The following is a 144,179-nucleotide window of genomic DNA, read 5'->3' on the forward strand; positions in this document are numbered from 1 at the left end:
AGGGTTTTCAGCGTGCTGGGAGCGGAGCTCTGTTGAAAATCTGCCCAGGGACTTCCCAGTGGGAGCTGCTGGCTTCTGCACCTTCCTGAATAACTGGTCCCTGTACTAAGGAAGGGGTTTTGCACAAGCTGGAAAGATGGGATTCTTTTTTAAATGGAAGCTTAAAGCAATGGAAATACCCCAAATCTACAGAAAGTCCCTCAGTCCGTGCGCGACAGTGCAGAACAGCTCAGGCGCACATTTCACCCTGGGTAGCCAGAACGCTGTTCCCTCTAAGTAAATATTGCCTGATCTACGTATTCCGTGCTGGGGGTAAGGATTGTACTGCAGTCATGCTGGGTGGTGGCCACTCGCATGAGACATACTCAGACCTTTAAGGGTAAGTGACCAGAAGGAAGGCTCACAGTTTCTTGGTTCCCCTTCCCGCTCCACATCTCTGGGGTCAGAGGGGTATCAGGAAGCAGCCTCTGATGCAGCATTTTCACTTTTACTTGCAGACAAAAACAGAAACCACAGGAGGATTGGGAGCTATTTCTCTTTACAGGGCTAAAGGTTTCTCGCCCAGAACTTCAACAAAAGTTTAACCCTTTTCTTTCCAGACTTAAAATGTCAGGGGCTGAACGACACATCCCCCTTGGCCCTGGCGGCTGCTGCTGGCGCGTGTGTGTGTGTGTTTGTGTGTGTGTGTGTTTGTGTGTGTGTGGTGCCATTAAAGGAGCCCAGCTTCTCAAGCTGTGCTGGAGTGTGCCCAGGCTGGAGATGCAATGGCGATGCAGCTCCTGGCCATGGCTGTTTGCTCCATAGAGGGGGATCAGACAGCAAGTGTGAAAAATGGAGACGGGGGGACAATAAGGGGGTAATAGGTAGCCTACATAAGATAAAGCCCCCAACATCGGGATGGTCCTGAGAATATTGGGACATCTGGTCACCCTAGTTCCAGCTGCTGTGGTGCTGATGCAGCTTCTAGGTGGTAAGGGGGGAGCTGTGCCAAAATGAGCACGCCATGCAATGCCAAAGGCCAGCCCCATAACCTAAGAACAACACAGACGAATCAATGCTTCTCGCGGGGCTGTTGGTGATGTGTGTGCTGCGGCAGGAGAGTTAATAGCTGGGAGGAGAGTTTAAAGGAGTGGTAGCCAGGCCCTGGAGTGGTGAGTGCCAGGAGCAATCGGTTCAGTCAGGATTAGGCAACCAGGGCTTTGCGGTTTTTACAGCTTGCCTAATGAAAGTCACAGGAGTTTATTTCACTTCCATTGATGGCCACTCCCACTTCCCGGGTCCCAAAAGCAGGGCCACAAACGCTGCAGGAGAATGAACTGGCTCCAAAAGGATGGAAACCTCACGCTTGGTCTTGGGTGCAAACGGGGAATCATAGAATTGGAAGGGACCTCAGGAGGTGTCTAGTCCAACCCCCTGCTCAGAGCAGGACTAACCTCAGCTAAATAATCCCAGCCAGGGTTTTGTCAAGCCGACTGCCGAATGTTTTGGCTGACTGTCCCACTGACAGCTTGCAGTTTGCGCATTGAACTGGGACTCAGGAGTTGTGGGGTTGAGTCCTACTTCTGCAACGGGCGAATGAGAGTCTCTCAGGGTATATCTACATTGCATCGTATATCTGGGCTCAGACACGTTTAAACCCCACCCTGTCCACACACAGAGCCCTCAGGACACAGCCTCTCTGTGCCTCAGTTTCCCATCTGAACAAAGGTGATAACTTCCCTACATCGCAGGGGATTGTGGGACTACATTCATTAGTGTATATGACATGTTCAGTTACTGCAGTGGTGGGGACTATAGACACAATTAGATGCGTGTGGAGGGGAGTTATTGCTTTGCTTAAATTACCCATTTTGGACCTGCTTTCACATTCTGCAGTGCACAATTTAGACTCGTGTTGTTTTAGCTTAAATGTCACAAATGGTTTAAACTGCACCATAAAACACACCCGACAAGACTGTGCCGTCTGCCGAAGGCAGTTTGCAGCGGAGGGGGTGGAGCGGTGCATGCATGCTCTCTGCAGAGCAATGGTTTTGGGAGTAAGGTCTTTGCTGGAACTAAGAAGCAAACCCAAATGGAATCTCCTGGTTTCCAGGAAACAGTGAGAGATGATTTATGATTATGATTGTGATCGTGAGGATCTATAATTACCACTTGCCAGCTTCACTGTGTGGATTTTAGGCTAGGAAGTCCAAGTTCTCTAGAACTCCCAAACAGGAAAGAGATGAGTTCATTTTCTGAGAAACCGGATTATGAGCAGAGAGGAAGCAAAAGGGATGAAAAAAGCATATCACAAAAATGCTAGTATTGAAGTTCTGCTGTTTATTGGCGAGTTCACATGGATGAGCCTGAACCAAAATTCCAGCTTCAAACAGGGGGGGACATTCGGAGCCTGATCAGGGCTTCGCGGTGTGGGCCATCTGCTGTGTAACTGACACATTAATGATGCATCACTGGATTTTTCTAAAACTGCTATCACCCAGACTGAAGTGTTGCCTTTTCCTTACCGGCCTAATGAAACCAGATGGGCCTCTCTCCATTGCACTGGGGACATGAAGCATGCGCATTTCAAACCCTTCCAACCAGAAATCTCTTTATCTGAAGATTTTGCATGTCCTGGGGACTTGTGGCTAAGCAGGGTTGTACTCAAAATACAGTCTGACTCACAAGAGAGGAAAGCTGGTCAGTGGTTAGGGAGCTAGGTGTGGAGAGACTGGGTTAAATTCCCTGCTCTGCCACAGGTTTTGAGTGTCCTTGGGCACGTCACTTAGGCTGGGATTTTCAAAGCAGCCTAGAAGAGTGAGGTGCCACCCAGCTCCCTTTTTGCATTCTTCTACCCCTTTCCGTACTGCATCAAACTTAAGCTGCTTGTCTTCACTTTCAAGGCCCTTGGAAATTATTATTTATTATTTGTATTACTGCGGCTTCTGGGAGCCCCAATCATGGACCAGGACCCCGTTGTGTTAGGCGCTGTACAAACACAGAACAAAAAGTCAAAGACCTTACAACCGAAGTATAAGACAAAAGACGGATATGGACAGATGGGCAAGTGCAAGGAAACAATTATTAGAATGATAAGAAAGTGTTTAGTGTTTGGACTGTTGATTTTTTGTGAATTGCTGCCTGCATTGATCTTACTTGTAATATCAGTATTCCATATTGTAATGTAATATTTGAGCCTCTGACTGTATCAATCACTATGCAGAAGAGGGACAATAACTAATGAGTAATTTCTTCTACAGAAATTGTTTCGCTTTTCCCGAAAGAGGAGACCTGTTGATACCAGACAGGTTATGGCTGGATTTCACAACAGGAAACTCCCCACATCTGGACTGAGGAATTGTCAGCAAAAGGACTGAAGACTCTTATTTTTGTTTGTCTTTCCTCCCTGTGAAGATGAATCATGGAAGTGCAAGCCTCCCATCTGTTACCTTAGCAGCTGAGAGCACATAGCAGGAGGGAGATAAAAACCCTAAACCAAAGGGAACTAAGGATTTCTATGTTGTTGGGACTTGGGGTAGAGGAGGGCAATGAGTTTCCTAGGCATAAACAAGAGATCCCCAGCTGCTTAGACTGAGTTAGCCCTAACAGACAAATAGAGCTTATTATGGAAGTCTATATTCCCTTTTAACACCTAGGACTATCTCATCCATATGTCTATATTCACCTGCTTTAACCTTGGAAATAACACTCTAGTTTCCTTTTTCTAGTTAATAAATCTGCATATAGTTTATTATAGGATTGACTACAGGCATTGTCCTTGGTGTGAGATATAAGGCCCAGTTGACCTGGGGTAAATGGCTGGTTCCTTGGGCCTCAGAGTAACCTGAATATTGCTTCTTGGAGTAAGGGGGCCATCTGTCAGAAAGGTCTGCTCATCTGGGTGGCGAGACGGACCAAAGTACCCAAAGGACATGTCCTCGACTCTGTGTTAAGGCTGCTAATGTGCCGGAGGAGTTTGCCTTTGGTGCAATGGGCTGGCGAAATCGAAGTTTAGAACTCACGACCAATCTGGGAACAGTTTTGCCCTGAGGTTGGTACTTACGCTCTTGGGCAGATGTTGGAAGCATCCCAGGAGACAATATTGGTCAATGTGCTAGACTGTGGGCTCCACATACCAGCAGTCTAACCATTATAAAATTGTTTGTAGGCCTCCCGGCAGAGGAGAGTTTTAAGGTGGGTTTGGAAGTTAGTTTTGTGGATGTTTACGGGGAGCTGCTGTGAAGCACGAGGGACAGGATGAGAGAAAGCAGGAAGGTGCTTGTTTGAAAATGTAACGAGAGGGCAATGGAGACTGGAGTCATGGAGTCAGCCAGGGCTGAATTTGTGCTGGGACTGGCCAGAGCTAAACCCTGGCATCTCTAGGGTTGGTGGCTCATAGCCCCAGTGCCTCTGGGCTTTCTGCATCAGTTATGAAAGGAAAAAAATTGCTTGAGGCCGGTACCTCTTTCCTTACAAATCAAGTATGGGAGTCAACCTTTCATTACTGAATGAGAGATGATTGGCAGGGTGAGGTTAAGCTGTGAAGGGCCTTGACAGTAAAAAAGAGTAGCTTATATTTGATACAGTAGAGAAGAGGGAGCCAGGGGAGGGCTGCAAAGTGCTTTAATAGTCTGGTAGGGTTATTATATTAGAAACAGAGTTGAGCCCAGAAGTTTGGTTGTGCATCTGACTCCAGAGTGTGAGGGTGTCTGGATACATCCCATTTCTGCTGTGTAATTAGGTCACCCAGATGGGATTTTAACTTCAGCACAAGAAGCAGAAGAAGGGAAAGCGGGGCTGAGAAAAGGAGAGACTTTATTCAATACACTGTGACAGCAAAAGGATTTCAACAAAGAGACCAGCCAAGGAAATTGCCTGCCATAAGAGTGTGCTGTTCTCTGAAGCTGACTCTGAATTGTATGTCCCCACTTTCAAGGTTTTAAATATGTGCACAACTTGGAACCATCTAAGGGTCCAGACTCCTTAGCAAAAGTTATTTGAAGTAGAAAAGCTAGGGGATAGGGATTGAAATGTTATGAGAGTCTTTATCAGTAGCGTTGGAAAGCACATTCTGTCCTTCAGTGCCCTGAATGCAACAGATTAGGATGAAAGAAGGAATGCTAACTGTGATACAATCATCTTTTAGCTGATGCTGCGGATAAAGGATCCCGTTCCTTCACCAGAGTAATTGCAGGACCTTCAAAAACAAGCTCCTCACCCAAACTCATTAGAAGTGAGATGCATTTCATATTTCATGAGTGATCATTACTTATCCTGTCTCTAAACACAAAATGGAGAGCCTGATTTATGCCACTCTGCTTGTCTCAGTCCTTCGAGAAGGCATGGTGTGGGGAAAAAAGAGTGACATAGATTAATAGGCGCATGTGTATAATTCATCAGTAGACAAAGATATATTCTCAGAAATGAGGGATTTGTGTGCACACGGTCTCGCGTTCTTGAGCTAAAACAGTAAGTGAATTTCGTTAAATGTTCGTTTCATTTAAAGGGATGTGGTGAACATAAAACTCTTGTATTTTATAATAAAGACCCAGTGGCTCGGGCAAATTCCAACCTGGGAAGTACAGTACATTCTGCCTACCTAATTTCCCCTTCATATTTCAGTCGGCTATGATATTTTTCACTTCCTGTCATAAACTGTTGGTGTTAAACAACTGCTATGTTTCACTCCAGAGGTGGCTGCATTTCATCACTGGGTGGAAAGCATTCTTATAGGCACATTATATAGGGTCCTTTTCAAATGTGTTTTGAGATTAATTTGGATGAAAACCAATGTGTAAATGTAAGATTATCAGCTCTGTTTGGGATCATAGCACTGGTGGGGAACATTAACCCAGGTACCTTCTCAGAAACGCAAGCACCTCTTTAAAAGGGCAGTCAAACACCACAAAGTACTTCAGCGTAGTAATTAAAGAATATTACTGGAGGTCACTGGCTGGTGATATTACATATAGTCTTCCAAGTTCTGTTTAACTGAATGAATAGGCAGGTAGATCTAAGAAAAAGGTTTGTTGTTACTTGTGATGCATGTCTTCTTAGAAGCTGAACATATCAGCAGTAAGTTGCTTGTCTCTGTCATGGTCTATCAGAGCAGATTCACTTCTTAGGGGCAAAGTTACTTTCTGCAGGTTATACAAGCAAACAAAAACATCACCTGGCACCTGAAACATGACATGGCAGTACCTGCAGAGTAATCTGGAATGGAATCCCAGGAACTGATATTTGTCCAGAATGCTGGGACTAACCCCAAGTCCCTTGTAAAAAGTGTGAGGCGATTTTTAGTGATGACAAATTATTTAGGGCTTTGTTTTAATCAGAAACACCATTTTCTGTGGCAGGTGGGCACCTTGTGGTAGTCTCCAAATATTGTTCCTGGCCCTGCTTAGCTTGTAAGCTGCCACAAGATCACCGACTACGGCACAATGGCTGCAGGCCATTTGTACGAAGGTTTGAAGTCTGATGTTGTTTCAGAGGGCTTTGCTCCTGAAAGAGTTAATGCTTCAGGGAAAGCGCATAGAACCCTTGAGCAGCTGTAGCTTTTTGATTGCCTGGTGTAATGCACCCAGCATGTGTCACCACAGCCCTCAGTGGAATAAAACTTTTCCACACGGGAAACCACTCAGGACCATCTTCCCATCTAGCACTATGGGAAGGTCGGGTGGTGGTAACCCCCGGAGGCTTGTTGCGACAGATATGACAGACAGAGGAATATCTTGAGACTCTTGTAGTTAACTTTATGGCTGTTACGTGGATCGTTGCGGGCTAGGGGAGGGTTAACCCAGCTCCCCAAGGAACTGAAAACAGTGTGTGGGGGGTGTAATTTTTGCCATCCCTGAGACCGTAAACAGCTCCAGAGAAGGACCTGGTTTGCATATACTGGTTCAAGCTGGGTTTTCAAGAGACAAAGAAAGAACTTGGGTTATAAAAGGGCCAGCTTGAACCGACAGAGAGGGCCTTCTTTTTGATTCAACAAACAGACGTGAGCTTTTGGTCAAAGAAGGGACCCAACCCTGCCGAAAGGTTGGAAGGACTTGAACTTGCCTGGTCCCTGTAGGTCTGATGGGTGATTTCTGGGGCGTTTAGTCCAGGTTTAGACCTTTTTATTGTTTTATATGTTTTCTGTGCCATCTTCTTTGTGATCCTCCTGACAGTCGCAACCCTGTCCCCAGGCTAAGAACCCCGGGGACAGCGTGTCTGATCTGCTCACAGGTCCAGGATGAGATCACCCTCTAATGGCTGGGGAAGCATGACACTGCTTTATTGCTGGAGAGTCTCCTTTAGCTCGGGTCAAGTATTTTCAAATGGTGGTTTTAAAACTGGCTCGTGCTGCTCGCTAAAACAGGCCCGGCTGCAACAGCCAAGTGGCTGATTGCTGTGTTGGAAGCCACTTCCAATAGATGACAGGTGCACATTTTTACTACATTTTCCATGCAGGAACCTAGTTTCATCTCATCTAGCCAGCTGCTAGATGAGCCTTCAGCTGGGAGAAGAATCCACGACAAATGCTTTATTTGGAACACAGGAATAGCCAGGCCAAACCAGACCCAGAGTCCATAGATTCATAAATTCCAAGGCCAGAAGGCACCATTGTGATCATCTGGTCTGACCTTCTGTATAACACAGGCCAGAGACATACCCCAAAATAATTCCTAGGGCAGATCTTTTAGCAAAACATCCAAGTTTGATTTAAAAAGCGTCAGTGATGATGAATCCAATGGTTAATTAGTTTCACTGTTAAAAATGCACTCCTCATTTACAGGCTGGATTTGTCTAGCTTCAACTTCCCTGTAGCCCAGTATCCTGCTTCTGGCTGATGTCACTAACAGGTGTTTCACAGGAAGGTGTAGCAAACCGTGCACTGGCCAATTATGGACCAACGTGTCTTTAAAGGAAGTCTCCTTCTAACCACTCTCAGTTGGAGGCTGCCTTCTGCCCTAACACAGGAGGGTTTATGTCCCTTTACATTTTTAATTCTCTCTAATGGAACTCGGGATGGTCTTAGTATCCACAGAAATGTCCAGACTTTTTTTGAATCTAACTAAGCTATTGGCCTCAGTGATAACCTGCGGAACTCATTGCCACAAGGTAACTATTGTGTGGTAAAGGATTTCCATTGTCCAGTTTTTAATGTGTTGTCTTTAATTTCATCTGCCGTTCTTTTTCTTCCAAAAAGTTATCTCATTGATTCTATGGAATGGTGCCGGGGCAGTTCCACTCTGCCACCGCTGTGACCTACTCCGCACTTTCTGAATAGCTTATAGCCAGCTATTACAGTATCCCATTTATTTTTGATAGCCTACCATGTTTCAGCAATGCTTGTTTTATTAAGGTCCTTTTCCACTGCTCTGCATTTGATGAATTTAGCTCTTTTCCTGTTCATGAATTGTCTCTGAACAGATTGTGATTTTTCTATATCTCTTCGCTATTCATAACCATTTGACGAATGGTTTGTGAAAACAAACTTCTGCTGGTGGGTTGGTCATGAGCTGCTTGCAGGGATTATCCACTCAAATATGGAGTTTTTGTAGTATGAGCTTTGTTTGCACTGTGTGATCGTGGTTTTATTGACGGTCTCTGAGTTGGATGGCTTAACAAAAAAATCTTTGGGATTTTGATTCTGATAGGCAGGTGGTTGCGAGGAAGAGCGAAGTAGCAGGAGATAAACAGACTCAGGGAATATTAAGATGTTTGAAAGTTTTACCTTTCCTCTCTTCCACAAGAAAAAGCCTTGTGATTAGCTACAGAAGTGAATCCCAGCTTAAAAAATACCTGGATTCCTTCCTGTCCCAGTGAGAGAGACACAAACCAAATTCAGTGGCTGTTTAGCAAGCATTACCATGAGTTTTTGCATGACATCCACACTAAATGATTCGTTTGCATGTATATGCACAGTCTTGTTTGTGAAGAGTTGCTCTGCCTCTTGCTTGATTGAGCGGGTGTCAGGACTCCAGCTAGGGATAGCTGGGGAACTGCTGGGATAAGTTACCTTATCTGCAGTGATATTTAATACACCACCTCTTGCATTTAGTGAATTTGCTGCACTCAGCATTCAGTATTTAGCAATACCCTCCAACGGGAACACTTTCCCAGCACGCCTTTCTGGAAGTGGCCCTTTATATTTGGCAGAGACATGCAGCTGTGTCCCTAAAGCAAACATTTTGCAACTGGCTTAATTGCCTTCCCTTTTAACCAGGAAGCAGTTTTCCTTCCTGTTATGTTTCCTCTTGCTCAGCTCTGCAGAGCTGGTGCGTTTTCACAGGCCCGCCATCACAGTCTGTCTTCGCAAGCTGCATGCCCCACCATGGCAAAGTGCTACACAGAAAACGGTCTCTTCAGGAAGTACATGGCCAGAGATGATTTTGCTGTGTTATCCCTGCTCTCCTTTAACCAGCCTAGAATACAAAGAGGCCAGGCTTATGGAAGTCAGTGGCGTTACCCCAGAGATGGGTTTGGCTCATATCACCCCTCCCTTTGCAATGCACAATTGTTCCCTACACTGTCTTCTCAAATCATTTCTAAGAACTATTTTTAAATATCTCGGGCTGGAGCTTTGGCAGCCAAATAACCTTTAGCACTAGGAAGTGTTCCTTGATGTTATATTTTCCTTTGCTTCATTTCCTCCCATTCCTCCCACATGCGGCCCCTTGTGTCACGTTAAACAAACCCTCTGTTTCCTTGGTGTCTACACGCTTCACATATCTGCAGCTTGTTATCTGTCTGCTCCCTGCTAGCTAGCTGGTGGTGCTGCCCCTCACTTACTTCATTTTCTTAATCTCTCCTCACAACTCAAACCTGCTGTAGATTTCTTTTGGCGTTGGGGGGGGGGGGGGGGAGGACGTTTATTTATGTTTATAGCAACTGAGGTTCCAGATCGTGGATATTACAACAGCAAACACCTAATAACGGCTGTTGACTTTGACCACAGAGCTGTTAGCAATTGTCGCTGATTCGTTACCAGCAGGATACCTTCTTCTCATGGAGAGGTAACGAGGGAGGGAAAAGCTCCTGCTGCACCAGTTTGTGCCGTGGCTGGAGAAAACAATCTCTGCATGATCTGCTATGAACGTCCAAAGTGGGCAAATAGGTGCACAGCCTTTAAGCCAGCAGCGGGAAGAAGCCAATGCTTGAATGCACTGAGAGAGCCAGGCCATTACTGTGATTTGCATTCAGCTCATTCACAAGCCCAGTAAGATTTGCCTTTGTTCCAGCTGAATGGCTGGGGGATTGTTCCGTCCATCCGTTGTCAGAAATAGACCGGCAGATTCTAGGGAGCGCAAATGGGCTCACCCTTTATTAGTGCACGTGCAGTTTGTATTGAACATCACAAGATAAATTGCTGCCTGCGTTGTGGGGTTTTTTTTTAGCAAACAGCACAACTGGCTCATTTTCAGCAACTGTTTGGTAATCGGGAGGATTAAAGAACAGCTGGCTCAATTAGGGGAAGTTTCAGAAAGAAATACTTTGCACTTCCGTAGCCAAGGATCTCACAGTGATTTATAACAGAGGGGACGCTTGGAAGGGCCCTACTGCCTCCGCGTTGTAGCCCTGCTGTCATTGTGAAAGGTTGCTTGTGTAATGATGCAGCTGTATGTGGCTGTGGAGTTTCTTTATTTTCAAAAGGGAGCAACTGAAGCACAGAGATGTGAAGAGATTTGTTAAAGGTCCCAGAGGACGTCAATGTCCGAATTGGGAGAAGGCTCCAGATTGCCTGACTCCTGCTTTAATCACTAGGCACACGATCTCACTGTCACCCATCCCACATGGAACTGTCGTGTATGTTTCTGCAGGACCTTTCACTGTCTATGCTGTTTGTCCAGTTATTTCTTTTTAAAAAAACAACGTTTCTTATTTGTACTTGGTTTCCCTTTCCTTCTCAGCCGGTAGAATTACTTCAATGATGGCAAGATGCACAGTACAAAATATAAGGTAGACAAGGTCTCTGCCCAGCAATCCAGTATAACATCCAAATTCAACATCATCATACAAGTGACTGTGAGAATGTATTTTTATGCAACATTTTGGTAACCTTTTAAGTGGAGGAGAGGCAGGATTAGACTAGATGACCTCCTGAGGTCCCTTTCATCCCTAATCTTCTATGGTTTTATGGAGACAGTGTGGTCCAGTGGTTAGAAGAACAGCCAGGGCATCAGGACAGTTGAGGTCAATTCTTGGCTCTGATACTGACTCGTTTGTGGTGCTTGGACCTGTCTGTTAATCCCTCTTGCTCCATGCTTAAAATAAGGCAGGGATACTTCACTTCCTGGGAGAGGTGTTGCAAGCCAGATTTAATTAATTTCCCAAAAGTGCTTTGAGATCCTCTTGTGAAGGGTCTTATAGGAGTGGAAATATTAGCATTAATAAATTCTACTAATAGATAGTGCAAACCTTGACTCACAGGAGCAGCCCTGGCTCATTCCCTCCTGCATTTGAAGCCCTTCGTACTGCTAAGGAAGGGGAGAGTTTGCTGGAGCACGCCTTACACCTTTAACCTCTGGGCCAGTAGCTCACTAATCTCATCCAGGATTCCAAGCATGTGGATATTCCCGGTAGTTCATCCCTCTCTATGGTCACTGATTACCAAGTGTGTCCTGCCAGTAAGAACCAATGGAGTTCTTATTCATTTGTTAAGGTTTGGATCATGCCTCTGAATGTTTTCAGGTCAAACTGTGCTGATTGGAAGGCAAGGAATTGCTCGTAGAGCTGAGAATCATTCATAGAAGGCATCAAGGACTGTGCCTTCTCAAAAGCATGCGGTGCGGATGCAACCTAACATCATTCAGGCCTGATCTACACTTACCCGGTGATTCGGCGGCAGTCGATGGGAATTACGCAAGCTACACAGAGCACCTGCGCGGTGTCTTCACTGCACTGCGCCACTTGCGGAGGTGGTTTTAGTACGTCGAATTCCTGATGGATTGAGTGAGTCTACACTGACTGCTTAGTCGATCCAGAGAAGTCAATCTGACGGCAGCGACTTTGCCGCTGTCAGTGTAGACATACCCAGGTCTTAGCTTTTAAGACCGGAAGGGACCACTAGGTTTATCTAGTCTGACCTCCTGCTTAACACAAGTCAGAGAATCTTAATCAATAATTTCTGCATCAAGCCCATCCATTTTGTGTGAGCTATAGCGCCTCTTTTAGAAAGACACCCACTTTTGACATGAAGACTAAATAATGGAGAATCCTCTACCACACTTGATACGTTGTTCCAATGATGAACTATCCTCACTGTTTAAAAAAAACCCAGCAACCATGCCTTAATTCTAGAATGAATTTGTCTAGCTTTCACTTCCCGTCTCTTGTTATGGCTCTTCCTGCTAGATTAAAGACTTGTCTACTATTAGAAATCTCTTCTCCATGTAGGTACTTGCAGACCACGATCAACCATTTGCCAATGGTGGGTAGAAGGTCTCCCAGGTGGAAAGAATGCAGAGACTGCTGTGGCGTTGGTGAACTAACTCCGGTTAAAATAAAACAGAGGTGACTTTTACCCCTAAATTACAGCTGAATCTGACCCTTCAATCTCAGCACCCCACTGAAGTGGCCTAAGAGGTAGATCTTGGCACAGTGGCCTAGTGGCTTAGCCTCAGGTTACATCTCTCACTTGGGTGAGATGGGTTCTAATCCTGTTTAGGGCACTGGCTGGCTTTCTGATCTTGGGCATGTCCCTTGACTCCACTCTGCCTCAGTCTCCCTGGTTGTAAAATGGGGCCAGTAATACTCATGGGCCGCTGCAAAGTGCGTTGACAACCACACGTGTAAAGCTGCAGATCATTATTGCAAAGGCACGCAACATTCCCAGCATGCTGCCCCCTTTCTACTCAGAGCCTGTTCTCCAGGGACAGTGCCACAGTTCCTTTCAGGGTCCATGTAGCAGATCTGCCATTTGTCTCAGTGTCCCAAATGCAAGATAGACCATAGTAACCCCATCATTCATACTCATCTCCAACACTCCTGTCCTCCACGGAAACCTTATTCTACTCAGAGGAAGCTCAGGCTTCCTTCCTCTGTCTATGCGCACCCTGTTCTGAGAGAGAAGGCGGCATATACACGTCTCCTTCTGAAAGTGTCTCCCGGTTGGCCAGGGAATCTGCTCCACCTTACACTACAGGGCTTCTGATCCTGGGCCCTTAAAATGAGTGTGTCCTGGGATATTCCCACCCCATCGCTGACTCCCTGGAACCATCTCCTCTCTTCTGGATGCAGCTGGTTTCTGAGCTCACACCAACATCCCTGGAACAGGGTCTTCTGGCTCCTTAAGGCTTAAAGGGCCGGTACACCCTGTTACAGACCAACCTTCCCATGTCCCACTTCTTCTCCCTCCCAACCAGCGGGTCACCCCATGCATATGTAGCAGCAAAAAGAAGACGGTGCTGTAGTGCTGTGAGAATTGGTGTTTATGGGCAAGAACAGAATACTGTACATGGATACAGACAGACATTTGTGTACTGTACAAAACCAGTTATAAAACCAATGTAGCTGTATGTATTAGTGCTTCGGTGCTGGCATCATTCAGCCCGCCAGCCGAATGACTGCTTAGGAAGAAATAGCTCTATACGGCTGCAGTGTCCACAGGGACTAACCCAATCACACAAGCAATCAGGCACCAGTCAGACCTGGGTAGATGTAAACTAGCAGATAAAAACAGATGAAGGAAGAAAAGCTGCAGATCCCAAAGATAAAGACAAAGATAAAGATAAGCTTATCTCCTGTCAAGTCTCTTTCCAAGCACCCCCTCTACCCCCCCCCCTTCACAGTGACAAATCCTTGTGCCTCTCTGGGCAGCAGATATGGAATGTGATTCACGTTCTCTGACTCAGACTTTGGAGTCTAGGTTTTTTCTTGACTTTTCTGCCAGCTTCTCCTTCTCTGGGATTGTTTTTGGCTCTGTGGCATTCCTGGTCTCTCTCTCTTGTCGTCTGAGAATGACAAACACAGCCACGAAGCACAGAAAAGCTCCCACTTCAAAGAAAAACTGGAGCCCCAGGAATCTAAGGTACGGAAACACAAAAGGTCAAGGTAATATGGTAAGTTTCAGGGTACAGCATCTATCAATCAACAAGCCTTCCGACATGCATCAAAGGAGCACTGAGTTTAGGTCAAGAGCTTTTTCAGTCAATTAATAGGGAAAGCCGGTTTCATCCATAAATGGATAGGAAATCTGCAAGCGTCAGTGTCGGCTGAATACTGACCTCAGTGATAGCTTTACTGATACAAAGGATTGGAAAATAAAATGAACCGTGTCTCCGCACCCAGGCTGAGTAGCACTTGCTCGCACCAGTAGCAAATCCTACTCGATGTAAGCAACCAGCCTTCCAACCGCCTAATGATTCTGCAGCCCTTCCTCAGATAAGCATTGCCAGTGCAGACACTGACAGGATTATGCCACAGTACGTCAGCGATTACGTCGTAGGTTAGAGGTTTATTACAGGAGTGGGTGGGCGAGGGTCTATGGCCTGCGTTGTGCAGGAGATCAGACTAGATGACCATATTGGTCCCTTCCGACCGTCGCGTCCATGAGATCTGCTGGAGGGAGCTCTCAGAGGTTCAAGGGTGCCCCGTGTTAATTCTGGCATCAAACTGTGGAGGGGTTTGGTAGGATTTCCCTGTATCTGCTGGAGGTCATTCCATCTCTGGATACTGTTTTATTATCCCTGACAGAGAGGAGGGATCTTCACGGGCTCATTCTGGTGAAGAAATTGTTTTTTGCCAGAGGCTTGCACCATGTGTGAGGTAATTTCAATAAACCGTCCTGTGGAGAACACCCCTCAACCCCACGACAACACTTTGCCCCCCTTCAACCTGAGCCCGGAGCTCGACCCTTAGAGCCTGTTTCAGGTGGTGAGGACAAACCTTGGCAGCAAGGGCAGCTCATTAGCAGTCTGTCTGCCAGGCAGTGCTGCCTCCTGGCCTTGGGGACCATTGGGCGATAGCGTCTTTATTGAAATGGGGACAAACGACCAGACGTCCTAGCCCTTTATCCCATTTCCCTGCCGGCCCATGCACCTCACTGCACACGGGGTTCTCGCTGGGAAAGTGGGGACCTTTTTGTGAAAGCTCTTTAATAAGCTATTAATGCCGCATCACTGTAGCAGAGTAGGAAGTCTGCCTAGAAATCTTATGATGTCAATTTCCAGTCCATCCATCCCATGTTCATCACCTTGTTATCTGAGTAGATTCCTCAATTTTCTTTTAAGGACGCCACCAATGTATGATAATAAGCGTGGTTTGGGCTACATGTAAAACTTAGGTTGGCACAGCAACGATGCTCTAGGGTGTGTAACAAATGCACATCCCTCAGCACCACACTTACGCTGACTTAAACGTGGGTGGGTCAATGGAGGAATGCTTCTGTTGACCTAGCTACCACCGCTTGTGGATGTGGCGTTATGGCAGAGATGGAAAGAACCCTTCGATTGCTGTAGTGTGTGTCTACACTACAGGGTTAGAGTGGTACAGTGCTAGCGCTGTAGCTATGCCACTGTAGCCCCCGTAATGTAGACAAATCCTGAGAAGAGGCAGTATCTGATGGAGCCTCACAGAGGCCATACCTTTGTCTGAAGAGATCATTGTCATAGTATCTGCAAGCTGCGTTCTTCTTGCATTTCTTTTCCCACAGGATGCAGGTTGTGTCGATAGCACTGCCATAGAGCACCGGTCCTGGCATCCAGGCTGGAGAACAAGCAGAGAGCACTTTGTTTGTTAAATGAGAAGCATTTCTTTCTGTTAGGCCAGACCCCAGCCTACTGTCTCTCAAAACCACATTAAACTGATTTCAGATATTATTCAGGCATTATTGAACTGCAGGTCGCTTCTTCCTCTCCATTCTCTATTGTGTGAAAATGTTTATTATTAGGACATCTGGGACCCATACCAGTGTTCTCCAGGTGAACATTAATTTCCATCATAAGAAAAACAATTATTTTAATTGAATGCTATTTTCAGCCATTCTGACACATCCCTCAAACAAAGATGCAAATCAGAATAATCATTTCTTGAGAAAGATCCCAAAGTGAGTTAGAGAAGCTATGTATAAAGGGCTCTTCCCTACCGCTGGGTGAAATGGGGCAGCCAATCTGCACCAGGAAAACATGACAGCAGTGTTAGTAGGAAGGGATGAGGAACGGAAATTACAAGGGAAATATTCGATGCAATTCACAGATTGAAATGTGGCCAGGAGACCAGGACCTAGCATGCCCTTTCTTGAGGAAAGTGCTGTTGGATCCTTAATGACTATAGGTGATCAGGACTTTGGTTTTTACCTCTTATCTGAAAGTCACTTCAAACAACAACAAAGAACCCCATAGTTAGGAATAATGGTTCAGCAACAACTGAGAAAAGTGTGATATCTACTGAATCAACAATACCCTTCTTTTATAGCATCTGAGTTTCTCTATTGAGGTCCCATCTGATCCATGTGAATTCAAAATCTCTTATGACTTTTCAATTCTACATCACAACAAATTTTAATTTACCGAAAACTCTCAGCAGCAGGAACTGTATCCCAATAGCAAATGATTTATCTTCAGGCTGAACGCTCCTGGAAGGCAAAAACAAATGAAGAATTAATACATCCCCATACACATAAATAGGAACAAATATGGCCCTTTGTTACATCCATGCAAACCCTTGCATGTGTGTAACTGAGGGCTGACTTTGCTCCTTCAGATGTATCACAGCCATAATGCTTTGGTTAGCTCTCATAATCTGTCCATTCCTTTGTGGTATTACAATATGTTCTTCACAAAAGTTCACTGCTCTTTATTGTAACATGTTTTTAAAGATTAATGTGTATTCATTTGTTGAACATATTCTGTAGTGGCAGAGGACAAGGCTAGGAGTTTGTTCTACCTTGTGCCATATAATTTCAAGCCCTAGCATTGAATTTGGGTGCTCAGATATAACAACACATAACAATAAAAAAACATTCCCAGAGAGTAGTTATCAGTGGTTTACAGTCCAGCTGGAGGGGCATATCGAGTGGAGTCCTGCAGGAATCAGTCCTGAGTGCAGTTCTGTTCAATAGCTTCGTCAATGATTTAGATAATGGCACAGAAAGTACACTTATAAAGCTTGCAGATGATACAAGGCTGGGAGGGGTTGCAAATGCTTTGGAGGATAAGATTAAAATTGAAAATGATCTGGACAAACTGGAGAAATTGTCTGAAGTAAATAGGATGAAATTCAATAAGGACAAATGCAAAGTACTCCACTTAGGAAGGAAAAATCAGTTGCACACATACAAAATGGGAAATGACTGCCTAGAAAGTAGTACTGTGGAAAGGGATCTGGGGATTATGGTGGATCACAAGCTAACTATGAGTCAACAGGTGTAACATTGTTGCAAAAAAAGCAACCATCATTCTGGGATGTATTAGCAGCAGTGTTGAAAGCAAGACGTGAGAAGTAATTCTTCCACTCTACTCAGCACTGATAAGGCCTCAGCCGCAGCGCTGTGTCCAGTTCTGAGCACCACATTTCAGGAAAGATGTGGACAAATTGTTTAAAGTTCAGAGGAGAGCAATAAAAACGATTAAAGGTCTAGAAAACATGACCTGTGAGGAATGATTGAAAAAATTGGGTTTGTTTAGTCTGGAGAAGAGAAGACTGAGGGGGGGACATGATAATAATTTTCAAGTACATAAAAGGTTGTTACAAGGAGGAAAGTGAAAAACTGTTCTCTTTAACCTCCGAGGATAGACAAGAGGCAATGGCCTTATATTGCAGTAAGGACGGTTTAGGTAGGACATTAGGAAAAACTTCCTAACGGTCGGAATAGTTAAGCACTGGAACAAATCATCCCCGGAGGTTGAGGAATCTCTATCATTGGAGGATTTTAACAGCAGGTTAGAGAAACACCCGTCAGGAATGGCCTAGTTATTACGTAGTCCTGCCTTGCATGCAGGGGACTGGACTAGATGACCTATTGACCCCCTTGCAGTGCTCCACGTCTATTATTCTAATTACTTTCTTCCGCTGTGCGAACTGAATTAAGGCTGAGTCACAGCAAGGTCATGGGGGAGATTTCATTGAAAAAAAATTCAACAAGGACCCAGTGCAGCTCCCACTAAGCCAACAAAAACACTCCCAGTGAATTCCAACGAGCAATTCCTGTGGCGAATAATCCCCTCGTCTGCAGGGATCAATGGGTGAAACTCTGTGGCCAGTGTTATGCAGGGAATCAGACCTGCTTTATGGTCCCTTCTGGGCCTAAAATCCTATGCACCTTTGAGGAATGAGATTGTTATAAGCTGAAATGATGGCGGCGTCTATGTGGTTTTTATTATAAATGTACAGGGCAGTGAGGTACAGGTCTCTGACTCACAGCAAGTTGCCAGAGCAGCCTCTCCTGTCACAAAATCTGAGCAGCCCAACTTCCAACAAAATGGAACCAGCCAAGAATGTCACAACTTGGGAGGTTAAGTTATTGTGCTGAAATGCTGACAGCTGTTCAGCACTGACAGTTGACCCCACAATCCACATCACTGTTGCCTAATGGTGCTGACTTGTTCCTGAACTCCGCAAGGGATTTCGCTGCTCTGCTTAAAGAGAGGGGGGAAGAGCCTGTTTAGTCAAGGCGCTGTGAGAGGGGCTCTGCCAGATCTCCTAACACGAGGCGCAGCCTGTTGTAAGGGTCTGTGTGAGGAAAACATCAGGCCCAAGGATTTCTCCTGCTTTGACGCTTCAGTGTCAAGCAGCTCTTCGTTTCCAGCACTGTTTGAGGCTCCGACAGGTGACAGGGCTTCACAGACCTGCTAGCAAACTGTCAGCTGGTAGGTCAAGCGCTGAAGGTGAAACTACCTCCCCTTTCTGATTTGCTATAGTGTAAAGATGGAGACACTAAGAAAGACAGAGAGAAACAAGGAGACAGACAGATGTGTATTCAGATACGGATAGCTGCAGGTGATGGCTGATTAGCTGTAGGCTGGGATGGCATCAGCGATAACTCTGAAATCAGTGAGCCTGATTCTCCACCGCCCACACTGACAGCTGGGCACAGTGCCCATGCCTGCTCTCATGCTGATCTGGTAGCACCCGCTTTTACGCTCACTTTGCACTGGGGGTAAATCCGGTGCAGGGCAGTGGGGCGTGAGCCCCAGTGTGGTAACACTGCTGTAAATTCAATTGGGGATCAGAATCAGGCCCATATGCAAATGCTCCCATCTTCGCTGTTACCTTATCACCCACCCTGTCCTCTTTGTCTGCTTATCCACCTGCAGTGTCTTGTCATAACCCTAGACTGTGAGCCCTCTAGGGCAGGAAACGTCCTCCATTTCCTCACTTGTACAGGGACCTAGCAGGCTGGGGCCATAACCCCTGACTGGGACCTCCAGGCATGGCCACACTACTAATAACAACATAAATATACTAGAGATGGGCCGAGACAGGAGCTTTGGATTTAACCCCCTTGCCTGCCACTTCCTAAACGTTCGTGGTTTGGATAAAATAACTCCCAGAACTGAGCCACCTGTGGTTTTGGGTTTTCAAAACTCAGCCTCCTCATCCCAGCACCAGAGCATTCTCCGGAGAAGAGGAAGATGCTGGCTAGCGCCTGTAGTGAGAGAGCGGTGCCACTCCCCGCCTACATTACCTGAGGATGAGCATGAAGGATGGCGTGTGTGAAGTGCTTGCAAGGATTCCAGCCAGGCAGGAAAGTATAACGAAGGGCAAGAGGAGGTGGAAGCAGTTTGTGCCGCAGGTCCCAGGGGAGGCATAGCCGTCAGTCCCATTCGCAGAGATGCACCTGCAGTTTGTGTAATTCTGCAAAGAGAAAAGAAAGCAAAGGAGAGGCTGAGATGGTGGAAGCTGGGCAGCCAGTTGTAAGTGGAAGCACAAACGTTGATAAGGACCTAGGATTTGCCATGCTAGATCACACCAGGGGATCTATTGTTAGATATCCAATTTCCAGCAGTAACTAGCAGCTGAGGCTTCTCATGAAGGCAAAGAATTCATTACTATTATAGCTGAACAGTGGCAGACCCCTGTAAAGAAGGGAACATGCTCTTCCTGACCCCTGAGTCTGCCCTGAAGCATGAAATTTGCTTCCGTTTATTTTGGTAGGCCCCAATCCGACAAAGGAGTCTGGTTTGTTCAGATCCTTTCATACACATGGGGGCCCTCTGAAGACATCTGGACTCCACGAGTCTGATGGGGGGCATTCTTGGGCAGTTGTCATCCCCATCAAACTTTAGAGCAATAGTGGCCAAGACTTTGCTGTTGCTCCTGGTCTGGCACTCACCACCCACGGACATCTACCTCAGTACAGCCCTTCTTCACGTTTAAAAACCATCTGGAAATATTCCTTTTCCAGAGGCATTTCCTATTATCATTCATGCTAGGCCCCGTGTAGGGCTCCTTCCCACCCAATCTTATAGTGATTCTGCAGGGCTTGTGCTTTCAGTCCTTTGTTTCACATCTATTGTGCATTTGAGATGTTTAGTGCACTGATTTATTGTAATGCCATCATTTGTCCCTGCAGCTGAATGCCTTGGCATCCGAAACAAACCCTGATTCTTGGGATAGTTTCACCTCTTATGAGAGCTCCCACCATCAGTTTGTAAAAAAATCAAATCAAATGTGTCCATTTGCCTGAATTTAACTTTCCTGCAGAATCAGCAGAGGAAGCAGATCTGGAGCAGAGCATTCAGGGAGGAATGCATGGAAGAATTTCCCTTAGATTGCTCCAGTGAGGAAGGGATACATTTTGCTTTCCCCTTCTCAATGGGATGACCAATGGTTAAGCTGTCAGAACCAGCTGAATCCCTGGTATCCACAGGAGACCAGTCCCTCCTCAGTGATAAATGCTGAGTTCCCACTTCCCCTCTCACTCGCTGACATCACAACTCCATAGGAAATGTTCCATTCTTTACAATCTGGGTCAAATCTTGCAGGCTTTACTGATGCAAAACTCTGAGATCACGGACCAACTAAAGAACAGAGGTGTGCCATCCTGCAGAGTCTTTTTAATTACATAGTTAGTAAAATATTTTAAAATAGGCAGTACAATTACCTATCCAAACTGCCACATGAAGCATATGAAACAGAGAGTGGCTCAGAAGAAAAGGGGGTGGGTAAATATTTAATCATTGTACGTGTGGTAATTGCATCCTATCTTGCACTTTCAAAAGCACGTACAAGTTCCCGTCTCATTGCTAATGTCAGTTACTGTCTCCAGCACGCAGTGCTATGGACGGCATTTCAAGTTCAACGCTTTTCCGTCACACCACAGATGAAACTCCAGGCAGTGAAGCGTTTAGTTATAAAAACCTATATAGAACAGAAGAATTAACTACGTCCTATAAAAGTTGGGACTTTACTGGTGAAGAGGTGGAAATCAATCTATGCTACATACTGGAGGCTACCTTCAACAGCCCAATGCTTTCTTGAATGAGAATATTTCTCTGTCCGAATAGGAGGCTTTCTCTCCTTCTGAGTGGGATAGAAATTGAAGTGCAATGAGAGTTTTGCTGTTGATTTCAGTGATAACAGGATTGGCTCATAGGTTCTCTATATCCTGAAGAATTTGCTTTCACAGCGTGAGGAAAGAACCAGTGTCTTTAGCAGCATCTTGTAACTGAGTCATAAAGCACTAAGATTATATGGCTTGGTGTTAATGATACCTTTAATCTGTGTTGCCAGTGTAATCTTTAGCTTCTCTCTATCAGATCTGGTTAACCTCTTTATCTAATCTATCTCATGGCCTCACCTTAGTATTTGTGCCTTTCAAAACTATATCAATCTGTCTGAAAGGTCTATACAAAGAGCTGTCCAGGGGCCAACTCTAATGGTAACGCCTTGAAGCTAACAGCCTGGAAATTCCCTGTGACTGGGACTCGATCTCCCGTGGACCTATGGCACGCAGGACAAGCCTGATGTAGAGGGGAGTATGTGATGCCATGTGTGATGGGGCATTCAGGCCCCACACTGGCCAGGGGAGGCTAATGAGGGCCTGTGGACCCTGCTGGGCGTGCCTGCTACACCTGTAGTAGATCTCAGGAGTGGAGAGTTAAAAAGAGGAGACCCAGCTCAGTTTGGGGCTGACCAGAAAGGGGAGCAGTGCTCTGCTTCTGCCTTGGTGAGGGAAGCCAGCATTCAGCTAAGTGTCTGTTTTCAGCTTACTGCCCAGACAAGCCTCTGAATGGATGGGAGGACTGGGCCCATGAAGACTGACTAACTGGACTGGCTACATGAAGACAAGCCATGAGTAGAAGGGTGAGGTCCTGCCGAAGACCCCTCAGACAACCCTGGTTTTGCGTTCATGGCATTCCTTTAATTTTGGACTTCAGTCCCTGGAAGGGGTGGGACTCAAGTGAGCCTTACCTAGAAGGCTAAAGCATCACTGCACTGGACCCTTGAGAGGTGACAACTGACCACTGGAGACCCCACAATGGGGTGAATAGTGCCCCACTAGGCCACAAGGGGCACCACAGAGGTAGGCTCTGTAACAGTGATGTCCCGTCTCCAGTCAAGACTCCTTGTAGAGCCGTGGTTCCCAACCCGGGGGCCAAAAGTGGCCCAGGAGGTCTTTCAAAGTGACGCGCCGCTCCCCTCCCACTGGCTGCAGAAGGGAGCCGCTGCCTATGGACCCAGACGGAGCGCGTTGCCGCGGGGCTACAAGACCGGTGCAGGCTCCTTGCTGCAGCTAAGGGGACGGGAGATCAGCGCTGCCCTCCCCCTGGCTGTAGCAGAGAGCAAAGCGCTCTGCCTGGGTCCCTGGGTGCTGGGTCTCTGCTGGAGCAGAGGGAGGGGAGCACTGATCTCCCAGCCCCCTGGCTGCAGAAGGGAGCCACTGCCTAGGGATCCAGGTGGGGCGCACGGGGCTACAGGACGTGTGCAGTTTCCCTGCTGCAGCCAGGGGAACGGGAGATCAACGAGGACTCCTTCCATCTGGCTGCAATGCGGGGGGGCAGGGGAGGTCTGGGGGGAGACTCGCGGCCCTTCAGGGTTGTAAAAATAATATCTGTGGCCCATGAGCCGAAAAAGTTGGGAACCACTGCTCTAGAAACCATCCCTAGTCACGATCACAGCTTGCTACGTGCTAACAGCTGATGGACATGCTCCGTTAGCTCAGGTGATAGATACAGGGACGGTGCTGTGAGGGGAGTCTGCACGGCTGCTGTCTGTGCTGTACCTGTCTTGTGAATAAACATGCCAGTCACCGGGCTGTAAATCCAGTCCCTCTCAGAAGCTCGACTCTCGGTTTGTTTAAAGGTCTATTTTAAAGAATGAGGCTCCTTGTAAAAACAAGTCAGTAGTGACTAAAAATGGAGAAACTGGAAAAATCTATATCCCAGGCCCACAATCTGTTCTCCTCACTAATAACACGTTGGTTATTTTTGTCCCTCTCTCAAAGGTGAGGCTTTGCATCCAAACAGAGTTTTCTAATGTAATATGTTCTTGAAATGTGTTTGGCAGGAAAGGCTTAAGTGACCCTGCCCTGGACGAAGGAATGTGGTCTCAGCTGCTTGACTGTGTCTCCAGTGTAAACTGAGCAAAGAGACAACGGAAGTCCCTTTTCATAAAAGCTAAACAAAGCCCACAGACTAGCGAGGTGGGGAGATGGTTAAGTGGCTATCATGGCGGGGAGAGGAGAATGCAAAAATCAATACGGCATCAGCTCCTTGGTGGACACAGCAAGCTGAGTCCTTGAAAACAAAGATAAACTCTGAGGACATGAGCGGAGAGAGAAAACCATTTGGCACCCTTCGCCTGACCAGACAAAGAAACCAAGGGCTTTGAGTGCTGTGTTAGATCCTGGCTAAGACTGGCCAGCCGTGCTGGAAGAACAAGTGTGGTGAGAAAACTACTTTGAACAAAAGGCTCTCAGTTGTTCAGTTAGGTTTTAGTCTTAGTACCCTAATTTTCCTTTTGTTTGTTTGTAACCCTTTCTATCTCAATTCCTTCCAGTTGGCATCGCTTAAATGTCTGGTCTTTGTTAATAAAGTTAATCCTGTTTCATTACACACCCATCTCAGTGCTGTGTTTCAAACTGAAGAGTAAAATTCCCAGCCAAACTAACAGGCTGGAGCTGTGAATGCTCTCTTTAAAGGAGAGGCAAACTTCATCAAGTTTTCTGACTGCTACAGTGAGAGGAGCTGAGCACTGCAGAGGAGATGGTTTGGGGGATACTTGGGACTGGAGGGGCAGTTCATGAACTCATAGAATATTAAGGTTGGAAGGGACCTCAGGAGGTGTCTAGTCCAACCCCCTGCTCCAAGCAGGGCCAACTCCACCTAAACCATCCCAGCCAGGGCTTTGTGAAGACGCAACTTAAAAACCTCTAAAGATGGAGATCACCCCCCTAGGTAACCCATTCCAGTGCTTCACCACCCTCCTAGTGAAAAAAACTTTTCCCTAATATACAACCTAGACCTCCCCCACTGCAACTTGAGACCACTGCTCCTTGTTCTGTCATCTGCCACCACTGAGCCTGTTGGTGTCACCTTGCAAGGAGTAACCCGGCTGATGGAAGCCAGGGTGTGGTCGTTGTGTTGTGAGCTGGCTCCTAGTGCCAGGGCTCTGAGCAAAGCTGCACAACACAGAAGCATCCAGGGTTACAAGGTAGGTGGTGACACAACCCTACTGATCTGGGTGAATCCCCAAAGTGTCAGACCTATATCGGCAAAAGACAACAAACAATGTGTCAGACTGGAACAGGTGCAGAGAAGGGCTACTAGGATGATCCGCGGAATGGAAAACCTGCCTTATGAGAGGAGACTCAAAGAGCTTGGCTTCTTTAGCCTAACCAAAAAAGGTTAAGGGGAGATATGATTGCTCTCTGTAAATACATCAGAAGGATAAATACCAGGGAGAGAGAGGAATTATTTAAGTTTAGTGCCAATATGGATACAAGAACTAATGGATATAAACTGGCCATCAGGAAGTTTAGACTTGAAATTAGATGCAGGTTTCTGACCATCAGAGGAGTGAAATTCTGGAATAGCCCTCCAAGAGGAACAGTGGGGGCAAAAAAACCTAGCTGGCTTCAAAACTGAGCTTGATAAATGTATGGAGGGGATGGTATGATGGGACAGCCTAGTTTGTCAAATGACTGATCTTTGACTACTAGTGGAAGATATGCCAATGGCCTGTGAAGGGATGCTAGATGCGGTGGGTTCTGAGTTATTACAGAGAATTCTTTCTGGGTGTCTGGCTGGTGAATCTTGCCCACATGCTCAGGGTTTAATTGATCACCATATTTGGGGTTGGGAAGGAATTTTCCCCCAGGGCAGATTGGCAAAGGCTCTGGGGTTTTTCACCTTCCTCTGTAGCATGGGGCACAGCTCACTTACTCATGGATTCTCTGTACCTTGCAGTCTTTAAACCATGATTTGAGGACTTTAATAACTCAGTCATAGGTTAGAGGTTTATTACAGGAGTGGGTGAGTGAGGTTCTGTGGCCTGCGTTGTACAGGAGGTCGGACTAGATGCTCATATTGGTCTCTTCTGACCTTAGAGTCTGTCTATGAGTGTATCTGTCACCCTATGCAGTTTGCTGATTGACCACCTGCACAAGAGGCGTTTCCATCTGGGCCAACTGCTTTTGTTTAGAAAAAAAAGCAGATGTTCTGAGGCAGGGTGGAGATCAACGTTAAAATGCTTTACATTATATGTATCGATTGCAGATGTTACTAACAAGAAAGATGTGCACCTCTATCATTTTGATGTTGTGCTGTTTGTCTTGTCTAATTAGATTGTACATTTCTTTGGAGCACTGACTGTCTTTCCACCTATGTTAACCTAGCACAATGGGGATCTTACTACCTCTATGGCCAGCTAATGAAGGGCTCCTTTAACTCAAGTGGAAGCCTCCCAAGTGTGTGTGTGAGTTATCATGTAAAATGTATTTGTGGTCTGTAGTGCATGAATGTGTTATGTCAGCAGCAGGTTTGAAATGTCTTGGCTCCTTGGGGCCATATGTATTAACCTCAGCCCTGCAGTATTTTCAGGGGGAGTTCAACAGCCAGTCAAGTGTAACACTCTGCACTTCCACAAACAGTAATTACTTACGGTTAATTGAAGCCAATCTGAGTGAGGTAAGCATTACTGCCACTGTTTTATAAGGAAGCCGGGTCATGAAGAGTTTAGATGACTTGCTCAAAGCCATGGCGGAGTCAGGAATCCAACCCCAAGATTCCTTTCTCCCATGCACATTGCTCCAAACAGGACCATGGTCCTTTCATTTGGCTGTGATTTTGCAGCAGTGGGAGATCACAGATTCATTACAAAGCCTCCAACTACTAAAGGGCAACACAGCCATGGATATTTGAGCAGGTCTTAATTCATCCAAGAGAGAGTAGTTGTGAAATATGTATGTTACCTGATCTGTACAATCTGTAAACACAGGTGTTTTAACGCCATACAGGGCTGCTTTTGGTAGCCGTTCCAGATTACATAAACCCTAGTTTAGACAATCCTGCCGCCGTCACTTGTTTTTCACAGTCATGACTCAAAAAAGAATTTCACTGAACCACTGAAACCAGCTCTGCGGGTTGTGGGAGTGAGTAGCAGCCCAGCTCCTATTCTGGCAGGCAGGCAGCCACAAAATCTTTCATCGCTGGCTGTCAAATAATATTAATCCCTGGTGATATCTGGCAAGTGTGTTCTCAAATGAGAAAGTAGGTCACATCAAACTGTGCATGTTGCGGGTTCTTTTTTTTTTTTGCTAGCTGGGACTTGCTGGTATTTAAGGTTTTGTTGCTTTTTCTCTCGGAGGAGGAAATGCGTCTTCCTTGCCCCAGTCAGGTTCGGATCATTTATACATTGTGTGAGTGAGGTAGCACATTGGGAGTGGACACACTAATCTCTCAACTCTGGGGATGGTGCATTAAGTTACATGTGGAAATGGCTCTTGCAGACAGGTCCTCACTGGACACTAGCACACACAACAAAAGCACGCCTCAAGGGGTTAGAGCCTCATCTTCTCTCCTGTCCCCATACATCACATAGCCTAAAAATGCCATACTGAGCTGGTGGATGATTCCTTCAGTGCAGGGACTGACTGCAGAAGACAGCCATAAAGCTACCTTTGAGGGACTGCCTCACAAGCTGCGGTGTAAGGGGCATGCTGGAGGCAGGGCTGGGGGCAGGAGAGGGATGTTTGAACACAGCTATTCCAGGCGGTGCTGCAGCCCATAGGGCAGCTCCAGGAGGCTACTCTGACACAGCGTGGACTCCAGGGCTCTCTATGTACTGTTGCGGGCCCTCAGAGACCCTGGAGCAGCCCTGGATCGGGAGAGTGCAAAGATGGCTTAGAGCCATTCTAGTGTCCCCAGCCTCCTGGGCCGTGAATTCTGTGCTGTGCCTTTTACAGTCCTGTATGGAGGTGTTTCCATTCACACCACACCATTTAGACACCAAGCAGTGACAATGATACCATTATTCTCACCCATTCCCAAGCACGCACCCCACTGGTTTCATCAGACAGCCTCTGGTCTCTGTAACTCCGTTAATAGTTCACCCTACCGTTATTGGGCATGGGGATAGCCACCAATACACTGTCCATAGGTGCTCATAGGAGGGTCACTCTCATCTTTCCATAGAGAGGTGCAGCCTGTGGAAACCATAGGATCCAGCATACAGTGCTCCAGTATGGCCTGGTGGAAAGTCACTCATTTCGAGACGGACATTGCATGATGGGGCCTGTATTCCCTTCAGCCTGCACCCCTGTGTGAAAAATGAGACTGTAATCTGCTCCATCTCAGGAACATGGGCTGTGGTCCTCAGGCTCTTGGCAATATATCAGTGCAACCTTCAATTTGGGCAAAGTTTGAGTAGCCCTGATGCAAACTAGGTTCATGTTTCCATACACATATAGCAAACCGTATGCTTTCAGCCTGCAAGGGCTTTTATCTTACAGCAGGAAAAAAAAGAAGAATGAAGGAAATAAAGTTCCCAGAGGAGAGTACGGTGTATGCGGCGCCTCCGAACCAGGCAGCAGCAACTCTGGGAACAAAATGCCTGCCAGTCATGCATACAAGAAAAATGCTTAGAAATGTAATGGTGCAGGAGACAGGAAATAAAAGCACCACAGTGCCATGGTTGGAATGGAAATAATAACAAAAACATAATTGCAACCACAAAAGCTTGTACATGGGGAATACCATAAAATGTAATAATCTTGTGTTTGCTTACTGCAGCAATTCAGCCATTCCTCCAAGCAGTAAATGTGGAACCAATAACTAAACTTTACTGCTGGGATATGGGAAGAGTAAAGTTCGGTTTTATCTGAGCTGTTATCGAGGTGATTTGTGTCTTGGATGGCTGGAGTGCAACAAACTCTGCAATCTATATTAATGAGCAGCAGGGATATGATTTCTTCTTGCTGTATGACAGACAGGACTTGGTTTTAATTTTCAGAAAACAGGAGCCACTGGCAGGGACCATGGTGAATCCAAAGCAAAAAGAGACACTAAGTTGTTCTGTGGAAAGTTGGGCGAGTGACTCTTTAGTTGGCTTGTAAGGGGTATAGTTCAGTTTTGGTAGCCATGGCATTGTCTGCACTTCTCTTGTTATCATGATTACAAACACGGTAAGAGATAGTCCGTGCCCTGAAGTGCTTCAGATCTTCCAAGCTAAACCAGGTCAAGATATGTCCATGGTTGGATGAAGGCTTAAAAAAACCCACCACCACCACCTAAATGCTGCAGGAAGTGCTAGTGCTGGTTTTACTCGATGGTGTCTACTCATGCGTTTGTACAGCACCATGCACAATGGGGCCCAGCTTGTTATTACGGTGTCTGTATACTACTGTAATACAAATAATACATGTGTGGGGCTTATGAGCACCAACCCAGAACGTAAAAGGATTTGAAGCAGAGGAAACTAGGGGCAGGACACAGTGTCCCTGCTAGAAGTAAAGCTAAAAACAACCATATTCAGGAGTAGGCTCTGGCATGAAGTTTATTTGTTAAGCAAAACAGCCTCAAAAAGGGTATAAATTCAGCCCCTGCATGTGCGGGGTGGGTGTGCTGTGGCAGAAACGGAGGAGGATGCTACTTCTTGACAATGAACTCATAATGTCTTGCATTATTTTTTGATTTGATTTTTAAAGGTGGTAATTATTATGATAATTTATTTGTATGAAGTAGCATCTGGAAGACCCAGCTTAGATCAATGCCTCATTGTGCTAGGCACTGTATGCAGCCATAGTAAAAGACAATCTGTGACCTTGAGAGATTACAATGTAATTAGCCAGGCAGACAGGAGGAGAAACAAAAGTACAGCAAAGTAACCTGACTTGTCCAAAGTCAGAGCGGATTAGTGGTAGAGTGAAGAATAGCACCTGTTTCTCCTAGTTCCCAGTCCAGTGCCCTAGCTACTGAACTACACTGCCTCTCGGAATGACAGATCAACTCAGGGGCCGTGCCCATTGAATCTCTGGCCTCTGTGCTGAGACAGCCTAGAGAAGCGTCAACCATGATGGTGGCTCCTGTGACCGGGACACTTGGCTGAATTGTCCACTTAGGAACTGGATTGTCACCATCAACACAATGGGGTCCTGATCCCTGACTGGAGCTCATCGGTACTCCCATTATACAAATAAATAGTAATAATAACAATTCGTTTCTCATGAACCCCTGTGCAGCCATCAGATGGTAACAACTTTCTGTCGCTATTGACACCATTGCCCAGTCTGTCAAGCTTCTACGCATTAACCCCATTATGTGATCAGTGCATCGCTACCTCGTACATTCTGGGGGCCACGGTATTACCTGAGCTCTATTGAGCTATTTATGGCCATCCCATAATATAGGTACATTACAAGAAAATCCAATAATAAAAAGAGTCCTTTTAAGTGACGACGTGTGAGGAGAATGTAGCAAACCCTGGCTCTGACACTGCCGAAAACCAATGGGTGCCTTTGAAAAGCATCGACTATATTAAAGATTAAATAGCGAAACCTGATCTGATTAAAAGCAATAGAAGTGAGAAATGTTTTGCTGGCCTCCCCTTTCTGAAAACTCACTGTTCACTGCCAGTTTTAATGCTCCGCTTGCTTCCTCTGTAAGCGCAATTTTCAGCAATGATGTAAAGAGCAGGCATCCAAGAGGCATGGGAGAACCCAGTCCCCAAAGAAGACAAAGGCTGTGTCTACACTTAAACACTATAACAACACAACTGCATCACTGCTGCTGCACCACTGTAGCATTTCAGTGTAGACATTCCCCGAGAGGCGGTAGCTGGGTCAGTACAAGAATTTTTCCATCGACGTAACACTGTCTACACCAGGGGTTAGATCAGCTTAACTATGTTGCTCAGGGAGACCTCACTTTTTAGTGTAGATCTGACCAAAGACTGTCTTGCTACGTATCTTATCCTAACAGTATCACTGAACTATCGGGACTGATCTTTGCATTAGACTCTTACTCATTAGCATGCAAAGTCAGGGCTTTAGTGCTGAGTGAAGAAAAAAACTTTACTCACCAGAACTTTATTTTCATTCACATCAGAGTTTACAACTTCACAGCCAGCAAAACATGGAGAGATGTATTCAACTCCATCAGAACCACAAATAGGGTTATAGGCTTTATCGAGGCAGTTGCATTTGCTGTTACATTCAAAAGCGTGTTGTCCAGCGTCAGAGCTGCAGTAGAAGGAAAGATAAGACTATATTCATCTATACATTGTGGGTCTATGTAATATGCCATCTATATATAGATATCAGTAAACAAGAGCTTGCTCATTTAACACTGAAAGGGTGTATTTGCGAACTCTGCCAAACTCACAGAAAAGATAATTTCCACAGGTTAATTCTTATACCTCTGAAAACAAAACTCAAAAGTTTGGAAGTCTGGCCACGAACATTCAAAGGGTGCAGCCATTTCATTCATACCATATAATTCTCCTTCAGTCACTACCACCCCATGCAAGTGGTAATTAGTAGCTCATGAGAGTTAACGGTACTACATCATAGAATCATAGAAGATTAGGGTTGGAAGGAACCTCAGGAGGTCATCTAGTCCAATCCCCTGCTCAAAACAGGACCAACCCCAACTAAATCAAAACACATCGGGAATATGGAAACATAAAAAATTCCAATTCAGAATTAATATTTGTTTCTTTAGTATCACTATGTGTGAGCAGATTCCTTCTGCTCTAAACTATGGTCCACACGCTGAGTAGTCAAAACTTGCCCCTTTCCAGGGATTTGTTTTGCTTAATAGAAGATAAGCTTCTGCCTGCCTTTCAATATATAGAGTGGTGGCCATTATTTAAAAACTGTTCTCTCCATGTTAACATCTTGGTGAATTATCAACCAGTGTGTTAAGCATTTCCCAGTATGAATTTTTTATTCTGTATTTTTTGTGATAAAGTTAATTAAACTTGTGGGGCTTTTCATGGATAAACCTCCAAGCATGTGTATACTCACAAACAATGTGACTGTAGCAGATTGACTGTCTTAATTCACAAACACTTTCACTTTCACTTCCAGAATTATTTAGTGACCACTATTTCATTTCAGGGATTCACTTTTCCCCTCTCCCGGCTCCCAGACATCACCATGCCAATTCTGTTTGTTTGTTTGTTTAATTTCAGTCTAAACTTTGTGGCACGCACCTGGAAAGGGTCACTTTATAAATCAGCCAATGAAAACGTGCCAGAGGGCCAACCTTGTGGTCTAAACTTACTAGTGCAAGTGGTACTTTCCTCTGTAGTTAAGACCAGCAACTTTCTGCGTCGGGCAGCCGAGGAAGAGGAGGGGAAGGGCAAAGATCACACAGAGGAGCATTCCAATGACGCACATGCCGCCACATTGTTTCAGAGTCATTTGGAACTTCTTCATGATGGCTCCACCCACCACGATTCCAACCATTGCCCCAGGGATGTTCACAGAACCTTAGGACAGAAACAAGAGCACAGCGTTGAGAGCCAAATATCAGTGATAACATTGCAACATCTTCCAATCAGTACAGTGTACAGTAAATGGACTAACTGATCGATCTCAAAATGTAATTGTATATAACAATTCCCTGTTCTTATTATCTCATCTTTAGATCTCAAAGCACTTTACAAAGGAAGTAAGCATTGCTGCTCCATTTTACAGATGGAGAAACTGAGGAACAGAGAAGTGAAATCACTTGCCCAAAGCCAGTGGCAGAGCCAAGAATAGAACCCAGATTTCCTGAGGCCCTGCCCAATGCCCTGTCCAAAAGGACCACTGTCTTCTGTGGGAAGAAATGGGAAATCATCACCCGGTGGGAGAATTTCTATTAGCGGTATCTGTTCTTGGTCCTGTGCTATCTGATATGTTTATCAATGATCTGGAAGAGAACATAAACTAGCTGGGAAAGTTTGCAGGTGACACACCACTTGGTGGAATGATAAATGATGAAAAGGACATGTCAGTTTTACAAAGCCATTTGGATCACATGATAATTTGGGCTCACCTGAACAACATCCACTGAGTACAACTAAATTAAGATCATACATCGAGGAACCAATATGGGGGGTGTACTTCGGAAAGCAGTGGCTGAGAAAAGGACTTAGCAGTCATGGTGGATAACCATTGGTACACCTTATTAGGGACATGGTGAATTCCATCACCTGCAGTCTTTAAGACTGGAAGTCTTTCTAAAAGATGCACTCTATCTCAGCCAGAACTTATGAGTCTGATGCATGACAATTTGGGGTGTAAATCTATGGTGCTCTAGTGTGCAATTCACTCACTGGCTATATGGACTCTGCTACATCAGGCTAAAAGTTCTGTGTGAAACCACAGTAGATCAATGTCTACATCTGAAAGTATACCTAAGAGAGGGAGTTTGCATTGGCCTGAGTCCACAGACCGTTAAAGGTGCAGTACACAGAAACAGAGTTATAGCTTAAATAGCTAGGTGCACCATATATCTATTTAACAAAGGGGACACTGAGGCACAAACAGTTTAAATGGCTTGCCTAGAGCCACATAACTAGCTCAATGGAAGAGAAAGGAGCAGAATTCAAGAGTCCAAGTCCTGTGAGATAACCACTAAAAAGACTCCATCTGCAAAACTGTACGCTCTTCAGTCAGTTTCAGTGAACACTGAATATGCTTGTGTATACCTGTCCTCTGACCTACTTTTTAAATGAGCCCTACTCAGCTGCAGCCCTACCCACCTCACTTCTTTGGAGATCAGCCTCCATGTATTTAGTTGCTGTCATTTGAACTAGGTTTTGTTTGAGTTTTGCTGTTTCCCCATGTAAAATTCCACTGAGTTTGGGATTAGCAAAAAACGAAAACAAGAGCTTTAGTACTCCCTAGCACGTACAGTAAGAGCTGGAACTTAGAATCATAGAGTTGGAAGGGACCTCAGGAGGTGTCTAGTCCAACCCCCTGGACTAACCTCAACTAAATAATCCCAGCGAGGGTTTTGTCAAGCCACAGTTTAAAAACCTCTAAAGATGGAGATTCCACCACCTCCCTAGGTAACCCATTCCAGTGCTTCACCACCCTCCTAGTGAAAAACTTTTTCCTAATGTCCAACCTAGACCTCCCCAACTGCAACTTGAGAATGTTGCTCCTTGTTTTGTCATCTGCCACCACTGAGAACAACCTAGCTCCATACTCCCTGGAACCCCCTTTCATGTAGTTAACGGCTGCTATCAAATCCTCCCTCATTCTTCTCTTTTGTAGACTGAACAAGCCTAGTTCCTTCAGCCTCTCCTCATAAGTCTTGTGGTCCAGCCCCCTAATTATTTTTGTTGCCCTCCGCTGGACTCTCTCTAATTTCTCCACATCCTTGTTGTAGTGGGGGGCCCAAAACTGGACACAATACTCCAAATGCGGCCTCCTCAATGCCGAATAGAGGGGAATGATCACTTCCCGTGATCTGCTGGCAATGCTCTTACTAATGCTCTTACTTACTACTTCTCCAGTAGTAACAGGCAGTACTTACCTATGATCATGTTGGCAAATGATGCAGTGAGGGAGAACTGCCTCTCCAGGAATTTGCCCATGAATGTTGCTAAACCGGCAACCATGGCGGACAGATTGACTTGAGCCAAAACCACCAGCAGATAGACTGGATGGCGGAGATTTCTCAACAAAATCAGAGGAAAGACTGAAAAGAAAAGGCAAATTAGTAACAAAAACATATTAATACACAGAGCTGGCTGAAAAAGGGAATTTCCATCTCAATGCAAGTTAGCTTGCATCCCACTGGCATCATGGTATTTATAATGATATAATACCATGATAAGAGTAGTAGTAATATAAGACAGACAACTAGTGAGGAGGTGTATGAAACAGATACAGGAAATAAGTTCTAAATTTCTGTAATTCCTCTTCTGATTTTCTGGGGACATCTTAAAAAGATTCTTCTAATTATATGAGACTCAAAATAAGTGACACTGCCTTGGTTCCAGGTCAGCCAGCTACACCTACACAAAAATATTGAGCTGACTACCATGCCAATAAATCTTTAACAGCTATGGCAGAAATTGGAAGAGGGGTAAACAAGGGGCATCTCCATATCTAGTTAATAGACTTCATTAACTGATGATAAGACCTTTTCATATTTATCAACTACTGAAACATTAATTTTGAATTAATTAAGACCTTTACTACAGTTCTAAACATGCATACGCACATTAATTATAAAGGCCTGAGTTAATGCAACATCAGATTTTTTTAAATGCATGAGTCAGGATATTCAAAGGTAAAGTTCTTAAAGCCCCCCCTACTGTGTCCTCTTATACACGTGGATCGCAACAGGTTCTTTCATTATGTGAACGCACCGGGCGTAACGCAAAATAATAATACTCTGCCTTTTGAAGCAGTTTTCACCTAAGGATCTCCACGTGCTTTACAAAAGGTGTTTAAGTATCATTATCCTCGCTGCAGCTGGGGAAGCTAGCACAGGGAGGCTAAGAGCAAGGCTGTGTCATTTCCATACAACAGCCCCCTCCCTGAGCTTTCTGCTATACTCGTGTCTTATGAATATTTGATCGTGGAACTACCTTCTAGGATGATGTCGCCTCTACCCTGTGACGATGGGCACGGCCTGCTCCATGGAGTGGGGAGGCATAAGCCTGATCTTCCCCCTTTTTGAGTGGTCTGTGCCCCTGGGAAGGTAGATGGGGGGAGTAGTATGGAGCTCGGGGACTGTGACTACATCAGGCTCTTGTGCTGAGTACAGGGGAGGAAAGGCTTCTTTTATGCATTCATCACCCTGCGAACCCATGCAGGTGCCAGTCACAGTCTTGTCCATGGTTTGCCATGGTCACGCGGTGAGACAGTGAGAGAGTCAGGAAAATAACCTAGGAGTCTGGACTTCCAGGGCCCTGGTCTCACCACCAGCTCACACTACAATATGTATGGGTTGGTATTTATTACTAATGTAGCATGTTAGGTTTACCTGGTGCCTAATGAATCAAAGGAATGACCAAGGCCAGCTCATGATCTCAGCTGAATCAGTGCAAGTGCAGAACTCCACAGCCTTACTGTGAACTTACACTGTGTGAGTGAGATCAGAATGGGAGCTGGAGTCTCTTTCCCTTACAATGTAACGGCCAAAGTCTGAGGTTCTTCCTTCATTTTTACTGAATTCTTCCTCAGGTGAGCTCACGGGGCAGTGAATGGGAGTTTGCGTAGGTAAGGCCCGAGTAGAAAGAGAGAAAGTGCCTCAGGATGTGGTCCCTTGTATCATATGTATGTCACTCTGCCCCACGTTCAGTTGTGCTGTCACACAGGCTACTGGAGCCATACACAGCACATGCAAAATTTGCCTCTGCATTTCCTTTCCTTGGGCATCCCACAGGGATGCTGTTGTAATGAACACAGGAAATAGCTGTGATGTTGTAAAAGGTTTATTTCCTTGTTTACTGCTGCTGGAATTCCAGCATCCTTTTCTTTTTGATAATAAAAAATGCATTGTTGAATATAGACAAGAAACACGCGGGTGAATTCCCCAGGAACCCGTTGCTTCTCTTCAGTGCAGAGGAGAAAACAGTTTCACTTGCACAGCAAAGGCACCAGAACAAACAATCCTCGCCACCAGGGAATCAGAAAAAATGGCTAACACCCACGATGTGGAACAGTGCAATTTTCCATTCTGTTCCTGTTCTGTTCTGTTCAGTGGCATGAAAGTTGTCTTTCATGCTGAGTCGTCTTTCATAGTGAGTAGAAACCCCATGTCCCAGTCATGCTTCTACCGCCCATAAATAACAAAGCTCCTTGCTGCTCTTTGTATATCTTTGTGTCAAAAAAAATAAAATCCAGCGCTGAAGATCACTTCTGGACAAACAGTAAATGATTTTCTTACATGTGGACCCTGATTCCTTAAATGTGTTTTAGCGTAGTAGTATTTAACGTGTGGGATTAATGCCAGGGCTCAAAACAAATGACTGCTGTGAATTCGGGAAGTCTGAGCAGCTCACAAATGACAGGAACATGCTTGGCGCCTTTTCCAAAACAAGGGCAATCTGAACTAACATGCTGAGTCAGTGTGTGACTGGGATCCAAAGCTGTTTGGCTAGATAAACTAAACCATGATGCTCATCACAGAAATATCCTTCTATCCCACTGTGAAGGGAAAACAAGATGGGGTCTCTGTTTTTGCTGAGAACTGATTTTAGAAATGGCTGTAAAAAGCCTGAGATAGAAAATGTTCTTTTAGCAGTTATTTAATCTTAGAATGTTTTGAAGTAATGAAATAGTTAAGAGGTCTAGACGCTAGTAGAGATGGAATGCAGAGAAAGACCTTGTAACTTAGATAAGGAAAGTTGCAAGTATTCAGTTATAAAATTCCTAGATAACACTTTTTTTGTATGTATGACCATGGAAACTGTGACATGTAAAAACTTGTTTATACCACCCTATAAATAGGGTCAGTTTTTCGGAAGTAAGCGTCGTTCCTTACATTTGAAGGGACCACCTTCTTTACGTAAAGAATAAACTTTGACTTTGCTAAATCTGTTGTTTGGCTAATTCAGGACTATCCACTGAGCAAGAGAACTTGTAAGTAAGGACCCCTGAGTTTGGGTTCTTCCACACCCACCCCACCCTACAATCTTCTCTCTGTGTCCCTGGAGCTGGCAATAGCTGGAATAAATTTTAAGAGTGCATCAGCAAATCTTTTGATACAGTTTCCCATAGTATTCTTATCAGCAAGTTACAGAAGTATGGGTTGGATGAATGGACTATAAAATGGGTAGAGAACTAGCTAGATCATCGGGCTCAATGGGTCGTGATCAATGGCTTGATGTCTAGCTGGCAGCCAGTAACAAGCAGAGTGCCCCTGGGGTCGGTCCTGGGGCTGGTTTTGTTCAACATCTTCATTAATGATCTGAAAGATGGGGTAGATTGCACCCTCAGCAAGTTTGCAGATGACACTAAGCTAGGAGCAGTGCTAGATACACTGGAGGGCAGGCATAGGATACAGAGTGACCTAGACAAATTGGAGGATTGGAGGATTGGGCCTAGATGACCTCCTGAGGTCCCTTCCAACTCTAATCTTCTATAATTCTGTGTGCTGCCCCCAATAAGCAGATGTGATGACTATGCCGTGTTGTGACCCATCATTTGACATCATTTATCTTCATCACTGGCAATTCTTTAAATCAAGATTGGAATTTCCCCCCTAAAAGCTATGCTCTAGCTCAAATAGGAATTAATTCAGCAAAGTCTTATGGCCTGTGTTATACAGGAGAGCAGACTAGATGACCACAGTGGTCCCTTCTGACCTTAAAAACCCTCTGACTCTGCAGGCAGTAAAACTGCCCTTCACTGTGTTAGAATAGGTGTATTAAATGGCGGGGGGATTAAGTTCCAACAGACTGCCAGAGCTGATGCTATCAGATGTGGTGAAGTGCATCTGCATCTCTAGGAATCAGGGAGCCCTCATTTCTGCACTGAGTTATGTAAGTCATCCAAGCAGAGGACCACAATGGTTTACCCTTGCCATGGGCATTTGAAGTAGTAACATCTTGCAACTCTGGGGTGGTATATGCAGAGAAGTCACAGTGGTCAGCTATAGGCCAGGTATAGCTAACTCCTGGTCACTATTGGTATGTCTACACTGCAGTTAGACACCTGTGGCTGACCTGTGCCAGCTGACTAGGGCTACCTCGCAGGGTACCTAGAGCCAGGTACCTCGCAGAGTCCTAGAGCCTGGGCTTCCTCGCAGGGTCCTAGAGCCTGGGCTTCAGCCCAAGCACAAACATCTATACAGAAATTAAACAGCCCCTTAGCCCAAGCTCCGCAGGCCTGAGTCAGTTGGCATGGGCCAGCTGTGGCTTTTTAATTGACGCGTAGAGATGCCTTTAGCCTGACTAAATGAAATGTTTGCCTTAATAAAGACAAGATGTAACGGTTTCTCCTACAGCACTCGTGTAGTCTGTCCCTGCTATGATCAGTAATATCTGGCAGGTTAGAGTGCTGCTCTATCTGTCAGGGGCAGGTTGGGGCATCACTCAAAGAGGTCAGAGCGTGGGGTGGGAGCATTGTTTACCTTCATCCTATTTCCTGGTTTTCCGAGGTTTCAGTGTAGGAGAACTCGACACTCTGGAAGGGCACAGATTAGGGCTGGCTAGTTTAACTCTGCCTTAATGAAGGGCTGGCAATGAATTCCCCTGGTTTTTTAGAAAGTGGCGAGGTGGGCATGATTAAGGGGCACTTGTGGGTATCCCAAAGGTACTTTCTGGGCACACCTCTTCACCATTCAGCTACCAGCTCCTACCTCCTCCTGGCCACTCTATGCCCCTGGTAGACTTGGAGGGGCCATGGGAAGGAGGGATGGTACTAGAGTTGTGAGGAGTGCAGGTACCAGCTGTAGGCAGAAAAAGGGAAGAGATCCGAGCGCCAGAGTCCCTACCTCTCAGCTGGGCCTAATGCATGGGCCACCCATCTGCAGGATGTGAGGCTGGCATGAAGAGACCCATTCATCACACTGGGGTCGTCCCAACTGAATGAAAACACCCCATGGTGAGGAATGAAGCCTGAAGTGCTATGTCTGAGAGCTGTGAAATGCTCTGTTCCTCTTAATGGATGGTCACATCGCCCCTTCCTTGGTCTCAGTGCCCAGGTGCCTGTGCCATGCACTGAGTGTACCTGTTCTCAGCTCCCTTCCCCAGTTTCAGCACTGTCTGCCTGGTGCATGCACGAAGCATCCCTGTTACTAAGTGCCAGGCACAGATAGTTTGTGCTGCTCTGCAGCAGTTTAATGAGCCTCTTCTCCTGTCAGAGGAATGCTTCATCCTGGCTGGGATGCTCGGGCTGACCTCTCTGTCATTTTCAATGTGGCAGCTAATACTTCCCATATCAGCGCATCCCTTTACCCCATACCAGGCTTTCCCTCCTGGGCACCATCACACTGTCCAGGGACAGAGGCCGAACATATCCCTCCAAGAGCGGTCAATGGAATTGTGACACTGGGCCAGAAAGGGTTAAGATTTAACAGGCTGGAATGACACAAACTCAACCTTTAGAAGATACAACCGGTCATTAGAGCCATTCACTTGTAAATAGCTAACAGCCATGTCGTATAGGCTAGAGCACTGAAATGCAAGTGTATATTGTTAGGTCTCTATTTGTCTGTGCTTATGTATATCTTGATAGATACTGTTTTTTTCCTGTCTATTACTGTGTTCTATTGATTCAGAGAGCAAAAGAGGATATTAACATTCAGATGAAGATTTGGTGTAATACTATCATTGTTTTCATTTCTCTTTGACGTATAGTAATCTACTTTTAAATGAATATTACCTTTTTGCTAATATAGCTAATTAACAGCGTATGCCTAGAAAATAGAGAGGTTATGTCAAAGATACAAGTATTGCCTATTCTTGATGGAAGGATTACCTGCTGTGATGTCTGCCGTGAAGTGACTGTCATAGCCTGCTAAAAGTCTGTAAAAGAAGCCTCAGACCCAGTCCTGTGTATTTTAGGACTGCTTAAACCTGTGAAAGGTGATGTTTGGGTTGCAAATCTAAGGTCCCAGCACCAAATCTGGATTTACCCTGCTAATTTTCATGGAACAGACTCTGTACATGGACTATTTGAACTATAACCTGTGAAATTGATCCTGAAAGAACTTTGGCAACTCATCTTAACATCTATACTATGAAACTGATTTGTGGACATTATTCTCATCTGTATGTGCAATGATCTTTTAACTAATATTCTCTCTTTCCTTTTTAAAAAAATGAATATTAGTTTATTAAGTTAATAACTAGTTAATAAGTATTGGCTATAAGCGGGTATTTGGGAAGATCTGAAATATATAATGACCTGGCTGGTAACGTGCCTGATCCCTTGGGATTAGTAGAACTTTTTTACATATGACGGACAAAGATTTTCAGTGATCTCCATCATATTTGACTTGGCTGTCTGGGTGGAAGTCCAGGGGTTGGATGACTTTAAAGGAACTGTGATTTTGGCTTCTGGATAACCTTTAAGGTGATCAGAAGCCATTTGTTGCTGGCTTGGTGAATCTAATTTTTAGAAATAGCCACTAGTATTTGGGGGTTTGCCTGCTCTATTCTTTGCAGTTTACCCTAAATTGCGCAATCTCAGCATGGCTCCCCTATAGGCCAACGTCACAAGAATCATAGAAGGTAGAGATGGAAATGACCCGTTAGAAGCTAAATCCTGCTTCCTTGAGTCATACATGCAGTTCCAATTACTGTAATGGGAGTATGAATGTGAAAGAATCTAGCCCAGTGTCATCCAGTGTTATCTGTGCAAAGACTGCTCCCTGTAGAACCCTGGCTTTCCTAATCTGGAGTAATTCCAGTGTTGGAGCATTGCTAACTTCACTTGGGTAACTGACCTCATTGTTTGAAAATGTGTCCTGTGCCTTGCCTGAATTTTTCCACTGGCACTATTTCATCTTGTTATTCATTTAACTGCTTTAGACACAGTTCTTCCCATCTGCAAAATTTACTCCTCAGATGCTTGTAAACAGTTATCTTCCCTCATTGGGCCTGACCCTGGAAGACTAAGAGCACCTACAACTACCAGTGACTTCCAGAGGAGTTGAGAGAGCTCAGTACTTTGCAGGATTGAGGTCTGGAGGAGGGTAAGTAAGAGTCTTCTGCTCTAACTGAAGTCAATGACAAAAATCCCATTGACTTCAATTGTGCAAGATCAGCGTCAAATTCTGCTCTCACATGTACCATGTAACCTCACTGAAATCAACCGAGTTGAACAGGGGTAGTTGATAGCACAATTTGTCTTTTAATGGTCATTTTGTAGCTTTTAAAAATGTAATGAGCTACCCAACAGCCCATCTGGGCATTTCTTTCCGCTCCAGATGAACTGAGCAATTCAAGGCCCAATTCAGGAAAGCACGTAAGCACTTCAAGCATGCACTTAAGTGTTTTGCTGATTAGGGAATGGTCTTAAACGTGTACTTAAATTCTTTTCTGAATTGCAACATAAACTTTCCTGCCACATGGAACTTTCCCCAAGCCTGGCTCAGCTCCAAGTAGGTTTTTTCCAGGCCATGAGTTTTAAAAGAAAGCTGTTCCTGTTTTGTTCAGTCCAGTAGTGTGAAAGCTAACACAGGACAGAGCGCTTTCCTCCAGGAATACATCATGAAAGATATTTTTCTTTCCAAAAGAAACATTTCTAATTACAATTGGCATCTGTGAGCTCAGTCCGGGAAACGGCCATCGCTCAGCCCTGTCATCGTGGGACCCCAGTGTAAAAGCCTGTAAGCCCATTTTGAAAGTGCTTTAATATTAATAATGAGCCAAATCTAGAGTGAACTCACTGAAGCCGATGGGTGTTTTACCTGAATAAAGGCTCAGTAAACACTGAGTAAGGAAGACCTCCAGATCTGGCCCCCTAATAATACATAACACTTACACCTATAACAATGGATCTTCAAAATATTTATAGAGTGCAGATTTAGTTTACAGAGTGCAATCACTAAGGAGTGAGAGGAATTATTTATTGTGGTACCTGGGGATCTAACTATGAGCAGTGGGATTAAATTAAAAAATGGGAAATTTTGGTTGAGTATCAGGAAAATCTTCTTGTGTTAAATCCTGATGCTGCCACCCCTCATACTGACACTTAGATTGGCAACATTCCCATGTAAATGCTAGTTAGGACTGGGGCCATTTTGTGCTAGGTGATAACGACGATGCACTAGATAATTCAATATAAGGAACAATCTTGTAATGGCTCCAGGAAGATGGACTAGATGGCATAATAGTTCTTTCCCATCGCTAATTCCTATAATTCTCCAAGTTCCATGTTCCCAGCCCTGTATTCAGATCACTTGCCCACATATGTGCCATTCATATTGGTTTTATAGAGAGAAGACATACTATTGGTTTTATAGAGAGAAGATATCAATATTGAAAGAGTAAACACTTCATTTAAAGATTCAATTTTTTTTTTAATAATAGTTAAACCATGGAAAACTGATTTAATGTCTTCTCTTCCAATAGGCTGTTACATGTCCACTGTCATGAATGATAACCCTCTTGCCAAGAAGGCCAACTGCAGCATTAACGCTCAGAAATGTGGGTTGTAATTAGAAACACTAAAGAGCTACATTTCAGATTTTCTGTAGGCCAGTGAGTACTCCTTACCCTATGAACTTTTAGAGAGTTAAGAGGAGCAAAATAGAGCAATTTTCCTTTAAGAAACTACTGATCCTTCCATATTTCTGCATTAAAAAGACAAAACAGGAACATAGAGTAAAACTGGAATTTTTTTCCCTTCATTTCTCCATCAAATACATTTCACTCTGCCTCTGTTTTATCAACAGGAAGTGTAGAATTTTAATGATTATTCAGACTGGAGGCTCCCCAGATATTGCGTTTTTATAAGCTGCTGTGCACAAAAGTCAATAAAGCAATAAAGTTTAGCATCAGAAAGAATGAACAAAATAAATAAGGCAAATAAAACAAACTGTGGGCAAAATTCTAATCTCAGTTACACAGGAGTAATCTGGTGATGAGCCCATTGACTTCACTGGAGTGACTCCAGATTTATATCTAAAACCAAATTCTGGTTCCATTGAAGTCAACAGGAGTTTTGACATATAATGTGATTAATGTGATTGACCAATGTAAAGTGGTACTGGATATCAAAATTTTCTCTCTATATATACTGTACCCATGCATACCCACGTCTACCTACTTATAGTCTGCCTACTTATATCCCATTAGACGTCGAACCTAGAGAGATATCAATTGCTACTAGTTATTCTGTACTGGAACAAAAGAACAGTATTGGATGAAGAACAGTGGGCAAACAACGCAGATATCTGTTGAACCTAGACAAAAGGCACTTATTTAGCCATGATCTAGGAATATCAAATAGTTTAACATCATAGTGGAGTAAAAGCTTTGTAACTGAATGCTGCTGCGAGGGCTTCTTTTAGAAATCAATGTTAAATGCTAACAGTGAGCAGACTATTTGTGTCTCTAGTGTATATACCAATAATGCAATACAAAACCGACTGCCGGCATCGCAACTCTGTAATGCCACATTCAGTACAGTCTTTTAAGTGTTATTACTTTTTAGTTATGTAGCACTAGCCACTTTACAGTCAGATCTGTACCTGGAAGACCTTACAATATCTTAGAGCCTCAGCTCATGCTAGAGAGAATGTGGCGACTTAACAGAGAATTGGAAACAAACATAAATTGCAGAAATAGCCAGATGTAAAATTTCAGTAGAAATACGCAGGGGATGAAAAACACTGAAGACTTCCCCTGGCTGTTTGTTGTAACCACGGGTTAGCCCTCATTTTATATTTAGATTATAAACTCTCTGGTGCAGAGACCATGTTGTTGTTATGTATACATACAGTGCCTAGCATGGTGGGCCCCTGATATCTGGTTGGAGTCCTTTGGTGCTACCACAATACAGACAGTAACACAATGTGTGTAACTTTCAATTGTGCGTGAGAATTTACAGGATTGGGCTTTTAGATTGTAAATTCTCTGGAGACAGGGAATGTGGCTTCCTGTGTCTTCGTACAGTACCCAGCACCATGAGGCCCTGATCTTGATTGGTGCCAATGGTCATTGCTACAGCAATAATAATAAATAAACCTGACTCCAGTCCCATGCTCCATGTCTGCTGCTCTCAAAACTCCAGGTGAAGAAAAGGTGAATCTGTTCCCCCCTTTATCAAGCAGAGGAAATTATTTTTACATTTAAAGTCTGTTTGCAGCTGAACGGAAAAGAGATCCTGAGAGCTGTGAATGTATTCCCTGGCAATGGCTTCCATAACAAATTTGCTGGTGTGTCATTTGCAACAAGATATTCCTAAATGATAATGCAACAAGGGCAATAGGTGATCAAAAAACCCCAGGTTGCTTGTTTCATTTAGAATAGAGCTAACAACTGAATGTTGTAACTAGACGAAGAGACTCCAGCTTGCTCTCCCTTGGCTGTGTCAACTCTGCATTGGGGGTAATAATAATCAGGGTTTCCAGCAAAATAAAGTGAAGACATTTAGGAAACCCAGAGGAAGCAGATATAAGGCCAATATTGGTGAGTCCCTTTTCTTAAATGAGAGTCACATTTGGGACTATTTCCTTCAAAAAACCCCTTGGAATACACTCCAAGAATTAAACCAGCTGATTTACCCCAGCCCAGACAAACCTTAGCTGTACTTATAAGAGCACCATAGTACATTAGCTAAGCCTGACTTTTAGACAAGACAGCTGTGACAGATCAAGATAATATGGCACTGACATTTTATACAGCAGAATTTAAACCCTAGAAATCCCATTTTCAAGCAGAGTCCACTTTACTTATTTCACTGGGCGGGGCAGATTATTCCCAGCCTACATGCTTTCATGGTCCTTCAGACACAGGCCCCTTTAAGAATTTTAGGCAGGAAGGGAGATAACCCCTTTGGTGTCTTTGCTCTAGCAAAGGCCCAGAGACAAAGACGTGGAGAAAGTTGAGTACTTTTGAGCAACAGCAATAGTGTGGCAGGAATCAGCTCCCTGCCAGAGACGAACTCCTGTGAGCTTCTTCCGCTCCTTCTGGGCCCTGTGCCAGGACACAGCTCCTGCAGAGTCCTCCAGCCCCTGTGCTGAGATAGGGTTCCAGATGGCTCCCCCCACACTCCTTGGGGCCCTGCACCAGGCGGTAGATTTAAGGCTTGGGTCCCCATTTCCTGGTTTGCATGTAGTCCTGCCTGCTGTCAGCGCAGGGTAAGACTGTTCCAAAGTGCTGAACTAACAGCAGAAATAGGGCATTTGGGTTAACACCGGGGAGGAGCGGGGTGCTTTGTTTGATATGATAGTAAACGTTCTGCACTAGCAGATCCATGAGAGCCGCAGATCAAACTTTAACACACTGTATCCTGCCTCTGCGCTAAAGGTGCATTTTTACAGCCCATCTCGGAGTTAGGCTGCGTACACAGAGCAAGTTATAATCTCATCTCAGACTTTTTTATCACCAGTGGTTTATATTAGCAGCAAGCCAGGAAGTCAATATATGCTTGTGTAAGCAGCAAAGACTTTCTCCGGAGACTTTCCAAGGAAGGGGGAAACACAACTTACGTTTTATGAACTTGGTTAAGGAGAGGCTTTGCATTAATTCTGATTTGGATTTAAGCTCGTTCAGTAGGTCTTTGCTAGCCTTAATTTCATTCTTGCTCCCTTTCACCACCTGAGAAAAGGCAAGAGAGACTGTCAGTTTTGGACACGCTTCCAGCTGTTCTACTGAACTTGCTGACTCCCACCTCAGCTGCATGACAACTGAGTTATTTAAAGAAATGAAAACACATTCATTTTGATTTATGGCCCAGCATTCTACCCACGCAGGGATAAAGAGAATGGCCTGTGTTTCACTCGAGAAGAATCTCAAGGCCTTTTACAAATTAAATAAAACCACTGAAAGGCAGCCACTTCTGGGATGGTGTGTGGCGGCTGTTTAACAGTAATATATACAAATGCTGTGGCAGGAAGTGAAGAATTCTGTATCTAATCGAAACTGCAAAAGAAATATAGGAAGGTAAAATGCAATTCTCTAGGTTTGAACTTGACCAGGATACCAAGAAAAAGTCCCTATCTAAGTGAAAAATGCCAGGAGGTACTAAATGACTACAGAGGCTCAGGATATCTTGGTTTTACATCCCACAACACCTCAACAATCATTACACCATGCTCGCGGGAGCACTGGTTCATTCCTGGCTTAAAGGGAAGCGTGCTACATCACGAACACCCTTTCCTGTTTAGTTTATAAGAGCTCAGAAGATAAAGGCTCAGATGCCATGGCTGCAGGCCACCAGGTGCTGAGAGGGGTTAAGCAGATGTTTTCAGTAAAGGGATAATAACCAGATTTCCCTTCCCCACTTCCATTGGTCAAACTGTAATGAATAGCACCTCATAAACAACAAATTGGGCATTATCTAGGTACAGTACAGCACAAGCCAGGCCAGGCTTCTATTAATATAGAAATCCAGGAAAATTAGCCCTAGAGGTGCCCAGCAGAAATGGGGCTTATTCACCAGGAGCTGTATTGCACCCATGGATGCAAGCGAGGCTGGGAGTGGGGCTGAAGTCAAGGGGAGCTGCATGCCGACACCAGGGCAGAATTCCACCCCCAAGCAAATTCACAGTACTTCTCATCATCCCGTTAACAAACGCCTCCCAACACTTGAAGTACAATGAATGTCTAGTATTTCTCTGTGTGTGTACAGGAATGTACTGTTACTTAATGTATTCACTGCAGTAACAGACAAGGCCTAGAAAAGGACAATGACAATGATTAGAAGCATTACAAGGAGACAGTCGAGGACGCAGTGGGTGGGTGAGGTTCTGTGGCCTGCGTTGTGCAGCAGGTCAGACTAGATGGTCATATTGGTCTCTTCTGACCTTAGAGTCTATGAGTCTATGAGATTCTCAAATCCAAGGCCAACCTTTTCAAAACTAGGGGGCCTAAATTTAGGTTCCAAAACCATATTTAGGGCCAGATCCTGCAGCTGGATTTGTCCAGACCACTCTGCACCCAAGTAGCAGCAGCAGATTCTCATGGCTATAATGTAGCCACGGTGGCACCCTGAATGGACTTCCACCTTGGACAATCCCTTGCAAGTCTCCTTCCTTTACCAAGGGTCAGTATGTGAGGATTTAGGCTTCTTAAATCCCTCAGTATTGCATCTTCCAACTTCATCTGTGGTTGGACGCTTGCTTGATGTCCTTCAATCTCAGCTCTATGAACCTGTAGAAGACGACTTCTGCTTGTCGGACATGACCCCACCATTGCAGTCGTCTTGTTCCCAACCAGTGCAAGACTGTAACTTACTGCGCTCGTCTAAGTATCTCCTTGTTTGTGACAAAATCAAACCAACACATATTAAGGATACACTGTAACTTTTGAAGCTGAAAACTGTTTCATTTCCTCTCCTCAGCTGTTTCTAATGGCCACATTTCTGCCCCATATAACAGGATTGTCATCACTACTAAATTGAATACTTGAATCTTAGTTGTCAGACAGACATCCTGCTGCCCAGAGGCCTTTGAAGACAGTGAAATGCCATTGACGCAAGACCAATCCGACCTGTGGCTTCCTTGGTTATAGAACCTCCTGCTATCAGCCAACTCCCCATATAGATAAAACCATTCATGCATTCAATGTCATTGTCATCTATATTCAGTGTCAGCAGATTGTTCATTTCCACTTTATAGGAGATATGAAAAGCTTCAGTTTTACCACCATTGATCTTAAGTCCAATAGATTCTGCGCTTCTTCACAGCTCTTCCAGCATTAGCTGCAGTTGATTAGAAGTCTCTCCAAGCAAGTCAATATCATCCGCATACTCAAGTTCCTCTGAAGATGAATCTTTACAATTTATACTTCCGACTTTGATCTCAATCAGCTTTGTCATCAGATAGTCTATCAGAACGTTAAATATCGTATTCCCTGCACAATGCTGATTCTACTGAAAACCAGTTTGTAATGCAACTGTGGACCCTCACGCAGCTAAATGTACCATGACACAGTTCCTCCACTTGACACATTAAAGAAGTCCTCAGGCTCCCCATACTGGCATAGCAGTATCCACAGTGCTGATCAATGATCCAAGTCAAAAACAGCTGCAAAGCCTGTAAATGCCATGTTAACTGTCTTTTGCTGCTCTCGTCTTTTTTCAATAACTTTCCGCAGAGCATATATAGTATGGATTGTAGATAGACTTGCACAGAAACCACAACTGGCTCCATCCATGGTTCTTCCCATCAGTGCTTCTTGGTTATAGCCCTATCCACTGTGATTCCCATCCCGCACCCCAAGTCCTCTTGCTCGGGGGATGTTTCCGTTCACAAATGGCATTGCCAGTCTGACACACTGCCACCTCCCAGCCAGCGAGCTACAGGTGGTATGTCGCCGGTGATGATATCTGAAGAGCCAGGCTATGAGTTCAGCTCCTCAACCTGCTTTAGAGGCAAACCCTGGCCCCCTCCCTGCTTTCTATATGGACACTTATTCCTGAATCTGTCCCTTGAGCTGGTGTAACAGGGATCAGAATGTAGCCATATCAAGTGCTCTGACAATTAGGCGTGGGTGCAGGAAACAGAATGACCTGGTAGTCAGATTCAAATGTGGTCAACTTTTGCAAAAAGTCCTCTGGGATCTTTAATGAGCACAAGCAGTACCCCTTCCACAGCACAGCACCCCCTAGCACCACACTGGAGCAGAGGTTGAGTATTCGGCAGTATATGACCCTTGTGGTCTCTTCTACTAATATGGTTCTATGTTTCTATGGTTCTGTGATGCTGTGATTTACTGAGAAGGAGGGATCACCATCTACTGACCCACCAGCACCACTTCCTGAGTAGATACTACTCAATTGGGTGTTGTAGGTGTACTGGGACTTTGGGACCTTCCTTAGGGCCCCTGCAGACATGGTGCACTCAGCTCAGATTTATGCCTCTCAGGAGAGACCCACATAGCCAAACAGTGATGTGAGGACTTGGGGTCAAATCCCAGCAGGTGTTGGGACCAGGTTTTCTGATTCTCATTTGGGGGTGCCTCCCTGAGCTGACAATAGTTGGGGGGAAGCCCCAGGCTTCCTACGTCCGCTTGAGTTAATGAGGTGGGCTAGGTTCAGAGGCTTGAAAGAGGCTGTTCTCCTTTTCACAGAGGAAACCGATGAAAGTTGTCTGCTAGCAGGATAGGGCTCTGGAGGGGAAAAAAGTGTCCTTACGTGCATCTCTGTGGCATCTTCACTTGCAGGGCGAGCACGCACAGGCTTTGCCAATCTAGTTTTATTTTGGATGCACCAGAAAAAACAACGTCTAAATAACCCTGAAATGCAAGAGAAGGATTTTCTCTGCTTAACCCCGGGGTCCTGCTAAGCTGTGCAGAAAGTAGCCCTCGGGACCTAGTGAAAAACATGGTGACAGACATATTAAATATATAAGGGATAAAAATCCAGCAGTCCTCCAAAAATCAATTCAGAATTAATTTCCTCAGTTAATGAGCAGGTTATGCTCCCAACAAACAGCTCATTATATCTCCTCCAGCAAATGCTGCTTTCGCTAACCATTTTTTTTTGGTGTGTGTGTGTGTGTGTATATATGTGTGTGTGCCTTATTAAAACAACCAAACAACAAGGAACTCGTTTATATTAGACTGGATGAATATTTTTAGCAATTGGTTGCTTCTGTTTTTAAAACTTTGTGTGGAAAAGCTGAACACAGACACAAACCCATCCCTATGGCCTTCCTGGGCCATGACCACTCAGACATTAGTGCCACAAACACACCCTGTTAATTTGGCTTCCAGGTGTTCCTCAACTAATACAGTGTATTTCTAACACCTTCTGCAAGTGCTTAACAAGCATTAAAGAAAGAAGCCTCACAACATCCAAACCCCATGGGGTAGGCCCGTGTTGTTATTCCCATTTTGTATATGGGGAAACTGAGGCACACAGGTTGAGTGACTTTCCCAAGGTCTGATAGGTAGCCTGTTACAAAGCTGGGAACAGAACCCAGCTTTTCTGATTGCTGGTCATGTACTCTGAACACAAGCCAACCGTGCTGGCAAGCTCAATTTAGATGTGGTTTTAGATTAGCCTTCAAGAATTCTGCCTCAGTGTTTTCCTTTAAGCTGTTGATGTTTATTGGAAGTATCAAATATAGGGAATATAAAGGGTTACGTAACTGTTAAGGAGCCGTAAAGGATCCTTGTTCCATATGTCAATCTGGCTCAAGCTAAAAATTAAAGATGTTATTCTTCACTTCACGTCCTGAACACTACTGCAAAATAATGGTGCTGGGGCAGAACAGAGGCTACATGTCTCCTCCAGAGTGATCCCCATTCTGTACTCAGGAAAGGTCCTTAGGATCCCTCAGAATGGAAGAGGACACATCAGGGGGAGGTTGTGATTTACTCAGACTCTGATCTGCTGGATACCTTTGACTCCTGTCGCTGTCTGTGGTGGTCCTGAATTTGTCTTGCTGACGCAAGGAGTTGTGGGGGCTCCAACATTGCAATGTGAGAGCAGACTGCTGCACCGGTGCAGAGCCCCATAGACTTTAGTGGGGAGCCATAGGGGCTCAGTAGCCCACCCATTAATTATATATCACAGGGCTAGGGTCTTAGTCAGTTTTGAAAATCCCGATTTCTTTCCATATGAAAGTAAATAAAATAAAATGAAATAAACCTCCCAGAGGTTGCCATGTGCTAATCTTTGCCTGATCAGACACCCAAATATGGGAATAATCAGAATAATTAATAGTGCTAACATTCAGAAACAAGAACCAGTTTTACACAGGTGCTGGACACTGCCGCTGGACTGGGAGCTCCTCTGGAAATCAGGCTTGAAAGCTTTAGGGCAAGTGTCTCTTCTTTAATCCATACTGCAGAGCTTTGCTACATCTTCCGTCTAATCTATCAATCAAGTGCTCAGTCGCTTGTGTTACTTCTATTGATGCTACCTCCACTGCGACACTGGAAGGGAGCCGTACTGTGAAGTTTCTAATGCCAGCTTGTACGTGTAACAGAGATTGAATGCCACATGAGGAGACGGGGCACTGCCTGGAAAAAGTGTGAGGATGATGGAATGCTGCACGCAGAGACAGGTGGCTGTGAGATGCAAGTGAGACAAAGGGAAGTCGCCGGGCATGGCTGATGGACTGCCGCATGGCAAAAGGGGAAATGTCACAATCCTGAGCCAAGAGAGGCAAAGGAATCTCCTCAAAGGGTAACATGCTTTACATGCGCTTGACTTTGGTGACCAAAAGTGTGTGTGTGTGTGTGTGGAGGAAGAGGGCATTTGTTGAATTTCTGATGTGAATTTAGTGTTGAAGGAGGGTTTAGGATTGACGTCCCTGGCGGTTCTATTTATCCACAGAACACAAACACCAGCTCAGTCCCAGTGTGAGCTTCCTACCTCCTGTACTGCTGCACTAGCCAGCAAAGTGCAGTGACTTCCAGGACCACCTTAGAGGGTGGAGGGAGGTCAGCCTTTGTTCTATTTAGTTCTGTTTAGTCTTGGCTTGTCTGTCAAGACTTGTCCACACAGGGGCCAATTAGAACCAAAGAGTTTGTGATGGTGGACACCTGTCCCCTGAGAGCGGGGTGGAGAATCTGCAAATTCATTTCCGGTAGGCCACCGAAAAGCCATTGGAGTCATGCTTTTTGGTCAGTCGGGACCAGGATGGATCTGAATTCACAATCTAGACTTCAGATCCTCGGGCTATTAAACACCCTCAAAATCACGTGTCTTGTTTTATTAATTAGCATAGCTGACAACAGAGGATTTCATTTGCAGGTATTTGCCTTTATTTCTGCTCTAGCTCACAAAAGATTAACCTGCTTCTTTCATCTTTCTGGTAGATAACACAGAGGAATTGAGATTTCAGGTCCATCTATTACTAGCAGAATGAAAAGAGCTGCGGATACTGACCATGCAGACATCATGCAACTTGCTGCTATGGCACCTGTCTCTGAGTACTACACCAGTCTCAGTTTGGTTGATTACAGAGTGCTTGGGGAAAGAACTGGACAACTTAGAAGACAACTGATCAGCAGAAGTACATTTGAAAGGCATTTTCAAACACCATGAGGATAACAGCTTACATTTAGACCACATCCCTTTAGTCAGAAGGGTCTCACAGCGCTATTCAGACTACAAATTATGAACCTATGTATAATATGACCCATCACTGAAGTGCAGTCACTTGTGAGATAGAGCAATGGTTGCTCATGCAAGTATTCTCATGGACTTCCAAAGGGCCACTTAAATTAGCACAGGATGAAGGATTACCCCTTCAACAGGAAGTGAAAAATCTCTTCACCAATTGAAACGAAATGGGTAGTTTTAAGTCGCAAAATATGCTAATCCATAGTAGTCTTCAGGGAAGTATTTGCGAAAAGTACCATGGGTCACATTGTCAGGGACAGCTGTGCAGTCATGTTACTTAACACACTACTGGAGAGCACTTAGACACTACAGTGATGAGCGCGGTATAAGAACCCATATAGCAACAGCACCTTTATAACAGATACCTCGAAGTACATTGATATTTTATATCTTGTCTGACTTCAGCATCACCCCCGCCCCCGCCCAGTTCTCATGAAACCCATCATCCCTTCCCCCACCCTCATTTAGAGTGAACCCACCCACTCTGGGAGCTCAGAGAACCTACGTGTTTAAATCGGTTGAACAGTTTGTGCAGCTGACTTTGCCTGTTTCCATTCCCGTTCTTACCTCTTTAGGCATTTCTTTGGGGAAGAAGAAATAAGGGATGGCAGATAAGGCCATGAGAGTGGCTGCAACCAGGAAGCCGAGCCACCAGGCTCCAACCCATCGAGGATCTTTGTTAGTGAGCTGAATTTCCTCTGAAATACAAGCAAATAAATACAAAATAGAAACAGAGATTCTGGGAAGAACTGAGGGTTACCACTGCCCCTCCACCCCTACTCTGTGACTGCAGGGAATGGGCTCTCTTGGATGTGTCCATCGGACCCTAATGAATGAATTTTGCTCGGTGCTCCAGAGCAGTGGCTCCCAAACTAGGGGCTGTGGATCACTGCAGGTCCACAAAGCATTTGCTGGTGGCCTATGGAGAGCTAACTTGTCACATAGTGCTGGATCTCTTCCTTCTTTCCATCTGCTAAATAGCATTAAAGGCAGCTAGAAAGCCACTAAATATTTTCCAAGTATTGAACTGACATGTAAGCAATTGCTATACAAGGATGTTTGATGCTTGTAAATGGGAAAGGAGGTGTCATGGGACAATCTCTTTACTGAAGTGCTATCCATGTTATGAAAACATTTCGGAACACCTGCTTGAGAGGAAGATATATGACACATGCTGACATAACACAAGGGAAAATCCTTTTCTGATCTTGGCAAAGGTCAAATGTGGCTAAATGTTAATTTAAATCTCTGACTTTAGGCACACGAGTTTGGATATTTTGGCTTTGGCCAACCCCGGAGTAGAACCGAGGAAACCAAATTCCCACTCTGCTAATCTAATGCTCAGACAACACTCCCTTTTAAGGCACCACCAACATGTAGGCCAAATAGACTGATTACACAGAATCCTTTGGTAACTTCCATTTCTTCCTCCCCCTTTTGCTTTTTCCTCAAGTTCGAATGACCATTGTCCCCCTGATTGCATGACCAGACAGAATGTTTTTTCTCTTCCCCATGAAGCCAGAGTAGCACCCTGCCAGAGATTACATACACTGTGGTGAGGTTACAGGGCCTAAATAAAAATTTCTTCAGAAATCAGGACGTAATTTCTCAATATGATCAGTTTTAACCAAGAAATATTTCTACAAATCATGGAATTCCTGTGGTTAGATCTCAATGTTACGCCTAATTCTATGAGACTAGTCCTAAAACATGTGGGAACAGCATCTCTTACACAATTGTTAGGAATGAATGTGCCAGCTGGCTATCCTCATATGGGATATGATTAGAAACCTAGGATTTGCTAGATCAGATTGGCCAGCTGGATCATCTGGTCCACTTGTCTCTGGAAGTGATTGGTAACATGATTCAGAGGAAGGTAATAACCTCCTATCCCCACAATGCACGTAGCTAGTTCTGCAGTGCTGTATGTGGGGGTGAAACCTCTTTCCTGAATCCCACAGGGCCAAGATTTAGCCAAGACGTTTGAGATTGGGTTTGCCTTATTTTTGCATGAATAGCTACCACCGCCACCACTTTCTCAGTTTCCTGCCTTCCCTCTTATCCACCAGCCAATTACATTCCTATCTGAAGACAGCACAAGGGGAGAGAACTCTAACCCTGGTTACTGAGACACATTTCTCAGGCTATGTCTACATTACCGCTTATGTCGGTATAACTTATGACGCTCAAGGGTATGAAGAAGTTACTCACCCTAACAATGTTTCTTCGAGATGTGTGTCCCTGTGGGTGCTCCACTGTAGGTGTGTCTGCGTCCCTGATTCGAGAATGTTGGTAGCAGTGTCCATTGCGCCTGCACATGCACGGTCTCCGTTCATGCTGTGCCATGGGGCTAGTCAGTGTGTGCGGGCTAACTGTCCTCAGTTCCTTCTCTACCGCAGAGTCAACTACTGAAACTCCGAAGTAGGGGAGAGGAGGGCGGGTAATGGAGCACCCACAGGGACACACAGCTCAAAGAAACATCGTTACTGCACAGAGTGAGTAACTTCTTTTTCGAGTGTCCGTATGGGTGCTCAACTGTAGAAGACTACCGAGCAGTACCCTTTTCAGAGGGCTGGGACTTTGGAGTCGGGTTAGTCACTGATAGTATTGTGGAGCCAAAGATGGCATCAGAGGCAGAGTCCCCAGTAATCGTGTAGTGTTTTGCAAGGGTATGGACTGATGCCCATGTCGCCGCACTACAAATTTCAGAGATGAGGACGTCTTTAAGGAACGCAACAGATGAGGAGATCGATCTCAGGGAGTTAGTGTGGCTCGAGTCCAGAGGGGTCATGTTATGAATCTAGTAGCATTTCCAATGCAGTTCAAGACCCACTTGGAAAGCCTTTGGGCTGAAATAGCTGAGCCTTTGGATTTTCAGCTAGGGCTAGGAGACTGTCTGAAAGGTTTTGTCCTATCAAGGTAGAATCCCAGGGCTCTCCTGGCACCGAGCATGTGAAGTATAGTCTCATTCCATGTGGTTTTGGTGAGGCTTGGGAGAAGGTTAGAAGGTGAATGGACTGATTCTTGTAGAATGATGAAGTAACCTTAGAAATAAACCTCGGATGAAGTCTGAGTGAGACTTATCTGGGAATAATATTGTGTATGGGGATATACAATTACGGCTGCTATTTCCCTGATTCTCCTCACCGAAGTGATTGCGATTAAGAAGGCCATTTTTATCAATAGATGCAACAATGAGCAGGTGGCCATAGGTTTGAAGGGGGGTCTTGTCAGCCCTTTCAGCACCAAGTTTAGGTCCCATGAGGAGTGGGGAGTTTGAGATGATAAGGTTGTGGGAAGAGGTTTGTTATTCCCTTCAGGAACCTTTTAGTGGTAGGGTGCAAGAGGATTGAACACCCTTCTACAGGATGGTGAAATGCTGTAATAGCTACTAGGTGGACTTTTACAGAGCTCAAAGACAACCCTGATTTTTTAAGAGTCAGGGCGTAGTCTAGAATATGAGGAAGAGATGCCTAGATTGGAGAGTTTTGCCTGGATGCGCACCAAGCCTGAATCTGGACCATTTTTTCAGGTAAGTGCAGCTCGTGGAGGGCTTTCTGCTATGGCGTAGGACCTCCTGTACCTCTTCTGAGCATGCTGATTCTAACTGTTGGAACCACGTAGGAGCCAAGCCTTGACGTGGAGGATCCCCAGGTTGGGATGCATGCAGGTTGTCCTGAGACAGGAGATGCAGCATGGCCAGAAGGGAGATTGGTGGGAATATTGTGAGCTGCATCAGGTCAGGGTACCAGGTTCGTCTCAGCCATGTGAGAGAGAGAAGGATAACATGTGCTCTGTCTTGCTTTATCTTTATCAGGATCTTCAGTAGGAGGGTAAACAGGGGAAAGTCATAGAGGAAGTCTTGTCCCACAGGAGAAGAAGAGCATTGCCCAGGGAACATTGGCCGATCCCTGTTCTGGAGCAGTAACGCTTGCACTTTCTATTCTGGTGGGTGGAGAACAGGTCTACGGATGGTGTTCCCCAATATACGAACACATTGTGAAGTATTGTCAGGAGTAGTTCCCACTTATGGTCGTGCAAGAATTTGGGGCTCAAACTGTCCACTACCACATTCTGTGCACCTGGAAGGTAAGCCGCAGACACGGTGATATTGTGAATGAGGCACCAATTCCAAATCTTCATTGCTTCCAAGCACAGGGAGAATGATCTGGCTGCCCCATAGCAATTGATATAGTATATGCAAGCTATGTTGTCCGTAAGGATCTTTATGTGAGACCTTATTATGTGCGTTAGGAAATGAGCACAGGCGTTCCTACTGCTCTTAACTCTAGGAGATTGATAGGTAAGGATATCTCTGAAGGCGATCATTTTCCTTGTACTTTTAGGTTGTTGAAATGTGCCCCCCACATCCCACAAGGGATGTGTCAGTAGTGAGGAGTGCCAACAGTGGTATCTGAAGAAAGGTAGTCCCTTTTCCAGTGTTGGCCGTGTTCCTCCACCAGTTAAGGAATTCCTTGACCTTGGGGGGCAGTGACAAAGGTTTTTGCAGACTGTCTCTACATCGAGCTAAACCATGTTTGTAGGCATTGTATGTGGAGGCTGGCCTGCAGAACCACGGCAGTGCTGGCTTCCATATGTGCCAGGATTTGGAGGCAGACTCTGATCGACACTTGAGGGCTATGTTGAGCAGTGTCTATAAACGATACCAAGAATAGGAACCTGTCCTGGGGTAGAAAGGCTTTGGCCTGTAGGGAATCCATGTGGGCCCCTATGAACTCCAGACATTGGACAGGTACAAGAGTTGACTTCTGGGAATTAATTTGGAAACCTAGCTTCGTGAACACGCATACCATGTCTTTGGTGTCTTGGTGCACTTCCTGTAGTGATCAGAACCTGAGGAGGCAGTAGTCCAGCTAGGGATAAATCCTTATCCCTCAAGAGTGTAGGTGAGCGGCTACCATCAAAAGAATTTTGGAGCATACCCTCGAGGCCAATGAGAGCCTGAAGAGAAAGACTCTGTACTGATAGTGATCATTTTCTACGGTGAATTCTAGAAAACATCTGTGAGCCAGTAATATTGAGATGTGAAAATCGGCATCCCATAGGTTGAGAGCTGAAAACCAGTCTCCCTGTTCCAATGAGGTAATGATTGTTGACAAGGTAACCACCTTGAATTTTGGAGCTTTGATAAACTTGTTGAGAGCTCTGAGGTCTAAGATCGGTCTCCAACCTCCCTTCTTTTTGGATATTAGGAAATAGCGAGACCAGAACCCTTTGCCTCGAAGATGTTGAGGTACTGGTTCTATGGCTTCTAGTTGTAGGAGGTGATTTATCTCTGCCTTCAAGACTCAGTCTCTGAAGAGGGATGGGTAAGAGGGATGTGAAGAGGGCAGGGAGGTAAAGTGGATGGAGTACCCAAGCTTGATGATTTCCAGGACCCATTTGTCCATAGTTATGTGCTCCCAGGTACTGTGGAATGCTGCCAAATGGTGGCCAAACAGTGTATATGGCAGTTGGGAGTAGTCTCACAGCACCCCAACTTGCCTGTCTCTGGGCAGGTGGCTGGGTAGAGGGCTGAGGCCTGGAAGGCTTGCATCTAGAGAATTTATTTCTCTTTCTGTGTGGCTCATAATTGCACTGAGACACGAATTGGGCTGAGTAAGGTCTCTGTTGGTACTGACTACTAAAATGTCTCTTTTGTCCCAGTGTATAGATGCCCAGGGACCTGAGTGTTGCCCTGGAATCCTTTAAGGAATGTAGCAAAGTGTCAAAGACCTTCTCCACAAAGAGATTTACACCTTTGAAGGAAAGGTCTTCAACTGTGGTCTGCACCTCCTTCGGGAACCCTGAGAGGTGGAGCCACGGCGCCTGGCTCATCACCACAGCTGTGGAGATGGTCCCGGCTGCCGTATCCTGGAGCCTGGGAGGAATACATTAAGGCCTCATATGGCTTGCTTTCCGAACCCTCGCTCGAAATGGTGGGGCTGGGTATTGCCGAGGGGAACTATCCCTAGAGTGGCTACAGCCCCAGAATCCTCTAGGTCTGTCTGCTCTTTGGACTGATGGGAGTGAGTCGGTGCCAATCATACCGCTGTCAGTGGCAGTGCCAATGATCAGGATTTTGCCCATGCCAATGTCTTCTGTGCTGAATGGGCCGGTATTGCTGGTGGTACTGCTACCGGGTCGCATACTGGGAGTGTCTTACAGTGTTTGCTCTTGAGTCCACAGGCTTATGAGAGGTTCTGGACAGTTGGTGGGAAGCCTGGATACCGGATTGTCTCGGTGCCGCCAATGATGAGGATACCGAGCAAGATGGAGATCGCTTTTAATTATCCCTGGGCTCGCTAACGGAGCGCCTGGATCTCTTCCTCGACTTATGATAGGAGTCCACTGACCATCTTTTTGACCTGCTATCCTTCAACATAGGAGGTTGCAGGAAGACTCATGCCCGCCCGAGGGCTGTGGTCAGAGAGCCGCCTCCATAAAGATGATCGTTTGACAAAGCTCTCTGTCTGTGCAAGATCTTGGTTGGAGTTGGCAGAGAGAACACCTGCTTTGGTTATGGCTCTTGCATAGACAGAGAATACACTGACAGTGCTGTGCGTTCACTGGTTAGCTTCATGGCACAGCACGAGGGGAGACAGTGCATGTGCGTGGGCACAATGAGCACTGCTACCGAAGTTCTCCGATCAGCAGTGCAGGGACGCAGACACACCTGCAGTGGAGCACCCATAGGGACACCATTTGAAGAAGAATATTCCACCCCCTAAGCAACATAAGTTACACAGACATAAGCACTAGTGTGCACAGTATGAGTATGGATACAGCTGTGCCACTCCAGCGCTGTACGTGTAGACATGGGCTCAGTTAAGCTTTAGTCTGAGGGGATGACTTAGAAGATTTAAGCCTTAGGTTTGCAGAGCCCCTGAGACCACAAATCCTGCCAGGGTCAATCCATCCCTTCACCATTGTGAGGCAGGTAAATTGAGTACCAACTAGCTTTATTGGTTCAGGGCCTTTTGCTGCAGACTTTAAAACTGAGGCTGTGTTCGCTCTGCGCAGACATTAACAATCCCATAGCATTTTTCTTAAGAATAAGAGTTTGTCCAGTGTCTTTGGCCCAAATTTCCTTTCGCCCCAGGGTGTGTAATGTGCTGCCTGGGAGTTGGCTGCTACCCTCACCCCAGAGATAGTTGCTTCTGTGATCTGAGATATCTGTGGATTGTGAAGCATTTGAGCGTCCATCAGAGCAAAACATGTTATATAAATTGAAGAGACAGTCTGGGTGAGGTAATCTCTTCTGTTGGTGAGCGTGACACGCTTTCAAGCTTACGCAGAGCTCTTCAGGTGTGGGAAACGCACTCCGAGTGTCACAGCTAAATACAAGTTGGAACAGATTGTTTAGCATAAGCAATTAGCACATGAGAAATACGCAGATCACCGCACTTCCCTTCAGGGATCCAGTAACCACCCCAAGCACACCAAGAAATCTGTTATTGACCACCCGATGCTAATGGGTCACTTCATCTTGAATGGTCCCTTGAAATATATGTTAGCTGCTGAGGCTAAAACTACAAGGTCCACCTTGTATTTAACTGTGACACTCTGAGTACCTTTCCCAGACCAGAAGAAGAGCTTGATTCTCTCACCAGCAGAAGTTGGACCAATAAAAGAGATTACCTCACCCACTTCACATCCTGGGATCAACATGGCTACAACACCACTGCATACATATAAATCGAAAGCATTTTAATATAGAGCCAGTCTTTTCAAAGAGAATAATTTCCATCTGGTTTGGAACCAAGAAAAAAGGACTGCTTGAAAAGAACTATTGATTCTTTTCCTTCAGAATTTACTCTTTGAAGTCTTTCTAAGGGACACCTCAGAGGCAGGCTCCAGCTGAGACTGACCGCCAAAAGGCAGAGGGAGGGTCAAAGGGCTATATTATGTGAAGCCACTTACTGTTTCTAGAGCCAAGCAAACCTATAATATGCAAAACTCTGAAGTTTTGGAATTTGCAGCTCCCTTCCCACATAACACCTTCCCGGCTGGGGAGAGTGTGGACTGGCTTAAGCATGGATTTAGTATGCAGGCAATTTTGCTCTGGTACTGTGGCCTTGGGCAAATCATAGAAGATTAGAGTTGGAAGGGGTCTCAGGAGGTATCTAGTCCAACCTCCTGCTCAAAGCAGGACCAACCCCAGCTAAATCATCCCAGCCAGGGCTTTGTCAAGCCTATACCTATAATATCTTATCGAGGAACTGTGAGATTTATTTATGTTTGTTAATGAAATAAGTATATTTATTTCCAACCAGTTTTGCCCATTGCTTGTGAATTGCTCAGATAAGCACTTTTGCCTCCTGCAGACCTTGCAGTTCTTTCTAGGTCTTTACAATTCCAATCTGACTTTAAACTTTAGGCTTTTTGGCTGAGACCGTCCCTGAAGAATAGGTTTATGTATATACAAAACAACACAGTGTATAGACTTTCCCATGCGACTCAAACCAGAATTCCAGAAACTGAAGGAAGGGCCAGAAGCTGTAGTGTTTACAGTATGAAATGTCCACGGTTTTCCAGCTCTCCTGATATTGATGCTCTTTGATCTCGGTCCAGGAGAAATTTTCTTATCATCTCTTCACAAAGTGCAGGAAATGTTGCAATGTTTGTCAAAGGCTGGCTGGCTCTTTAAGGCAAGCTGGGCTCAGCCTGGCCTGTGGCTATGCCGCTGTCCCTCAGCCTCACTGGATCTACCCCAGGTAGTGATAATTAGTGATCCCACCTGGGTATGATGAAACTTAATTATAATGACAGATCCTGGCTGCAGAAGATCAGGGTGAAGACTACTTAAATAGAGCTGTGAATTCAGTCAAGGGAAAGATGCAGGAGAGAGGAACAAGGGAAGTGCCTTCTTTGGGAAAGGCCCCAAAGACACCCTGAGAGAGACTAGTTCAGGCTCATATGGGAGCAGAGAGCCCAGAGATAGGGCCTACAAGGAATAGGGAGATCCCTGAGGTAAACTGTCTGAGTCCCTGGGGAAGGGAGGCAATGGGGAAAGAGAACCTGCTGGGGAAGAAAGATCCAGGAGAAAGGCTGCAGGGCCCAGTAGTAGTTCCTAGGTGGAAGGCAGTTGAACTTTTGTTACCCCCAGAAGGGGACTGAACTTTGGTGTGACTTGACTGGAGGGCCAGACTGCAGAACATCCAGGTAGAGATGGCAGGGAGAAGACAGAGACAGTCCATTTTGGGGCCGAGGATGTGGCCACTCAGGGGATGGGAGTGCAAGAGATGAAGTCCCCTGCAACATAGCATCCTGCTGCCAGGGAGTGCTATGGCAGGAAGAGTAATCTACTGGTGTGTTACAAATCATGTCCCAGAAAGATCCTCTTCCATTTGCCAGGCCAGGATTGTGGAGCACCCAAGGCAGAGACAGCTTCTGAAGAACCCCAGTCCAGGTTCTTACTGAGTAACCCACATGGTCTGTAATAGAAGTTTTGGTTCCTTTTTTGATTGCTGACTGGCTGTTTAGCTCTTCCGAGTGCTTGAGCCAGCAGTGCCAGTCTTGTTCTTAGGCTTCTCCGTGGTGCCCATCCCTGTTACAGCTAGGGGCTGACTGGCAAAGGGCTGTTTCTGTCAGGCATCTTCATCGCCTTCCCACCACTTCTGTAGTGGTCACTAGTTTTGCCTTGTCAGACATGGTGACATTACTGGGGTGTTTGAAATCTTTCCTATGGCCGGAGAATCCCACAAATGCTTTCCTAGCACAGTGCAGTGCAAATGAAACGGGAACACTTTGAGAGCAATCGCTGTGCCTTTCTCTCCCTGCTCTTTACGTCTCTTCTCTGTTTTCAGCTTCCTTTCCCTGTGGGGCGCTGGAACAATTTGTATAGTGGGGGTGTTTAGCGCTATTGAACCAAACTATCAATCCTGTATGTGATGAAAACCACTTCAAGCCAGAGGGTGGAGAAGCACCTTTAGTTCCAGCATCTGTGTCCCATCTCTCTCCCCCCCCAGGCCCCTCTCCTCTCCTCAGTTACCTCATCTTTTTGCACATTCCATGTCTCTTTTCTTTCTCCCCTTCACTTCTTTTTTGTGCTTCTTTCCTCCGCTTTCATTTTTACTTTCCTTTTCCTACACACCCACCCCACAGCGGGGGGAATGCTCATACCTGTACAGCTCCAAGGCACCAGTGGCTACTCAGAAGCAATCGAGAGAAGCATAATGAATCCGGTGTAATTCTAGTGGGTACTTGGGTACAACAGTGGTGAGCATGGTAAGGACAAATAGATAGGCTTCACTCGACTTGGGGGGGGGCAATACTGGAAATGAGCTGTTCCATGGCAGCAGCACAGGTGTGAGTGATCCCCATGACTGAGGAAGGAGAAAGCATGAGGAAAACATGACATTTCTGCAGCGGCGGCCGTGCTTGATTTAACCTCCTGAAATTCGTGGGTGACCCTGATTTCGAAGGGAAGCATCCCCTTGCCATATCTGATTATTCAGCCGGTTCCATCGCAGCACTTATTGTGCTTGGTTTAGAGCTCCTGGAACCATGCAAGCTGCTAGCAGAATGATTACAGGAAGCTTTGTTAAGGCATTGAGGCATATACAAGTGTGTCAGCAGAGTTAAAGGAAACCAGGCTTTGCTTCACTTGATGGCAGATGTACGGCGGCGTTGCTGTACACTTTAGATCTTTTTAAGCTCTTTGGCATCATGATGCTAGCACGCAGATCTAAAATAACATTGCCTGTGATAACAGAAAAGCGCACACACACACCCACTCCTGCCCTCCCCCACTGCATTAAGAATGGATAATGGCCCTCAGAAGCCACATTAACTCACCTAGGGGAATTTTGTTAATGTCCACATAATAGCGCAAAATGGCAGACCCTAACATGAATGCCACACCAGGTCCGATGATGGTCACAGCAAACAGGATTCCTGGAAAAAGAAAACATTTCCCACTCAGCAGGCAGGTTCAGTCTGTGAGAGGAGCGCATGCAGGGGACAGGAGATGCAAAAACCACAGGAAAACAGGAACTGCCAAACGAGATCAGACCCAAAGTCTATCCAGCCCAGTACCCTGTCTCTGACGGGCCAACCCCAGAGGAAGGTGTAAGAACCCTGCAGTAGCAGATGTGGGTTAATCTATCCCTGCATTAGGTCTCATTCTGGTTTCTAATAGTTAGAGATGGCTTAAACCCTGAAGCATGAGTTCTAATATTCCTTCCAAAAATGTTATTACCATTAATTATAACTCTAACTGTTCTTGTTATCCATGTAAATGTTCAATCTCTCTTTGAACCTTGCTAAGTTCTTGGCCACATGGGCTTCCTGTGACAATGAGTTCCACAGTCTAATTACACACTGTGTACAAAAGTATTTCCTTTTATCAGCTTTGAATTTCCCACCTTTTAATTTAGTTGACTAGTCCCTTGTTCTTGTGTTAAGTGAAAAAGAAGAGTAATCCTTTATGTACCTCTACTATACCATGGATTATTTTATATACTTTTACCATTTCTCATTTCTAGGTAAACAATCCCAATCTTTTCAATCTCTCTCCATAGGAGAGTTTTTCTGTGCCCCCAAGTCAGTCTTGTCACTCTTCCCTAAACCCTTACAATTTCTGCAGTACATCTGACTTCAGTTACTCCTGGTTTAAAAACTCAGTTCGGATTATAAACTGGGCCGTGCTCTTTGAAATATATTTTTGCTACCTCAGTTGATCTCCTTCAGCTTTTACCTTCTTATGACAATAATGCATGAAAAGAATGAACATACATAAGACTCAATTCTCTGTTACACTGAGTCCGTATGAAATCTGTTTCAGGAGTTTCTGGCACTTGTTGGAATTAAAGTCTGAAGCAGCCAAAACTAAAAGCACTTGAAGTTTCTTGTAGTCAAAGGGGGTTTTTTTTGGAGAGAAGCTGAGCATTACGGCCTTTCAGCACAGCATAAGCGCTGCTTTCCTTTCTTACCATGGTGACTCATTTCTAGTCTTACCTAAATAAAGAGGTGAGTTTCTCTCACTGGCATAATCGTCAATGTAGGAGATCCCAAAGGGCTGGATGGGGACCCCTCCGATCCCTAGCAAAGCCTGGCCAATAAACAAGATCAGCAGGACCTCTCGGTTTTCTTTCACTGCGTGTGGGGCGCAGTTTGTGCCACTGAGGTTTCTGGTGGATACTGATAGATCAGGTTGGCAGAGATCAGTAGAATTTCTGAAAACACCTGAGGAAGCAAATACAACACCCCTAAGCACCAAAAGCCAGAGTTGGTGGGCACCTAACCTCAGACATGAAACATCCTCTGTAAAACAGCATAAGCCACAGTGCTCTCAGGGTTAGGTGGTGACACTTTCCTACAGCCCCGACTGTGGAGTCACAGTCCATGGGGAGCTCAGACAATGACTCTGCCTCAAGAGGATTAATCCCTCTTCCCCGCCTCCCTCTCCCCCCATGCTCTCCGGAGTGCACAGAGTGATTGAGGTCTGGCAAGCAGCTTGTTTTCTTGAGCTTGCTTTCCCCAGCCCAGCTCTCCAGTGCAGCGCTTTCTCCCTGCCCCCTTTGAGAAGATTCGTGCCCCAGCATGCAACACAGAGCGTGCAGTCCCTACTCTCCAAACACAGGACCTGAGATAGTCCTTGATTGACCTTTGGCTTTTCCTCAACTCTGAGGCAGCTGCTGGGGCTGGGAAAATCTGGTTTTTAGTGATTTCCATAGCCACATACTATTTACAAATTAGACACATGATGAGCTAAATTCTGCTTTCAGTTTACTCCCTTCTGCCTCAGTGGACCAATGTGATTGCACAATTGTTACACAGAGAAAAATTTGGTATAATATTCCTTTCTTTTTATAAATCTCTTTACCTAGTCAGTAATAACCTACCTAACAACAATGGCAAATACATATACATAGATATACAACAAATAAACACAAATATATGGGAGGCCTTAATTTAACATCCACAACAGAGACACTATGCAAGATAATCAGAAACCAAATAAAAATGTATTTGTTGAGTTGTGAAAGGTAATTATGGTAAAAGAACAATGGCACTAAACAACGGTTACTCTGTGGATAAGTACAATAGCTGTCATTTTAAAAATATAAATGGATACAAAAAAGATAAAAATCAAATCCAGTTAAAGAGGCAGTCTGATCTCATCTACCTTGACTTTGGTGGAGTTATTCTGGAGTGATACCAGTGTAATGGAGATCGATAAGTGAGAGAAAAAATGTGAGTATCATAAATAACTAATGGAGAAACAATAGATACCAGATTTATCTTTAAATAAATTATCTAAGTGATTAAGAAATATTGAAAAGTATAGCATAACAGCTGCTTGCTTATTCCCTAAATAACACTGACTTCAGGATTTTTCCTCTGTATTTTATAGATCAGTCATTTGACCCAGGTAACATCTGCAATATCTAAGTGCCTATCCTGAAGTGTATGGTTGAACTTCTTTCCACGCTTTCATTAGCCTTTGTTCCCTGGATAAAGCTGTGAAATAGTCACTTCTTAAATCTTCCTTTGGGGGCTGTAACTGAAGAAATAGTAACGAAAAACTACAATGCAGAGCCAGTCTGTGCCCCCAGCTGTGTTCTTGCTGTTCTGTCATGGTGTAGTGACCCAAGGAAACAGGAAAAAGCCCTCTTAGGAGAAGTTTCTAAAGGATTTTGTAGATTCTGATAGTAGGATTTCAATTGTTACTATGATTGGGAATTAGGACCTTGAGGTCAAGGGAGAAGGATGACTAATCTCCACCTCTGTATTCTCTTCATTCTTAGTTCCTCACTTCTGTGAATACCCCACGCCTGTAAAACTCCTCCCTGACCTGGTCTTCCATATCCTACCATCTCCACCTTCACGTCCTTCCCTAAAAATTACTTCTTCAATTAGGCCTACAAACACTTGTCCTCCACTCCTCCTCCCAAGGAAGCATGAAATAAACCACAAACAAAGCAAGAGAGGTTTAAAATCCTGGCACCTGTGCTTATGGTCATAGCTATACTACTGTTTTTGACTGCATCCAATCCCCTTCCTTCACTTACAGTTTAAAGCCCCATCCTGCAAATTGTTGCTCACAGAAGTATTCTCCTTGATTTGGGCTGCACTCAGTAGGACTATTTGTGTAAGGACAACTTGCGTGAGTAATGATTTGTGGGATTAGACCCTTGATTGTAATCTCATTGGGGTAGGGGCATAGGCTACATTTGGTGCCATAAATAATCCTAATGAAAGGGGAAACAGAAAGTGGAAGCAGCTGTACGTCTAAGAATATACATGCTTTAGATCCTATTTTCATTTGCTTTGACTCCAATCTAGGCGCTTTCTTCTTGTTATTCCTCTCTTGGTTCACCTCGGTCAATATTTATCTCTTGGGGCCAGCACATTTTAATTTCTGAAAGCAAAAGTTCAATATCTGCTTCTTTGGTGTCATATTTTACTTCCTTACACTCTGCAGTTAATGAAACCTCAGGAAATTGTCTCCTTCTTTACCTGTCCCCAAAAGGCGTAAAAGGTATATACATTTTGAGTACCTACTGGCAATGGACTGGTCATATTCGTAGAGCCCCGTTATAAAGTGAGGAAGAGACATGAGGAATCCAGCTATGGATACAAGAATAGCTCCACAGCCAATGAACCGAGGCCTGTGAACTCTGCTTCCAAAGTAACTTACGAAGACAATCAGCAACGTGTTCCCAACCTGCAATAGGAGACAGAGATTCAAAAGCCGGTGAAACACTTTGACAATGACCTCCCAGAACCTCCTTAGGACAGTGCACAGGAGAGTTGTGTGGGTGGGAAATTAAAAGAGAGCATACTGAATACAGCAGATGTCACCTCATTGAAGGAAGCAAGCAATCCGGATGTCTGACTGGACAAGCCAAATCGCTTCTCAATCGTTGAAATTGAGCTTTTCAGATAGCCGGATAGCAGGAGCTGGGAGAGCTGGAGAAACCCATGGCAGAAAACAAAAAACTGCAGAGACAAAAAAAAAAAAAAATCCACTCAGTGAGGTTATTGCTATTGAAAGTTGCAGCCTAAAAACAAACTCTTGTTTCCCTCTTTCTTATATTTAAATAAAGCAATCCCTTAACAATAAGAAGTGCGGTGCTCATTGAACATGAGGGAGCAATCACTACTGTTATTGAGTCTGGATATTGCTGGTGAGAGATGCCAAATCAACAATTCCCAGAGACTGGAGTTATCCCCAGAACAGGTAGAAACTTCTCCCACTCTACCCAGATACTGTACCTTGATCCTGACCTGGAGGCATTATCTCTGGGATTCAGAGAGCAGTTCCGACACCAGGTCCCTTAAATCCTTCTCTGCTAGGTTGCCAGTTGCTGCCATCTGTGCTAGTGACATCTGTCCACTAGCAACTGGGCTTAGACAATCAAACTCATTTCATAGGGGACACTACCAACCTGCACTGGATTTGAACTAGTGGTCAAGAAATGGACACTCCATAGCCATTTCTACTTTCCATGACCTGCAGCCATCCAGTTGCCTGAGATGTTAATAAAAACCTGACATGCTGTTATAGCACTGGAACAACAAACCTGCATCTAAAATTAATAAATACCTTGTTTCTAGGCCCAGTGGGGGAAAACCTTATATAATCCTACTTCTTCCCTCCCCTCCTGAATTCATAGAATCATAGATGACTCATAGAATCATAGAAGATGATTGGAAGGGACCTTAGGAGGTATCTAGTCCAACTCCCTGCTCAAAGCAGGACCAACCCTAACTAAATCTGTTGATTTCTGCTGATACAGGCACTGGGATGCGAAGGATTCATTTTATCAAATATCTGTGGATCTTTCCCACTTCTCAAAGGCCTTGTTAAAGCCTAGCTGCCTCATAGCTACTCCCCCTCACTGCACCGCCACCCTCTCCATATCTTAAATCACTACAGGGACACTGATTAGTGACCACAGGACCATCAATCAGGTGATGTTTATAGGTAGAGCAATGCCTTCAAAAGGGCTGCCCTGGTGCTGCTGAGGTCGGAATCTGTCTCCCTCTATTTCATGCTGAAGCTCCACACATGTTCAAAGTGTGTGTTACCAGGTCCATGCCTGGGGAAGGATGGAGTTGCAACTCTCCCAGTTGAAGAGCTCTGCTCTCAGGGATCCCTACACAACAGGAAAAGCAATAGAGGTGATGATAAGGAGCCTTATTCGCTTCTGTCATGTGGTCCCTGAGAGATGTTCTTCCCCAGAGAAGTAAAAAAAATGAACACATTCTTAAGCAGACAGACCGGACAAACTGCAGGAGAAAGATTATACATCCCCATGACAGGACAGCCATCGTGCTTCCTGAGGACCCTTTGCTCTCTCATAGCTGACATTGAGAAGCCAGAAAATGTGATGCCTTGACAGGTTGTGGCTTTGCCCACTTTCCAATTGGCTTTGGCTGTTTAGAGTCACACACAGAGGAAATGGCCCACACTTTGTTTGGAACAAAATGATTGTTAAGAAACCCAGCAAAGTCAAAAGAGCTACCCCCCTCCCCCCACCTCCACCCCCAGCTAAAGCCTGACTGCTTTTGATGACTCACTATCTAATCCCAGGGCTCAGCAGAGTGGACAGAGGGGCCCGTAGCTATCTGTTACCTGTATTCATTTCAGAACATTACAGGAGCGATTCTAAATCCTCCAATGTCAATGTGGATTTGTGTATCCATCCAGTCCAAGTCCAGGATTTGTCACATCCTCAACTGTGTGTAACACCACACTACTACTATTTCTATTTTCATTTAGGTATTTACCTTTACTCACTTGTGATCTAAACCAGAATTTGAAAAATTAAACTTTCCCTTCTATAGCACACTTCCTCCAACAGTCTCAAAGGACTTCATAAACACTGATAAGCCTAACAATACCAGAATGTAAGTATATTGCACCCATTTTATCAGCTGTTCAATGAGTCAATGTCCAGAAAAGAATCTAGAAGTCCAACTGCCCAGACCCCATTGTTCTAACCACGAAGTAACTCGCCTTCCATCTGTAAAGAGAAAAGGTTAATACATTTGGCCCCTAGACCTCCAAATCTCTCTTTCACACACACCTACCTGTTTCTAAAGTTAAGGGAAGATTTTTTCAATAGCCATCCCAATATAACTATTATAATATAATATAATATAATATAATTATTGCACTGGAATATTGACCTATTCTCTTTCATTTGTAATATCTTCATAGAAGATTGACAGCAAGAGATACTATATTTTCAGTCTTATTCCTACCTATATGTCAGACATGGATCATAGTGCTCCACTAACCTTGGAGTTTGAAATTAACATAGCATTTCCACTTGCCATCTAATAGTACCTTGTGGGTTTCTTCTCTTATCACTGAGTAACAGATCAGCATATATTGTAGCTCCTACAGAAGCAGGAGCTTTTTTGTTTGTTTGTTTCAAAATTTCGTAATGACATAACAATGGATTTTGAAGGCGCTACTAGTTTTTTTTTTTGACCCAAGTTGACATTTCCTATGCGATTACAACAGTTTTCAGGTATTAGAAATGTGAGGCTTATGGCACTTGAGAGCATCAATTTAAAAGTATGTTTTCTTCTAGTTCAGTAAAATGTGATTTACTAATTTGCATTAATCCAGACCAAACACCTGAATCAGAACAAGGATATCATGGTTTCTACTTGCCTCAGAGCTCAACATGGCCATCTGTTTATACACATTCTAGTGAGGTTCTTATACAGCCCTCATCACCTTAGTATCTGAGTGCTCTCCAGAAGTGCATTAAGCAATGCGACTAGCATCCATCATCTGTGGTTCTTTGTTTTTCTCTTCCCTGCTCCAGGAGGAAATTATATGGGGGTTTTAATGATTGTATTATTTGTATACTGTGGTATGTGTTTCTTTTAGTAAGACATCATATCCCAGAGCAGGAAGATGATAGGTCCTCTCTACGATCAGTCAGCCTGCACCACATTGAGTCACAGGCAACTTAAAGCCAGAAATAGCTCAACAGAAAAAAGGAAATCATTGAAATAACAAGAAAAATGAATAATGGTCTGAAGGGATTTACTGGAAGAACAATTCAAAGACCCAAAGACATTGGGCCATTCATTGCAATGGTCTGAGTCTTGGGGCAGAAACCCTGGCAACAGAAATACAGAATACAGCAGCACAAGAAAGCCTCAATCTTCCTTAAATTAGGGAACCCCAGCAAGCCGGTGCAGCCTGTTGCATGGTTGGTTGAGGAAAGAGATTGAGCTGGGTGGAGTGATAAGGAGCATTTATTCGGTTACAGCTTCTAATTCACTCGTTCCCCTTTGTCACACATGTCCAACAAAGTGAGCCACGAATTCACTAATTTACAACTTTTAATCTAAAATAATATGTAAACACACACACTTCTACAGCGCCCCATAAAACCCCAATTTGGTTATAAAATGAATATTAATGGCTATGGGAGGCATATAATTATACCACCCCTGTTTGTCATTTACCACGGAACTTGCGTGGCATACGCCTTTTTGCTATGAATCTAACAAATTAGCAACAAGGGAAGAACCAGGGGGAGAGGCCTGGGAAAGAAGAGATAACACTCTTCTTACTGCATTCTTTGTCCAGATGGTGGGAAGAGAACTGGAAGGAGGAACATAGCCTACTCATATTATGACCTTGTTACCATGGCACCTATCGGGTGGGTCTGCCCTCCTCGAGACACTGCTAGAAAGTTGCCCTGATTTGTTCCCTCTGTCACTAACTTCAAGGCTGGAAAGTTGCTGTGATCAGCGCATGATGATTGCTTGTGTAGTACATGGCCTTTTTAGCCCAAGTCAGGGGTCCCGCGGAGAACAATTCATGTCCAAAGCCTGGGCCCAACTCCCAGCCCCCCAGGAGTGTGGCCCAGCGCTGACATCCTTTGTCCCCGCGCCCACACAGCCCTCACTCTGGTAGTACTTATAAGGGAGAGGGCACAATCAGGGGATATGACGATTTAATGTTCCTATGCCACACTGTGGAGATTAAAGCTGCCCACTCCCAGTGGAAACAGCTGCCTGCCCTCCATTAGCTGAGGGATTCTCCCATTCCCTGGAACACACTAGATCAGGCTGGCACAGGGAGGTGCAGTGTGCCCCTAGGGAATCTGGACCAGCATCTGGACTCTTTCTGGGAAGGAAGAAAAAGAGATTTTTTAATTCTTAAATTTAATAGGGGCCCTGTGGCAGGGACACAGACAAGATGGTCCTTGGGCTTTTCCATTTCAGATGTATATATTTAAAGAAAACCACAACAGAACAGAACAGAACAGTGAACATGATTATCCTCCAGGGAGAGGTTGAGAGAGAGAATTAACCTCCCACGACCATCTCATCACTTAATGCAGGCTGGTGGCAGATGCTCAAGTACTAGGATGAAGTGAGCGGCATAAGAACCCACATAGAATAGAATCTGCAGCCTTCTCCAGCAGCTCCAAGGAACGGCTTGCTATAATGGAGTGGTCATTTCCCCCATGGATGTTCTTTCAAGTATATTATGGGTTAACAAAAAGAGAAAGCTGTGGAGTCCATTTAGCATAAGCAAGGCATTCCAATCTGGTAGTTTATTGTTGCAGTCTATTGTTATGGTCACTATCCAGGGCAATGGGAAAATTCTTTCTACCTGCTCCTTCCCTGGGAATAAACAGCTAACAAACATTTTTCACTCATTACAGGTGAAAACCAGGTCCCTATTTGTCAGGATCACGCATGACTGTATAAGTGCAGTTTTTCACAGCAGACTGAAAGGATCAAGGTTCATCAGTGCCTGCTCCTCTGTAGCAGCAGGAATTGGATCATGTACGTTACACCCATTTGCTCCTAACGGATGGTCCCTGCTCAGTGCTCCAGAGGAAGGAAAATCTCTCCACTGGGTCCCTATCGATATACCATTGACCAAAATGAATGACATCCCAACCCCATATTTTGATCTATATAACCCAGTGCATGTGAGGGAGAATCACTGGTGCATAAGCATTTTATCCACATGATTCTTCACAACATTAAGCTTTTGAATGGCTGTCGAAATTCTGAATGGCCCCTACATGAGATTGTTAATGTTATACTAATATAACTATAGTTCCAGAGGGGTAGCCGTGTTAGTCTGTATACAGCAAAAACAACGAGAGTTCTGTGGCACTTTAAAGACTAACAAATTTAATATTTGTAGGCATAAGCTTTCAGGAGACTTCAGTTCTCTTCTTCAGATGCAGTAATAAATATAACTATGTGTATTTACACAGAGTCTTACATCTAAGGATCTCAAAGCACTTTACAAACACAGATCCAATAAGCCTCCCATTACCTCTGGAGGTAGGTATTATTATCCCCATTCTACACATGGGGGAAATGGAGACACAGAATATGATGGAGCAACTTGCCGAAAGCCAGGTATCAGCAAGTAGTAAAGCTGGGAAAAGAACTTTGGTCTCCTTACTCTCAGTGGGCTGAAAACTTCTTACTAGTTACACTCGCCTGCCAGGGTGGTGCATGCAGTTAGCCCAGGGCAGCTTAGGCCGCAGGTGAAGCATCCTTTTTAATGAATGCTCCGAAAAGACACATACCAATGACTACACTCTGTGCCGTAGGCAAGGCGATCTCACAATGCTTCCTGTCTGTTCCTGGATATGCAGCTGATATTGTTATAATAGGCTCCCACGGGAATTTTCTCCCTTAGCCGCCGAGATAAGCTTGTACTTTTAGGTGTATGTGTTTGCAGGAAGGAGGGAATGAGAAATTCTTTGTTTCCCCATTGAATCAAAACTGCTTGTTCGTGACCATATCCAAGGCCAAAGCACTGCACAAACTAGTATCAAGGGCACTGTGCAAGGCGTGCTTCTCGTTTGCTCCTAAACAAACATGCACAGCATATTGCTAGCATAGCCCAGGGAGCAGCTTATGTAGTCTGCCCTGTAAATGGGGGGAGAGGGGCAGTGCTTGCAGAGGAGGGTGTCCTTCCCTCAAGATATTTTTTTGAAAATACCTGATGCATGGTACAATCTGGTGCATAACAGAGGGGGGGGAAATTAATTTTCAGAAGTATTTTTTTCTGAGCCTCAGGCATCACTCATCTCTGAGAGGGGGGATTCAGTGGTATTCAGAGCTGGCTTGGCTCTGTCAGAGGCAGGTAAATCACCCCAACCAACTCTTCAATATAACGGTAGAATTTTTAGCAAGAGGCCCCTAGCGCCTTCTCCTACCTGTCTGGGTCTCAGAACGCTTCCCAGCAGAGCACAGGCAGGGCTGGGTTGCCACTCTTGGGCCTTACAGCTCTCCCCAGCAGAATCCAGGCTGGGTTAGTGTTGTTTTCACATGTAACCTCAGGCCGGGCACCCATACAAACATATTCCAGACTGCCAGCCAAATGGGCAACATGCAGATATGTCTGCAGTAGGCAAAGCGATTCAAGGCAGGACAATGTGCTATTTACAAGAAGTGCAAGACCTGACCCTATAACCACAGTAAGGTGCAGGTTATCACTGAGGGTAATTCAAATGCATGTGCAGGCTCTGGTCTGACTCCAGCTAGGGATGATGGCAGGTAGTAAGTGACTGAAAACACATACACTCAGACTCAGAATATAAAGTAGGAGAAAACAGTTGAGCAGAAGAACTCATGCCATAACTGCAACCTCAAGTTCTTTTTATATAGTAGCTGGCCAGGTCCAGCCAACGTCCTATAACATGCTTTATTTGTTAGAAACTCTTTCCACTGATTATTGTGTAACACACATTATCATATGTCTTTGCTGTCAAGCAGACTATATTACACTCATAACTTTGTTTTTACAGACAGGTGAATTGCTGCCATGACACACACAGTAACTGCTAATAACACTTTAGAAGTCCACAGCACCTTTCTTCTGAGGATCTCAAAGCCCTTCACACACATTAATAAATTCATCTTCACAACAGCCTGGATTTTGCAGGTGGGGAAACTTCGGCCCAGGGAGGCGCCCTGTGGCAGAGCCAAGTAAGGAACCCAGATTTCTTTGCCGAGATTTTCAAAAGGGACTAGTGGTTATGGACGCCCAACTTGAGACACCTTAATGGGGCCTAATTTTCAGAAAGTGACAACCTCCTACCCTCAGAAAATCAGAACCACATAAAGTGACTAAGGTTAGATACCCAAAATAAATAGCCATTTTTGAAAATACCGGCTCACTGTGCTCAGTCCCAGGCTTTAGCCACAACACCATGTTCCCACATTTCCTTCCTGGATTTGTCGTCCTTATCTTCATTACAGTATTCTTGAAAAGAGCTAAAGATATAAAGCTAACCTAAACTTCAGCTCCGTCAGTAGTTTTTACGTGTTTTGCTTGATGTGCTTTTCTGCTACGAAGTCTAACTGGTCAAATTCTCCTCTCCTGGATACTGGTGCAACCCCATCTACTTCAGTGGAGTTGCTCTTTTGTAACTTAGAAAAGAATTTGTCCCCCATTGTTCACTATGTTAAGTCAAGGCTAAATCCTGCAGTCACAGAGTCTTGCCATGGACTTCAGTGGAAGCTGCATCAAACCCTTATTTTGCAGTATTGTAGGAATTTGTGCCATTTGCCATTAAATGTTTTAAGGTCCTGTGACGCTGAGCAAGAAAAAACTAAGCAACTTTGTAAGTTGCATGGCCCAAATCTGACCTTCAGAGACATGTTATAGGAAAATACAATGGTAGTAAGGGTCATTCCTTATAAGTAGACTAGAGCTTTGATATGCAAGTGTATTGTTTGTAGTTATTTGATGTTGTTTACATATATCTTGTTAGAGGTTAGTAGTGTAAATAAACTGCTTTCCTGTCTATCGCTGTTGTTTTATTTGATTGAAAGGTCAAAAGGGAATATTAACATCTAGATGGACATTTGGTGTAAGAACATCATTTGCCTGTATTACTCTTTAAGTTTTATGTAAACTGTCTGTTAACTGTACTAATGCCGCTATATGTGTGGCTAGGAGATGAAGGTTTTACTTCAAAGGACAATATACATTACTATTCTCCACTCAAGAAAATATCTGTGGACTGTCTTGATAGCTTAAATGGTTATTGCTGACTATTGTCTGAGGAAGGGATGCATTGAGTCAAGCTCAAACGTCACTTTCATCAAGACCCACATAGATACCTGCAAATGCTCACCTTGCTTCAACTACAAAGGAAGCTTCAGGCCCATTCCTTTTTATCTCAGATCTGTCAAAGCTTGTCCGGGAAAGTTTAGATCACAAGATTGGGATCCCAGCACCAGCCTGGAATCACCCTGCTAATTCTCTTGGGAGAATTTGAACAAACTCTGTGCATGGACTATTTAGTCTTAATTTCTCTGGCCTGGATTTCTAACAAAACAGCGCTAAACAAGGATTGATGACCTCCAAGCAGTTTGAGTAATTTCAGAGACCTTGCAATTTAAGAACTTTGCAACTCACTTATCATCTCTACTCTGAAACTGACCTGAGAGCTTTATTTTCATGTGTGTACTGATCTTTTAACCACTACTCTTTCCCTTTTTTAAAAATAAATATTAGTTTAGTTAAGGTAATGTGTTCGATGCTTTGGGACTGGTAGAACATTTTTACATATGATGGATAAAGATTTTCAGCAATCCCCATCAGATTTGGCTTGGCTGTCTGGGTGCTAATCGAAGGGCTGCATAATTTTAAGGAAACTGTATTTTTGTCTACTGAATGACCAGTGAGGTCATCAGAAGCTGTTTGTTGCTGGCTTGGTGTATCTTATGGAAGAAAAACCACCAGCATTTAGGGCTTTGCCTGCCCCATTCTTTGCAATTTGCCCAGTTAAAGCTCTTTCAGCAAGGCTCCTCTGGAGGCCAATGTCACAGGTCCTTCTGGTCTCCTTGCATTAGCTTCCTGAGTGGCATTTTGACATCTGGCAATTACTTTTTGTGCCTTAGTTGCTTGAAAATCTACAGTGATGTGACTACATTTGCCATACATTCAGCTTCTTGTAGGCACACAAAACATGCTAAGCACTTCTTTGGTTTTCTTGTGAGGCCATTCAGGTCCTGTTTCTAAAATTACCTCCCAGAATGTGAGGAAATGAGACATTGATTCTAAAACCCGAGCGTGTGACCTAACTTCATGAAAGCGGCATAAAGCCGGGGACAAAGCTGCTCTGCAGAGCATTCATCATGCATTGGGATGAATTCTTGTGTCTTGGCTCCCCCGGCACATGCACAAATCCACATGACAGCTTAGATCATCCGGTTTCATGTTATTCAAACTCACAGTGAGCTGCAGCTCCAGACATTTCCACACACAAACCACCGGATGATGTCTCCTGGGGTTTAGGTTTCCAGTGGTATTTCTGACACATCCAGAGCTGCTTCTTCAAAAAGAAAAATCTCGAAGAGCCAAGTGAGGCAGCAACTGCCTTTAAAGCCTTACCAAGCTCCTAGAAGCAAACTCCAGGTTTATTTTCAAGATTGTTTTTTAGGGGTCTAGGCTGTTGGGCAGGTAGTTTACACTGTCCATGGGGATGTGAAATGGAGCAGGGCCCATTTTACGCCTGTTCCTCATATTTTCTCGCAGACTTTTGGAAGTGAGCTTAGTGCTGGCAAAGTGCTGGGTTAGCAGCAGCAGAACATGGACTGCAGCAGTACAAACTTCCCCCATGTTGCCATGCCAATGCTCTTCAGTTCTGACCTGGAAGAACCCCTTTTCAGGGATGAGAAGAGAGTTCAGTGTCCATGTCAAATCAAACACTGGTCTCTCTGCTGAGTCTACCAACAAGGAGGTTTACTGTAATCTATCCGCTAGGAGCTGAATTGAGACCACTAGAATTGAGACCTGGCATTGGCCACTGTCAGAAGACAAGATACTGGGCTGGATGGACCATTGGTCTGACAGAGTGTGGCTGTTCTTATGTTTAAACAACAATTATTTTCCATCACCAGCATGGGCTGGCTTCAGACCCGTGTCCCAGCAAAGAAAGGCTCAGGAACCAAAAACCCATTCCCTGAGCCTACCAGTCAAACACAACCCCACAGTCTGTTATCTGACGCTTTGGCCTGCAATATTTGTGCGGCAGATTGTTGTGTCTCTCTCATCTCAGGAGTACAGCTGCTGATTGTGCCAGAATAACAGCTGATTTCAGAGCTGCCTTGTGCCACGCCTCCTTTGCACCCTTATCGCAGTTTGTGTCTCTGAGATTACTGATTAGTTACAGTGCATGTGACTTTGTACACCTCATCATAGAAAAACATTAGCTTTGTTTTGTTTTCACTTGCACTTTCATGAGAACAAAATAAAATTGATGGGAACAATGGTTTTGTGGTTAGCTCATTGGACTGTGTTACATTCCTGGTTCCCCCATAAACACTCTGCGCGACTGTGGGTGCGTCACGTGCCTCAGTTTCTCCATCTGAAAAACAGGGATAATGGTACTCCCCTCCCTCACATGCAGTGTGAGGCAAAATTCATTAATGTTTGTAGAACACTTTGAAAAGTCTTATTATTAGCCAGAGCAATACCTGTTTTACTCCAGTGCATAAAACAAAGTCTTGATCATGTGACCTTATAGCTTAGTAAAAGTACCTAATAAGAAAGTGTCAGGTGATCAACCTCATGCTATAGCTATACAGCACTGTTTGTCCATGGATCTCAAAGCACTTTGCAAATATTAATTAATCAAACCTCACAGCTCTGATCCTATCAGATAGTAAGTATTATTATAACCACTTTGTGAATGAATGCACCCCTATATTCACATCCTACACACTACTGTATTAATCTTTGAACAAATTATGCCTTGTGAGGTATCCTTTGAAAACTAGTAATTCATTGGTCACTAACATCATAGTGAAATGTATGTAGCAACATTATATGTAAAGTTGTGAATCCCCCTGTATGATGTTGGTAGTGCATGTTCAAACCAACATAGCCCTGATTAGACAGGAGTGGTTAAGCAGATCTAAAACAAGGGAGAGTGTGTTTACCTTGATTTCCTTATAAGTAGTAAACAAGGTCCTTGATACAGCAGGAGGGAGACAAGGCAAATCTGCATTTCAGCATATGCACGGGAGAAGAGAGAGCATGGGAGCTCCTTCACACATCACCCTCTTTAATGTTTGATTAAACTTTGTTTTAAGGGGTAATCCTCTGATGAATCCACTTCAGAGGGTTACTGGACTATAAAAGTTCGGGGGCAAAAACACCCCAGGTAGTCTCTCTTTCTATCTCTATCTCACTCACTCGCTCTTTCACCTAAGAAGATAAAGGAACCAGCCCTTTGAATTTTAAGGGCAGATCCTGACTTGAGAATTTGGTCAGTCCTGTTGCTGGGAACAAGTGGTAAGAATTTTGCCTTGAACTAAGTCTAGTTTGTTAAGATTTAGCGTGAGAAGGCATTTTATCTTGATTTCTCTTGTAGCCATTTCTGACGTTAACGCCTTATGCTTGTTCTCACTTAAAATCTCTCTCATTTGTTTTATTCTTTAACCAAAAATAATCCAGTGTTACGTTTAATCTGAATTGTTTGGTAATTCCAATTAAAGTAGCAAAGTGTTATACATTGACCCCTTACAGGGGCAATGGACTATAACATCTGCACTGTCCAGGAGAGGATTGGACATACAGAACACCCGTTCTGGGGGAAAATTCAGGACTGGGAGTGTGTTAGGGTCACCCTGCAGGTGCTAATCAAGGCTGCTGGAAGCCAGTGTGTAGCTGGTGTGTTGTGGGCAGGCTGCCAGGGTCAGAGTTGCTGGACTAGGACTGCAGTTACGTACAGACACTCAGGGTGTGACCTGCATGTTGTTTGGCTGTTCGTGAGTGGCCCAGGTTGGAAGCTGGCATTGTGAGGCGTGCAAGGTTGCAGGGCAGGGGTGGCACAACTCCTCACTGGGCTGCATTGCTCCCCAGAATGTGTTATACTTCAGAGATGGATGAAGAGTCAAAAGCTCCAAGGCACCAAGACGGAAGGCCCGAATCCTGCAGAGTTATGCCAATGCTTATTTTTCAGTGCAGGAGTAGTTCCACTGAGTTCAGCGGGACTACTTACGTGCTTACAGTTAAGCACTTGCATAAATCTTTCCAGGACTGGGATCTAAATGACTTGCCCAAACTTGCACAGCAATTCCTCAGATGGCAGGAGACAGAGCCCGGAAGCCAGAGTCCCTCCCCTCTTTTTTCAACACGAGGCCACTCTTTTACAACGAAAATGCCCCAGAATACTTTGTATACACTTGTTGGGACATGATAAGAAAAGAGGCTAGATCTTCAGGAGAACTCAGTGTGTTGGGTGCTAGGCAATTATGAAAATCTGGCCCATAGGTAGATGCTCAAATGGAAGTGAACTTCTTTTGAAAATCTGGCTCCAATTGTGGGTGCTGAATGTTTAACAGCAGGAGATTAAATACTGCAAAGATTGTAAAGAAAACTTGTATTATAACATAATTTTTGCAGTGTTTGCTTTTTAAATTAAATGTACGTTTTGCCTCGTTGAACTTCTGCAAGTAGGGAGATCTTTATCTGAGCTTTAACAATCCTTTAATAAAAAGAAATGACAGATGGCTTCTGCAAAAACCGAACACTTCCTTTTCTTTTCTTGGCCAGTAACCTTGAGGGGATTATAGCAGACTTGAAGTATTTACCTTGATATTCAGAAATGGGTTTTTGCAGATTATTCTTCTGGATTGATCCTCATAGCTGTTCTCTGTAACGGTGGTTGTCATTCTGTCAGTTACACTTCATATGCCTGCTAGAAAAAAAAGTATTCAACACATTGCTAACTGTGCAAATGGGTAAATTTTGCACAACACAGCAAAATCCAGTAGAGCTTTGTAAATAATGACACAACTGGTACATGGCCATAGTAAATCAACATTACTTATTATTAACAATATTTATTAACTACAAAGCATGATATAAAACAGTAAGAAACTAATCAACAGGTTGAGGGAGAGATTAAGAATTATTATGCCCATTTTAGAGTTGGGGAAACCGAAACACAAAGAGATCAAGTAACTTGTTCCAGGCCACACACTGACTCAGTGACAGAGCTAGAATCAGAACTCTGGAGTTCCCAGCTCCCAACTATACTGATAATGTAATAGTTTCATAACTCTGCCCTCATTTCTTTCTACAAACTCTATTGCTCTCACAGGTTTACCCAAGTTTCATTCCTGATTGCTCCCTTTTTTCAACTACTCAGGGTTTTCTGCCTTCTTCAATACACTACCACTCACTTCCCTGGAACAGCTTCCCAGTATAGGCCAAACACTGCCCAAAACCTCACCCATTGCACAAAGTATTCCAGCTACAAGGATCATTCTGTGCTTTTTTATGATACCTGGGGAAAACTGACTCAGTAGATATCTGCTGCTAAGTTTTTTTGGAAGGTACTAGTCTATTTCAGTTTCTCATCAGAGAAGATGGAATCCAAAAATCTGAGCTAAGACAAGCCAGAAATAAGTGTACACGGAAAATGTGCTCCCATCGGGCAGGTAGTGGAGTCATGTACATGTACCCTTCCCAAGGATTAAGTATTTCCCATAAGCACATTGTGGTGGATGCTTGTGAATGAACGGCCATTGGATTCCTTCCCCTGACCAGGCTGAGGTGCAGGCAGAGACTTCTCCCCCTAAACTAACTGGGGATGGTTACAGAGATATTTTCCTTTGAGCTGATAGGCTGGATGTGGAGAAGGAGATGGCTCGCCTTTAGCCACGGAGGCGGCTGCAGATGGAAAGGAGATGATGCCTTGTCCTGTATTAACTGAGATGTGAATGGAAGCAAGCTCTTCTCCTTCTCTTCACACATTCTTATCATTTCTGGTGAAAGAGCCTCGTCCTCTACCTCTTCACCTCATTTTCCTTTGTAGTATTTTCAAATCTCACCTGAAAATATCTTTCCATACTTCACTTCTGTCTCGCTCTGCTTTTGTTTTTTATTTTAACTGTGAAACTGCATTCCAATCTGTAAAGTTCTGTGTGGACAGAGAGATGCTGTGCAAAATGAAGTTGTATACTAATGTAAACAATTTGTCTGAAGTGAATCCTTGGAGGGTCTCCCATTATACCACAGCCTTCCTTCTCTGATGAGCTATGTTCCATATTTTCCTTCTGGTTAAATCTGTAAATTGCATGATGTGCAGAAAGACTGATTTCTTTGTTCTGCTTTCAGTATCCAGACTTCCTGTTTGGAAAGTTGTATTGTTCAGAGGCATATTAACCTCTTGTATCACAGAATCATAGAAGATTAGGGTTGGAAGGGACCTCAGGAGGTCATCTAGTTCAACCCCCTGCTCAAAGAGGAACAACCCCAACTAATCATCCCAGCCAGAGCTTTGTCATGCTGGGCCTTAAAAACCTCTAAGGACGGAGATTCCGCCACCTCCCCAAGTAACCCATTCCAGTGCTTCACTGCCCTCATAGTGAAAAAGTTTTTCCTACTATTCAACCTAGACCTCCCCCACTGCAACTTGAGACCATTTCTCTTAGTTCTGTCATTTGCCACCACTGAGAACAGCCTAGCTCCATCCTCCTTGGAATCTCCTTCAGGTAGTTAAAGGCTGTTATCAAATCCCCCCTCATTATGTCAATCTATGGGGTCCTGCAGGGATCAGTTCTTGGCCCTACACTATTGAACATCTTTATCAAGACATGGAAGAAGACAAAATCATCACTGACAAAATTTGCAGATGACACAAAGATTGGGAGAGTGGTAAATAATGAAGAGGACTGGTCATTGATTTAGAGCAATCTAGATTGCTTTGTACATTTGGTGCAAGCAAACAATATGTGTTTTAATGCAACTAAATGTAAACGTATACATTCAGGAACAAAGACTGTCAGCCATACTTACAGGATGGGGGACTCTAGCCTGGGAAGCGGTGACTCTGAAAAAGATTTGGGGGCCGTGGTGTATAACTAGCTGAGCATGAGCTCCCCATGTAACAATGTGGCCAAAAGAGCTAATGCGATTCTGGGATGCATAAAAAGGGAAATCTTGAATAGGAGTTTACCTCTGTATTTGGTACAAGTGTGACGACTGCTGGAATGCTGTGTCTAGTTCTGGTGCTCACAATTCAAGAAGGATGTTGATAAATTGGAGGGGTTCAGAGAAGAGGCACAAGAATGATTACAGGATGAGAAAACAAAGAGAAGATGACTTAGTTAGAGTCTATAAGTACCTATGTGGGGAACAAATATTTAATAATGGCCTCTACAATCTAGCAGAGAAAGGTATAACACAATCCAGTGGCTGGAAGTTGAAGCTAGATAAATACAGACTGGAAATAATATATATTTTAATGGTGAGAGTAATTAAGCATTGGAACAATTTACCAAGCGGCATTGTGGATTCTCCATCACTGACAATTTTTAAACCAAGATTGGATGTTTTTCCAAAAGATCTGCTCTAGGAATTATTCTGTGGAAGTTCTATAACCTATGCTATTCAGGAGGTCATACCAGAGGATCACAATGGTCCCTTCTGGCCTTAAAATCTATGAATCTATACATTTCTTCTATCAATTTCCTCTAATAAACCATTCCTTTTTACTCATAATACCTGGACATCATTTAATATTTCTGAGGACTAGCTGCCATACACTCCTGGGTAAATGGGGAGCGGGATGCTTTAAATTGTTTCATTTGTGTATAATTCTATTTTGCCATGAGGATAGAAAATCGAACAGCTAATGCAATCTGGATCAAAGGAACAATTTTACTGTTTACGGTAAAACTTGACAATCTCAAGTGAACTCAAAGATTGGTTTAACTGATGTTTATACAGCTCTTAAAGGTATTTCACAGCTGCCATAAATATAAGAACATGAACTGCATAACATCTATCTACACGTTCAATACTGGCCTTGGTTGCGGCTCTGAGTCCTGTTCCAAGGGAACAGGTTGTGCCGCACCAAAACATAGTATGGGATTAAAAAGTAACCACGGTAATAAATTAAAACATCCAAGAAGAGCTTCTTTGGACCTCTGGAGGGTTAAATGATATAGTGGTATAAACACTTGATCTTATCTGCACTACAGCATCCAATGTTACTAGCCTTGGGAAGATGAAATAGTGATGAATTACAACTACATAATTTGTTAGTGTGATGGTCCCTTAGCTCAGGGGCAGGATGGATGTCAAAATGTATGGGTGTAATGTGGGGACTAATAAGGGTCCAGCACAAATATTTTTATGGTACAATATGCAGGGCTATGCATGCTTCTTGGTGAACTGATTGTTAAGCACTTTAGGCTCTCAATGTAGTGATTCTCCCTAGTCTTCTGTATTAGAATTTAGAAGAACTAGTCTTTAGCATTTTCAGTAGCTCTCAGCACTGTAGCGTGTAAGTGCTGTACTGCTAAATTAAGCCTGTATAGCAATTTCTATAAAAGACTTTGCAGAGTATACTGCTTCTCATCATCTACATATTACAAGGAGCTCTTCCTTATGAATTATTTCTTCTTGGTCCTCTAGTATGTTCTGTGAAAGCAGTCAGACTCTGTGTTAGTCTAACCTCTTTTTTTTTTTTTTTGGAAAGATTTCATAAAACTAATCACTACTAGACATACGTTCATTACAGTATGAAAAACAGGTATATAATGTTGTGAGAAATCCATGGGAGCCTTGGACGCCATGGTTGTCCTTTTGTTATACACTATAGCCTTGCTGAACTTCATAGCCTCACCATAAGTAGAGCTCAGATCCTCCTCCTCCAGCAAAGTCCATTACCACTTGAGTTAAAGGAGTATATACATTAGCTGTTAGCAGTATAAGGCCTATGACACACAATTGAGCAATTCTGATTCAATCCAGTCAAGGGCTCTGGTTCATGTACACACTGGTGTGTTCATTACAATAGTCTTGTATTGTGTTTTAATTTGGATTTTAAATTTCCTTGCAGTGCTAGCAAATCAACATTGAATCAGTGAGCCAGTGCATGGCAATCAAAATGTCAAATTAACCAAATAATGTAAATAGTGAAACATAAATTAGATTTTCAGAATTCTGTTAGTTTAAATAATCTAAGACACAATTAATAAAAAAAAAAGAAGTTAGTGGGTGGATTTTAATATTATTTTTAACCAAGGTGTCCCTTTAAGAATGAAGAGAATACCCACTGAAACTGAATCGGAAAAAAATATTTTTATAAACCAGGCAAAACAAATAACCAACTTAAAGAATTAATTAGATAGTTGAGCTTAGATAGATAGACATACACATTTAAAAGGGGGGGAAAAGTTGCAATCAGGCAATGAAAACATCAGACACAGTCTCATTAGTTCACTTCTTCAAAAATCAAGCCAGGCTACCAGTTATCTGCACCAGAGATATTTTTATAAGCCTCAGTTCTCCCCCAATTTATCACAGCCCCTCCCCTGGGCTGGGCTTGCTGTACAAAAGCACTGTCCTCCGTTTTGAACCCTTTCTCCTTACAAATAGATCCTGATGTACAAAAGCATCAATTTAAATTAATGCATTTTCCAGGTCAGGATTCTTCAGTGAATCTGCACATCTAAGGAATGAGAGGAAGAGAGAATTTATTCCTTCCTGAAAGAGAGGCTGATTTAGAGTTTGCAGTTCATGTTGGTAGGTGAAAAGGAACAAAGAAGAGATGGAGGGAAAAAAGAGATGGTAAATGTGGTAACAGTTTGTCCGGCCAGTCCTCTCCCAAATTGGAATAATGGAGAAGAGAGGAGGAAAAGAGGAGGGGGGAAAAAATCCTTTTCTCCAGCTTTTGCTGGGACTACACGCCTGCTTAGCTGGGTCAGGGCTGGAGTGCTCAGCAAACTGCAGGCCCCACTCTCCCAGCAGAGGCCTGCATTCCCAAAAGGGTGTACCTGACCCCCCTGCAGCCCAGCAATGTGTCCTCCTCCCCCTCTCCCCTCAAGGCTGTATTGTGACTCATTCATGCATCTAGCTGCCACTAAGGGAAGAGATGTAAAATAATAAATCAGTAAATACTGGAGTGGTTTCCTTTAATTTAACTTTGAAAGTCAACAGAAGTTAGGCCATATTCATTTCCACTGTGGCCCAGAGGATACAGCACCACTCTAGAAGTTAGGAGTTCTAGGCTCTCTTCCTGGTTCTGCCACTGGCCTGCTGGGTGATCGTGGGCAAGTCATGTCACTGCTCTGCCTCAGTTTCCCCTCTGTAAAGTGAAGGTAATGATACTAAAGTTCTTTGAGATCTACAGATTTAAAAGCTTTATATAAGAGGTTTGTGTTATTGCACAGGGTTGGATTGTGCCCATTGCGTCCTGTTCCATATTCTTGCATTGTAAGAAACACCAGCACCTTTAAACACAGGGAGTTGTTTATTGTTCTACTGAATGCCTGCATTCTAGAGTCAGCTCTGGACTATAGAGTCACTTTGTCATAAGCAAAAATACAGAGCTGCTACAATATACAGCCTGACCTTTCTAATCTTCTCTCTGGTAACATTATGACTGAATGCTCACAGTTTGCCAAGCAGGCATCCATGTAAATCAGTTTGCCTCTACTGTAAAATTGCATTTGAAAGAGCAGAGCCATGAATTCTGCTTCGTATATTGGCCCAGGATCTGTTGTAGACAAGGACAGTTCTAACCAGGGCAGGGGAGCTGGAAGCTATGATGTGCCATCTCCAGGAAAGGTTTAAATAGAGAGAGAGAGTTATATGAGCTGCAGTATATTCCCACTACAATGTAATTTTGCAAGGTCTTTTCTGGGGCAATACTACTGTATTTACAGGATCCATTAGCTCCTTGAAAATAGCCCTGTCTGTGTAAGAAGAGGTTTTTACACACACTGTGTAAATACAATTCAGATTTAAGAGAGATGTCAAAGTTCACATTCCAACTAATAATGCTTTGCAATTACCATGGTATACAGCTGCCTTTCCGTGAGCATCTCAATTGATTTACAAACAATCAGTAACCCCTGCAAGGAATTGTCTACCTATTTTAATTAGTTTAAAGGGAGTAATTGGGTAATGTTTGTACAACTGTACAATGTTTGTGCACTCTGTTTAATTAGATTAACTAGGTCATGTTTGTTGATGTAGGAGACAGCTGGGGGAATCCTCCCTAGGCAGAATGTATTGAACATACCTGACACCTGGCACATTACAAAGGCAAATCCTTTATAGTCTCTGGGATGCTCCAGCAATATTTTCCAGATTGGGAGAGGTGAGCTCTGTTAGAGACAGGGAAACCTCTCCATCCCTCCCATGAGTTTGATGGTTGACTTTTGACAATAGGCTTACAAGAGCCCCCCTAATAATTCCCCTCCAAACAACCTCGGATAAAATGTTTTCCTCCCTTTTCATGCTCTTCAGTCTATATCCGAGGTTCTCCACAGTGCAGAGGGTTTGTTTCTATGCAGCATATTCCCTTGTGCTATTTTTCAGCTTCCCATTAGTCCTGCAATAGATGGGGAGGACAGGAAAAAGTTCAGAGTCTGACTGAATGTTGTCCTTTGCTCCTTCTGAGATGCTGAATATAGTAGTGCAGAAGTTTTCAAGCCCTTATTTTATGAACTGGATTGTCTGTAGCCATCCATCCCACTTGGACAAGGTCCATCCCACAGACAAGGTCAGCTCCCAGACTACTGCACTGGGTGGCACAGAATGGGAAGGAGGCGAACGTCCCACAGTGCTGAAGGAACAGGTCCAAGACTATTTAGAAGGATTGGACATACACAAGTCCATGGGGCCGGATGCAATGCACCCGAGGGTGCTGAGGGAATTGGCTGAGGTGATTTCAGAGCCATTGGCTATTATCTTTGAAAGCTCGTGGCAACAGGGGAGGTCCCTGAGGACTGGAAAAAAGCAAATATAGTGCCCATCTTCAAAAAAGGGAGGAAAGAGGATCCAGGGAACTACAGACCGGTCAGCCTCACTTCAATCCCTGGAAAAATCATGGAGCAGGTCCTTAAGGAATCCATTTTAAGGCACTTGGAAGAGAGGAAGGTGATCAGGAACAGTCAACAAGGATTCACCAAGGGAAAGTCATGCCTGACCAACCTGATTGCTTTCTATGAAGAGGTGACTGGCTCTGTGGATGTAGGGAAGGCGGTGGATGTGATATACCTTGACTTTAGCAAAGCTTTTGATACTGTCTCTCACAGTATTCTTATCAGCAAGTTAAAGAAGTATGGGTTGGATGAATGGACTATAAAATGGATAGGGAACTGGCTAGAGCAGCGGTTCTCAACCTTTTTTTCCCGAGTACCACTCGGGCCAGGTACAGTCAGGTCAAGTACCACTTGACCCGACTGTACCCGACCCGAGTACCACTCAGAAAAAAAAGGGAGGGGACTTGCGGCGGGGTTGCGCGGCGGTGGCGGGAGGGATTTGCGGCGGGGTTTCGCGGCGGCGGGGAGAGATGGGCAGCGGGGTTTCGCGGCAGAAACAATGCCCGCCGCCGAAACCCTTCCGCCGTTTCCCCATTTTCGGCGGCACGGTTTCGCACGGGCGGGTGGGAGGGCCCTTCCAGCGGCAGCGGATTCAGCGGCGCGCGTACCACCCAGCCGTCCGGTAAGTACCACCGGTGGTACGCGTACCACCGGTTGAGAACCGCTGGGCTAGAGGATAGGGCTCAATGAGTAGTGATCAATGGCTCCATGTCTAGCTGGTAACCGGTCACAAGCGGAGTGCCCGGGGGTCGGTCCTGGGGCCAGTTTTGTTCAACATCTTCATTAATGATCTGGAAGATGGGGTAGATTGCACCCTCAGCAAGTTTGCGGATGACACTAAGCTGGAGGGAGTGGTAGATACCCTGAAAGGTAGGGATAGGATACAGAAGGACCTAAACAAACTGGAGGATTGGGCCAAAAGAAATCTAATGAGGTTCAACAAAGAAAAATGCAGAGTCCTGCACTTAGGAAGGAAGAATCCCATGCACAGCTACAGACTGGGGACCAACGAGCTAGGCAGCAGTTCTGCAGAAAAGGAGCTGGGGGTAACAGTGGATAAGAAGCTGGATATGAGTCAGCAGTGTGCCCTGGTTGCCAAGAAGGCTAATAGCATATTGGGCTGCATTAGGAGGAGCATTGCCAGCAGGTCACGGGAAGTGATTATTCCCCTCTATTCAGCATTGGTAAGGCCGCATTTAGAGTATTGTGTCCAGTTTTGGGCCCCCCACTACAAAAAGGATGTAGACAAGTTGGAGAGAGTACAGTGGAGGGCAACAAAAATGATTAGGGGGCTGGAGCACAGGACTTATGAGGAGAGGCTGAGGAAACTGGGCTTGTTTAGTCTGCAAAAGAGAAGAATGAGTGGGGATTTGATAGCAGCCTTTAACTACCTGAAAGGGGGTTCCAGGGAGGATGGGGCTAGGCTGTTCTCGGTGGTGGCAGATGACAGAACAAGGAGCAATGGTCTCAAGTTGCAGTTGGGGAGGTCTAGGTTGGACATTAGGAAAAAGTTTTTCACTAGGAGGGTGGTGAAGCACTGGAATGGGTTACCTAGGGAGGTGGTGGAATCTCCATCTTTAGAGGTTTTTAAGCTGAGGCTTGACAAAGCCCTGGCTGGGATGATATAGCTGAGGTTAGTCCTGCTTTGAGCAGGGGGTTGGACTAGATGACCTCCTGAGGTCCCTTCCAACTCTAATATTCTATGATTCTATGATTCTATATTGGGCTGCATTAGTAGGAGCATTTCTAGAAGATCAAGGGAAGTGATTATTCTCCTCTATTTGCCACTGGTGAGGCCACATTTGGAGATCTGTGTCCAGTTTTGTGCCCCCTACAATAGAAAGGATATGGACAAATTGGAGGGAGTCCGACAGAGGGCTACAAAAATGATGTGGGGGCTGGAGCACATGACTTATGAGGAGAGGCTGACGAAATTAGGCTTGTTTACTCTGCAGAAGAGAAGAATGAGGGGGGATTTGATAGCAGCCTTCAACTACCTGAAGGTGGGGTTCCAGGGAGGATGGAGCTAGGTTGTTCTCAGTGGTGGCAGATGACAGAACTAAGAGCAGTGGTCTCAAATTGCAGTGAGGCAGGTCTAGGTTGGATATTAGGAAAAAACATTTTCCCTAGGAGGGTGGTGAAGCACTGGAATGGGTTACCTAGGGAGGTGGTGGAATCTCCATCCTTAGAGGTTTTTAAGGCCTGGCTTGACAAGGCCCTGGCTGGGATGATTAATTGGGGTTGGTCCTGCTTTGAGCAAGGGGTTGGACTAGGGGACTTCCTGAGGTTCATTCAAACCCCAATCTTCTATGAATCTATGATTCTATTTCAGCTGTAATCTTTATACACATCACTCGTTCAGAGAGCTGGTATCTTATTCCAGCAGATATTTCCATCATTGTGTTTATTACCCCGAACTGTAATCTGGTAGCTTTCAAACATACATTCTCCTCCTCCTTTTCTCTGCCCTCCTCCCCAAATAAGAACAACTACTTACTCATTTCCCTACTCATTTGCTACAGAGAGAAAATCAGTGAAAAACTGCAGCACTGAGCAGTAATCCAAGGGCAGCAGACAAAGGTGGCAGATCAATAATTTTAAATAGTGTCATTGACCTTAGTACAAAGCTCTTTAAAAAGCAGTATTGCATCCTAGGGAATTAGAAAGCTGTTTACTTATTATATGCTTGAAAATAAATTCTTCAGCTCTCAAAGTACAAGTGCTGCTCCCATAAAACTTGCAGGGACTTTCCACATTTCTGACAGGGGTTAAAAGAGTACAAGTAGATGCAAGATGCAACCGGATTTCACTGCATGCAATCTCAGTCATAACGTCATGAAACAATATTTACACTGCAGGGGGCTCAGGAAAAGGTCTCAATTGTTTGGCATCTAAGACTAGTTTATATAAAGCACTGATAGACACATCTATTTTGTACGCTTCATGGGAGATGCAAGAATTAACATCAAGCCATGGGGAGCTGTGGCAATGGTCCAACTACTAGTCAAGGTGCTGAAGGTTGTCTCACACCCTCCTGTACCAACAACAGTGAGTGGGATTCCCGTCAGCATGTCCTGCACATGGGCATCTGTTAGCCATTTTAGGGTTCTAGAGGTACTGGGGCAGTTCTTCAGCTGCTGTAAATTGTAATCACGCCAATGGACACCAGGTGAGAATCTGCCCCATTAACTTCGGGGACGAGGACTTTTCCCAGATGGCGTTTTCTCCTTTTTATCTCTGTCTCCTCACAGGCACTGAGCCTCAGTATCTTCTCCTCTGACCTGGGAGAGCTGGATGTGGTTCCCTTCCAAGTCCATCACTACAGCTCCTTGAATCTACCATGCATGTGTTGCTTAGGAGCAGTACTCCAACCCCTTTTTTGGGGGGAGGGGTGGCGGGGGGCGGGGCAAGGTACTGAGCCTAGAATTTGAACTAAGATCTTGAACAAGCCTGCTATGTTATAAAACCTTGCTAATGTAAGTATGACCACCAGTGATTCTGATGTTTGCTTTGTCTAAAGCTCTCATCATTGTACTCTGGAGTGCTGCACTTGCAGGGAATGGGTGCAGCAAACCCCAAAGAAACACCCAGCAAAGGTACAGTCGGGAACAATTCTCCAGTGGTAGTGAGATAGATTATCTAGTCTAATATGTCTTTTCCATCTCTAACTTCTAATATATTATTCTTGATCCAAATGCGCCATTCTCACTGATATCAACAATACAATAATAGTTAAGGACCAATTAGCGATAGGTGGAGTTTGAGTAAATGGAGAAATGAAAGCAGCAAATGAAAACCCAGCCAGGGACACACACAGCTTACAAATATCTAGTTAACTGGGTTCCTTTTACTAGCTGTAAAACTGAAATGTGTGTGTGTGTGTGTGTATTAAAGTGAATGTTGATAATGAAAATTTACAGTGAAAAGGACAAGGTTACCCTATCAATAAATATAGAAGGCATCCTCTCCTTAGAATAAGAAATAAAATGGTTTTAAACATGTATCCAAAGACTAGTACCTAAACAGTACCCAACAGACATCAAGAGAGTGAAAATTAGCTAAGAATAACTTTACAACTCTTTATAATGGAAAGTATTACCAGGACATTGGAGAAACCCCATAAAAATGAAATAAACATTTGTTGGATTTTTTTAAGCCATTGTGAGAAAAAAGGTTATTTAAAAGAAAAAGGAAAGTGTTCACTGCTGTAGCCTTGTGTTGTTAATAAAGACGGACAAAAAATAATACTCTAGGTTCAGGAGATTTAGAACCCAAATCCATATTTCTCAATTGACTTCTATTTCTATAATGAGCCACCATATACCTGCAGCACTTTTGGTTTTTTGGTCTCCCATCCAAAAACTACTGGATCTGTACTAGTTTAACTAGTGAGATTTAACTAGTTCACAACCTGAAGTGATATGAATGCACCAATAACACCAACTTAAAATGATCTGGTTGCAGTTAAGACGATTATATATTGAAGAATAAACCCTCTTACCTGCTGCCCATCCTGCCTGTCAGTTCTGCCTGCTCTGCCAATCTTTTCCTTACATCTAATCCTAGCAGAAGATTATCTGTGCAATTATTCCTCTGCGCTGAGTTTATGTAGGTGCGCGGGTTAAGGCACCACACGATGTGGTTCTTAACCCCAGAAGAGAAAGCTATGTAGGAAGAGTCATATGTGGCAAAAGCCATTGGCTGAGTACCATTGTATTAGATACTTACATAAATCAATGTAAATCACTGGTTTACAGATACAGTATTAACTTAGGGCAAGTCTACACTATAAAATTAAGTCAATCTAACTTACGCTGGCATGCAGCCACCACATTAATTACGTTGCTCGTGTGCATCTACACTTTGCTTTTCCTGTCGGCGGTGCGTGTCGTCACCAGGAGTGCTTGCATCAATTGAACTGTCAGTGTGGGGCATTGTCAAATGGCTTCTGAAAGCCAACAACAGTCAATGTAAGCAACAACGTCTACATTGACACTGAGCTGACCTAACTCAGTGGTTCCCAACCTGTGGCCCGGGGACCAAAAGTGGCCCACGGCTCCCCTCCTGCTGGCCACAGAAGGGAGCTGCTGCCTAAGGACCTAGGCAGAGTGTGTTGCCATGTGGCTAAAGGACCGGTGCAGGATCCTTGCTGCAGCCCAGGGGACAGGAGATCAATGCTGCCCTTCCCCTGGTTGTAGCAGGAAGCATGGCAAAGCGCTCTGCCTGGGTCCATAGACGCTGGGGTCCCTGCTGGAACCAGAGGGAGGGGAGTGCTGACTTCCTGTCCGCCTGGCTGCAGAAGGGAGGCACTGCCTAGGGACCCAGTGGTGCGCACAGGGCTACAGGACGCATGCGGTTTCCCTGCTGCAGCCAAGGAGACAGGAGACCAGCGAGGAGGCAGCCTACTCACTGAACTCCTTCTGTTTGGCTGCAGTGGGGAGGGCCTGCTGGCGGAGACTGGTGACCCTTCAGGGTTGTAAAAATGATATCTGTGGCCCTCGAGCCAAAAAGGTTGGGAACCACTGACCTAAGTACATCATCTTTGACTCTACACCTCTCGTGAAGGTGGAGTTATTAAGGCAGGGTAGTGGGCGAGTTGTGTCGGCAGGAGCGAAATTTTAGGGCAAACACTTCCATAGTTAGGTCAACTTAAGCTGCCTGGCATCAACCTGACTCTGTAGTGTAGACTAGGGCTTAACTCTGTAGTGTAGACCAGAGCTTAATGAGCCACATTTCAGATAGAGAAGTCTGAGCCAGGTGAGTACTGGGAATGAGAATTGGACGGGGGGAGAGTGGACTGTATACTAGACAGGGGAAAACTGAGGAAATTAGGACCAGATCTCGGTTTATTGGTGCTCTAGGTAACACTGGGAGGCTGATTGTCCGGAGGAGTGTGGCATGTTTACAGGCCTGAGTGTCCAGCTTGTTCCTGAGGGAATGTAGTGGCTGGTGTGGGGGGGCTGGGTAGTGAGGGACTTTTGTATGTCACCTGGAATGTATTTGGAAAAGCCGTGTGCATCGAACGAAAGTAGCTGAAGTGACTTTATGTTCGTAGTCCCTCATCTGCCCACCTTCCTGATTGCCCACCTGTTGGTCTATAGCTGTCACCTATGGTGCCAGGCATGGGCATAGTTTGGGAGGTGCAGGGGGTGGACATTGCCCCCCCCAAACAGAGGTGAGGCATAGGGGGTGTCAGCAGGGTCACATGCCACTCCCCCCCCCCCCATTTCTGCGAGCACCGAGCTACCCCGTAGGGCTTGCTCTGCTTGCCTGCCGGGAAGGGGGGCTCTGTTCTTCCCATGGTGTGCCCCCCCCCCACACGTTTCAGCTCACGGGGAGCAGGACAGAGCAGCTTTTCCACTGCACCTCACTGCCTCAGCAGTTGGATGCTGCCTCCTGGGTCCTAGTGCCAACTCTTTTCCTGCACAAGGGTGATTGCCCATGGAGGGGCAGGGCTAGGGGAGGGAGGGTGGGGGGAAGAGACAGTGGAATGGGGCAGGGAGACAAGAAGGGGATGGGGGATGGGATGGAGAAGGGGACAGTGGGGAGAGAACTTCAGAGGGGACGGGGAAGAGAAGAGGATATGGGAGTGGGTGGGGGGAAGCAGGAGCCTGGCATGTGCCGTCCCCTGGGAAGCAGCAACATCCCCAATAGGGAGGTAGCCACAGCAGCACCAGAGCAGCAACATTGCTGCAGCAACAGGCGCCGGAGTGGCTACCAGCAGCAGGTGGGGCTCCCCTGTGTAGCCCCATGTTCAGCACTGTAGTATCTGAGCGCATCCAGTAGTGCGTTCAGTGAGTGACTAACATCTGTCACATGTGGATTGCTCTTTTATCCTCTCCCCATGAGAAGAATTGTGTGTGCCAGGGAGTGTTAGTATTATTGGGGTGGTTGTTGTTACATGTTTGTATAAGTCAAAAACTGCCTGGCACTTGAAACAGAAGAGGTGAGGTTTGTGATGGTTCTTAGTAATTGGGGGAGTTTATTCCACAGTCCGGGACAAGCCCTCAAGAAAGCTCTGTCTCCTGCATAGATTATCTTTATGCATATATGTTACAAATTTATAACAAAGGGCTTCTATACGGTGTTGTAATCTGCACTAGAGATGGGATTAGAGAGAAGATCCTCTCCTGGATCAGTAACTGGTTAAAAGATAGGAAACAAAGGGTAGGAATAAACAGTCAGTTTCAGAATGGAGAGAGGTAAATAGTGGTGTCCCCCAGGGATCTGTACTGGGACCAGTACTGTTCAACATATTCATAAATGATCTGAAAAGGGGGTGATCAGTGAGGTGGCGAAATTTGCATGCATATATAATGATGGGATCTAAATTAGCTGTTACCACTCAAGAAAGAGATCTTGGAGTCATTGTGGATAGTTCTCTGAAAACATCCATTCAATGTGCAGCAGCAGTCTAAAAAGCTAACAGACAGTCAGGAATCCTTAGGAAAGGGGTAGATAATAAGATAGAAAATATCATATTGCCTCTTTATAAATTCATAGTACACCTACATCTTGAACACTGTGTGCAGATCTAGTCACCACATCTCAGAAAAGATATTTTGAAATTGGAAAAGGTACAGAAAAGGGCAACAAAAAAGTTTAGGGGGATGGAAAAGCTTCCATATGAGGAGAGATTAATAAGACTTGGACTTTTCGGCTTGGAAAAGAAATGACTAAGAGGGCATATGATAGAGGACAATAAAATCATGACTGGTGTAAAGAAAGTAAATATGGAAGTGTTATTTACTCCTTCTCATAACACAAGAACTAGGGGTCACCAAATGAATTTAATAGGCAGCAGGTTTAAAACAAACAAAAGGAAGTTTTTCGTCACACAGCACACATGTGGAACTCCTTGCCAGAGGATGTTGTGAAGGCCAAGACTGTAATGGGATTAAAAAAGACCTAGATAAATTCATGAAGGATAGGTCCATGAATGGTTATTAGCTAGATGGCTAGGGATTGCTGTTTGCCAGAAGCTGGGAATGGGAGACGGGCTGGATTACTTGATGATTACCTGTTCTGTTCATTCCCTCTGAAGCTCCTGGCATTGGCCACTGTTGGAAGACAGGATACTGGACTAGATGGACCATTGGTCTGACCCATTATGGCTGTTCTCATGTTCTTATGTAAATTCTAATGTGCACTAAGGTGTCACACTCTAATGAGCCCATGTGAATCCTGATGGAGCGCACTAAAAGTTCTCTAGAAGGTATTAATGTAGTACTCTTTCAAACAGTACTACATTAAGTGGCACTAGGGATCTTCTAGTGAGCACCAGTAGGCGCTATCCTGAACAGTTAGAGCACAACATGCTAGTGCAGACAGAAGCACCATGTAGAAAAACTCAGAGAGACAGCCCCTGTCCCAAACAGCATTCTGAAGATAGGCTCCTGGCCCAAGACGTTCTTCTGGCCCATTGCCTGGTTCTACAGTAGAATTCATACAGGAGCCATGGAACTCTCCTTCCAACATGGCATCCTAGGTGGCCACTGAGTTAATGCCTAAAGCTCACCTTGGAGGAAACAGATTAAGGAAAGAAGGAGGGACAGGTTTTGTAACTGATAACTGGTATAGAGAACAGCATTCAGACCTTCCCTTTTTCCTCAGAAAAATGCAGTATACAGTAATGTCCTCAGCACCGGGCACGTCAGCTAATACCGATTAGAACAACAAAGATGCAGCAAATTGCACTGACAGAAGTTCACATTCAAGATAATTTGTGGTTGTCACTATACACCTCAGCCACTCACAACTTTATGGAGACCCTAGGAAAAAAAACTCCTGCTGCAAATGCTCCTGTGATGTAGGCTAAAGGAGAATCACCTGTAATTTGTAGTGGTATATGACCTATGACTCAGAGTTGAGCAGTTCTGATTCCATCTAGCAGAGGGCAGTGATACATGTACATACTTAGGCAGTTCAATACACTCCAGTTTTGTTTTCTGTCTTTCATACAAACTGAATCCCCAAAAGATCATGGAGTTAAATACACCAATCACTTACAAAGATAAACAATCAAAAATAACAGAGAGAAGGAAATTAAGAGGTTACACACGAGGCAGAAGAGAGATCTTTTTTTGCTTACATTTGAAATCACAGAATGTTACATAAATAGAGAGGATGGGGATTGTGCAATAACAACCTGTTTGAGTAATTTCTCAAGAAAACATCCCCCACTGCGTGGATTATTCTGCAGGCGATTTAACACAGCTGTCTTCATGACTGTGTTTAATTTAAAGACCATATTTTCAAAGCGGGTTATCTAAAGGTCGGCTCTAACAGAGAGATATGTAGATTCAGTATTTTGATAAAAATCCAGAAGAAGCACGCCTTGTGCTGACACAGCATTCCCATTGCAAACTCAGGACATCATCAGGACTAGGACTAGCTGAAGTCAACCCCAGACAAACTGCTACTGCTCTATACTCTTGACCTGCAGAAACTCAGTTCCAGCTTCCCTACATACAGCTCTGTCAATGTCTATTTCAGTTCTAGGTTTCTCTCAAGTGTAGTCTTCCATCAAGTCCAAGCATTTGCAGTACTGACAGATGACAGATTGTAGCTAGGGTAAGGCTACTGTCACAGGGTGATTGGCCTCTTTAAGGGGTGACGGGTGCAGCCACACATGTGCCATAATTCATTAGCTGCTTCCCAGCCTCAGAAGGCAGGACTATGGAAGATCACATGGTAGCTTAATGGTCACTTGGGTCTTATGAAAAGGACTGAGAGAGATCAGCCTGTGAGTGGGAGGGCGCTGAGCCAGGGTCTGCAGGAGGCTGGGTACTCCAGGGGAACCAGCCTGGGGAACAAGTTCTCTATACCAGATCAGGGGAAATACTCTCAATGGAGCTAGAAACAGGGCCTGGAAGGCAAGCTGAAGTAACAACTTATTTCAGTAGCATCCTTAACACATCATTTGAACCCAGTCACCAAAATATGAGCAATTAGTGCAGTAACTCTTTGCATCTCTCACTCATGGCTGTATGGTAGGCAATTTTACAGATGCAGGAATCTGAGGAACAGAAAAGCTAAGGCCCAGATTCACAAAGAGATTTGTGCATTGCAATGCTCAGCATCGCAACGTCTAACTTTTAGGTGCCTAGCAAATCACAGGACTAACAACACAAGCCATGGAGTTAGGTGCCTGGGCTTGCTACACAATGGAAGGAGAGAAATAGGTGCCTAACTATACAATCCGCAAACGCCAGCCTGCTAGGCATGCAGCTGCCTAAGCCATTCAATGGGAGGTGTCAAGGAGAGGATCTAAGTCCCACCCCTCTCACAGAGATAGGCGCCTAAATCTGGGCTATAGGAAAGCACCTATCTCTGCTTGCAACGCACAGTGAAGAACCCCTCCACCAAAGTCCCATGGCTTAGAGGCCTAAGTTGTTTCTTGTGAAAAGGAGTGAGGCAGGCACCTAAATCCATGAAAAATGGCCAGAGGAGGAGGTGGTGCCACCACACACTTTATAACTTTTAGTCCAGTGGTTAGAGCGCTCACCTGGGATGGGGAAGGTCAGTTTCAGTTCCCCCCTCTGCCTGAGAAGGAGAAGATTTGAACAAGGGTCTCCCATGCCTCTCAGAGTGCTCTAGCTATGGGATATTCTGATGGGGGTGGTCCCTTAATCTCTTCTGCTGACGCTGTTCCACTGTGGATAAATACTTAGAGTCACTGGCCAGAGAAAGAAAGTAAAATTATCCTGTAGCCTGCAGGTTAGGGCACCTACTCTGCTCCAGTGACTCTTTAATCATTTATACACAGTTGAGGCACCTCCAGGATTAGGTGACATCGAAGAGGCAGTTTTGTGGGTTGCAGTGGTGCCTAAAACTGGACTCATTGTGGATCTGGGTGATTTGTTCTAAATCACACCAGCAGTATGCGGAAGACAGGGGATTGAATCCTCATCTCCCATTCCCAAAATCACGAGGGCCACCGTTACTCTCCCTTAATGATGCTAGGTGGAAACGGAACAATGGCAGCTGTAAAATGGTTTCTGGTAAGGCTGTAGAGCAGAGCCTTTCACCTAAAGCTCAACAGATCAAGTGCATCCTAAGTCAGCAGACTGAAAGGCATTACCAACCGATGGCTGTTCAGCGGCCTTTCTAAAAAGAGTCTGATGACTCTGAGTCCAGTCCCTAGGGGACAGACACCTCCTCATAAATAAAACCCATCACAACTGGCATCAGCTGTGTGAAGAAATACTTCCTTTTGTTCGTTTTAAACCTGCTGCCTATTCATTTCATTTGGTGACCCCTAGTTCTTGTGTTATGAGAAGGAGTAAATAACACTTCTTTATTTACTTTCTCCTCACCAGTCATGATTTTATAGACCTCTCTCATATCCCCCCTTAGTTGTCTCTTTTCCAAGCTGAAAAGTCCTAGTTTTATTAACCTCTCCTCATACGGAAGCTTTTCCATATCCCTAATCATTTTTGTTGCCCTTTTCTGTACCTTTTCTGATTCCAATATATCTTTTTTGAGATGGGGTGACCAGATCTGCATGCATTATTCAAGATGTGGGTGTACCATGGATTTATAAAGCGGCAATACAATATTTTCTGTCTTATTATCTATCTCTTTCCAAATGATTCCCAATATTCTGTTAACTTTTTTTTTTGACTGCTGCTGCACATAGGTTTCTGTTCACCCATCTTAGTATTTAGACTTCTAGCATTTGTATATAAGCACTTAAAAATTGTCAGTTTTTAGCTGTCTGCCATTATGTGATGTAATTGAATGGGACTCTTTTTCATTTAAGTGTTTCTCATCAGATTCCACCCATATTGTATCCACTTCCATCCTCTCCTCCCTACAAGGATATAGAGAATCTCCATTAATAGATCATCCCCTAAGGGATGTCTTTGTCTGAACCACGTGCTCCTCCGCACCTGTAGGCTTATATAGAGAACAAGACTATCCAAAGTTTTAACAGTTAATAGTAACAAAAGAGAATAGAATGGGAGATAAAAATTCATGTTCCTGGGTTTAAACCAATCTCGAATTATTAAGGATTTGGGAGAGACCTTCATGGGGACCAGATTCTCCCACATCTACCTATTGTGGCATTCTGACTTTCCTTTTGAAGCATCAGGTGCCAGCAACTGTCAGATACAGGCTGCTACATTGCGTAGCGGGAGCTCTGGCTTGAACCAGTGTGGCAATTAATATGTTTCTATGACCAAGGACTGGATGAGTTGTGGAGAGTGAAGCATTCTCTCACCCCTACAGTTGATCCAACTAAGTCAAGGCTGAGAAAGGTTAGTGGGACATTGCCAGGGAACCTGCACTGAAACTGCTGCACGGTATTTATTCTGTGAATGGATGACTACTCTCCAGGGCTGATAATTCCACCCCATTCACCAGAAGGCTGTTCATGTAATAAATAAAAATGGTGCAACATAGCATGATGTTCACTATGCACACCTGCAAAGCAGCCGCTGGGACTGCTAGCGATGTTGTCATCATGCAATCTGTGTGATAGAGCTGCAGCACCACTATGTTAATGCTTGATTTTTTCTGTCACTTTAAGACCTACCACCTCCTTGTCATAGTCATTCTCCATCTGGCCAAGGAGATCAAGTGGCAACATGCTCCCTAATTGACCAGATAAGTCTCTGGTCAGGACTCTCATCAGAGTGCCTCTTATTTGCAATTCAGAACACTATCTTCATGTCACCAACTTCAACCTAAGGGGTTAAATGTACTCAGACAGAGGAAATGGTTTATGTCTCCCTAGAAATCCTTCCTGCCCTAAAATAAATGCAAGACTTCAGAAAAGTGAGTCTGGTTAGTGAAATCCCCTACAGTGAAGTGACTTTCTTGCACAAGCCTATGGAACTTTCATTCTATTTCACTGCAGTCATGCAGTTATTATCCATAGGCATAAGCCACCTGGAGTGAAATCATCTAATGAGAAAGTACGGTTGTTTTTTTAGAACAAGAGAATCAAAGAAATAAATAAGAACAGAGAACTCTTCATGGGACAGATAGTACAGAACATTTCTGCTCACTCCCTCTTTTTGAGCTGCTAAGAAATCTAAGCTCTGCACAGCCTAAGAAGTTGTATACAAGTTACCCACTAGGGAAAGCAGCTCAGGCAACTCTGGATTTATAGACACATGAGCTGTGCTGAGGTTTGAATCAGGAGGAATACCCAAAAGAAGTTAAACAACAAGCAGCTCAACAACTTTCTTTCATACAACAATAGCACTTGAGATACTCACAGTTTCTAGACACCCTCTTTCACAGTCTTAGTGCTGTTGTAGCAAACATATTCCTCAGCCAATGTGTTCCCTAGTCATAGAATACTTTACTTTTCAGCTTGGGGTGTGGTGTCTGTGTGTGGAGGGAGGGACTTAGCTATGATTCTGATCTGAAATTACCAAAGGTCTTTTTCTAACCTCCAATTTTGCAATCTGCCTGTCTGCATTCAGATTTTCTGCAACGTTTGTTGGTTTTAAGCCTTTTATTTACACATTTTTGGAGCCAAAAATTACAGAGGTTGTCAGTCGTTTGAATTCTTAGGCAAAAGTTTAACATTTGAATAGCTCTTGATTAAAAAAAAAATATATCCCAACAAAAACAGAGGTCTTTGCTCTTATTCTATCCATATTGAAAAGTTCCCCCTTCTCCTCCGTCCCCACAAGTTCTGCTAAGATCCATGTCATGTGCTTTGTTCATCATGTTTGTCTTATTGCTGCAGTGTTGCTTGTGGCTTTGCGGTTTAGAACATTTCTTTATATAACTAATTGCTATAGCATTTTCAGATAAGAAAAAGAGAAATTAAAGTACAGACAACAGCAGCTAAATCTGTCAAGGGAGAACAGGGATTCTCTCTTCAAGTCTGTCTGTCAGTTTTTTAATTGCTTACAATGTTATTGAGTATACACTGATCTGGAATTAGCAGTCTTCTCACTTTTGTTTGCTTGAATATCAAGGACACTCATATTCCTTGCAGTGCTTTATATTTTTCCATGTAGAGATGGGCCCCTAACCAAGACTCCCAATCTAAACATCCTCTAACTTTACAAGGGGAATGAAGGGGAATCATTTCAAATCTGAATTCAAATTTAGTAGCCTGCATCTATATCTATCATAGGCTGACCCCATATTCTGGATCGAAACATTCCTGGACTTTAGGGAGGTTCAGAAACCTGGGCCTGCATCTGAACTTTGGTGTCAAAGGCTCATCAGTACTCAGATACCAGCACAATAGTTCACTGCAAATACATTAGATAGATTAGATCTCTGGCAGTGGTTGTGCTGACATCTCTACTTCCCAAGCTAATCAGGATTGTTTCCTGTATACCCTGTCCTCCTCTTCTATCTATTTGTTGTATCCATCTACTTTTATTTCATCATGCTTTTTAGATTGGGACAGGATGTGTACATCTCCTAGCACCCTAAGGTCTTGATCCCCAATCAGGCTTTCCAAGTGCTGCTGTACTAGAGATAAGAAATGATATTTGCAAGCTATAAATAAGGGACATTTGGGAAAAATGGGGGGACAGGACACACCTTCCAACTCCACTGAAGCATAATGGCTAGCTGGCCTTTTTTAGAAGGAAAATATGTGCAGAATGGAAACTATTTTTCTAAAAATAAGGACTGTTCCTCTTAAATAGGGACAGTGTACTACTCTCATGCCTTGTTTTACCTTTTAAACAAGGAGAGAACATATTTGAATAGTTAAAACCTAACCTGGGATTCAGGAATTCTCCTTTCTAGTCGCTACTCTGTCACTGACTCATTGCTTGGCCTTGGACAAATCACTTAACCTCATCTGTAAAATGGAGGTAACACTTCCCAGAGTAATGCAACGTTTAACTTCTTAATGACAGAAAAGTGCTTGCAAACATGAGATGGAAAGCACTAGAGAAATGCAGCACACTAATACTTGCCTTCCGTGTCAAATTCAGACATGGTCTGAGTGGGAGCAACCCCAGTGAAATTAGAGGGACAAGTTCACTCAGTGCATCAATATACTTATACTTGATTACACCAGTGGTGAATTTAGCCCCAAGGAGCAGTACCTGCTTACACCAAGTCTGGATATGGCTCTATGTATTTTGGTCCTGAAACATAACTGAGGTGGCCTTTGACAGGTTTGGAGATTTGATTCAGATAAGCACCAAGACATAGGGATGCTTATCCTAGTTCCTTCTGCTAAACTGGGTGCAAATGTCACCAGACAGTGGTGGTCTGTGCAACAGTTGATCCTCCCTCTGATTGGCTATGCACTGCGCTAATTAGGATCCTTGAGAGGTGGAAGATACACACTGCTTTTTCTGCTTAACTTTTCCTGGTGCATACTTTGTATTTCTCTTTGGAACAACTGGGGGCCCAGTTGCTTTCTGGTTTTGAAATGGGTCAAAATCAGAACCTTGTAATCAAATCCCCAGATTTGGTGGGTCAGGTAAAATAAGACCCAGGTCTGAACAACCCCTAGTTTTGGTTTTGCAAAATCCAAACCATCCCTATTTCAAGATTAGTGTATTCAAGACACTTTTATTTGTCTCTGTCTCCCTGCAGCATAAAATAATGCTCTGGGGTGGATGATCTCAGAGACATTTTCTCAATGCAGTTCACTATACACACTGCCTGAATTGCCTGTCTTTCATTCTAGGACATCAAAACCTGTTGGCACATGGCTTCTTCCACTTGTATTCTTAAAGAGTCCACAGGGTGCATGAGTAACTGATTGCCCCATTGCCATTGTTGAACCTGCTCTTGGAATTCTCTTGGCCTCATGAGGAGATTTTTTTGTGCTTTTTGAATTTAGAAATATCTAATCAGGTTAAAAAAAAACCCAAACCTGCACAGAACTGTGAAAGTTGAGTTGCTGGTGAGGTGATGGAGGGGAGTGAGGTCTCCTCTCATATTACGCACATAGATTTTCTGCTGTGGTTAGAGATGGGTCCCACTCAAAGAATTTGGATCTGGATCTGGATTTGGATACAAATGTGAACTGTCCTAAAGCGCAGGACTGTTCGGGTTTGGGATAAGACTCATAGACTTAGTCACAGAAAGCCTATCCAGATCTAGCCCATAGCTAAAGATTACATTGGGGGGAGGAGGGTATGGATCCACTTTTCTTTCTATATGGGCTCTTATCTGGCACCACACCACCTGAGTGCCGGTCCCACTTTCAGCCTATCATTAAGCCCCATACATTCTACTGCTTCAAAGACTCTGGTTTCTAAGTTCTAGAAAAACAAAGACAATGAAACACCAGTCCTTGATTCTTATTAAGGACAAGCAAACTTGTCTCAGAGTGAAGTTTAAGGTATGGATTTTGATCTACAAAGCCCTAGATGGTTTGGGTCCTGGCTATCTGAGAGACATGAAATTAGTAGGCAGCAGGTTTAAACAAACATAAGAAAGTACTTCTTCACACAACGCACAGTCAACCTGTGGAACTCATTGCCAGGGGATGTTGTGAAGGCCAAAAGTATATCTGGGTTCAAAAAATAATTAGATAAGTTCATGGAGGATAGATCCATCAATGGCTATTAGCCAACGTGGTCAGCAATTCAACCCCATGCTCTGGGTTCGCCTAAATCTGGGATTGTCATAAACTGGGACTGGACACCAGGGGATGGATCACTCAATATTTGCCCTATTCTGTTAATTCTCTCTGAAGTATCTGGCCACTGTCAGAAGACAGGATACTGGGGTAGAGGGACCATAGGTCTGACCCAATATGGCCATTCTTTTATTATACCTCTCTCTCTCTCTCTCTCTCTCTCTCTGTTGTACTGCCATGGTTGTGATCAGTCAAGATATTTGCTATGGACATAAGTGGGTGGTGAAAATATATTTTGAGAGGGCTGAGCCCACCCCACACTCACCCCGTGTCATCAGCACCTGTCCCAGGGGATTGGGCCCAACTCTCTGCTCTGACCCACCACACCATCACTTGATGTGCAGATCCATGTATATACAGGACTCTCCCCACCATGATGCCACGTTCTGCCCCCTTCTTGGCCCTGGTGCTGCCTGTTGTGGGGCCTCTGGATCCCCCCTTCTCATTCCCAGAAAGTGCCACCCAGGAGCTAGCTCCCCCTGCCAGGACTGAGAAATCTAGCTCCATTGGCTGGGAACTCAATGTGTAGTTGGGGCATTCCGCCCATGATGCTCTGCCCTGCCATCTTTCTAGCACTGATGCTGCTGGACAGAGAGATGGAGGGGAAACTGATCCCTCTTTAGCCCTAGCTACCTGCTGCCTATGGCTCTGGAGCCCTGTCTATTTAAGAAGGAAAGGGGACAAGCTGGTAAAAGTGCTTACACCAACAAGGATTCCTTGACTCTCAAATTTGCTCCCAATCTCAGTTCACCACAGCCTGGATTTGTTAATACTCCAGGATGATGCAAAGAGGCTGGCAGAGCCTGGGTGGCTGAGGTTAATATGGAAGGGATTTGTATTTGTTCTTATCTTCGCTGATTTTCCTCATCTGCATGGATAAAAATTTTTAAAGTGTCAAAAACTCATCTACAGAACGTTTCCCTACCCATGGACCTAATTCAGCAGAGGCCAGGAAAAGCACAGCCTCATTTCTCCCCACACAATTCTTTTCTGGGATCCAATAAATCATAAGGCTGGACCCTGAGAAAGAGAGAAATGGATAAAGCAGAGGAAACGCAATGTCTTTGAAGGAGAGAGATCTGTTTTATGGACACCAACACGTTAAAACAATAGTTAAACAACCACTTATTAGCGTTAGAGGGTGAGGGATGCTCAGCAAAGTAAGAGACAGGCAAATCAGCCTGTTCAAAAATATCCTTCCCCCAAATCAAAGCCCAAATGACCCTGACTGGCTTTCTCAAGCAGGAGTGCCTGAGATAATGCATTGCAGACAAAACTTGTGTTGTTTCTGGCTGTGATATCACAAAAAGGAATTTCTCAGCTCTGAGATCTATTATTAATATCTTACATTTTGATTGCTCCTATCATTTTAAGAGAGCTTTGCAAACTGGTATAGGGCTGACTCAGACATCGAGAAATGTAGCCACCTCTGGGTGGAATATGGTACTCCTTAATAGCACAGAGCAACAGTATAGAACAATTTAAGATAGGAATTGAAGAAGAATATTGTGTAGAATTGAAATTACAAGGGAAAAGTACAAAGGCAGAATGTAATGAACAAAATTCCAGTTTGGCCAGAAAATCCAGGCTAACACCTCTATTTCTGTAGAGAGTACCAGGAATCTTAAATAACCAGAAATATTCAGAGCCTCGGTCTTACACTTCCTTATCACTCCTGCCCTAAAATTATGCTATGGTTTAATTGGTCCGGTATTGACACAAAGGGAAGAGTGTCATCCCAATACCACTTTTTCAGCACTCTTAGTTTTTCTTGGAGATCTCCTGCATAAGCACAGATCTATCCATCCTTTCGAAGCTATAAAAATTGCCATAATTATAGCCCAAGATGGTATACATGCTGGCAGTTTAGAACACAACACACTGCAATGCCTTATACTGAGAGGCAGTGATTAGAATAACACTACATTATGCATCCAATCCACCATTCAAATTTATCTTGCAAGCTCTGCAGAAGGCTATCCTGTCTGTAGCCTCGTTGCATATGAACTGTTTTATACAGAAATATTAAAACACACAGTTTGATGTTACCTTTCCAACACACACAAGGTTGCATTCAGGTACATTTTCAGGGAATTTTATACTTTACCATTCTGAACCCAGAAAAAATTATTACATCTTTAGGACCAAATACTACTCTGGGATGTTTGCATGTGTGATTCCCATTGAGCTCAGTCAGAGCCCTGCACACAAACCAAGTGAGGAATTCAGCTTTTAATTTCTGTGTGCCAAATCTAAAGTCAAAGGGAGTTGCAGATTCTTGGTATCTCACAGGAACTGGTCGATATATTAGGCTACATAGTGAGTTGCTGAGTGTCTCCGGTGAGTTGCTGAGGGTCCTGAACTCCTATTGCCTTCCATCAAGAAAGAAAAGCCTGCTCTTGTGGTTAAGACAATGGACTGGAATGGAACTCAGGAGATTTCTGGCTGTGCCACCAACTTACTGTGTAACCTTGGGCAAGTCATTTAATACTCAGATCATATAGCAATGATGAATGCCGTGAGTTATTTAGGATCAGGCTGTCTGACTGTAAGTTCCTTGAGGCAGGGTCCATGCATTCCTTTGTGGTTTGTACAGTGGCCAGCATGCTGTTGGTTTCTAACAAAAGGTATTCATAATTTAGAAACAATACTTGAGAAGAGAGAGGGTAACAGAGGAGGTAAAAAGTGCAAATATGTGGCATAATCCTCGAGGAAGGAAGGTTAGGAAGGCTTGCCAGCTGATGCTTTATTTCTTCACCAATACTGCCACCTAGCGACAAATGTTCATTTTTGCAGCTGTTTATTTCAGTGACCTTCTCTGTCCAATAATAGCAGGCCTAGATCCTACAAAAAAGTGTGTGTGTGTGTGTGTGTGTGTGTGCGGTCTACTTTACATACTGTGAGTTAGTCCCATTGACATCAATAAAAACAACTCCTTTTTAAAAATACTTGATTTTTAAAATTAGCCTAAACAGGGGATTGATGAATATGGGAAGTTTGAAATATCTGAGTCTTGTGAGCTTTAAGTTAATGTTTATGGACATGAAATTCTTTTAATAAACAGGATTCATTTTTATTTCATAACAGTGTGATTGTTTCTTACAGTGAATTTTCTAGTGTTGAGTCTTCCAAAAGAAGTGGCGGCAGCACCATTCCTTCATAAGAGATTATAAAGCCAGAGTGATCATCTAGTCTGACCTCCTGTTCAATACATTGGACGTCCCTGAATTAATTCCTGTTTGAATTACAGCAGATTTCTTAGCCATATAAATAAAAAAACACGGAAAGAAGAACTGGAACCACTAAGCACTGAGGATGGGGTGAAGATTAAAGATAATCTAGGCATGGCCCGACACCTGCAGGAATACTATGCCTCAGTTTATAATAAGGGTAATGAGGAGTTTTAGTGTAGTGGCAGGGTGGATAATGGAAATTAGGATATAGAAGTAGAAATTACAACATCCAAGGTGGAAGTCAAACTCAAACAGCTTAATGAGACCAAATCGGAGGTCTGAATAATTTTCATACAAGAATATTAAAGAAACTGACATATGAAATTACAAGTCCAATAGCAAGAATTTTTAATAAATCTGTAAACACAGAGGTCATACCCTATGCCTAGAGAATTGCTAATATAGTATCCATTTTTAAGAAAGGGGAAAAAAAGTGATCCAGGAAACTATAGGCCTGTTAGTTTGACCTCTGTTCTATGCAAGGTTTTGGAACAAATTTTGAAAGAGAAAGAGAAAATAATCAAGGCCATGGAAGTAAACAGTAATTGGGATAAAATTCAACATGGTTTTACAAAAGGTAGATCATGCCACATCAGACTTATCTCTTTGAGAAGATAACTGATTTTTTAGACAAAGGAAATGTTGTAGATTTAATCTACCTGATTTTCAGTAAGGCATGTGATACACATCCACATGGGAAAGTATTAGTTAAATTGGAGAAGATGGGGATTAATATGAGAATTGAAAGGTGGATAAGGAATAAGGAGGAGACTATAATGGATCATACTGAAGGTGAATTGTCAGGCTGAAGGACGGTTATTAATGGAGTTCTTCGGGAATCGGTCTTGGGACCAATTTTATTTAACATTTTCTTTATTGACCATGGCACAAAAAGTCAGAATATGCTAATAAAATTTGCAGATGACAAAAATTTGGGAGGTATTCACAATACGGAGGTGAGTTTGAATATCATACAAGAAGATCTGCATGATCTTGAAAACTGAAGTTATAGAAATTGGATGAAATTTAATAATTTAAGAATTTTTTATATAACCTGGTAATTTATCAGTTGGAAGCAATATAAAAGGAGAAAGACCTGGGTGTACTTGTTGATCACAGCGTGACTATTAGCTGCCAGTGCGATGTGATCATGAAACAGGTTAATGCGATCCTAGGATGCATCAGGAGAGGTATTTCCAATAGAGATGGGGAAGTGTTATTACCATGATACAAGGCCCTGATGACACCTCATCTAGAATACTGAATGCATTTCTTTTCCCCCGTGTTTAAGAAAGTTTAATTCAGACTGGAACTGGTGCAGATAAGGGCTACTAGGATGATCAGAGAAATGGAAAGCCTACGTTATGAGAAGAGCCTCAAAGAGCTTGTGATTGTTTGCCTAGCGAAATGAAGGCTGAGGGGAGATATGATTGCTTTTTGTAAATATATCAGAGGGATAAATACAAGGGAGGGAGATAAGTTTTTTAAGTTAAACATCAGTGTTGGCACAAGAACATACAGACATAAACTATCCATCAACATGTTTAGGATTGAAATTAGATGAAGGTTTCTAACCATCAGAGGAGTAAAGTTTTGGAACAGCCTTCCAAGGGGAGCAGTGAGGGAAAAAAACCTAACTGGTCTTAAGACTGATCTTGATACATTTATGGAGGAGATGGTATGGTGAGATTGTCTACAATGGCATGTGGCTTTCTGCGACCACCAGTAGCAAATATTCCCAATGGCAGGAGATAGGCCAAATGCGGAGGGCTCTGAGTCACTGCAGTGAATTCTTTCCCAGGTGTCTGGTTTATGGAACTTGCCCACATGTTCAGGGTCTAACTGATCACCACATTTGGGGTTGGGCAGGAATTTTCCCCAAGGTCAAATTTGCAGGGACCCTGTTTTTTTGGGGGGGTTTTTGGCCTTCCTCTTCAGCATGGGGCATGGGTCACTTGATGGTGTAAACTAGAGTAAATGATGGATTCTCTATAACTTCAAGTGTTTAAATCAAGATTTGAGGATTTCAGTAACTCATCCAGAGGTTATGGGTCTATTACAGGACTATCATAGCTTAGGACTCTTCCTCAACATTGGGAAGATTAAAATGCTCCTCCAGCCTGCCTCAGCACAAGTTGCCCCCCTGCTCCCACAGATTGTCATCAGCGGTAAACCCTTGAAAAATGTTGAGCATTTCCCTTACCTTGGTAGCCACCTCTTTCAGGCAGCCAACCTTGATGTGAAGAGAGAACATAGAACCTGTTGTGCCAGAGCATCCTTTTGCTCCACTGTGTCTTTATTGATAGAGATCTGCAGATGCAAACTAAGATCCTGGTCTACAATGCAGTAGTCATTTCCACTCTTCTTTATGATGAGAGACATGGGTGACATATCGAAGCCATCTTAAGCGTCTGGAGTGGTACCAACCTCACTGCCTTAGGAAGATTCTCTGTATCAGATGGGAAGACCGTCACTCCAATGCCAGTGTTCTTTCTGCAGCTAACATCACCAGTGTTAAGGCGAAGATTATGAAACACCAACTTCGCTGGGCTGGTCATTGTGTGCAGATGGCTGATTCTCATCTTCTGAAGCAAGACCTCTTTTCTCAACTTAGTCATGGTAAGACTCAGGGAGCTCAGTCATTAAAAGGAACCTTTAAAACTAGACTGGACAAAAGACTACTAGTATTTTTTATGTGCTGAGTGGCACCAGTTTACTTGAAACTGTACAAATATAGAAGAAGAAATGGGTCCTGCTCCAAAGATCTCTGTGGGCGCAGGGACAAAAGATGTCAGCGCTGGGCCACATTCCTGGGGGGCTGGGAATTGGGCCCAGGCTTTGGGCACGAATTGTTCTCCGCGGGACCCCTGACGTGGGCTAAAAAGGTCATGTACTACACAAGCAATAATCATGCACTAATTACACAACAACTCCCTATCTTTGGAGTTAGGGAGGGGGGAAGCAAACACTGAAGCAAGGCAAAATGACCTGTCCGATAGGTAACATGGTAACGGGGTTATAATGTCCCCCTCCCCCCCCCTTCTATTCCTCCCCTCACCATCTGGACAAAGAAGGTGATAAGAAATGCTTTCTCAGACAGCACACCTGTTAGAGAAAACTTGGGATATCTTCCCCCTTGTTCTTCCATTGCAGTTGGTTCATTAAGGAGATTTATGGTCATTCCTGCTGTCAAGATAGCCAAATTCACGGCGAAAATGCATATGCCATGCAGGTTAAGTGGTAAATAATAAACAGGGGAGGGTATAATTATATGCCTCCCATATCCATTAATAATCATTTTATAACCAAATCGGGGTTTTATGGGGGAGTTGTAGAAGTGTGTGTATTTACATATTATTTTAGATAAAAAGTGGTAAAATAAAAGTAATTAACTCGGGGCTCACTTTGTTGGTTGCGAAGCAAAGGGGAACGAGCAGATTAGAGGCTGTAACCGATTAAACACTCCTTATCACTCCATCTGGCTCAATCTTTCCTCAATTGACCCTGCAACAATCTCACTGTGACAGATTTGGAAATTTCCTGCAATCTCCTTAAAAGACTTTATTGAATTAAGTTTAAATACCATTGGGGTCCATTGTAATAAATGAGTGGTTTATATATTATTGTGGGCAGAGATTGTATGTAATCTCTTGAGGAGGGAGAGGTGACAGATGTGAGACCTGAGGGGCTCAAAGGACTATACTGAACAATGTGCCAGACAAGAGTCTACTCTTGGAACAAAATGTAGCAAGTGGTTTTCCTGGAGAATATCTAGGGGGAGGTGTCTGCTGATCACCTCTTACATGAGGCCAAGATCATAGGCTTAAACTGTATAAAGGAAATACTGAGCTATTCGTGGTGGCTCTGGTTCTGAATCTGAGACAGCTATGAGCTTGTAACCACAGGGAAAACCCAGTTGTGGGTTTTGAAGGACTGATCATCTACCAGAGCCCAAGGCTGGAGTTGGGGTGACCATGGTAAGCTTTTTAGCATACACATAGATTCTTGTATTGTTTTTATATGTTTTCTCTGTAATGCTTTCACCTTAAGAATAAATATGCTTGCCTATAAGGAGCTGTCTATGGTAATTTGTGACTGCTTGAAATTATAGTTGTTCATAGCCTTTTGAAGGAAAGCAAAGCACATATACTGGTTTGTTTAGTCAGTGTGGCTTGCTGGGGATATCATAGTGTAGGCAGAGAACAGAGCAGCCTGAAAAAAGCCTGGTCAGGAGGGAGAGAGACGTAGGTCTCAGCCCAAGAGAGGTGATGGCTGAGGAGCCAGGAGCCTACAGTAGGTGCCTTCAAGGGACCATAGAGAGGGAATATGGGTGCAATTGCCCTGAACTGTGCTGCTCAGTGTAGAAAATGTTACCTTGCAGAGAACAATCCCACTATTGCCCATGGTGGAGACTTGGGATTGCCTCTCATTATCTCTTTCCAAGAATTATGTAGGATTTGAAGAGAGACTGTAGATGTAATACCCTGCTATGGGATCCCATTTATTCTCTTCCAGTAGCTTCCCTGTTAGATTCTTTCACTTTCCAATGCTGCAGTAAGTGTACTCTTCAACAGAAAGTGCAAGAGCTCTGAGTGTATCTTTTGCAAACATATGTGAGGAAAAGATTATCCTTTTCCAATCCTAAAAGACATAGCGAACATAAGGGTATGCTTTGAAAACATAAGCCTATACTAATATCACAGAAGCAAACAATGCATGTGGGCTAAACTGACCAGGGACTTAATGAGGTTTGAAAATGTCCACTTTTCACAAGGACAGTATGTCCGCACATCAACAGAATGTGTTATATGACTATGTATTTAACTGCGGACCATATGGTCTATTTCAATGAGACTAACTTCATTTTCAGTTACACAAATAACTAATTTCCATATCTGTATATAAAACTCACGTATGCCTAAGTGTTTTAATTAGCAAATAGTGTAAACAACTTCCATTTGCAATCAGAGATGGGACACTACAATTGGGATCTTAATTTTACAGCTGGATCCTATTTGATCTACATAATTAGGCTTGGCAGAATTCAATTTTTATTTTTTTATAATTTTGTTAGATAATATTAATTTTTATTTTAAGCATTTTTTCTATTTTTATCAATTTAAAATGTTCACCGTGTCAGGGATTGGGGTGGCAGATCAGACAATTATTTAATGTCAGTAGATTCAAAAAGTCAAAGCTTTAGAACCATTAAAACACAAATTGTTACCATCGCATGTCAAAATATTCAAAATAAATATCCTTAAATCAAATTCTAATAAGTTCTCAAGCAGCATTTTTCTTACTTACTTCTTATTTACGTACTTCTTTCTTATTTTCTCATCAGTTTGTACGTGTATGGTGAAATGGACGCCAACTGACATTTACCCATCAAAATCTAATCCTTCCAAGCCTATATATCTAATGGACCAGCCCCAAACCCTAGCTCCATTCTCAAATGTCTGCAGATGTTTTCAAATCTAGATCCAAATTTTGTGGCTTGGGTTAATCTCTGGTAGTTTGTTTACTTGTTACTGCACGTTTTAGGATGTCTTTCTAAACCACTGTCTTGTGCTCTATGAAAATAATGTTTCACTAAGAAACATATCAACACCCAGAGTCCTTATGTATTTCTACATTACTGTAGTTTAAATCTGAATTCATAAAACAGGAACCTATGACCCAGAAATAAAACACACACTGGTCTCCTGGGTTTTAACCACAAGACGAGCCTTTCCACTTTAAAGAAAAGGGATGTAGAGGAGGGAGTAAAAATACACTAGAACTGTATTTTGTATTGCATATTTTGTACAGACTGTATCCTAAAATGTTTTAATAGCAGAGGGAGAAAGAAACTTAAAGTGGGGAAGATTCTTGCACCATCAGTAGCAATATTTGTGAAGAGAGAGAGGACACCCACAATAGGTTAGCACTGTGAGATCAGTCGAAACTAAAAATACAGCAGAACCCTCTTCTCTTGGACAACTGTGCTTAAAGACCATGAAAGTCATTTGGATTTGTGTTTGTCCAAGGACAATATTTAACCCTTATCCTGTAAGATGCCTTCAGTCTTGGAAAATCTTTGATAAGATTGCTTTTCCATAACTCAGAAGCAGTAATGTTGCCTGAAGGGCATGGATTGTCTTCAATATCTTTCAGAAGGGATTAGTATGTCAGATGAGATGAGTTTGTACTATTTGCGTTGTCATTGTTGCATAATTGCACAGACACACTTCTTTAACAGTCTCAAGTGTATTATACTCTTCGCTCCATGATGATTTAGAGTAACAGAAAGCTGTAATTTATGGGCAGAGGCTGTATACTGAATACACGTGTGATTCAGTTAAATAGGATGGCTATGAGTTATTTCTCCACAATCTGGTCCAGTGTTTTCCCCCTCACTAACTTTAACTGTTATGTCTTATTTAGGATACTTTTGTTAAATAGATCATTGTGTGAATACTACATTTTAATTGAGAAATAAAGCTAAATGGCTAAAATTAAACAAGCATAGAAGTAGAAGAAAGCGAGGAAAACACTACACTCTCTCTTTTTTATATATTTTCTTTCTTTCTTTCTTAAGTAAAAGATCCTAGTTTGAAAGCCTTTGGAGAACAAGGTCCTTCCTTAATAAAGGAAGTAGGCAGCACTTGTAAGAACTTTCTCACACCATCCTTTCAATGGACTTCAACCTTACCCTTAAGGCTCCAACTCTAATTTGTGGTACCATTAGTTCAGTTTTCATTGCCAGTTATGAGTGTGATCCTTGGGCTGTAGATACTTGTTCAATAGCAACTCAACTATTGAACTCAACTCAATATGACAAACAAATAAATGTATATATGGTACTGTGGGTAGCCATCAGATAACGCTGACTGTGGTTCCTAACAACCTGATCTAAATTCAAATCCAAAGGTATAAAGTTCTGCAGCCTGTTACTGCTCCCCATAGCCAACCTGTCAGTACAGGGTTATAAGCGTGTGATATCAATAGCACTATTGGGAACTGGGGAGAGTGTTCCCCACTACATAGAGAATCTTACTGGAAAGTAATTGGTTACTCAGCTAGATTGCATAGTAGAATTCAAAATTCACTACTGCAGGATGCTTAATAATTGAAGGAGCTCCTGCTTCTTAGAAGAGCTTTATAACCAAATTGTTACAATATTTTAAGTGAAATTAAAATAATAACCCCTGGCAATGGCTTGTACAGATGGACCATGTATCCCAGGTATGAGTGGCTGGAATCATGGTGGTCCATACCATGATTTTCTATGATGTCTGGTACATGATCTATATGCTGGAGATTTGGGAGTTCGTCTGGCAGGTGAGGAATGTTGGGAGGAGAAGACTCTTTCCTCACCCCCATCCTCATCTCCACTGGTAAATGGTATGGGAGAGAGAGACTTGTCAGGTGCAATGTGCACTGGGGAAGTATCTGTGCTGAGCAGCGGCGACTAAGGTGTGGATGTTGCACGTATATCTCTCTGATGGCAGGAATGATGTTTTGAGGTGTGTTTTTGTCCCCGTGCCGACGTCAGTACCGCGATTTCCGTTGGTGCCGTAGTTAAGGTCGGTGATCTAGTCATGATCGGTGCCATAGTTGGAGTCACTTCCGAGTTCAGGACCAGCTCCGTCACCAGTATTGGTGCCACTGTCAGGATCGGCGCCGCAGTCGGTGCCTTAACCATTGTCGGTGCCAAGGTGAACATTAAGTTGGTTGGTGGCTGTTTGACTGGTTTCTGTGCTGCACGTTTCAGTGGTGCTGTAGTGGAGGAGGTCGGTTTATTTTTGACTCTCGACTCAGCACCGGAACGTCGAGAGTCTTTCAGTGCCACTGAACGGGTGGTACTGGAGGAACCTGGTGCCTCAAATGTACTTAATCTCTGCACCACTGGTACTGCCAAAAGAGATTTTGCCATTGAGCTCTTCTTTTTTGCTGGTTCTCTCTGAGGCAGAGTTGAGACACTTTTCTGCAAGGATTTTTCTGCAGTTTGAGCTCTTCTAGACTCTGTCGATAAGGTTCCCTGGTGGGGGTCACAGGCGGATCTCAACAATTTTTCCATTAAAATGAGTTTGAGTCGGACATCCCTGTCCCTTCTGGTGGACTTTAGATTCTTACAATGGGTACACGTTTGGGATATGTGTCCCTCAACGAGACATTGGACACATTGAGAGAGGGATCACATCTCTACAAGACATGCATCTTTTAAATCCTGGCAAACCAGGCATAATAGCAGGTTCCCTGAGGAAAAAAAACTATTCTACACTATGAGGAACATTTTTTTTAAACTGTGTAAGTGGGGAAAGGTAAGCAACTAACTGAAAACTAAACTAATACTATCTAAAGACTATCTAATTGTTAGGACAAGCTAAAGGTAGGAACAGTGATGGTTCTGTCTCCGACTGCGGATGGTTGAGAATTAATTGAGGGGTCTGGAGATGGAGATGACACATGTGCGACCCAGACTAGCATTGTTGATAGGGGCTTACTGGTAGTGAGTTTCAGATGACCTGACCAGTTGAGTGTACCCCAATACACAAATGTCATAATTGTATCTAAAAGGAGTCATGTAAGTTGTCAAAAGAAACTAATAACATACTGATGATTAATATTTCTGCATTGGAGGACATATTTTGGAGGACAAATTCAAAATTACAAATATATTGGGAATGATGATCTTAAAGTGTGTCTTCCAGGCAGGGCTGCAGTTACCCCACCTGAGGCAAAGGAATGTGGTTCTGCCAACTTGAAGATATTTCCAAGGCACATTAAGAAACAATGGGACCGTAATTTAGATAAAAGGTAAATAGAACCACCAAGCTAACAAGGGAAAGAGATAACTCAGCACTCTGTCAGAGGGAGGAGATTGCAGGAAACAAATCAGTTTGCATTTTAGCAAACACCAGGAGGGGAAGAAACCAGCATGGTATTGCTTTCACCAGCGGACTCCATGTCTCCTTCCTCATAACTTGAGTAAACTTTAATCTGGGGGGTAACCTTCTGACGAATCCATTTCAAAGGTTCACTGGACTATCAAAGAGAGGGACAAAGAATCTCAAGTGATCTTTCACCTAAGAAGACAAAGGAACAGACGCTTTGGACTTTGTGGGAGATCCTGACCAGAGGGGTGGTCAGCCATTTTCCGGGAAGGTATGTTGGTAAGAAAACTATCTTGAACAAAGGTTGTAGCTTGTTTTGTTAATTCAGTTAATACAAAACAAAGTTAGCTGTGAGCAAAAGCCAGGCCCTGTTACCAAACATGCCTTCTTGCAAGTTTACAGAATTTGGCAAAAACAGAGGTAGTATTGCAAAAACACACATATTTCTAATAAGCACTAAGCACAGAACACTTAGGCAAACACATTTCAGAAAGGCACCAGAATAGCCTGATAACAAGAATGGTCAAATATACTTTTTAAAAATAAGGACACACAGACCCTCCTAAAGATAATGTTAGAATAACAGTATAACAAATAAAAATGTTTTAATTATCCAGCATGTACAAGGTAAAGAGTGATAATTAACCACATCAGAGGGTGGCAACTAACCACGTTAGGGTGCAATACATAATTTATTTGTATTAGTGTATAAAAAAATGTTAAAGGGAATGTTTTTGGCTGGCCTAGGGGGTATGAAAAATTCCGCCATTCATGGAGCTGGTTCATTGTAACAAACACACATGTACTTGCATAACTGGAAACATTAATTCAAGAAACTAGCGCCATGTTTCATCTACAATAAACCTGTCTGAGTGCCTTTGCTACTGAATTTGGGTTTGAAAATGCATTGGGCAGTTTGATTGAAGTTCACTGTACTGGCTACTAGCCAAAGCCAGTGCAGCACACAGAGAAAACACACACGCAGACAGCACCTGTCAACACTGGTGACCCTGACCTTAATACGCCCGGTGGACAGATTTTATTTTTTAATTTTTTGTAGTTTTTTATGGTGGGCCTGGCAATGTTAGGTTCAGGACTTTTTTTATGAGGGCAGTTACAGTTACCACCTGTATTATTATAAGTAGTAGGCTGAGTGTTTTCAAATACTGGGTTAGGCATTATTACAGTGTGTCCCACAGTGCTATGTATATAAAAAGTAAAACAGAAATTTGGAGTAGTGACACTGGAAACGAGGCCTTTATATATACATTTTTTGTGATTAGTTACTGCACAGTACTGTCCACCCATGTTATACATTACCCCTACTGCTGCTTGTTACCCATGGGTAAGCTTTGCTGGGCAGGAAACTGGAATGGCTAGCTTTTTTGTTTTATTGGTTGCATTGCTCTATGATACACCCGGATTGCATTGCTTTGTGATACACAAGTAGTTGATGCAGATTTTGTTGTTTTTTTATAGATGCTGTTTTTTGGATAACCTACTGAATGGATAGTAACCAACTTACTAAATATTAACGTGTCAGGATTTAGTATTGGTACCCAGACACTGAACAAGATTGTTTTCAATAACATGTGCCTTAGTTAGGAGGCAGTGTTACTGACTCCTAAATTGTGACTACTACTAACAGGGATTTGTTTACACAATTTGTAGTTCCTCTGTAACTTAATTTTTTTTATCAATTTGTTTTTTTAAGAACATAAGAAAATAAGAATGGCAATACTAGGTCAGACCAATGGTCCATTTAGCCCAGTATCCTGTCTTCCAACAGTGGCCAATGCCTGGTGCTTCAGAAGGAATGAATAGAACAAGTAATCATCAACTCATCCATCCTGTTGCCCATTCCCAGCATATGGCAAACAGCAATCTCTGCCCACTGGCTAATAGGCATTGATGGACCTATCCTCCATGAATTTATCTAGTTCTTTTTTGAACCCTTATAGCCTGGGCCTTCACAACATCCTCTGGCAAGAAGTTCCACAAGTTGACTGTGGATTGTGTGAAGAAATACTTCCTTTTGTTCATTTTAAACCACTCGCCTATTCGTTTTATTTGGTGACCCCTAGTTCTTGTGTTATGAGAAGGAATAAATAACACTTCCTTATTTATTTTCTCTACACCAGTCAGGATTTTATAGATCTCTATCAAATATCCCTTAGTCATCTCTTTTCCAAGAGGAAAAGTCCAGTCTTATTAATCTCTCCTCATATGGAAGCTTTTCCATACCCTGAATCATTTTAGTTGCCCTATTCTGTACCTTTTCAAATTCCAGTGTATCTTTTTTGGGATGGGGTGACCAGCTCTGCACACAGTATTCAAAACGTGGGCATACCATGGATTTATAAAGAGGCAATATAATATTTTCTGTCATATTATTTATCCCTTTCCTAATGATTCCCAACATTCTGTGAGCTTTTTTGACTGCTGCTGCACATTGAGTGGATATTTTCAGAAAACTATCAACAATGACTCCAAGATCTCTTTCTTGAGTGGTAACAGTTAATTTAGATCCTATCATTTTACATATGTAGTTGGGATTATATTTTCCAATGTGCATTACTATGCTTTTATCAACATTGAATTTTATATGCAATTTTGTTGCCTAGTCACTCAGTTTTGTAAGATGCCTTTGTAACTCTTTGCAGTCTGCATTGAACTTAATTATCTTGAGTAGTTTTATAGCATCTGCAAATTTTTCCATCTCACTGTTTACCCTTTTTTCCAGATCATTAATGACAATGTTGAATAGTACTAGTCCCAGTACAGACTCCTGGGGGACACCACTATTTATCTCTCTCCATTCTAAAAACTGACCATTTTTTCCTACCCTTTGTTTCCTATCTGATAACCAGTTACTGACCCAGGAGAAGACCTTCCTTTTTATCCCATGATTGCTTACTTTGTTTCAAAGCCTTTGGTGAGGGACCTTGTCAAAGGCTTTCTGAAAATCTAAGTACACTATATCTACTGGATCACCCTTGTCTACACACTTGTTGACCACATCAAGAATTTTAGTAGATTGGTGAAGCATGATTTCCCTTTACAAAAGCTGTGTTGACTCTTCCCCAACAAAGAGTGTTCATCTATGTGTCTGATAATTCTGTTCTTTATAGTTTCAACCAATTTGCCTGGTACTGAAGTTAGACTTACCAGCCTATAATTGCTGGATTGCCTCTAAAGCCTTTTTTAAAAATTGGCATCACATTGGCTATCCTCCAGTCATCTGGTACATAAGGTGATTTAAATGATAGATTACATACTGTCCAGTGGCCCCATTGGTTGTTTAGAAGGCTTCCTGCTTCTGAGATACTTAAAAACTTTTTAATCTTACTTTTTGAATCTTTGGCTTTTTAGACCTGCAGCTCTTTCCTTTATTGTTGTTTGGTCTTATCAGGGGGCGTCTATTGTCTTTAGTTTAAAGAACATTAATTAAGTGTATCTAGTCTCCTCCTCCATCCCACTCCCCCTCTAAACTCCCTCGCAAACTCCCCCGTTAGCTGCTCCTGTTCGCTAGCTCCTCTGGTCGCTTAGGAGTGGGCATTTTATTTTTCTTGCCTTTATGTTGTTTGCTGCCATTAGTTTGTTAATTTTTGCCTATATGTTAGCAAAACAGTTTAGCAATGCTATGCACATTGTAAATGGTGTACAGCAATAATACAGCAATGCAGCAATAACAGATGCTTTTACACAGTAGCCAAATTTAAATTAAATTATAGATTAACCTGGTCCAGCTAATGTTTTTAGCTGATTGTTAACTTAATTATTTATATATGATTTTCCTTTTCAACAAGATTAAATACCATAAAAATGGGATTTTTCAACAGCAAAGAACTTTTCTACACTACTCTATTGTCAGTGTAATATTCTCCCTTCATAATCTAGTACTTCCCAAAGATTCCTGTTAGAATTCTCAATCCCATTCTCCATCATAGGAAAATCAATCTCTTAAACCCATCACCCAGCTTTACAACTGTCTAATTACACCCTTTGGGAACCATCAGACCAACATGATTCCCAGGAGTACTCAATCTGTTACCAAACTGAAACTTCTGGAGAATAACTTCACCCAGGAACGAACATCCCCCAAATCTTCATCCTACAATCTTAGCTGGAAGGAAGAAGCCTGATATAAAAAGATCTATGGGCAAACAAGATGCCAGGAACAAGCACTTATGACTGATCACTACATACCCACTTACAACAATCCCAGGAAAGAACTGAATAATGGGAATCAATGGTTGTGAGTGGCAGCTTATTCATAAAGAAAGCCAACATCCAGATCTGCGATCTGACCATGGAGAAAGCACTTCACTTTGCATTTGTCACCAAGACTTACCCAGATGATGATGTGTATGTATGTAGGCCTGGCACCAAACCCACCCCCCTTTTAAACTAGCCATGACCAGCCTTGGATGAAACTCAGGGTGTTCAGCACTAAAATTGAAAAAAAAAGAATGTTCTGTTGCTGATAAAGCACCCCAACCTCAGGAATGTCCCTAACAAGAGGTATAGACACCAAGGGTTGTAAAGTAAAGACAGCCAGGCACTGAGAAGTCTTGGGAAGGATACAGAGAAAGACCCAACAAATGATAAATAGATAAGATAAGCTCTGACCAGCGAATTATTGCTGACCATTTGCACAAACAGGGAAGGTCATAAATAAGTTATAACTTGGGCATGAGAGATAAAATGTAAGAGACATATGCAGGGAGGAGGAAACACAGGTGCCAGTGTGTGATACGTTAAATTTTGTTACCTAGGGGTATTGGACAATGTGATAGGTTTAACAGAGTTAAAGGAAGTAGCTAGTTTTACCTATATAATTAAATGAAAAACAGTGCTCTTTTGGAATCGACTTCGGACTGCAGTACAATAACAAGCTGCAAGATATCACACACACCCTGCATGACTGATGTGTAAGGGCACTGGGAACCCCCAGGTGAGTGGATCGTGACTGGTCATTGCGTGCAATTTGTCTATATATTGGGAGTGGTGATCATAAGAGAGTTGCTTGCTTATGTATTCTGTGTGCGTTGCTAATAAATAGATGTTTAGAGCACAGCTGTTTAAGGCTCTTTCACTGGAAAAGGATTAGAGTTAGGCAAACATGTCGTAAAAGCATTAGTGAACATTTGTTCCAATAAAACCTCAAATTTATTTCAATAGCATTTGCAACGCTTTATTTTCAATGGGGGATGTTTTGTTCTCCTAAATGTTCATGGACAGGTCAGGAAAAGTAAAATACTGTATCCAACAAAAGTGTTGGTAATAAAAAAAACAAAACAAGCATTCTTTGCTACTGCTAAAACAACAGGAGTCCTGTAGCACTTTAAAGACTAACTCATTTAATTTCTGCAGGCATAAGCTTTCGTGGGCTGCAACCCACTTCATCAGATGCAAGAAATAGAAATTAGATAGGTGGTATATATATATAACCAAGGGTAAGGAACAACAATGGGGAGGGTATGTGCTCTACTCAGTTAGAGTAGATGAGGCCTATTCACAACCATTGATTAGAAGGTGAGAACGTGTGAACAGTGACAATTACTTCTTGTAATGACAGAACCATTCCAAGTCCCTATCCAGATCAAATTTCATTGTGTCAAGTTTGCATATGAGTTCCAGCTCTGCAGTTTCTGGCTGAAGTCTGTTTTTGAAGTTTTTTTGTAGAATTATGGCAACTTTCAAGTCAGCTACAGATTGTCCTGGGAGATTGAAGTGCTCTACGACTGGTTTATGGACGTTACCATTTTTTATGTCTGATTTGTGTCCATTTATTTTTTTGCATAGTGACAGTCCAGTTTGGCCAACGTACATGGCAGAGGGGCTTTGCTGGCACATGATGGCGTGCAGGTAGACGTGCAGGTGAATGAGCTCCTGTTGGTGTGGCTGATGTGGTTAGGACCTGTGATGACGTCACTAGAGTCGAATTTGCCATTAGTGAACTTTTCACTTGCCAGACATTTTGATCAACCTCACAACACTGTAACATAGTTTTCAGTGGTGCGATGATATTTTCACAATGAGAAAGCCAATGCTGCTTGAAACTTGGCTTTCTACTCTCCCTTACTCTAATGAAACATACCCTAAATGAGTGGTTCTCAAGCTGTTTGGGATCAGGACCCATATGTAAATGTTTATGGCCGGTCGTGACCCAGTAAATCATCTGGGGGTGGAGGCCCTGGGTGGTTTTGGTCAGATCTTGCCCACAGAGGTGTGGGGGTTGCATCCTGCCCAGCACTCACCCCACAGTGGTCGCTTCTGCAGCTCCTGTGCTGTGGAGCTGGCTGGGCTTGGCTCTCCACTCTGGGCATTGCAACCTCCAGGGTTGCAGCACCATTCAGATTTGGCCCTGCCCCACTGACTGTACCAGATTTATGTGAGTGGAGTTGTGACCTGGCTCATGAGGTTGCAGTGCTGCTCACTCACATTTGTCCTACTATGTCGACTGAGCCAAACATGAATGGCACTGAGACCCCAGCAGTTGCAGTGCTTGGAGAAGAGAAGTGAGCCCAGCCAGCTCCATGGGACAGGAGCCACAGGAGCTGCCACATGAATCTTTCAAATGTTCTGATGACCCAATCTTGGGTCCCAACCCACTCATTGAGAAACCCTCTCCTAGATGAGAGGATCTTCTTATGAGTTCCACCTTTCCTGTGTCACTACCCATTAATTGCACGGCGCTCTTTTCTCCTATATATGCACACATGAGAAATAGTCGCTGATGGATTAAATTATTAACCTGATCATTCTATAAATACTCCAGTCTGGAGCTTTGTCTACATTAGGAAATGTACCTGTTGCTGACAAATGGGTCTCCAGAATGGGTGTAGCTGAACTGATGTTCAAAACAGCTTAACTGCAAGTCTAGACAGGACCAAAGACAGCGCAGCACCATGTCAGAAAAAGAAGAGCTCTGCGTAGCACTAAAGCTTGTCTGTCTCACCAGCCGAAGTTGGTCCAATAAAAGATATGACCTCACACGCCCTGTCTGTCTAATATCCTGTGACTAACACGGCTTCAACAACACTGCATCTAGCCCAAGGCTTAATTTATAATAATAATAATTTGTAATAAGGCTTAACTGCAGTTAAATTGTTTTCAACCCCTGCTCAAGTTACAGCTATGGCTAAAACTAGTCATCAGCAACAGGCAACCTTTCTAAGTGTGGACAAAGTTGTAAAGCTTTCCCTTCCCTCAGGGTGAGGACGTTTGCTATCTCCTTTCATCACAATTCAAAAGATAAAACCTTGGCCTGAAAACATTTTTCAGAGATGCAGATTTAAAGGTCTTCCTGTAGCATAAAAACTGACTGTTCATTGAAAGTGGACAGAATTCAGACCAAACACTTCAGTTATATAGCGTTCTCATTCTGGTCCAGAGTGAGCATTACATCCCATTTCTTTGGATAATTGGTTGATCTTGCTCCTCCTCAACATCATCCATTACACAGGGAACCCCTCAGCACAAGTTAACTTGGGGCAAATCATCTAGAGACCAATGTATAGGTCCTGTATCTACAGCGGTAGCTACATGCAGTGCATAAAAGCAGCTGTGCTTCAAGGTGTTTGGTGCACCTTTCCCCACCTTTTCACTAGATGTGTAGGCACTGCTACTTATGCCAAAAGATCAGAATGTGCCAGCTGTTGGAGGTTAAAAGAGGATTAACCCTCGCCCTGCCACAGTCCTCATCTCCCCTCTGCCTTAGTGCCATTTTAGTAATCAGCATGTCATACAGAAATAATCCAAAAATTAAGACATCTGATGTAATTTTTATAAAGCTAAAAATGTAGACATGAATAATTTATTAATCAAATTATTCTGCTCATTCATAAGTCATCTGTTCATTAATTTCTGTATGAATTGTAACTGAGAAGAGATGTTACAAAGAACTGATCACAGAGGTCTGACTAAAATCAGATAACCAAAGCATCTGGTATATTTTATACTTTAAATTAAAAACTGGTGTTTTCCTACCACCCGGAAAGTCTGAAATTTTAATATTAACTCATACAGCCAGAAACTACCATTTTAACACGGACAAGATGGCAGACATTGTTCAAAACACTATTAATGTCATATTTTTCATAGTAATATTCAATTATTCCCCCCCACCACCACCAATCAGGTTCTCTAAAACAAAGTCTAATTTAGGAAAAGACTAACAAAAATAAAACATCTGATGGATGTTAGTTTCTAAATTTACTGTAGCATATATCCTTAAACTGTCACATCAGTCTTTTATATTGAATAACATTTAGAAGAGTCAATGCCTTAATAATACTTTGTACTTATTATTTACCTTTCATCCAAACAGAGATTACATCCCACATTTTCAAACATCCAGATAGAGATGTGTACATTTTTCCACATGCTGACTGATGTATTTGCCAAGCTAAATGGGGATTTTGCATATACATATAGTAAGTATGTGCAAGGATATGTCTACACTGCAGTTAAAAACCTTCTGCTGGCATGTGCCAAGTGGTTTGGGCTCATGGAGCTTATGCTAAGGGGCTATTTAACTGCGGTATATATGTTCAGACTTGGGCTGGAGCCTGGGCTCTAGGACCCTGCAAGGTGGGATGGTCCCAGAGCTCGGACTGCAGCCGGAGCCTGAATGTCTACACCACAGTTAAATAGCCACTTAGCCCGAGCCCCACTAGCCCAAAGCTCTCGATACAGTCTCCCACAGTATTCTTATCAGCAAGTTACAGAAGTATGGGTTGGATGAATGGACTATAAAATGGATAGAGAACTGGCTAGATCATCGGGTTCAAAGAGTAGTGATCAATGGCTCCATGTCTAGCTGGCAGCTGCTAACAAGTGGAGTGCCCCAGGGGTCGGTCCTTGGGCTGGTTTTGTTCAACATCTTTATTAATGATCTGGAGGATGGGGTGGATTGCACCCTCAGCAAGTTTGCAGATGACACTAAGCTAGGGGGAGTGATAGATACACTGGAAGGTAGACATAGGATACCGAGTGACCTAAAGAAATTGGAGGATTGGGCCAAAAGATATCTGATGAGGTTCAAAAAGTGCAAAGTCCTGCACTTAGGATGGAAGAATCCCATGCACAGCTACAGACGGGACCGATGAGCTAGGCAGCAATTCTGCAGAAAAGGACCTGGGAGTTACAGCAGATAAGAAGCTAGATATGAGTCAGCAGTGTACTCTGGTTGCCAAGAAGGCTAATAGCATATTGGGCTGCATTAGTAGGTGCATTGCCAGCAGATCAAGGGAAATGATTATTCCCCTATATTCGGCATTGCTGAGTCCGCATTTGGAATACTGTGTCCAGTTTTGGGCCTCCCATTACAAAGAGGATGTGGACCGATTGGAGAGAGTCCAGAGGAGGGCAACAAATATGATTAGGTGGCTGGAGCACAAGACTTAGAAGGAGAGGCTGAGGGAACTAGGCTTGTTTAGTTTGCAAAAGAGATGAATGAGGGGAGATTTGATAGCAGCCTTCAACTACCTGAAGGGGGGTTCCAGGGAGGATGGAGCTAGGCTGTTCTCAGTGGTAGTAGATGACAGAACTAGGAGTAATGGTCTCAAGTTGCAGTGGGGGAGGTCTATGTTGGATATTAGGAAAAAGCTTTTCACTAGGAGGGTGGTGAAGCACTGGAATGGGTTACCTAGGGAGGTGGTGGAATCTCCATCTTTAGAGGTTTTTAAACTGCGAGTTGATAAAGCCCTGGCTGAGATGATTTAGCTGAGGTTAGTTCTGCTTTGAGTAGGGCTTTTGGACTAGATGACCTCCTGAGGTCCCTTCCAACTCTAATATTTTATGATTCTATGAAGTCAGCTGGTATGGGCCAGTCGCAGGTTTTTAATTCCAGCGCAGACATACCATAAGTGTAAATCTCTGATTTGTGTGTGAGCTCTGAATGTTTTGCAAAATATGAATGATATTGATTTACCAAAAACCACACAGCAAGTGATTGGTAGAGCTAGGAATAGAACTCATAGCTTCTTAGGACTTTGGCTAAGATCGAGGGAAGGAATAGAATACAGGTTTCCTATTATAACTATACATTACTGCTTCTCTAGTCCATCACCTCTGCAGATGTGCATTCATGTTGTACTCTGGGTCACAAGGAAAATGAGTTTGGTGGTCTCAATTTAATCCTTATTAATTACCATTCCGCAAAACACAACGTGAGATCATCAGGCATTTTGGCAGCAAAGGCCTGACCAGAAGTCTCTTGTAGTCAATGGAAAGAGGATGGGGGTTCGCTGTTTAATCAGGCATTTATAAAAGGTGAATCTTAACTCATTCAGTTTATTTTACCGAAGGAAAAAGGGGCAGGAACATTAGTGTCACCATCTGTGCTAGCCATACAGGGTAGGGGCAGCCCAGCCACACTCATGAGGACTGGTGCAGAGAGAAGTGCATGATGCATCTTTCTAAAGGGTTTATCAATTACTACTTGTCCATGGGCTTTCCCTGAGATAATCTGCCTGCCAGTATCCTATGCAGTCAGAATGCCTCCAGCCATGACTACTGTGGCAGAGCCTCCCACAGTTTCCTACCATGGCAGCGGTTTAAAACCCACAACACATTCCTCCATGTGTCCCCAATGGCCAAAACACAATTCACTGATCATCAATTTAAACCATGGCTCAGGCCTTGTTGAGTGTTTCTGTGTATCATAGTGATAATCCAGTAGTAAGAGTACACTGATGACCCACTCCCTGGGTATTAATTATTGTGGAGAAACATTTTATAACACACAGAAGAATGGCACCCTCTGGAGACCAATTTGCAGTGTTTCATACTGGTGAGCTTCCCAAGTGTAAAAATTATTCTATCAAAATAAACATGTTTTGAAATGAAACTTTCCAATTATGAAATGTTTACAGCCGTTTGTTTTCCCCCATGTGAAAGACAGGAGCTCTGCTGCCAAATAAGCCACATCCATTTGAACAGAAAAAAGAACTTGAACAACAAATTGCTTCAGCAAATCCAGTTTTAAATTGTCTGCATAGGTTAGCAATGTAACTATATTGTCCCTGTTTCAACTCTACACATTTAGTGACGGCTAACATTAAGTGCTATAGCTCAGTGAAGTTATTCTCCCAACATACCTCTGCAAGGTTGGGCCAGATTCTCTGACCTGATTCTATTGCCTTCGTGCCATAGGCACAGAAAGGGAGCAGAAAGTACTAATATTGTTCCTGCTGTGAATGTCCCTGGCATGTCAAAAGAGACGCTGAAGAAGTGACCACAGAAATAAGAGGAGAACCAGAAGAGAACTATGTCACAAAAGCCAAGGGAGGACAAGATATCAAACAGGAGGGAATGATGTACAGTGTCATAAGCAGCTGAGTGATCCAGAAGGATGAAGATGGAGCATAGGCCTTGAGATCTGGTCAGGAGGAAAAGGCCATTTCAAAGCTTGGTGAGAGTGGTACTGAAATCAAGGATGCTGCTCTCACTGACTTCAATAGTGCAGCAGGACTCTTAGGAGGAATCCTGACTAATTCAGACAGAGACTCTCTGGGAATAGACTGCCATGACAGTTCTGACACCTTTTAAAAAGGTACAGTGTGCACTCCTCTCCATGTCTGGCCAGGTGTGTGCATGTGGGAAGAGAGAGCATCCTCCGCCCCACCTCCTGTAAGGAGGTTAGTATCAAAGCAGAGGCTTTGCTCCCCACAACACTGACGGAGGCTATGCTTCTCGGAACAGTTCTAGACAACATTCTGGCCACAACAGCAGTGAATGCCAGTGACCTGCCTATACTGGAGAGCCTACAGTTACTGCCACTGGTGGAGATACACTACTGGTTGTGCAACCATGGGATATATCTCAAAGTCTATTGCAAGACATTTTGGCCCCTGTGCAGGGTTTGGGGGGTAGGTAAAGGATCCTTGCACTCTCCCCTCCTTGAGCCTCTACCTGGGGCCCCCACAATCTAACCCATACCAACAAATACTTGCATCCTTCAAGCAGTTTTATTTCTGCAATGCTGGTAGATTATAAGCACAGGAGAACTCTATTCCATAGTGTCTGGGTGCTCTGTCGCTTTATTACTAAGTGGCATCAGAAAAGGATCTCTGTTCAATTATGTTTTGAAATTCCTGTTGTGACACAGCAAAATATAAGGGTCCAGTTTTACCCCACACCAACATAATGATTTGGAATAAGATACTGCTCAACATAAGGGTGACAGATTTGGGTCCACACTGGAAGACTCCATTGAATACATGTGAATCTTGCACCACAGCAAACAAGCTCCATGACCACTTTAAGGTGACCTAAGGCAAACAGCTTTGTTCAAGGAAGTTTGCACAGCTCTGACTGTAACAGCCACATTCGTATTGGTGGGACTCTGGGCTAGAACCTTGCACTCCTACTGCCCGTGCTGTGCCGATACCATGGACCAAAGACTTCAGCTTCCCAAGCTGTCACTCTTATACTTTTCACAAGCATTAAATTCACTAGCATTTTTCCAAAACCTATAAAGCTACTACATATCTTTTATCTTTCAAAAACATGTCTGACAACCTTAATAAAGAAATTTATATGCAAGCTTCATTTTACATATTTAATCAGAGACAGAAATGCCCTAATTAACTCAAGCACACAAGAATCTCTCCCTGTCTGCAGAAATCCACACATTTCAAGTCTCAGGCAATCCAGTTCTTCATGAAAGCAATGTGTTTTTTAAAGTAATGGGTTGTGCAATGAACATATAACAACTTGGCCCTTTAGAAAGTTAGCTAACTCCAAGGCACCAAAATCATTAGGAGTGTTGCCTGAATAAAAATTGCATAGCAACTTTTGACTTAAAGGAAGGACGTTCATGTTGTGAGTAATTTAACGACTCTTAATTTATCCTCTTGGGCTGGGTAGACTTTTTTATTTTTAACTAATTGCTATATTGTAATTGTCGGTTGTGGTCCTACTCTGCTTTTCTGCATCAGGCAGCAAAATCACCATTCATTAGTAGTTTACAGGCCCTGACCCCCTGGGCACGCAGAGAAACAAGCAGTCTCCGGGCTGGGGCAGACAGTAAAACAGTCTGGGGCTCTGACCCTCAGGATGTCTTTAGATTAGCCTCCTGGTGGCCTCAAATGCACATGATAATCCACTCATACATTGATTCCTGCGAGACATGTGCCCACATAAAGATGAGGTGCTCAATAACCCTCAGCACCTTAATGCTTTCTGAGGCCCCGTCCAAACCCTGGACTTTAGAGTTGAGCTCCCTGTGTCTAACAGGCACACTAGTCCTCACTGTAGTTGACCAACTGACAAAAATGGCCCACTTCATCCCCACTGGGCACCTGCCTTTCACAGAAGAAATGACCCAGCTCTTTGTGAGTCACATCATCCATCTCCCTGGACTCTCGGAGCAAGTCACAACTGATTGTGGTCCACAATTTGTATTATGATTTTGGCGTGAAAACCTACAATTGCTCAGGGTCTGTGCTTATATATCCACCACCCATCACCCACAAACTGACTGTCAATCCAAACAAGCAAATCAAGATCGTATTAGAACAATATCTGTGCTGTGCTGCTTCATGAACTTCCACCAGGCCAACTGCTTGAGCCTCTAGCTCCAAGCAGAGCTTGCTTACGACAATGCTGATTAAGACTCCACTGAGCAGAATCGATTCTAAGCAAACTGACACTCCTCCCCCCCCCGATCTCTACCTGACTGTACCTGAAACGTCCACCAATCCCATGGTTACTGACTGAGTGCACCTGATCCATGAGGTCCAAGAAGAACTCGAGGCACATCTCTACAAGGCCAAGGAAGATTACAAGCACATAGGCAGGAAGCTCAGCATTCACCATCAAGCCAAAAATGTGGCTCTTAGCCCAATAGCTTTGCACTGACCAGACTTCTTGTAAACTGGATTACCAACACCTCAAGCCGTATTCCATCAGCAAGTGACCATGAGGTTTCAATTACCCAGATCCCTCAAAACCCACCCAGTGTTCCATGTATCCTTGCAAAAACAGTACTCCAACAACCCCTTTGCTCACTTGGCCCAACCACTGCCCTGTCTAGTGTGGGTCCAAAGACACGAAAAGTACAAAGTCCATGAGATACTGGACTCAAAAATCAAATGTGGCTTCCGCTTGTACCATGTAGACTGAGAACGCTTTAGCCCGCAAGAGCAATCTTGGGAGCCAGCATCCCAAATCTATGCCCTTGACCTCATGGCAGTCTTCCACATGACCCATGGAGACAAACTTAGGCCAGTGGAGGGGATGCTCCTAGAGGGGGAACAAGTGTGAGGCCCAGCAGGTCTGGAATGTGAGCCTGCAGAGTTTCCAGGCAGCACACACCTCCACGCTGCCACGCAATGGCAGCTGCAACCAGCTTGTGCACTACTATTCATGACCCAATGTAGTCATAGTCCACAGGAAATCCCACCTCAATGGGTCCAATAGGCATCAATCTCATGGCTCCTGATTGGCTCCCTGCCCTATATAAAGTAAGGGGTGTTCCAAGAGTTGTCAGGCAACAGCATGGATCTCCTGTAGATGCCATGACCATTTCTTCTTCCTGCTCTTGAATTCCTGGCTCTGACTTCAGTTTGATTTAGATCTAGCCTCCTCACCTAGACCCTGAAACCTGACACAAACTCTGATGCTTGGTATTGATCCTGGCCTGGAACTTGACTACAAACTCCTCTGCTACTCTTAGACTCAGGTTTGACCCTGCTCTGATCCTTGATCCTGACTGCTGTTGTCAGGATCCTGACAGTAAAGCTGACAATTTATTCTCCTCAAAAACTCTTAAAACCTAACTTTGCTGTGATCTATAAATTGCTGTCATCTGGATGTGGTTTGGCTAGCTGAAATGTCTTTTTCTGGTAAACTCTGTTCATTTTATGTTACCTCATCCTCCTATCCCTATCACATTTGTTTGTCTTCTCAAGCTGTTTCATTCTGACACCTAAATTGGATCCTCTCTGGGGCAGGGTCTGTCTTTGCTAGCTGCCTGTACAGTGTCTAACTCTAATGCAATGATCCTTAACTGGGGTTCCTAGGTGCTACCATATGTTTTTTCATTAGCTTTAAGATCAATTTTTTATTCAAGAGAAAAGTTAATGGAACAGAATCCAGTCACACTTTTGACAAACGAAGAGCGTATTATAAATGTAAGATACAATCTAAATTTATATCTCATATATAATGAAGTATAATGGGAGACAGACCTCGGGCTCATCTGACTCTGCCGCCTATCTAAAAACAGCAGCAGGATCTTCATCAAAAGCTATGAAGCAATAAATGTAAAAAAAATTAAGTATTGAAAAGGAATTCTTATATGTCAGAAGGGAATAACATAGGCTCCTACACAGATGTGCACTACGGTACTCAGAAGGGCATATTATAAAAATGTAGATGGATGAGACTAGATTGATCATTCTTGATGATACCATAGGACGGTTAATATAAGTCCAAGAACAGACGGGCTGGCATGGATGTAGTATTATTAATTTGCAGTGCTGATTTCTTTATGTATGTGTGTGATAAATATGGGGGTGCTCTTTAATAATTGTTAATGCTGAATCTGGATCTGGCAATAGCACAGTGATTTTCCATTGTACATGGGTAATGAATATTTCATTTAAAAGTGTGTCTGGATATCAGGAAGGTCAGTAAGAAGGAGGGCTTTTCTAATAATCACCTATGAGCGTCCACTTAAGGAGGGTTCAAGACAATTCTGGAACAATTTGCATTGGTGACTCTGGCTTGGTTCTGGGACAGCCTACCAAATTGCTTTGACTGGGGTATCACAGAGCCCACCAACACATAATGAAGTCTTTGTGACACAGAATTGATTTATGTGTCAGCAACGTCTATCAAACCTGACAAAGTCACTATAACTAACACATTTCTCTCATGATATAGAATCATAGAATCATAGAAGGTGAAGGTTGGAAGGGACCTCCGTAGGTCATCTAGTCCAGCCCTTTTCTGTAGTGGGGTCCCCAAAACTGGACACAAATCTCCAGATGTGGTCTCACCAGTGCTGAATAGAGGGGAATAATCAATTCTCTTGATCTGTTGGCAATGCTCCTACTAATGCAGCCCAATATGCCATTAGCCTTCTTGGCAATAAGGACACACTGCTGACTCATATCCAGCTTCTTGTCCACTGTAACTCTCAGGTCCTTTTCTACAGAACTGCTGCCTAGCCAGTCAGTCCCCAGTCTGCAGCAGTGCATGAGATTCTTCGGTCCTAAGTGTAGGACTCTGCACTTGTGTCCTTGTTGAACTTCATCAGATTTCTTTTGGCCCAAGCCTCTAATTTTTGTAGGTCACTCTGTATCCTATCCCTACCCTCCAGCGTATCTACCAGTCCCCCAGCTTAGTGTCATCTGCAAACTTGCTGAGGGTGCAATCCACTCCATCCTCCAGATCATTAAACAAAACCAGCCTCGGGACCAACCCCTGAGACACTCTGCTTGTTACCAACTGCCAACTAGACATTGAGCTGTTGATCACTAGCCAGCTTTCTATCCAGCTTATACTCCATTCATCCAATCCATATTGCTTTAATTTCCTGACAATAATTCTGTGGGACTCAAAGAGACTCAAAATGTGACAGAGGTGCAGGTAGCTCCATAACCATGAAAATGGACAAGTGATTATATATTGTCCTCTGAAATAGACTTGTCTAGGTATTTTAAAGAACCCAACTTCCCCTCTATACACTATCCTGAGATGAGTAAAATCCTGGGTAGTACAGAGGTAAAAAAGGATGCAGTACACACACATCTGGAGACAGATTCTAATGCTAGATATGCCCATGTAAATCTGGAGTAACTCCATTTATGAATGAAGTTTCACTGGATTTAAACAAAGGTAGCAATATCAGACTTTGGCCCGGGGTCTCCGGTCCTTTACACCTTATAATCATGAGATATATTTTCTGGATATGGCATATTACTGATCTGTACTTTGTTAAGCCCTTTACCCAAGCTGTCCAAAGGCAAGGAAAACTATCAGAACAGCTCAGTTGTTCCAGATACCTGGCTTTCTTGCACCAGATCCTCAGTTTACTCCACATTGTATAACACATGGAAGATGTGGAATGTTTATATGAATGCTTTAGAGTGGCGACCACCTTGTACAAGGATCCCTGTATTTTTTACTGTTTTGTGGAGCACTTATCCTTGCTACACGAAATCATTTGAAAGAAAAATATCAAAAGAAGATGCCAAAGATAAACCCAATCATAGAAGATTAGAGTTGGAAGGAACCTCAGGAGGTTATCTGATCCAACCACCTGCACAAAACAGGACTAACCTCAGCTAAATCATCCCAGCGAGGGCTTTGTCAAGCTGCAGCTTAAAAAACATTAAAGATGGAGATTCTACCACCTCCCTAGGTAACACATTCCAGTGTTTAACCCCCCTCCTAATGAAAAACATTTTCCTAATATCCAATCTAGACCTCCCCCACTGCAACTTGAGACCATTGCTCCTTGTTCTGACATCTACTACCATTGACAACAGACTAGCTCTATCCCCCCTGCAACCCCCTTTCAGGTAGTTAAAGGCTGCTATCAAATCGCCCCTCATTCTTCTCTTTTGCAGACTAAACAGGCCTAGTTCCCTCAGCCTCCTCTCATAAGTCTTGTGCTCCAGCCCCCTAATCATTTTTGTTGCCCTCCGCTGGACTCTCTCCAACTTGTCCACATCCTTTTTGTAGTGGGAGGCCCAAGACTGGACACAATACTCCAAATGCAGCCTCACCAATGCTGAATAGAGGGGAATAATCACTTCCTGCGATCTGCTAGCAATGCTCCTCCTAATGCAGCCCAATATGCTATTAGCCTTCTTGACAACCAGGGCACACTGCTGACTCATATCCAACTTCTTATCCACTGTTATCCCCAGGTTCTTTTCTGCAGAACTGCTGCCTAGCTCGTCGGTCCTCAGTCTGTAGCAGTGCATGATATTCTTCCATCCTAAGTGCAGGACTGTGCACTTGTCCTTCTTGAACCTCATCAGATTTCTTCTGGCCCAATCCCACAATTTCTCTAGATCACTCTGTATCCTATCCCTACCTTCCAGGGTATCTACCATTCCCCCTAACTTAGTGTCATCTACAAACTTGCTGAGGGTTCAATCCACCCCATCTTCCAGATCATTAATGAAGCTGTTAAACAAAACTGGCCCCAGGAGCGACCTCTGGGGTACTCCACTTGTTAGAGGCTGCCAGCTTGACATGGAGCCATTGATCACTACCCATTGAGCCCGATGATGTAGCCAGCTCTCTATCCATTTTATAGTCCATTCATCCAACCCATACTTCTTTAACTTGCTGATAAGAATACTGTGGGAGACTGTATCAAAAGCTTTGCTAAAGTCAAGGTATATCACATCCACCGCTTTCCCCACATCCACAGACCAATCACCTCTTCATAGAAGGCAATCATGTTAGTCAGGCATGACTTTCCCTTGGTGAATCCATGTTGACTGTTCCTGATTATCTTCCTCTCTTCCAAGTGCCTTAAAATGGATTCCTTGAGGACCTGCTCCATGGTTTTTCCAGGGATTGAGGTAAGGGTGACCGGTCTGTAGTTCCCTGTATCCTCTTTCTTCCCTTTCTTGCAGATGGGCACTATATTTGCCTTTTTCCAATCATCAGGGTCCTCCCCCCATTGCCACGAGGTTTCAAAGATAATAGCCAATGTCTCTGAAATCACATCAGCCAATTCCCTCAGCACCCTCAGATGCATTGCATCTGGCCCCATGGACTTGTGTAGGTCCAATCTTTCTAAATTGTCTTGGATCTGTTCTTTCAGCACTGAGGGATGTTCACCTCCTCCTCATTCTGTGCTGCCCAGTGCAGTAACCTGGGAGCTGACCTTGTCTGTGAATATGCCTTCCCTGGGGTGAACAGACTGGTGCTTTCCCTTGCAGCTTCAACCCTTCTGTACCCAAAGTTTTTCTGGATAATTGAGGAAAAAAAGGATTGTTTGTCAGTAGGCATATGCTTGGCCTCGCAACCATGAAACCTTTTTGAGCAGTCCTGTACTAACTTTTACAGTGGACACATATGTTCTTCAGATCCCAGGGTTCTTGTCACTGCTGGAATAGATACATAGATGATCAGTGGTCCCTTCTGGCCTTAGAATCTACGTCTGACCTCCTGCATAACACAGGACATAGAATAAATATATCGTCCCTTTTGGCCAGTGCTCAGATCTTCACTACTGCGAGGAAACTTAGGACATAAGCATTTTTTATAATTAGCTGATTCTATGGATGTTTTGGCAGTTTTAATGAATGTGCCCTTAAATTGTTTCATGTAATGCAAAAAGTTTGAAATTACACAGTTGGATCAAACAATTTCTCATTGAAGTCAATGGTAAAACTCCAACTGATTTCAATGCAAACAGAAATGAGTCAAATATAAAATAATGGCTACAATGGCACATCCTGATAACATTTTATCATGCTGCACAATCTGAATTTCAAATACCTTGTTTTCATTTTCTTGATTGTGCAAATCTTCAGTGTAATTTACAAAATTATGAGCTTTGCAGTGCATTTGAGATTCCAAACTGTGCTGGGATTGTTTATCATGAAAATAACTTGTTAATTATAGATAAAAAAACAATGTTAATTTCATCTCTGGGGACAGTAGGAGGAGAAAAGGAGGACACAATGTGTTAAAAAACAATGCAATGCCTCAGTCAAATATTTGCCAGAGGCTTTATAGCAGAAGTCTTGCATCTATCACCAAGTGCAATGCCAGTGAAGGCAAAGATCTTCTAATCTCTGGAATTCACATGTGAGTTAGTTTTATATTATTACATTACAATGTCAATTTCAGGCTAATACTTCATTTTGATTTAATTTTTTCTCATGGTATCCAGCATAGAGAAAAACATTTATAATATGATTTATGTTAACAGGCACAACAGGATGTGATGCTTTATTTGATTTACCATGTCTGAAGACAGTTTCAAGTCTATATAATTTTAAGATTCTTAAATGGTGAAAGTTTTTATTCAGTACAGTACAACAATTTTATTTTTATAGTACAGCATCTCTCATACAAATTGAAAAAATAATAGTGGGGGAAGAAAAAAATTAAGAGGCAAAGGTATGCGAAATACTGAGATGATAGCAGTAAACTTCCAATAATTACTTTCTGTACTAGGGATAGAGGATCCAAAAAAGTGGAAGAGCATAATTCAGATTGATAATATAGGACTGGAAGGTTCTTCACGGATCATCGAATCCAGTCCCCTGCTGTCACATGCAAACCCATTCTATCATCCCATCCATAAACCTGTCAAGCTCCATCTTAAACTAGTTTCCCCACCCCCCACTCTTCTCCTAATAGGAGGCTGTTCCAGAAACTCACTCCTCTGAGGGCTAGTAATCTTCTTTGTTTCCAGCCTTCAGGTATGTTAGTAACAAGAAGGTCAGGGAAAGTGTGGGTCCCTTGCAGAATGGGGGAGGCAACCTAGTGACAGATGATATGAAAAAAGCTGAAGCACTCGATGCTTCTTTTTGCATCTGACTTCACAGACAAGGTCACCACGCAGACTACTGCATTGGGCAGCAAGAATGGGGAGGAGATGAACAGCCCTCAGTGATGAAAGAGCATGTTCAGGACTATTTAGAAAGGCTGGACATGCACAAATCCATGGGGCTGGATGCAATGCATCCGAGAGTGCTGAGGAAGTTGGCTGATGTGGTTACAGAGCCATTGGCCATTATCTATGAAAACTCGTGGTGACTGGGGGAGGTCCCAGATAATTGGGAAAAGGCAAATATAGTGCCCATATTTAAAGAAGGGAAGGAGGAGGAACTGGGGAATTACAGACTGATCAGCCTCACCTCAATCCCTGGAAAAATCATGGAGAAGGTCCTCAAGGAATCCATTTTGAGGCACTTGGAAGAGAAGAAGGTGATCAGGAATAGTCAGCATAAATTCACCAAGGGCAAGTCAAGGTTAACCAACCTGATTGCCTTCTATAATTAGATGACTGGCTCTATGGATGTAGGGAAAGTGGTGGACATGCTATACCTTGACTTTAGCAAAGGTTTTGGTACGGTCTCCCACAATGTTCTTATCAGCAAGTTAAAGAAGTATGGGCTGGATAAATGGAATATAAGATAGATGGAAAGCTGGCTAGATCATCAGGCTTAATGGGTAGTGATCAACGGCTGAATGTGTAGTTGGCAGATGGTAACAAGCAGAGTGCCCCAAGGGTCAGTGCTGGGGCCGGTTTTGTTCAATATCTTCAATTGTTCACGATCTGGAGGCTGGGGTGATTTCACCCTCAGCAAGTTTGCAGATGACACTAAGCTGGGGGGAGTGGTAGATAAGCTGGAGTGCAGGGATAGTACTCAGAGTGGCCTAGACAAATTGGAGGATTGGGCTAAAAAAAAATCAGATGTGATTCAACAATGACAAGTGCACAGTCCTGCACTTAGAATGGAAGAATCCCATGCACTGCTACAGACTGGAGACCAACTGGCTAGGCAGCAGTTCTGCAGAAAAGGACCTGTGGATAAGAACCTGGATATGAGTCAATAATGTGCTCTTATTGTCAAGAAGGCTAATGGCATATTGGACTGCATTGCCAGCAGATCAAAGGAAGTGTTTATTTCACCTCTATTCATAGAATCATAGAATATTAGAGTTGGAAGGGACCTCAGGAGGTCATCTAGTCCAACCCCCTGCTCAAAGCAGGACTAACCTCAGCTATATCATCCCAGCCAGGGCTTTGTCAAGCCTCAGCTTAAAAACCTCTAAGGATGGAGATTCCACCACCTCCCTAGGTAACCCATTCCAGTGCTTCACCACCCTCCTAGTGAAAAACGTTTTCCTAATGTCCAACCTAGACCTCCCCAACTGCAACCTGAGACCATTGCTCCTTGTTCTGTCATCTGCCACCACCGAGAACAGCCTAGCCCCATCCTCCCTGGAACCCCCTTTCAGGTAGTTAAAGGCCGCTATCAAATCCCCCCTCATTCTTCTCTTTTGCAGACTAAACAAGCCCAGTTCCCTCAGCCTCTCCTCATAAGTCCTGTGCTCCAGCCCCCTAATCATTTTTGTTGCCCTCCGCTGGACTCTCTCCAACTTGTCCACATCTTTTTTGTAGTGGGGGGCCCAAAACTGGACAAAGTATTCTAAATGCAGCCACACCAATGCCGAATAGAGGGGAATAATCACTTCCCGTGACCTGCTGGCAATGCCCCTCCTAATGCAGCCCAATATGCTATTAGCCTTCTTGACAACCAGGGAACACTGCTTACTCATATCCAGCTTTTTATCCACTGTTACCCCCAGGTCCTTTTCTGCAGAGCTGCTGCCTAGCTCATCGGTCCCCAGTCTATAGCTGTGCATGGGATTCTTCCTTCCCAAGTGGAGGACTCTGCACTTTTCTTTGTTAAACCTCATTAGATTTCTTTTGGCCCAATCCTCCAGTTTGTTTAGGTCACCACTGGTGAGGCTACATGTAGTGTATTGTGTGTGGTTTTGGGCCCCCTACTACAGAAAGGATGTGGACCAATTGGAGAGAGTCCAGAGGAGGGCAACAAAAATGATTAAGGGGCTGAAGCACAACTTATGAGGAGAGGCTGAGGGAAGTAGGCTTGTTTAGTCTGCAGAAGAGAAAAATGAGAGGGGATTTGGTAACATTCTTTAACTACCTGAAAAGGGTTCCAGGGAGGATAGAGCTAGACTGTTCTCAGTGGTAGCAGACAGAAATAGGAGCAATGATCTGAAGTTGTAGTGGGGGAGGTCTAAGTTGTATATTAGGGGCCGGTTTTGTTCAACATCTTTATTAATGATCTGGAGGATGGGGTAGATTGCACCCTCAGCAAGTTTGCAGATGACACTAAGCTGGGGGGAGTGGTAGATACCCTACAAGGTAGGGATAGGATACAGAGTGACCTAAACAAACTGGAGGATTGGGCCAAAAGAAATCTAATGAGGTTCAACAAAGATAAGTGCAGAGTCCTCCACTTAGGAAGGAAGAATCCCATGCACAGCTATAGACTGGGGACCGACGAACTGGGCAGCAGCTCTGCAGAAAGGGACCTGGGGGTAATGGTGGATAAAAAGCTGGATATGAGTCAGCAGTGTGCCCTGGTTGTCAAGAAGGCTAATGGCATATTGGGCTGCATTAGGAGGGGCATTGCCAGCAGGTCACGGGAAGTGATTATTCCCCTCTATTCGGCATTGGTGAGGCCGCATTTAGAATATTGTGTCCAGTTTTGGGCCCCCCACTACAAAAAGGATGTGGACAAGTTGGAGAGAGTACAGTGGAGGGCAACAAAAATGATTAGTGGGCTGGAGCACAGGACTTATGAGGAGAGGCTGAGGGAACTGGGCTTGTTTAGTCTGCAAAAGAGAAGAGTGAGGGGGGATTTGATAGCGGCCTTTAACTACCTGAAAGGGGGTTCCAGGGAGGATGGGACTAGGCTGTTCTCGGTGGTGGCAGATGACAGAACAAGGAGCAATGGTCTCAAGTTGCAGGGCGGGAGGTCTAGGTTGGACATTAGGAAAACGTTTTTCACTAGGAGGGTGGTGAAGCACTGGAATGGGTTACCTAGGGAGGTGGTGGAATCTCCATCCTTAGAGGTTTTTAAGCTGAGGCTTGACAAAGCCCTGGCTGGGATGATATAGCTGAGGTTAGTCCTGCTTTGAGCAGGGGGTTGGACTAGATGACCTCCTGAGGTCCCTTCCAACTCTAATATTCTATGATTCTATGATTCTATATTATCAAATACTTTTTTCACTAGGAGGTTGGTGAAGCACTGGAACTGGTTACTGAAGGAGGTGGTGGAATTTCCATTTTTAGAAGTTTCTAAGGTGTGGTTTGACAAAGCCCTGTCTGGGATGATTTAGTTGGGGTTTGTCCTGCTTTGAGCAGGGGGTTGGACTAGATACCTCCTGAGGTTGCTTCCATCTTCTATGATTCATTTATTCATGTCCAATTTATAGCCATTTGTTCTTCTACAAACATTGTCCTTCAACTTAAAGAGCTCTTCTGCCTCCTTAGTATTTACTCTGATGTATTTTCTGAGGTCAATCATGTCCCTTCTCAGACTTCGTTTTGCTTGGCTAAACAAACCAAGCTCGCGCTCCATTCCCCTGACCATATTAGTAGCCCATCTCTGTACCTGTTCCATTTTGATTTAGTCTTTCTTGAACATGGGTGAGCAGAATTGTACACATATTCCAACTGAGCGCATACCAGTGTCTTGTAGATGCCATTTCTACTGGAAAATACCTCACCTGATACATACTAGGATTGCAGATGCTTTTTTCCATGGCTGCATCACATTGATGGTTCAGAATCATCTAGTGATTGATTGATATATCCTGGTCTTTCATCTCCCTATGTTGTTTTCCACTGATGGACTCCCAGCAGATAGGAGAAATTCTTAGTGAGACGTGGTGTGTGAGGTAATATCTTTTATTGGACCAACTTCTGTTACAGAGAGAGAGAGAGAGAGAGAGAGAGAGAGGAGGGGGGGGGGAGGGATTTTGAGCCACACAGAGCTCTGCTTCAAGTTTGGGAAAGGCACGCCCAGAGCCACAGGAAAATGCAAGTTGTAATGTAAGTAGTTAGAACATATTGTAAGGGACAATTCAAGATAGAGTGCCTGTTAATACCTCTGCAATCATAGGACAAAAAGAAAGAGTGAGTGTGTGACAGTGTAGCCGGGAGGGCTGGTCCCCCTCTGAGGAGGACCCAGAGAGGGAGCCAGACCCACCCTGGCTGACAGAAGCCTGCCCCAGGGAAACACCTGACCGGAAGCAAGGGGGCGGGTCTAGACCTTTAAAGGCCCCAGTGGCCCCACCTGACCGGAAGCAGGGGGGCGGAGCTAGGCCTTTAAGAACCCGGCCGGCGAGCTCAGTTGGGAGGAGGCGGCCGAAGGGGAAGGACGCCTCTCCTCCGGAGCCCTTAGCCGAGGCTGGGCCGGGGAACCGGGCTGAGAGGGAGTGGCCGGCCGTAAACCCAGCCCGGGGATCGACCGAGGCCTTCCCCAGGTACCCAAAAGCCTGGGAGTCGGAGGGACCGTCGGAGACCCCCACGGTCTGGGAACCAGGAGAGGACCCGTCAGGGCTCCCCGAGGACTACGGGCCTGACGAGCAACCCCCGGAAACACCCGGGGCCTGGGAGCCGGGGACAGATCTGCCCGAGCCATGCCGAGCCTGGGACCCCGAGGACCTACCGGCCCTGCCTGAGGCCTGGGGACCGCAGGACCTAGAGGAGCTACCCTTCGAGGACGAGCCCATGGAGCTCCCCGATCTGCCGCCTGTGGACAATGAGGGCCTAGCCGGTCTACCCGACCTCAGCGACCCGGAGGAGACAGGTACCGGGGGTTTCGGGGAGGAAGAAGCCCAGGGATAGCCGCACGATAGTGGCTGAGGCAGGGGCAACCTGGGCGGTGTGTTGCGGCTGGAGCCCCACCGATCCAGCGGAAAACGCTGTTGCCGCTATCAGGGCCCTGGGCTGGGACGCAGTGGAGACGGGCGGGCCTGCGTCCCCCTCCCCCCTTCCCTATCCTCCGTGAGGAAGCCTTCCCCACCGTGCCGTTCCCGAAAGCGGCTTGCTCACCCGCCAGCCCTGCTTGAGGGCCTGGCCATAAACTGCTGCCTCGCCAGCCCTGCTTGAGGGCCTGGCCATAAACTGCTGCCTCGCCAGCCCTGCTTGAGGGCCTGGCCATAAACTGCTGCCTCGCCAGCCCTGCTTGAGGGCCTGGCCATAAACTGCTGCCTCGCCAGCCCTGCTTGAGGGCCTGGCCATAAACTGCTGCCTCGCCAGCCCTGTTCGAGGGCCTGGCCATAGACTGTTTGCCTCGCCAGCCCTGTTCGAGGGCCTGGCCATAGACTGTTTGCCTCGCCAGCCCTGTTCGAGGGCCTGGCCATAGACTGTTTGCCTCGCCAGCCCTGTTCGAGGGCCTGGCCATAGACTGTTTGCCTCGCCAGCCCTGTTCGAGGGCCGGGCCATAGACTGTTTGCCTCGCCAGCCCTGTTCGAGGGCCTGGCCATAGACTGTTTGCCTCGCCAGCCCTGTTCGAGGGCCTGGCCATAGACTGTTTGCCTCGCCAGCCCTGTTCGAGGGCCTGGCCATAGACTGTTTGCCTCGCCAGCCCTGTTCGAGGGCCTGGCCATAGACTGTTTGCCTCGCCAGCCCTGTTCGAGGCCCTGGCCATAGACTCATTGCCTCGCCAGCCCTGCACGAGGGCCTGGACCTAGACTGTTTGCCTCGACAGCCCTGCTGGAGGGCCTTGCCATAGACTGTTTGCCTCGCCAGCCCTTTTCGAGGGGAGGGCCTTAGTCTGTTGGCCTCGCCAGCCCTGTTCGAGGGCCTGGCCATAGACTGTTTGCCTCGCCAGCCCGCCAGTTCGAGGGCCTGGCCATAGACTGTTTGCCTCGCCAGCCCTTTCGAGGGCCTGGCCATAGACTGTTTGCCTCGCCAGCCCTGCTCGAGGGCCTGGCCATAGCCAGCCCTGCTCGAGGGCCTGGCCATAGACTGTTTGCCTCGCCAGCCCTGCTCGAGGGCCTGGCCATAGACTGTTTGCCTCGCCAGCCCTGCTCGAGGGCCTGGCCATAGACTGTTTGCCTCGCCAGCCCTGCTCGAGGGCCTGGCCATAGACTGTTTGCCTCGCCAGCCCTGCTCGAGGGCCTGGCCATAGACTGTTTGCCTCGCCAGCCCTGCTCGAGGGCCTGGCCATAGACTGTTTGCCTCGCCAGCCCTGCTCGAGGGCCTGGCCATAGACTGTTTGCCTCGCCAGCCCTGCTCGAGGGCCTGGCCATAGACTGTTTGCCTCGCCAGCCCTGCTCGAGGGCCTGGCCATAGACTGTTTGCCTCGCCAGCCCTGCTCGAGGGCCTGGCCATAGACTGTTTGCCTCGCCAGCCCTGCTCGAGGGCCTGGCCATAGACTGTTTGCCTCGCCAGCCCTGCTCGAGGGCCTGGCCATAGACTGCCTGGCCATTTGCCTCGCCAGCCCTGCTCGAGGGCCTGGCCATAGACTGTTTGCCTCGCCAGCCCTGCTCGAGGGCCTGGCCATAGACTGTTTGCCTCGCCAGCCCTGCTCGAGGGCCTGGCCATAGACTGTTTGCCTCGCCAGCCCTGCTCGAGGGCCTGGCCATAGACTGTTTGCCTCGCCAGCCCTGCTCGAGGGCCTGGCCATAGACTGTTTGCCTCGCCAGCCCTGCTCGAGGGCCTGGCCATAGACTGTTTGCCTCGCCAGCCCTGCTCGAGGGCCTGGCCATAGACTGTTTGCCTCGCCAGCCCTGCTCGAGGGCCTGGCCATAGACTGTTTGCCTCGCCAGCCCTGCTCGAGGGCCTGGCCATAGACTGTTTGCCTCGCCAGCCCTGCTCGAGGGCCTGGCCATAGACTGTTTGCCTCGCCAGCCCTGCTCGAGGGCCTGGCCATAGACTGTTTGCCTCGCCAGCCCTGCTCGAGGGCCTGGCCATAGACTGTTTGCCTCGCCAGCCCTGCTCGAGGGCCTGGCCATAGACTGTTTGCCTCGCCAGCCCTGCTCGAGGGCCTGGCCATAGACTGTTTGCCTCGCCAGCCCTGCTCGAGGGCCTGGCCATAGACTGTTTGCCTCGCCAGCCCTGCTCGAGGGCCTGGCCATAGACTGTTTGCCTCGCCAGCCCTGCTCGAGGGCCTGGCCATAGACTGTTTGCCTCGCCAGCCCTGCTCGAGGGCCTGGCCATAGACTGTTTGCCTCGCCAGCCCGCCAGCCCTGCTCGAGGGCCTGGCCATAGACTGTTTGCCTCGCCAGCCCTGCTCGAGGGCCTGGCCATAGACTGTTTGCCTCGCCAGCCCTGCTCGAGGGCCTGGCCATAGACTGTTTGCCTCGCCAGCCCTGCTCGAGGGCCTGGCCATAGACTGTTTGCCTCGCCAGCCCTGCTCGAGGGCCTGGCCATAGACTGTTTGCCTCGCCAGCCCTGCTCGAGGGCCTGGCCATAGACTGTTTGCCTCGCCAGCCCTGCTCGAGGGCCTGGCCATAGACTGTTTGCCTCGCCAGCCCTGCTCGAGGGCCTGGCCATAGACTGTTTGCCTCGCCAGCCCTGCTCGAGGGCCTGGCCATAGACTGTTTGCCTCGCCAGCCCTGCTCGAGGGCCTGGCCATAGACTGTTTGCCTCGCCAGCCCTGCTCGAGGGCCTGGCCATAGACTGTTTGCCTCGCCAGCCCTGCTCGAGGGCCTGGCCATAGACTGTTTGCCTCGCCAGCCCTGCTCGAGGGCCTGGCCATAGACTGTTTGCCTCGCCAGCCCTGCTCGAGGGCCTGGCCATAGACTGTTTGCCTCGCCAGCCCTGCTCGAGGGCCTGGCCATAGACTGTTTGCCTCGCCAGCCCTGCTCGAGGGCCTGGCCATAGACTGTTTGCCTCGCCAGCCCTGCTCGAGGGCCTGGCCATAGACTGTTTGCCTCGCCAGCCCTGCTCGAGGGCCTGGCCATAGACTGTTTGCCTCGCCAGCCCTGCTCGAGGGCCTGGCCATAGACTGTTTGCCTCGCCAGCCCTGCTCGAGGGCCTGGCCATAGACTGTTTGCCTCGCCAGCCCTGCTCGAGGGCCTGGCCATAGACTGTTTGCCTCGCG

The 144,179-nt window shown here is 44.4% G+C and overlaps 1 protein-coding gene across 4 annotated transcripts; it reads right to left on the bottom strand.

The window, feature by feature from the left end:
• Positions 1 to 13,376: 13,376 nt before the first annotated feature.
• Positions 13,377 to 100,221, bottom strand: SLCO2B1 (solute carrier organic anion transporter family member 2B1). 4 transcript variants are annotated; one of them, XM_067533264.1, is made up of 15 exons: positions 100,111 to 100,221; positions 79,628 to 79,731; positions 66,863 to 67,000; positions 66,563 to 66,725; positions 64,013 to 64,240; positions 62,852 to 62,950; positions 52,619 to 52,749; positions 45,462 to 45,570; positions 33,876 to 34,040; positions 31,629 to 31,836; positions 30,424 to 30,583; positions 19,589 to 19,758; positions 16,473 to 16,537; positions 15,549 to 15,669; positions 13,377 to 13,988 (listed from the first exon to the last, which is right to left on the bottom strand). In XM_067533264.1, exons 2-15 carry the CDS (start codon positions 79,706 to 79,708, stop codon positions 13,814 to 13,816), a joined length of 2,013 nt encoding a protein of 670 aa, XP_067389365.1. In that variant the 5' UTR covers positions 79,709 to 79,731; positions 100,111 to 100,221; the 3' UTR covers positions 13,377 to 13,813. The 4 variants fall into 4 exon arrangements, with proteins under 4 accessions (XP_067389365.1, XP_067389366.1, XP_067389368.1 ...); XM_067533265.1 differs by having other exon boundaries at positions 79,628 to 79,734; positions 100,111 to 100,205; XM_067533267.1 differs by lacking the exon at positions 100,111 to 100,221 and adding an exon at positions 82,000 to 82,060 and having other exon boundaries at positions 79,628 to 79,734.
• Between the last annotated feature and the right edge of the window lie 43,958 nt (positions 100,222 to 144,179).

The sequence above is a fragment of the Emydura macquarii genome, unplaced genomic scaffold, assembly GCF_026122565.2.
Source record: "Emydura macquarii macquarii isolate MOO-44397 ecotype Brisbane River unplaced genomic scaffold, CSIRO-AGI_Emac_v2 contig_3328, whole genome shotgun sequence".
Taxonomy (NCBI): domain Eukaryota; kingdom Metazoa; phylum Chordata; order Testudines; family Chelidae; genus Emydura; species Emydura macquarii.

Excerpts from the sequence above, each read along its gene's own strand:
- SLCO2B1 (XM_067533264.1), bottom strand. The coding sequence starts at position 79,708 with ATGACAACCACCGTTACAGAGAACAGCTATGAGGATCAATCCAGAAGA. Across the intron at positions 67,001-79,627 it reads ACCCATTTCTGAATATCAAG|TTTTTTGTTTTCTGCCATGG; the intron begins GTAAATACTTCA and ends TTGTCTCTGCAG. Across the intron at positions 45,571-52,618 it reads CCAAAGAAATGCCTAAAGAG|GTGGTGAAAGGGAGCAAGAA; the intron begins GTAAGAACGGGA and ends GCCTTTTCTCAG.